General features: G+C 38.7%; 5 protein-coding genes across 6 annotated transcripts; 2 read left to right on the plus strand and 3 right to left on the minus strand.

Moving 5' to 3' along the window:
- Positions 1–12,211: 12,211 nt before the first annotated feature.
- On the minus strand, positions 12,212–12,799 carry LOC138910370 (uncharacterized). The gene has a single exon (XM_070201605.1). The coding sequence runs from the start codon at positions 12,797–12,799 to the stop codon at positions 12,212–12,214; it is 588 nt and encodes a 195-aa protein (XP_070057706.1).
- Positions 12,800–59,908: 47,109 nt separating this feature from the next.
- Positions 59,909–60,694, plus strand: LOC138910371 (uncharacterized). The gene has a single exon (XM_070201606.1). It carries the CDS (start codon positions 59,909–59,911, stop codon positions 60,692–60,694), a length of 786 nt encoding a protein of 261 aa, XP_070057707.1.
- A 776-nt stretch (positions 60,695–61,470) lies between these two features.
- LOC138910372 (uncharacterized) lies at positions 61,471–62,478 on the plus strand. Its single transcript, XM_070201607.1, has 2 exons — positions 61,471–62,009; positions 62,082–62,478. Exons 1-2 carry the CDS (start codon positions 61,471–61,473, stop codon positions 62,476–62,478), a joined length of 936 nt encoding a protein of 311 aa, XP_070057708.1.
- A 25,259-nt stretch (positions 62,479–87,737) lies between these two features.
- LOC104120622 (nucleolar protein NET1-like) lies at positions 87,738–89,419 on the minus strand. The gene is made up of 3 exons (XM_009632431.4): positions 88,840–89,419; positions 88,321–88,435; positions 87,738–88,216 (listed from the first exon to the last, which is right to left on the minus strand). The coding sequence occupies exons 1-3, from the start codon at positions 89,287–89,289 to the stop codon at positions 87,771–87,773; spliced, it is 1,011 nt and encodes a 336-aa protein (XP_009630726.1). The 5' UTR covers positions 89,290–89,419; the 3' UTR covers positions 87,738–87,770.
- A 3,841-nt stretch (positions 89,420–93,260) lies between these two features.
- Positions 93,261–100,286, minus strand: LOC104120623 (kinesin-like protein KIN-7N). 2 transcript variants are annotated; one of them, XM_009632433.4, is made up of 18 exons: positions 100,060–100,286; positions 99,880–99,969; positions 99,208–99,326; positions 98,939–99,052; positions 98,763–98,844; positions 98,561–98,628; positions 98,382–98,438; positions 97,774–97,916; positions 97,590–97,692; positions 97,427–97,507; positions 96,624–96,692; positions 96,486–96,545; positions 96,242–96,394; positions 95,401–95,661; positions 94,894–94,980; positions 94,452–94,610; positions 94,103–94,357; positions 93,261–93,879 (listed from the first exon to the last, which is right to left on the minus strand). In XM_009632433.4, the coding sequence occupies exons 1-18, from the start codon at positions 100,205–100,207 to the stop codon at positions 93,433–93,435; spliced, it is 2,496 nt and encodes an 831-aa protein (XP_009630728.1). In that variant the 5' UTR covers positions 100,208–100,286; the 3' UTR covers positions 93,261–93,432. The 2 variants fall into 2 exon arrangements, with proteins under 2 accessions (XP_009630728.1, XP_009630727.1); XM_009632432.4 differs by having other exon boundaries at positions 95,401–95,667.
- Positions 100,287–130,701: the final 30,415 nt, after the last annotated feature.

Here is a 130,701-nt window from a genome sequence, read left to right on the forward strand (position 1 = left end):
TAATTTGCAAATCTCGTGCCAAAACATATTAAATGAATCTGGAATGACTTCAAATTTGGCACACAAGTCATAAATGACATAACGGAGCTGTTCAAATTTCCAGAATCAGATTCCGACTCCGATATCAAAAAGTCAACCCCGTGGTCAAACTTGGAATATTTATCCTTTAAATTGCTAGTTCCGTTAAATGGTCATAACTTGAGCTAGGGACCTCCAAATTAAATTCCGGGCATACGTCCAAGTTTCAAATTACGATACAGAGCTACTGAAATTTTCAAAATACTGACCTGGATCCGTTCGCTTAAAATGTTGACCAAAATCAACTTAGTTGAGTTTTAAAGCTCTATTTCCCATTTTAATCCATTTTTCACATGAAAACTTTCCGAAAAATTTTACGGACTGTGCACGCAAGTCGAGGAATGATAAATGGTACTTTTCGAGGTCTTAAAACACAGAATTACTTATTAAATTTAAAGATGACATTTTGGGTCATCACAATTGAATATAGTAGTATTGTCGCCATTTATTGCTACACAGATAATATTCGTGATATCTCGCTACAAAATCGGTTAATATATCTTTTGGATATTAATATTGGTTAAGATTAACTCTATTTTATTAGAAAATCTAATTGTTTGAACCTAAATCTAAATTTTGAGTCAAACAAGTACATTAACGGACCATTTGATCGATGACAAGAACCACGTTTGAGTCTTTGGCTCTACAACAACAACAACAACAAACTTAGTGTAATCTCACGAGTGGGGTTTGGGGAGGCTAGTGTGTACGTAGACCTTACCTTTACCTTGAGGGTAGAAAGAGTGCTTCCGATAGATCCGACACGTGTGAGTGTTGCCTCTGTCCACCAATATTTATATTTGACCAGACCCATATTTACGGATAAAAAATGGGTTAACCGGCGGTTAATATGGGAACCATATTATCCATTACTTCTTGAATATAATGACTTTTGCGAGAATTTCTAGTCTCCCAAATTTGAGGAACCCCCAATTTGAGGCTTTACAAATATAAAAGTTAAACCCATTGGTTATTCATTGGTTACCTATTGGTTATCCATTTTCTAAATGGATAATATGGTTCTTATCCATATTTGACCCGTTTTTAAAAAGTTCATTATCCAACCTATTTTTTAGTGGATAATATGTGTGCCTAATTATTTTCTTTTAACCATTTTGAGACCACTAGCTTAGAGCAATATAAAACAATACTAACGACTAGTTAAACCAAAATCGAAAGTTTTGGTTAGAGAATAATTTTGTCGATCAAATGAATTACTAAAATTTTCGAAGTACCCGAAAATGTTAGGTTAAGGAGATTCTCTATAGATGAAAAGGGATAGTATTTTTCAACCTCAAGAGATTAAATAGTTGGCTGCATTTTAATTAGTCAAATATACTTTCACTCTTTCTTTAAGCCTCACATGAGGTATATGTCCTTGATTTGTTTTTGAAGTATATTTTATTGTGATAATACTTTTTTATTTCTTCAAGTTTTGTCATACTTCCGCATATGACTTTTCCATTTTTGCATAGTTGGCATTCTTCCATCTTTTCTTGAGTATTTATATGCTACATAAGTTTGCAGTTAGGTCTTATATTTTTCCACAATGAAGTTTTAAAAAAAAACCTAGTGATGCATTTACAACGCAGACCGTGATCGTTTTAATTTAGAAAATTCCAGCACACGGTTTGAATCTTCAAACACACAATTAATGATCAAATTAGCGTGACTATTAATGTCATTAGTCTAAGTTCGATATTTACTATATTATCGAATTTGGCTGCGTATGACTAAACAAATCATAGAGTATATGACAAGGACTAATATTTTGGACAAGCTAGATCAGGTTTTGCTTAACTTGGATATCGTACAAGTTACAACATTTATTTAATTCAATGGATGTATTGCTATGAAAATGGAAAAGGGCGGCTTAACTTCAAGAAAATCAATAGAATATATGAGACTTTGTCAATAAAACTTCCTGTTTTTGTTGCTTTCTTGAATTTTCTTCATGTTCAAAGTTCAAACAAGCTAAGTAACAAATCGGCCAGACAGAAATATAACCCAAATGTACTTTTAATATGTTTAACAATCTATGTTAAAATAACCCCATATAATTTAATTTAAATAATACAATCAATCCTAGCTTGCTTGGAATATTAGACACATAAATTTGATTGGTTGCCCATATTCCAACTTACGTGTGCTTTAGTTGACTGATAGGTCAGGGTTGCCTTGAGATTTTTATTATTATTCACCAAGGTACGTAAATAAATATCTCAAAAACTTTTGACCGGAAAAAAGGAAAAAGAATCAGAGAAGTTAACGTGAAAGTTGTTATAAAATAAAAGCAATTTAGTAAAACATGAACAAGACATATTATTATGAAATAAAAGCAATTTAGTAAAACATGAACAAGAAATAGAGATAGAGAGAAGGAAGAGATTTTCTTCTTCAATTGTGTGTATTTTCTTATCTATTACAAGGCCTTTATATAGGCATGAAAAGTGAAGAAAAATATGTCATTGAATATGTCATTAAGCATAGAAATATGTCATTGAATATGTCATTAAGCATTTGAGAAGATCATGGAGGAAGAGTAGACATCCACCATAATTTAATTTTTCTTATAACACTCCCCCTTGGATGTCCATAGATAATGTGCCTCATTAAAACTTTATTAGAAAAAAATCCTATGGGAAAAAAAATTCTAGTGAAGGAAAAAGAGTACACATGTTTAGAAATACGCCTTTTGGTTGCCTCATTATAAACCTTGCAAGGAAAACCCAGTGGGATAAAACCTTGTAAGGGAAAAAGAGTACAACGCGTATTAACTCCCCTGATGAGAGCATCAATTCACATCCTTGAGCCTTCGCATTCCAATCTTGTACACTAGTTTCTTGAAGGTCGACGTCAGTAGAGATTTGGTGAACAGATCAGCTATATTATCACTTGAACGGATCTGTTGCACATTGATATCACCATTCTTTTGAAGATCATGTGTGAAAAATAACTTTGGTAAAATTTGCTTTGTCCTATCCCCTTTATGAATCCTCCCTTCAATTGGGCTATGCATGCTGCATTGTCTTCATACAAAATTGTGGGTAGTTTGTCATACTTTAAACCACATTTGTCTTGAATAAGATGTATTATAGACCTCAACCATACACATTCTCGACTTGCTTCATGAATAGCAATTATCTCAGCATGATTAAATAAAGTAGCCATGATTGATTGCTTAGTCGATCGCCAAGATATGGCAGTGTCTCCATATGTAAACACATAGTCTGTTTGAGATCGAGCCTTGTGTGGGTCGTATAAATACCCAGCATCGGCATAACCAACAAGATCAGGACTGCAATTATTGTCATAAAATAATCCCATATCGGTAGTCCCTTTTAGATACCGCAATATGTGTTTGATTCTATTCCAATATCTTCTTGTAGGAGTAGAGCTATATCTTGTTAAGACATTAACTGAAAAAGTTATGTCAGACCTTGTAATGTTAGAAAGATACATTAGTGCACCAATTGCACTAAGATATGGTACTTCGGGACCAAGAAACTCTTCATTATTTTTATGAGGTCGGAATGGATGTGCTTTATCCATATATAATCACTTTAAAATTATTTTAGTGTATGCTGGTTGATGGGCAAAAATTTCATCTTTCATATACTCAATTTGTAGACCAAGACAAAATTTTGTCTTTCCAAGATCTTTCATTTCAAATTCTTTCTTTAAATAGTCTACTGCTGTAGGAAGCTCCCTAGGAGTTCCAATGATATTTAAATCATTAACATACATGGTGATTATAACAAATTTAAATCCAGATCTTTTTATAAAGACACAAGGACAAATTGAATCATTCTTGTACCCTTCTTTCAACAGGTACTCACTCAGGCGATTATACCACATGCGCCCTGATTGTTTCAATCCGTATAAGGATTTTTGAAGCTTTATTTAATAAATTTCTTGGAAACCTTAATATGCTTCAGAACAATTTAAATCCTCAATGATTTCCATTATACGCATATCATATTTTTCTTGTATTGCCAGATTAAAACCTGAAATGGCGACATCTACCACAGGAGAACATGTCTCTATATAATCAATGCCAGGATATTTATAAATTTTCTTGTGACACAAGTCGTCTTTATGTTTATCGACTTGACTTTTTTTTTCTGCACAAGAACACATTTATACCTCCACTGGCTTTATACTTTCAGATGTTGGGACTATCCGTCCAACTTCATAATTTTTCAGGTGAAATTAATTTTCATTACGTATTTTTCATTTGGCCAGTCATTTATCTGTCCAAATTTTATGACAGATTTGAGCTCAAGAACCTCGTCAATATTAATAATATTGAGCGCAAGATTATATTAACAATATCGTCAACGATCATTTTATATCGGTTCTACTATTACCCAATAAAAATATAACTTATTGAGATCTCTTTATCTTATTATCTTCAGGTACCTGAGCCTCTCCCATGAGTTCTTATGAAGTGTTATGTCGTGGTGCTCTTCTAGAGCACTTGCCTCCTTATTATGACCATCTTGAACATTTGCTCCTCTCCTTCTTCAAGGAGTTTTATCTTTGGAACCGATTAGTCTATTATGCTTCATGCATGCTATAGACTCTATTCATTATGAACTTTATTTTATTTGGAGCATTAGCAGCTGAATATGACATTTAGTTTTGGGTCAACAAATACGCCTGACAATATTTTGCAAATAAATTATCACTTGAACTTCAAGTTCACATTTTCTTGTACGAGGATCTAGATGTACTCATAATAATTCATTACATGCATTACTTTTTCAGCTGCCCATTTTCTCCCCCTATTATTGGGATCACCAATAAATATCCCTAGCCTTATTTGGGGATACATCTTTGTGCATTGTGGTGAAACAATTAAATCATATAGCACATTCATATTTCTAGATGAAAATTATTAAGTTTCTGACCCTGAACCGATTGTGATAGGGAGAACTTATCATAACTTGGCTAGATGCGCACAAGTGCTGTTGTATATTAAATAATATATCACGTACCAAATTTTATTTTGGCAATTTTGTTCTCATAACCAATGGTTTAGATATAATTGGAGGCATACAATTTCTGCTAAACCAACTTGAATTTAAACCAGTATTATCAAGATAAATTATCATAATTTATATTATGGAACTGTACTCTAATAATTTGAGCAATCAATCTTGCAAAAGCCAAACTGCAAGTTGATAACAAATGCACATGTGACCATAGAATAGATGTATCTATTAAAATTATATAATAGTAAACGGTCTACATAGAAGGTGACTGGACCCATATTTATCACATTTTATTCGTTCCATAAATCAAGAGATTTAATCCCAACCTTAACTGGTATATCATGAAAATAAGCAGCAGAAGAGAATTCTTGAAGAATCTTATATTTCTTCAATATATGCCAATATAATTCTCAATTAAATTTTCGCATCATAATTGAACCGAGATGGTCAACCGGTCATGCCAACTAATATTTATTTCAGTAAACCTCTAGTTTACTTGTGGCTTGTGATTGCATCATCATGCTTATACTTGTGTAGTACAAATAGAAGAAAAGTCAGGTAACATTTTATATTTACCCGGTATGATTATAGTAATATAAAGATATTCAATCTTCTTTTCATTTATAGTCTCAATATACCAACTACTTTGGCTAATATATTTGTAAATCAAAATGTTTCTTTTGAGACTTACTACAAGATTAATATCATGAACAATTTCATTCATTTGGGTAGTAACAAATTAGTTCTTTCAGATCTCTTAATTGCTTTTTTACTACAAGATCTTTTGTCACACCATCCATATAATGAATGTCTCCTTCACAAAGAGAATCATATCATAATAATTTTCATGTTCAAAATCATCATAAGCAAAATAATTTCTTGCTTTAATTTTGCTTTTAATAACTTTCATAAGGCTTGACAAAATATTTGGCGTATCACATGTATGCGACCAATGATATATTCATGTAAGTACACAATAATATTCATTATCTTTCTTTGTCTCAAACTCGCCTTAGAGGTGAGTTGTAGTAATTATCCAACCATGCACTAGTACATTATTATGCATAATCTTTATTACATATATATTTTTACATTCACTTTCAGGAATGAGTATGCATTCTCAATGTTTATCACATGTCACATTCTCTTCAAAGAATGGAGTATAATCATACAATGTGCTTTATTTTATTTTTTTCATACCAATTTGATGGTAAACATTGTCTTGTTCTCCCTTTTTATAATTACCATAGTGATAACTATTATTATTTTGGCCTTTCGCACGCCCACATTCATTTTTCAACGACTTGTCTTTATTTAGACTTATCATGCACTGCTATCACATTCACTTCAAGAATGGAGCAAATCAAGTGGGACACGCTTTATGTTTTTTCATGAAAAATATATATTTTTTCTTTAGTTATTATTATTATCAATATGGTGCATTAGGACTCAAACCCAATGTCTTACCCATATAAAGGCATGCTAGGCCATAATGCGTTGGAACTTGAATCCAGTGTCTTTTTATCAACATAGTATGTTGGGACTTGAACCCATCATCTTACCCTCAATCTTTGGCATAATAGGCCAAAATTCACTAGGACTCGCACTCGAGCCTTTAAAATATTATTACTTCATAATTATAGGCATAAGTAAATTAACTTTCAAGAAGACATATATAACTATTTCAATCTTGAAATAATTCCTCTGCAACAAAAATGCTAGTTAGGATATATGCCATTTTTTTTTAAAATGATACAATCACTTTTATATTTTAATTAATTATTTAGGGGAAAGGTGCAGATAACCTATAACCACTTATATTTCAAAGACTATAAGAACTTCACCAAAAAAATCCAATACGGAGGAATGAGCCTTATGTTTCCAGCAAAAATATTTAAGGCTTAATGCATAACTGTGACTATTATAAATTATAACTATAATGAGTTTATATTGATTGTATATTCAAATGCCAAATTTGCAAGGTACTGTAAAATCGCCTATATATTTGATAATTTTGCTTTCAATGAAATACATCATGTGATGGTAAAAAAATTATTACTAAATTACCTTAATAATTATCTATCATAGTATGTAAAAGGTCAGAACATATATATACGTTGGAATATTATATTTGTCCTATAAGAGATGTAGCAAATAAAGACATACCTTTTCAGTTCTTTATTGCAGTGGATACAATTGAAAAATATATTTTAACTAAATACTGCATATAAAGTTAATACAAATATATGAAAATATGAATGAGTTTAGATGGATGTAAAACTTATCTTTGTATTATCATCCAAGACATTTTTCATTGTACTTGATCTCATTGTCTGCTTATAATTTATATAGTCTTGACGTAGAAGATCATGAAATGAGCAATTCGTGCTGATAACGTGTTATAAAATAAAAGAAATTTAGTAAAACATGAACAAGACATGTTGTTATGAAATAAAAGTAATTTAGTAAAACATGAATAAGAAATAGAGATAGAGAGAAGGAAGAGATTTTCTTCTTCAATTGTGTGTATTTTCTTATCTATTACAAGGCCTTTATATAGGCATGAAAAGTGAAGAAAAATATGTCATTGAATATGTCATTAAGCATAGAAATATATCATTGAATATGTCATTAAGCATTTGAGAAGATCATGGAGGAAGAGTAGACATCCACCATAATTTGATTTTTCTTATAACAAAAGTTATTTTATGCCACCATTATAGATATTAATTAAACAGTACGTTTTGTAGTCAAAACCGGTTTAGTCCTTCGCACGAACTGATCGAAATGGTAATGCATTTGATCAAAGATCGTCTTCATAATATCAGGTTGAGGTCCGAAGTCAGGTCATCAAACTTTGAGCCCTGGAGACCGATCAATGTCGAGCTCGAATCCAAATCGAACTATGATGCGAAGTGAAGTAATTGAGCTTATGAGGCAGAGAACGACCAACACTGACCCCGAATCACTACAAGGCTCCGAATGAGAATCGAGCTCGAGTCGATATCGAGCTCGAGTCAATATCAAGCTCATAGACAAGAGCCGTTGCAACTGCACTAGGGGAGAGAATCCTGGCACGAATTATGAAAAAGCTGATTTATCATGTGTGTCCCACTATATATTTTTAATTGTATCTAAAGTAGGATCCCTCCACTATAAAAGGGTTGGTTATTATTTCTGTAAAAAAGGAAGTTTCTACATACATGGTAACTGAGAGATCATACACTCCTATATTGAAGAGTTATCCCTTTTTAGCCACATAGATTGATTCATCTTGCTTAGTCCATAAATCATCTTCTTTCCAACTTTGTTTATTTTTTATTCTTTGCAATCAATATTCGATATTCCCATTTTACTCTTACGATTTGTGTCAAGTTATACTACATACCCTTAGAACTACATACAAATTCAACTCTATCTGTTTTTCGGGTAAACAGTTTGGCGCCCACCGTGGGGCTAAGGATAACAGTGGATATTTGACATGAATCTCTGAAATACTCATTGTTTCACGCTTATTTTAAAGCATCTCTGATTTCAGACTAGCAACATCGAACTCCCGATTAATGGCCTTGCCTATCGACAACGAAGCTGGCCTTCAAGATGAGAACAATAACTTGGCGCCCAGTGGCAAAAGGCCGCTCGTCAACGTCGTTGGAGCTCGAGTCGAAGTACCATTGGACGTTTACTCACATATGGCCATTGAGGCAAACCAACGTTCTGAACCTGAAAATAGTGTTCATGATAGTACTCGATCTGCAGCTCGAGACACCCACAACGTTACCGAAGACGAAATCAGCTTGCGTATGATTTTTGAAATGTTGCAAGCTCAACAGGTAGCGATAGCTCAGTTGCAGAGTTAAACCCGGGTACCGAGTAGACTAGAGCCCAGTCCACCCCGAGAAATCACCCACGGAACGGAGCCAGCTATAGTAAGGTCAAATGAGCAAGAATCAGGAACTAATCCCGAAATTGCTAAGATGTTCGAAGAACTGACCAAACGAATAGAATCAGGAGAAAGGAGGATCGAGGAAAACGACAAAAATATGGAAACATATAACTCCAGGGTTTATCAAATCCCGGGGGCACCACCGATATTGAACAGTTTAGATTCCAAAAAATTCGTACAAAAGCCTTTCCCCCTAAGCGTGGCTCCTAAACCGATCCCAAAAAAATTTTGCATGCCCGAGATTCCTAAATAAAACGGAACTACCGACCCCAACGAACATGTCACTCTTACACATGTGCCATTAAAGGGAACGACCTGGAGGACGATGAAATCGAATCCGTGTTATTGAAGAAATTCAGTGAAACCCTGTCAAAGGGAGCAATGATATGGTATCATAATTTACCATCTAATTCTATCAATTCTTTTGCTATGCTTGTAGATTCTTTCGTAAAAGCACACGCCGGGGCCATAACGGTCGAAACCAGGAAGTCGGACTTATTCAAGGTAAGACAAAAGAATAACGAGATGCTAATGGAGTTCGTATCTCATTTTCAAATATAACGAATGGATCTGCCACCAGTCACAGACGATTGGGCTGTTCAAGCTTTCACTCAAGGTCTAAATGAACAAAGCTCGATGGCTTCATGGCGGCTGAAGCATAATCTGATTGAGTACCCAGCTATTACTTAGGTCTATGTGCACAATCGATATCAATCCAAAATAAGAGTCGAAGACGACCAGTTGGTTTCTGGGTCCGATATTAAAAGGGCTACCAACCAAAGGCCGACCAGAGATCGATACCGGCAGTATAGTAGAAATCCTACAAGCTCGATCTGATAAAACGACAATCAACTACCAAGCAATTGGAACGTGTCACGCCTAAAACAATACTACTGCTAAGGTACGCCCCCCCTGTTCAATCATATTTCGAAACTAACCCTTGCAGGTATTCGACCAAAGATGGACGGATTATTCAACTCGAAGCCTTTAGGCCAGAGAGCATGCATTGCACTCTTTTTTCCCTTAGACCGGTTTTTGTCCCAAATGGGTTTTTCGGCAAGGTTTTTTAATGAGGCAACCATTGATCGTGCTAACTTAGAATAATTCAACAGTATCCGAGGCCTCCTTACAATCAACCTCGAATACTGGGGGGCATTGTCATTGAACATATCAATGATGATTATCAAGATTCGGTGCAAAGGAAGTTACTTCGTTATTTCTTGGCAACACTGTCTCGACAGGAAAAATTGTAAGGGCCAAATGGTCAAACGAGCCATGCCCATGTAGTTTGCCCGAGACCTGACACAAAATATGAACACATGTATAATGACTTATAAAGAAAAATTTCTTCTTTACCGATATCTTATATCCAAGAAAAATTCCTCTATTTCGAGATCTATTATACAAACAGGCTTAAGGGCCGACCATTAACCCATAACTCGGGGACTGCCAACCGAAAAATCAACGAGTTCGAGCAACACTAACTCGACTACAAAGCCTAAGGGCTACCCCGACTCGAGTTCGAGCACTCATTCTCACTCGGGGACTATCTACTAAGCCTACGGGCTACATTACTTTGAGTTTGAGCAAGCACTCACTCGACTACTAAGCCTACGGGCTACTCTTATTTCGAGTTCGAGCAAACACTCACCCGACCATTAAGCCTACGGGCTACAATACTTCGAGTTCGAATCACTCACTCGACTACTAAGCCTACGGGCTACTCTTACTTCGAGTTCGAGGAATCACTCACTCGACCATTAAGCCTACGGAATACATTACCTCGAGTTTGAATCACTCACTCGACTAATAAGCCTACGGGCTACATCACTTCGAGTTCGAGCAAGCACTCACTCGACTATTAAGCCTACGGGCTACTCTTATTTCGAGTTCGAGCAAACACTCACTTGACCATTAAGCCTACGGGCTACATTACTTAGAGTTCGAATCACTCACTCGACTACTAAGCCTACGGGCTACTGTTACTTCGAGTTCGAGCAATCACTCACTCGACCATTAAGCCTACGGGCTATATTACCTCGAGTTCGAATCACTCACTCGACTAATAAGCCTACGGGCTACATCACTTCAAGTTCGAGCAAGAACTCACTTGACCATTAAGCCTACGGGCTATATTACTTCGAGTTCGAATCACTCACTCGATTAATAAGCCTACGGGCTACATCATCTCGAGTTTGAGCAATCACTCACTCGACCATTAAGACTACGGGCTACGTTACTTCGTGTTCGAATCACTTGCTCGACTACTAAGCCTACGGGCTACTCTTATTTCGAGGTCGAGAAAACACTCACTCGACCATTAAGCCTACGGGCTACATTACTTCGAGTTCGAATCACTCACTAGACTAATAAGCCTACGGGCTACGTCACTTTGAGTTTGAGCAAGTACTCACTCGACTACTAAGCCTACGGGCTACTCTTATTTCGAGTTTGAGCAAACACTCACTCGACCATTAAGCCTATGGGCTACATTACTTCAAGTTCGAATCACTCACTCGACTAATAAGCCTACGGGCTATGTCATTTCTAGTTTGAGCAAGTACTCACTCGACTACTAAGCCTACGGGCTACTCTTATTTCGAGTTCGAGTAAACACTCACTCGACCATTAAGCCTACGGGCTACATTACTTTGAGGTCGAATCACTCACTCGACTAATAAGCCTACGGGCTATGTCACTTCGAGTTTGAGCAAGTACTCACTCGACTACTAAGCCTACGAGCTACTCTTATTTCGAGTTCGAGCAAACACTCACTCGACCATTAAGCCTACGGGCTACATTACTTTGAGTTCGAATCACTCGCTCGACTAATAAGCCTACGGGCTACATCATCTCGAGTTTGAGCAATCACTCACTCGACCATTAAGCCTACGGGCTATATTACTTCAGGTTCAAGCAATCACTCAACTCGACTGCTAAGCCTATGGGCTACCTTATTTCGAGTTTGAGCAAGAACTCACTCAGTTATAAAGGCTACAAGATCCAAATTCGATCAAATTGCCTAAAGCCTTATGAAAACCTTCATAAGGCATGAATGAAACAAAATCTTTCCAAGGCAGAGAATAAAACAGAGGAAAGCCGAGAAAAGAAAAGATCTTTATATATATACAAGAATGTTTACAATGTCCGAACAGGACCCTGCACAAAAAACCAAAATAAAAACTAAGGGCTAAGTTTCTTGGTTATCTACGGGGGAAGTCTCTTCTCCATAGGGATCCTCCCCACTCTCGGACCCACTCTTGCTCTCATCATCAGCATCATCAGCATCACCATCATCATTATTATCGGAAGCCAAGGCTTTAGCATTGGCTTCGAGCTCTTTAGCCCTTTTTATATCTTCGGTGATATCGAAACCTCGAGCATGGATCTCCTCGAGCGTCTCCCTCTGAGATTGGTACTTAGCAAGATCAGCAACCCAATGTGCTCGAGTGTTGGCGGTCTCGTCTGCCTTTCTTGCTTGTACCTGAGCAGATTCAGCATCGGTCCGATAGACGGCCACGAATGCATCCGCATCGGCCTTTGCCTTTTCGGCATCAGATTTGGCCTTGGCAAGTTCGGAGGCCAACCGAGCCTCGAGCTCCTCTATTCTTCTTGCTTGAATTGAGTTTTTCTCCTTCATGCTTCGAAGTTGGTTTTCGGCTGATGGTAATTGGGCTCGAGCAACCTTTTTTTCTACAGGGAAGCGGTCCATACTTTCTTTCCACTTCAAGGACTCCGCCTTTATCACATCGACCTCCTCACGGAGTTTCCCGATCATCTCAAGTTTTTGCTACAGCTGTGAGACCGAAAAATTAGCCATCGTTCCGATATCGAGCCCATAGGCTTTTAATAGTATCATTACCTGCTAGGACAGATCGGTCTAATCATGGTGAGCCTTGGCCAACTCAGCTCGGAGGTCTTTGATTTCCTCTCCCCTTTGCCCTAAGAGGACTTTAAGGGCGTTCCTCTCCTCCATGACCCGTTGAAGGTCAGCCTTGTATCGACGCAGCTCGGTTCGAGACCGAGAACTTGCTTCTCGATAAACTGTTGCGGCCTACAAAGAAAGAAGAAAAGAAGTTAGAAAAAAATAGCAAACATGAAAGTGGTATCAACGAAGGGAGTTAGAGCTTACCCGATTTAGAGCTTGTTGCACTTCACAGAAAAGACCCGACATATCACTAGGGCCAGCAACATCCTCGACACCAGTAAACAAATCACAGAAGGGGTCATCCCCTTCATGAGATCGGTTTATCTCGAGGGCCCCCAAAGCTTGGGCTTCCCGAATCGCCCCTTTAGAAAAGGCTGGAAGATTGGGCGAGTCTCCAATTACTATTGCCCCAAGCAACTCACTTGGGGCGTTCTCCTCAGTTCGGAGAGCTTCAGGACCGGCCTCTTCCGATATACCCACTGTTTGTTGACTTCGGTGGGAAGCATCCTCGATCTCTAATGATTCGGGGACTCTTCCCGAACCTTCCTCCGATATCTCCTCAGTCTGAGGCGGAGCTTTATTAATCACCATTGATTCAGCTTCCTTTGGGGCATCGATGGTTTTCTTCATTCGGGCCACCAACACAAACCCGTCATTTTCTTCTTCTTCTTCTTTGTCTTCATGCCTTAGACGTAGAACTGATTCTACGGTCAAAAGAATGGTATTCTTCCTCGGCTTACGAGCCATCCTCGTCTTCGATTTTGGATCTTCAGAGGCAGAGGCCCTTTTTCTCTTATTATCCTTCACCGGCTTTAGATCAGAGGCCGAAGCCTCTTCCTAGACGGATGAGGACCTCAAACACACATCTTTGCCCACACCTATATACAGGAAAATTGATTAAAGTATATGGAAAGCATCTCGTTCGAACTACCAAAGATACGAGAAAGAGGCTCACCTTGATTTTTGGCCTCCCATCGGCCCTTTGACAAATCACTCCATAATCGCTCGGCGTATGTGGAGGTCGAAGCTAGATCCCGTACCCAGTTCTTGAGATCGGGGATTGCACCGGGCATCCAAGGAACCGTTGCATCACAAAAAAGGGGGATATCAGTGAGAAAATGAATGAAGGGGCAAAATAGTAGGAGATAACAGCAGAATTACACTTACGCTTCATGTTCCACTCCTCGGGAAAAGGCATCTTTTCAGTCGGAATCAGGTCCGAAGTCTTTACTCGAATGAACTTGCCTATCCAGCCTCGATCCCTGTCCTCGTCTATACTCGAGAACAGAACCTTGGTAGCCCGACGCTGAAGTTTTATTAACCCGCCTCGAAAGAGGCGAGGGCAGTACAATCGGATGAGATGGTCGAGGGTGAAAGTTATTCCCTTGATTTTGTTCACGAAGTGACAGATCAAAATAACGATCTGCCAAAGAGAAGGATGGTTCTGGCCTAGGGTTATTTGGTATTGATGGCCGAAATCAATAATAACAGGGTCGAGGGGACCTAACGTAAAAGGGTAAGTATACACAGTTAAAAACCCTTTCACGTAAGTGGTGATATCTTCTTCAGAAGACGGGATTACTATTTCTTTGTTCTCCCAATTGCAATCTTTCTTTAGCTATTAGAGGTGCCTCTCGGTTATCGAACACATATACCTCGATACTGGCTCACATCGGCTGGGAACCGATGAGCCTTTGTCGACCTTAAAATCAGACGTAAGAATACATGCCACAGGAACACATTCCTCAAGCCGTGGCTCCACCGGTGTTTTGTCGGCGGCAGGCTGTGAAGAAGAAGCTTTATCTTTATGAGGAATGATTCTTGATGTTTTCGCCATTTTTGGATTTAAAGATCGAGAATAGAAGGAGGTAACAAATATTTGGTGTTTTTGAAGAAAGATTTTGCAGAGAAGAATCACAGATTTGCGAATGAATTCAGAAGGTGTGAGAAAGAAGTTAGAAAAGTTAAAGTTTGAAGATGTAAAAGTGATTAAAAGTGAAAAAAGGGGTTATTTATAGGTATAGCAATGGCGGTTCAATTTCGATAATGGCCGACCATCGTCTGACACGCATTAAATGCCTAGGTAAACTGAACCGACAGGACATCTATCACGCACGTCATAATCGGACTCGATGCAAACGTCAGTATATATATCTGATCGAGCCGTCGGGAAATCATATCGTTTCTCGCCACATCCTTCCCGAGAAACGAGGGGACTATCTGTATACAGTCAAAACCGGTTAGTCCTTCGCACGAACTGATCGAAATGGTAATGCATTGGATTGAAGAGCGTCTTCATAATATCAAGTTGAGGTCCGAAGTCAGGTCATCAAGCTTCGAGCCCTGGGGACCGATCAATGTCGAGCTCGATATCATTATCGAGCTCGAATCCAAATCGAACTATGATGCGAAGTGAAGTTATCGAGCTTATGAGGTAGAGACAGACAAACACTGACCCCGAATCAATACAAGGCTCTGAATGAGAATCGAGCTCGAGTCAAGATCGAGAGCTCGAGTCAATATCGAGCTCATAGACAAGAGTTGTTGCAACCGCACTAGGGAAGAGAATCCTGGCAGGAATTATAAAAAAGTTGATTTATCATGGGTCTCCCACTATATATTTTTAATTGTATCTAAAGTAGAATCCCTCCAACATAAAAGGGATTGGTTATTATTTCTGTAAAAAAGGAAGTTTCTACATACATGGTAACTGAGAGATCATACACTCCTATATTGAAGAGTTATCCTTTTTTAGCTACATAGATTGATTCATCTTGCTTAATCCATAAATCATCTTCTTTCCAACTTTGCTTATTTTTCATTCTTTGCAATCAATATTCGATATTCCCATTTTATTCTTACGATTTGTGTCAAGTTATACCACATACCCTTAGAACTACGTACAAATTCAACTCTATTCGTTTTTGAGTAAACACGTTTAAATTCCTTCCTCTTAATTTCTTTCAAACAAATAGTATTAGTTTCCAACATCACATATTAACCAAAGAAATGACTAACTTATAAAAATAGCAAAGGCTTATAAAGAAACAACTTTTATATCCACCACAAAATACATTAATTCCAAGCTAACAAAACATACTTTTAAAACAGACTCAGGCGCCTAACACCAAATTAAGCACAAACATGGAAAGGCCTACCAGAAAAGTTACTCTAGTTGTCATGCTCGTAAATTTTACGTATGCCAACTAATGTATCCTCATTTTATCTTCAATAAAATCAAATAAGTCTCAAAAAGACTTTGCAATATGTTGAAAACTAATTCAAAGTTAGAGTAGAAAACTTAAATTCTAGTAAAATTATATATAAAAATATTTTTTATAGTTTCTAGTTAAATTAGATTATATTTTGTACTATTATAAATAAGAGTTTTATTGTAGTTATTTTCTTATGTGGAGAATTGTGATATCATTTACATATATTAAAAATATGAGATTCTAATTAAATTATCTTCCTTTATAATACATAAAGAACAATTACATGTTACCAAGTCAAGCTAGCATTTCCAAGTCTTTGTCATATTTCTCCTAACTTCTTCTTTGTCATACTTTTCTACTCTTTTTTTTTATCATGACGTAGACATGAAAAAAAAAAATCAAGATATATAACTGAAGTCTTTTACTCATCTTTTTTCCATTCTTCATCATCTCTTTCTGTTATCAAACATCTTTCAGCACCAAATATTTATGTGTATTTAGTCACTTTTTTCCTTCACGTTTTATTTGCTTCATCCATAGGAAATATTTGCGGTTAGAGAGCATGGAGTACATGAAAAGTCCTTTTATAAATCCATAACTGATTTTTTGTGTCTCTCTATATATACTTCAATTATATCATAACACTTTATTTAATTTTTCTTTATTGCAAAGATGAGTAGCTTTAATAACAAGAATTATAAGGTTCATTCCAAAGGGAATGTGCCCTTTTCTTGGGAAAACAAGCCCGGGGTTAGTAAAATTACACCTACAAAAAATTGTTCCACCGGTGGTTTTTCACCAAAACTTCCACCGCCGCCGTGCCCGGTGCCGGAAAAAGCAAAAGGTGCAGCTTTTCACCGCCTACAAATTCCTCCTCCGCCGTGTGCTTTTCAGCCGCCGCCGTCGCTGTTGAGAAGTTCATCTAGAAGGGGTTTTAATAAGCAAGATGATCCATTTTTGATGGCCTATAAAGAGTGCACAAAGAGCTCAAGAAAAGGTAACAAGTTTTTAGGTGGTTTTAGTAAGGATGATTTTGGGTTTGGGATGAAGAATAAGAAGAAAAATAAGTCTATTTTCTCATGTAAGAATTCATGCAGTGTAATGGAAGATAATGTTATTAAACTGTCACAGCTTCCTATTTCAAGATCGTTAAGATCGGAGAAAGGGAGTCCTCTAGTTTGAGGTATGAAATCTAGTTCTTATCCATTATTATAATACCTATATTTTGCTATAGCCTTTTCCCTTTTCCTTTCCTTTTCCATTTTTTCTTTCGGTGTTTGGCTCTCTTTTGGTGTACACCTACTTGGATAATGACCTTTTTTCGATTACCACACTTCATTTGTTACAACTTTGTTTTTTATTTTTTCTTTGTATACTTCGTGGTTTAAAATCTTAGCCCTTCCTCTACTCGAAATATCAACTTTGTTCCCAAAAATCTGAAAACCAAAAAGATATTTGGATTATGAAAGTGCTAAAACAGCTAGAATAATATGATCGTACAGATACAGTATGTATGCTTGATTAACGAGTCTCTATTTTCCTTTTGATTGTGTATGCTGACGGATGTTAAAAAAATTATAGTATGTAACTTAATCAATTATATCAAGTTACGATACAATCGTAACTCTTTTTTTCAAGTTAGCATATCAAGTTTGCTGTGAAGAGTTACCTATTACTTATAAAATATTTTAGGTCAATTTAATGACAGTGTAAAAAATGTGCACAAAACTTAAACTATTTATTTCTTTTATTTTTTTCATTGACGCGCGACAAAGCAATAAGCTTATTACTCATTAATATGCGACAATTAAGGAAAAACTGAATTGGGAAACTTTTAGTTTGTCACTTGAATTGTATCATTAATGTTAGTGACTTTGGCACTTAAATATTTTTTCTCGTCAATTCAATTGCAATATATGTAACTATGTCCTATGCCTTTAGAAAAATATCCAAACGGCTATGAGATTATATGCTATGGTGAGACTTTGCCGACAGCTACACAATAATCCTCTACATGAGACTGCCATCATAAGGCAATGTGAGGCGCAAATGAATGATTATATAGCCAAGGCATAGAGGCAACACCACTGTAGCTACTACCCCTTACTTGTACTCTTCCTTTGTGATTTTTTTTTATTATTAATAAAATATCTACTAGGCAGACCGCCTAGTAGTATAATTTGCTATATATATATATATATATATATATATATATATATATATATGACCGTGATGTCCTACCTACTGACTTGGTGACGATCTTTTACATTCTACTTCCTAATATATACAAAAGTTGTTTGTCAACTACAGAGCTCTGAAGTAGAGATCTTGTTTGTTTTAAAGAAGATCAATGAAACTGCCCATCTTGACGTCAAATACTAACAAACATGCAAAACTACAAAAGTTGTATGAGCTCAACTCATCCCAGGACTTGGCACAAAATACTCGAGTTGCAATTAACTTACATGCACTTGCAAATTAGAAGTACTTTTTTCCAGCTAAACTCGTTGGTTTAAATTTGATCCTCAGCACAATTTTTTTCTTCTTTCCTTTTTTGATACTCGAAGTCCCTCCCACAATATATAAAAGAGCGCGCAGGTTAAAAATAAAAATGTAGGGCCAAATGCTTATACTCAAAACAAAATATCACAGGGGAAATACCATGTTACAGTCAATATGGAAAATCAAGAGTCATGCTTCAATCCACAAAGCTAGGGTTGTTAAATTGGCGGGTCCGGGCTGCATCCAAAAGTTATTTGAGTTGAGATGTGTTGGGTCATGATGGGCTAAAGTTTGGATCATAGCCCTTGATGTTTTATATTTCAATACCACACAAGAGGGGGAGATGTGATTTGTGTGGTGTCCAATTTTCGCATGCACTGGATTATCGAAGGACCTGGTTCTTCTATGCGTTCCTTACACTACAGTTGTGGAATAATAAGTGCAAAAAGTAAAGAACACAAGTATTTTTACGTGAAAAATACCTGGTTTAGAAGGTGAAAAAACCACGACCTACTATCCAGTAGGATTTTTTCCAACACTTCACTAAATCACTGAGCCAAAAACAGCGTTTACAAAACTCTTGTAAACCTAAGGATTACCTCTAACCCTTTGTGGCAACCAGCCTCAGGCTGTTGCGACCATTTCAAGTTAACTCTAACTTGAACAATACACTCAGAGTACCTAGTACAAATGCTTCTAGAGAAAGCTGAAAGGTACAACTCAAAAATTCTACTACAATGAAACTAGAATAAAAGGCAAACACTAGAAACTGGTTCTTCTATCTGGTTCATGTAGTTTCAAGTTCGCACGCTTGAATCACACAGAAATTGCTTGCAAAATGCCTTGTTATTTTGCTCTAATTCTTGCTTAACTTCAGCGTTTGTGCATGATATATATAGAGTTAGGAGAATAAGAAATAACTAGAGTTATAATGCTATACTCTTCCTTGGTGGAAGAGTTCTAGTTATCTTCAACTTCTAACCCCCCTTATCTTGGATAGAGTTCTCTTCAAGTAAGGAGTCATGCTCCTTATCAATTATGCAACATTTTCATTAAGGAGATATCAGGTATAACCACTTGTTCTTATCTCCTTTACGTGCATACCTTGTGCTTGAATCTGCTCGTGTCCTGTGTATACTATCTATGTACCTGGTTCATGCATGTGTTTCTTTGTCAATCATCAAAACAAACTTATTCAAGCCAACAAATTCCCCATTTTTGATGACGACAAACTCTATGCTTTTCTTAAGCATGAAACCTGTTTCAACTTAGCTTAACAGTTCATTAGGTTATTAACATCATAGTCCAGAGTAAAAAAGTACAATCTGTCTTTCCCCTTTTGGCATCATCGAAAAGTTGCATAATTATATTAAAAAATCAGATTTTAGCAGATCTTACTCATGGCCATTTAGGCTACTTCAAATGCAATGATGGAGTCAAGTATCACTTATCAATCTAAGGATATTAGCCATTTAAGAAGCATCAATAAATAATTAGATCAAAAACAGTTGATTATCATTGATAAGAGTCATCCACAAAGCATAGACGGAAATAAAAGTACTTTACCATGAGCAAAAAGACAAAAACAATCCCATTCGGGTCACTGTTTGCTAACTAGGCTAGGGAGGGTTTAAGGCTGGGAAGGATCATGTTCTTGGGTTCTGGATTGAAGCAGCTTCAACATCTCATGAAGAATTCCTTCATTCTTCTTTTTCTCCTTTGCAAGCTCAGTCTTGAAGGCATCCCTATCAATTTCTACCTCAGCCGGCCTCATCTTTAGCCTCTCAATCTCAGCATCCTTAGCCTCACTCTCTTGCTCCAGGGCTCTAACTTTGTTGTTCACAGGCACCCTCTTGGATGAACCAGTTTCTTTGGGAGTAGCATAGACTTCATAGTCACAAGCAGTCAAGGTGGTTGCCCCAATGTGATCTTTGCTTGTGCTAACATCACATTTCTTGAGGGAAACCTTGAAGTGAGCAAGCACAACAGTGAGAATGAAACCATAGGGTATGACATGAGTTTTGGTGCCATTGAAGACCCCATCAAGGAGTTGGATGATAAACCTAGGCCAGTTGATCTGCCTTCCACTATCCAGGCACTCCATAAGGACCAGGTCCATGAAAGTTGCAATGTGTCGTCTTTCCTACATGGGCAGAATAACCTTGTTGACAAATTCAAAGAGCAACTTTTGGGCAGGCTTCATCTCACTTTTGTACACATCCTTGGGCTGTAGCTCTAAGTCACTGTCATCAAATTTTCTTGTAATGGCAAGGGAGGTAGGTAGGTTTTCTAGGCTTGGCCATTCCAGCTTCTTGTAATCATTATACCCTTCAGTAGGTACCCCTAGAATTTCTCACAGTTCCTTGGCATCAAATCTCGCAGTCACCCATTTCACTACACTAGTGACCCTGCCATTCTTGATACAGTTAGCCATAAACTCCATAATTTCTGCTCGGGCTAGTCTTCCTCCCATCTGAAGGACCATGTCTTTCCATCCCTGAAGCTCTGGCTTCTCCAACAGCATCACCTTTCCTTCCTCCTCCAAGTCCCTACGGAGTCGACCCTTCAGAATTGTTCTTTTTCCAAACTTCATCATCTTGTCCAGTTCTTCTTCACTCACTTCTTCCACTACTTACACTTTTCTTGACTTCCTAGTAGACCTGGTTCTTTTTGCCAAGTCAGAAGGCTCTGTATCAACAGGCTTTGAAGGGGACTTCTTTGTGAACGTCTTTCTTTTCTTTGCTTTTAAAGTCACAACCTCCACCTCCTCTCCCTCGTCTTTATCGTGAAGGACTAGGTTCATCTCCTCTATCTCAATTGCCTCAACTGGTTCACTCACTTTCTTCTTTCCCTTTGCACCAACTTTTCTTTTACTCTCTTCTAAGGCTCTTTCAAGTTTAGCCTCACTCTGCTTCCTCTGACTCCTTGTAGCTCTTCCTCTTGTAGGAGGAGTCTCTACATGGATAGAAGAGGTAATCTTTCTCTTCTTGTGTGCCCTAGCAGTTCTAGGGACCTTAACAGCTGAACGTTTCTTCCTTTTTAAATTGTAGCTATCCGACACTCTTTTTAGTAGATCTTCGAGGGGTTCCTACACAGATGGAACAGATTCTTAGAACCTCTTCCTCAACCTAACCAGCCCCTCAACTGCACCTGCATTTCCAGATCCACTACCTCCTTCTTCTCTCCAATTTTCTTCCTCCTCAATTACTTCCTCACTCCATAATACCATTGCCCCTGTTTCCTCAGTCAACCCAATAGGAGTAGGTGAAGATTAAACCACTCCTTCTTTTCCCTTTCCCCTTACATCTCCTTGAACACCCCCCCCCCCTTTTTACCACCAATTTTACCAGACTCAATAGTCTTTACCCCAGCAATAGTACCAACCAGAACAAATCTGTTCTCCAGATTTTTAGCCACTTCAGAAATGACCTCAGAAGCAATATTTAGACCAGAAGTTACCTGTTTTATTTTAGACGAAATAATTTCTCCCCCCTCAATTGCAGACTTGAAATATTCTTTTGATTTTTGGGGTTCTTTTGCTTGGTTGGCTTTCAATTTCTTATTATGTCCTTGATTAGTTCACTGCCAGCGACTGTCTTACGAGCAAACATCTTGAACCGGTGTGGTCGAAGGTATAAGTGATGATTCTTTGGGTGGTGAAGAAGAGTTTTCAAAAGGGTTTGCCATTGATATGTGTAGAGGAGATGTGTGTGTGTGGAAGAGAGAAGATAGAGAGAATTTTGGCGGCTTGTAAGGTTAGAAGTGGAGAAATGGTTAATAACTAATCAATTTAAAGAAGAAGAGTTGGAGTGGGTAACGATTGCTTTTTGAAGTTCAGAAGTCTAATCAAACTGGGAAAGTCAGTTTGAATGGACGTTGAACTCTTCTCTAGAATCTAGGCAATTATGGTGCGTGAGACTCTTTTAGGTGAAACTGGTTTATTCGTAATGGATAAACTTGAGGAAGATTGGCAATTATTTCAGAATATGCGGAGTGGAGCGTACATACCATGTATCTTGATGAACCCGGTTCTTCACTGAGAATTCTCTTGTGTAAGTCTGAATTTAAAAAAAAATAAAATAAAGATAATATCATTAGAAATTTATGAGACATTTTAGCATATGGCACAAGAATATACTAATGAAAATATGAGACTAAGCAAATTCTAATCTAATGATTTACAAAATTCACAAATTATCTAACAAATTATTGAGTTAGAACTAGTTCATTTTAGGTGAACTTAATCATCCCTAATTCTAACATGTTCCGTTCAAAGTGATCTCTACTTAGAGATTTTGTGAAGATGTCAGCTATTTGCTTGTCAGTAGCATAAAATTCCACAGTAATCAAATCTTTCTCATAGTTGTCCCTCAAAAAGTGATGCCGAGCATCTATGTGCTTAGTTCTTTAGTGATGAATCGGGTTCTTGGTCATACTAATTGCACTGGTGTTATAACAAAAGATGAGGATACAACCTACATTAATTTCAAAGTCCATTAATTGTTGTGTGATCCACAACAATTGAGCACAACATGAGGCAGTAGCCACATACTCGCCTTCAGCAGTATACAATGCCACATAATTTTGCTTTTTAGTGGCCCAAGACACAAGACATGAGCCAAGAAAGTGTGCCATACCTGAAGTGCTCTTTCTATCCACAAGAAAACTTGCAGAATCAGCATCAGCTTATCCCACTAAGTTGAAATTACTACCTTTTGGATAACATAGGCAGGAATCGGTGATGCCTTTTAGGTATCTTAAGATCCTCTTGACAGCAGTCAAGTGAGACTCCTTTGGATTTGCCTGAAATCTAGCACAAAGGCCTACACTGTAAAAAATGTCAGGTCTACTAGCCGTGAGATATAACAAATAACCAATCATGCCCTTATACATCTTCTGATCAACAGATGAACTAGGTTCATCCATATCCAATTTCGTGGCAGTTGCTATAGGGGTGGCAATTTCTTTGGAATCTTCTATTTTAAACCTCTTAAATAACTCTTTTACATACTTTTGCTGATGGATCATAGTTCCATTTGAATTTTATTTAATTTGTAAGCCAAAACTTGATCATAGTGCCAATCACTGATTTGTCCTTGGATCTTGGTACTAGATGCCAAACTTGACTTCTCTCAAATTGGTTGAGTTCATCTTGCATTGCATTCCCCCAGTCTGCATCCTACAAAGCCTCAGAGACATTTTAGGTTCAATAAGAGATCAAAAAGCATCAAGAGCACAGAAGTTCTTCAAAGAAGATTTGGTTTTGATTCCAGAGATTGGATTAGTGATTATGTTCCTAATAGGGTGAGAACTTTGATACTTGTAAGGTTTCACAACCAGCTAGTTTCCCCTAGATGTCCCTTCAATATTTTGTTGCTGAGGAACATATTCATGGACAGGTTCCCTCGAGGTTTGAGGATCAGTTCCTCTCTGTTCAGTTCCCCCTGTGAGGTGGCCATGGGTAAAAGGACCTGTTCCATCACATGTTCCTTCCTCTGGTACAGCTTCAGGCTGGGATGTGGTTTCATTTGAGTTTCTTACTAGTCCATTTGCTTCATCAAAAATAATATGTACAATTTCTTCTACACACATAGTTCTTTTATTGTCAATATTATAAGCTTTACTATGTGAAGAATATCCCAAGAATACTCCCTCATCACTTCTGGGATCAAACTTACCTAGGGAGTCTTTTTTATTATTATGCACAAAGCACTTTCATCCAAATGCCCTAAGGTGAGATATATTTGGCTTTCTCCCTTTAAGTAACTCATAGAGAGTCTTCTCAACAAGAGATCTAGTCATGCACCTATTTATAATGTCGCATGCAGGGTTCACAGCTTCAGCCCAGAAGCTATGGGGAAATTTACTAGCAAGTAGCATAGTCCTAGCCATTTCCTCCAATGTCCTATTCTTTCTTTCAACTACTCCATTTTTTTGTGGAGTCCTAGGTGTAGAAAAGTTATGATATATGCTATGATCATCACAAAATTCAACAAATTTAGCATTCTCAAATTCAGTACCATGATCAGACCTAATTGATGCAAGTTGATTATCTAGTTATTTTTGAGTTTTTCTATCAAATGAAGTGAACATATCAAATTCTTCATCTTTAGATGCTAAAAACAGTTTTCAAGTAAACCTAGAGTAATCATCAACAAGCACCATAACATATCTCTTACCACCTCTGCTCAATGTTCTCATTGGTCCACAAATATCCATATGGGCCAGTTCCATCGTCCTGGTAGTACTCACCATTTTTTTATTTTTAAAAGAGAATCTTACTTGCTTCCCCCTTGCATAAGCCTCACAAACTTTATCTTCCTTAAACTTAATATTAGGCAGTCCTATCACCAAGTCTTTGGAGACTAGTTTGTTGAGTTGACTTAGACTTGCATGTCCAAGTCTCTTGTGCCTATGAGCACCTAATTTTTGACCGTGCTTGAATTTTTCCCCACTCTCCCCGATACCTAACTTCCCACTTACCCCACTCCACTTTCCCACTCATTCTCCACTCATGTCCCCCACTCCTTGTCCCTCACTCATGTCCCCCACTCTTTATCCCCGTTCACCTCCCTCACTTACTAAAACCCCCATCTCCCCAAATACAAAAAAAAGAATGGACAAGCACACAAAGACACAAAAGAGAGAGACATTGAGAGAGGAGGAGAAAAACCAGCTGCCTTCCACTTCTTCTTCTTCCTCACCACATATTCATTTTCTTCCTAAAATTACCTCCATTAAACCACCCTCAACACCCTCCAATGAGCCCCCTTTTCAGCCATGAAAGTCAGTCCCTAAAGCTCCATTAATCAATTGAAAATCAACTGCAACACGCGCAAAAACGCAGCAGCAGTTCGGCTATAAAACCAATTCAAATTCCAGATCAAAATCACCCCCAAAACAGTCCATAAATGACCTCCAAAAGCAGCTCCGTTTCCCAGCGAAATCAGCCAAAAATCATCCTTCAAACCTTTACAAAAACAGCTGAAAAATACCATGTAAAGTAGCCCTTAAACCAAGCCGGAAATCACCCCAAATCCAATCCAAAAAGAGCTAAAAAACCTGCTGAAACGACCATCTTTTTCCACTGTGAATCAGTCCTCATAATCACTAGTTAAACCACCAAAAATCTGCCATGTAGATACCCAAATTCCATCTCCAAAACACCCCGAAACCATTACGTTCACTTGCTAAACAACCTCTTCAACACTCGAAGCCACCATTCAAATTCAGTCGAGTCAGTGGAGCTCATTCGAGGTTTCCGACGTGGTCTTGTTGATGAATCGTTCCATTCAATTTTGTCGGCATGTTTTTCTCGTCTACCTTGTAAACCGGCGAAAAGCTTTTGATAAATTAGAAGGTATAAAAGGTCCATTTTTTCCTTCTTTATTGTTATCTTATATATTCTTTTGAAGCTTTATTCCAGAAGATGTGCAATTTTTTTTTTTTTTTTCTTAACTTACTAGTTTGATGGATATTTTAAATCTATTTGTTCTCTCGGTGTTAACATTACACTTGCTTTAGTTATTTTCTCCTTATTTAAGAGCTTTGTTTGTTTATGTGCTCAATTTATCGTAGACACCCTTTCTTATTTTTAGTTCATTTAGCTCCCTGATTATTTTGGATGTTAATTATTTGAGGATAATGTATTATCTTTATTCTGTCTGTGAATTGATTAGTTATGTTAATAGAGTAAACTAAGAAATAAGAAATAGTAAGGTTTGAGAATCTAAACTGGATTTTTAGGTAGTAATTGGGCTGGGAAAGGATCTTTTGATAAAAAAAATCAAGAATGAACATTTGGATAATTAAATGGTCACGGTAGTAAATTGGAACAAAAGGATTTGGGGGGCCAATAAGATTGGCTTGGGTGGCCTTACAATAATCTCAAATTAGCTTTAGAAAAATAATTAATGAACATCATAGCATGCTTTAAGCGCGCACTTTAATTTTTTTTATTCACGGATTCGCTTGCGTAGCGTGATGTTTAATATTTAGTAAATTAATTCTATAATCTCCATAGCTTAATTATTTTCTAATTTAATTAATCTCTTGTTTTAATCGCGAATTCGCTTGCGTAGCGCGATAGTGGCATTTAATAATCTCCTAAAACTAATTTCCTTAATCACAAATATAATAATTTCTCAAAAGTAATACAAATAATTGATTGTCATGATTTCGAATTCACTTGTGAGGCGCAATTATGATAAGTTAATAAATTTTGTTATTCGACCACACACTCACTTGCGTACCGTGGTTATGACAACATAATGTTATCCAAATTATTTTTTTAATATTTCTAATAATCAAAAAATAAAAGCGGATAGGTAATACATAAAAATCAGATAAAACACAGTTGTGTCCAAAATTAATTCAAGCCAAGTTTAAGTTAATAAAGCGAACTCGGGGAATGCCTTACACCTTCTCCCCGGTCAACAGAATTCCTTACTCGGACTTTGTCTTCGCAGACCAAATAATAAAAGAGTCAACTCTTCCTTTGAATAGGGATTCAAATAAAAGTTGACTTGGAACACCCAAAAAATCCATTTCAAGTGGCGACTATGTAAATAAAATAATCTGTACTCAAATTTTTGAAAAATCTCTTTAACCCATCACCAATAACACCTATTCTTTTGGGGGGTGGGCAACCAGAATTCGAGCTTGTACATGTTGACTTTTATTTGGCTTTATTAATTTTGTATATATTGTGATTTATTTGTGCCTAATGTGCTACATGTCCGCTTTTTACCTCTTTGATATTGTTGAACTATACTTATAAATTATCTTCTCACGCACCCCTCTGAGTCTTCTTGAAATTAACTTGGGCATTTACTTGACATAGCCCGCTTTCTTTGAGATAACCGAGGTGCTCGTTACCCGGTGAAGGATTTTAGTCACACATGTTTTTGGCGGGGAGCACCACTAGCTAAGCCGAAAAGCAATGCTACCGGTACGCTGACCCTCATCGGTTCGAGTTGTCCGCTTGAGTAAACCAGTCTAGATACCTTCTCCATCAGGATTTAAACCTAGAAGAACAAACCTCATGCTGGATATCCCTAGTAGGTTCGCTTTATTTGAATCACGTGCATTTGACTTAGTAGGGGTCGACACAAGAGCCAAGTTCTATTTAGGACAAGTACCTTGTTGAGACCAATATGTTCATGTTATGTGTTATTTGTTGCATTATTTGGGAGGCTTGCACGTTGACCGACTTCAGCATAAATCAGTTGAATGAACAGAGAAAAAAATAATGTGGTCTAGTGCGTAGGATTTTTAAAGATTAATTTTCATAAAAATTAAAAAAAAAGTTAGTTTCATCGAACTACGCGAGCTTGATTCTTTTTTTAGAGCTTAAAGGATGTCTCGGCAAAATAAAATGGCCAAATATAAGGACAAAAATAAAATAAAGTAAACAAAATGAATTTTTTTTTTATTTTTACGAAAGTGACCCTTTGGTACTCCCGAGAGAATTAATATAGCAATTGTTTATCATCTTTTACCGTTTGGCCCTCGTGCCCGGTCACTTTTGCCGAGACAACTTTTGAACCTCTCTCGGGAGTACCAAAGGGTCACTTTCGTAAAAATAAAAATTTTATTCATTTTGATTACTTTATTTTATTTTTGTCCTTATATTTGGCCATTTTATTTTGCCGAGACATCCTTTAAGCCTTCCATGGAAATATCAAAGGGTCATTTTCGTAATAATAATAATTTTTTTTCCCTGTTGTGTCCGGTAATTTCAAAAAAATAATAATGAAAAATTGATTGATTCCTAATTTGACATTTTTTTATTATTTATTATTTATTTATTTATTTATTTATTCAAATTTGGCTATAGCTTAGGTAAGTCCTGACCCCTTTTTATCTTATTCTTAGGTTAACCATGAATTCTCCACAAAGAAGCAGTCAAAAAAGGGGTAAGGGACGAGACACCTCCTATGTTCTTGATTAGAGATAAAACCCTGAGTAGTCTCTGTAATTGGTGGGCTAGTTTTGCTACATGGGAATAGAATCAAGTATTTAAGCGCCTGAAGTTCCTCCCAAACATCATGGGAATTAAGCCTAATAGAGATTTAATCGAGGCCCTAGTGGGTTTTTGGGACCCCGTGAAAAATGTCTTCAGTTTCAAAGATTGTGAAATGACTCCTACACTGGAAGAATTAGGTGGATTTACCGGATTGGGGAAAGACCTTCGTGGGAAAAAGCTTGCGGCTCCGAGAAATGTTGGTGTAAACAACTTTTTGAAGAAGTTATGCCTCCGTCGAATTCCAATGGTTTGCTTGAACGAGGGTTGGGCTCCGTTGGAATATCTCTATGACAGATTTGGGAACAAGAAAGGGTTTGAAAACTTCTCAGACAAAGAATTCGTCAACCAATTGAGTTATGACGCCTGGAGGGAGTTGAGAATCTTCGCGTTCATGATATCATTTCTGGGGATCATGGCCTTTCCAGAGCATGGTGGACGCATCAGAATCCGATTGGATGCGGTAGTCTCGTTTCTGCAAAGTAGCGAGGATCATACCATTCTTCCCATGATTCTGGGAGACATTTTTCGAGCTTTAACCCGTTGCCAAGAGGGTAAAGATTACTTCGAGGGATGCAATATTCTGCTGCAGATGTGGTTCATAGAACACCTTTATCATCATCCAATAGTAGTAAATTTCAATGATAATTAGCTGAATTACATTGGATGTCACCCGGACAGGCCCGCAAGTTGTAATCTTCCAGAGGGGGTGAGGTCCTGGCGTACATTACTTGGTTCATTGAGTGCTGATAGAATCACTTGGAACTATTATTGGTTCCCTTCTGCTAGGGTCATGCATATGTCGACGTATCGCCCTTTCTTCATACTCATGGGTTTCAGAGGCTTCTAACCCTATGCACCCTTGCGCGTTATGCGCCAGCTAGAGAGAGAGCAAAAGAGGCCCCCGATTGAAGACATGCGTTCGTTCATGTGGGAATTCAAGGGAGAGGAACTTCCCAGGGAGTCATATACACAAAAGGTTTGGTTCGGCAGTCAATTTTCCGACTTGGATGAGATGGTAGCTGATCGTGAACGGGGAGAGGTAAGCCTCGCATACCTCGAGTGGTTTCACAACCAGGCTATCCCGGAGCAAAGGCCAGAAAGATCCATACGAAATGCATTTGATTGGGAGGAGGAGATCAAGGCCAGAGTTAGAGAAACCGGAAGAGAAGTGGCACAAGAGTACCAATCCCGTATTGACATTTTACAAGAAGATAAGAGCATTCTGGAGACATCCATGGACATACAACAGGCTGATTTCGAATGGAAAAAGGCTCAGTGGGCACAAGAGAGGCAAGCACTTAAAGCTCAAATTAGACAGAAAAAATGATCACCCACTGCTCGACAACAAGAAGAAAGAGAAGCCCAGTTCAAGGTGGTCCGTGATCATGAGTGTAGAGGTTTTGCTCCATTAATCCGAGGTCTGAGGGATCAGATATGGGGAGTTGAGTCAAGCAAGGAGCGTCAGATCGCGGAGTTTGAAATAGAAAGATATCACTACCAAATTTTGATCAATCGGTTGGAGAGAGAGTCACTAGAAATTCGGCACCAGAGAGATATGGCCTTGGAGTGCGAGCATGATGCACTGGATCTAGCTGAGACCCGTGGTCAGCGAAATCAAGAGTTGCATTTGGTTCAGGAACACATTAAGGGAAAAATCCTCGAGGTAGCCACATACACCTCCCGAGCATGCAAGAGTTGCCAAGAATAACGCCTGAGCGGTTTGTAGAAGTATCATTGAACGTTGCCCGTTACATATCTGTAGAACTAGAGAGGATATATCGCGATGTTGGGGGTCAGCTGTAGGAATAAGTGATTTGACTATAATGATGCCGTTGGATTCTCCCACAGAGATCAGAGTCTCCTTTTACTTGGCCGTCCATTTTTGATTGTTCATTTGTTGTCATTTAGTCTGTAAGAGTCTTTTGGTGTGTTGAGTTTTGTTGTTTTGATTTTTATCTTAAAAAAGTCTGGTTTTGTTTAGATGTTCATCTTTATGTAATTTTTTTTTGTTTTTGGGTCTTGTATTAAAAAAGAAAATAGAAGTTGAAAATCAATGATTTGTTTTTCTTCTTTCATGTTGCTGAACTACGTAATGATCTGATTCATGCGGCGACATGATACGTTGGCAACCCACAAAAGGTTCAATCAAAATATTTTTCAACGATTCTAAAACGAGGGATCAAAATGAGGCGCATGTGAAAAGAAAAAAAGGGAGAGAAGAAAATAAGAGCGTCAATAAGAAGCAACCTAATAATCCGGAATGAAACATGAAGCCTCCAAAAATATGTTAGAAATAGTGATAATGATAGGAGCATGGCATATTAGGTGTGATTCATATCTATAAAATGCTTAACCCTAATACGTTTGTTGTCTCTTAAAAAGCAAGCTTAAGGTGGTTGGTTTGTGGTGAAACTGAGGAAAGGTACCAATGGCTAACAATGATGAGATCGAGCTGGTCAGTGACAACCCCCAGGTTCAGTCAGTTGAGCAAGAGTCGGAGAAAATAAGAAAATTGAGACAGCAATTGTCTGATGTATATCAAGGTTGGGTTTCCGGTCAGCCTCTACCCCGGGGTCCCTCAGAGGGAACTTCCACCATACCCCTGGCTACTCAACCACCGCTCCATGCAACGAGCGATCACATTCTACCACCGGGGTATGTGCCAAACTACAGCCTCCATGCTGCTCCTGGTACCTCTAATGTGCGACCTTCTGTTCCACCGGTCAGGAACACTCCTCTCGTCGTGTCTGGCGCACTGGTATATACAATCCCGCCACCACCTCCTGGGACAAGGCCAAACAATGAGCCACCATCTTATGCTTATAATGGCCAATACTACTCTCCAAATATGGCTTTCAGGGTCTCAGCTCCATACAATCAGACTCCAAGACAGTTGAGCCGGATGAGATGGCCAGGAAAATGAAAAGTCTTGAACAGAACATAAAAAATATACACGGACTAGGTGGTCACAAAAGTGTTTTGTTCAGCAATTTATGCATGTTCCCTCACATTCATTTGCCACCAGAGTTCAAGACCCCAAAATTTGAGAAGTATGATGGACACGGCGACCCCATCGTCCACTTGAAAAGGTATTGCAACCAGTTGAGGGGTGCAGGGGGAAAAGAAGAATTGTTGATGGCTTATTTTGGGAAAAGTCTTGTCGGGATAGCCTCCGAATGGTTAATTGACCAAGATATCTCTCACTGGCATGTCTGGTACGACATGGCCCAGGCCTTTGTCAAACAATTTCAATACAATATTGATATTGCGCCAGATCGCAATTCCTTATCCAATATAAAGAAAAATCCAACTGAAAGCTTTAGGGAGTATGCCATCAAGTGGAGGGAACAAGTGGCTAGAGTTAAGCCACCTATGGATAACCACGAGTTGATCACAATTTTTCTGGAAGTCCAAGAGCCTCATTACTTTCAGAACATGATGTCCGCGATGGGTAGATCTTTTGCCAAAGCAATCAAAATATGGGAGATGGTCAAAAATGGCCTTAAGACTGACAGAATTATAAGTCAAGCTGCTCTCAAAGCCACCACCCAAGCAATCCAAAATGGATCAGGAAGTTTGGCGAATAGAAAGAAGAGAGATGAAGGGTCCATGATGACTTCGGGATCCAGGGAAGTCCATAGAGGGGCGTCGCACCCTTATGTGCAAGTTCGCAGGGGCAATCTAGCTACCCTTAACATTATTATCCCCCATCAATTCCTCAATACTCTGTGGGCCCACCACAATATACAGTGTTTAATGCTCAATCCTATGCTCGACCTCCCAATCAACAAGTACATGCACCAACTCCAAGGATCCCCCGACCTCAGTAATAAAACTTTCGGGCACACTACAATTCTCGTCCTAGGCAGGATTATGGTCGAGAGTAGAGGCTGGTGGAAAAATTCACTCCATTGGCTGAATCATACTCTAATTTGTTCCAGAAGTTGAAGCATATGGGTGTGATTGGACCCATCGCTCCCCACCATATGCATCCCGATTCACATGGATTTCAAGCAAATGCTAGATGTGAATATCATTCAGGTGCCCCGAGGCACAACACTGATGACTGTTGGACTCTGAAAAGAACCATAGAAAGACTCATTATTGAAAAATTGATTGTAGTGATGAATGGCGAGGAACCTCATAATGTGACCAACAACCCGTTGCCAGTACACAATGATGGTCATTTTATGGGAATGATTAGTCAATATCAAGAATACAGGCCGGTTGGTCGAGCAGAAATGACAGCGGGAACGATTCAAGAGAGAACCAAACTGGAGGTAAGTCCAAGACAAGATGTGCCATTGATTGTAAAGGCACCCCGAGCTTAGAAAAGGCAACTTTATTTGTTTCCAGTGTCTCAAGGTTGGAAGTTTGCTCCGATGTTCCAAGTCCAAGGTTGTATGTCCTTGGAGGCCACCTCATCACAAGGCAGAATCAGGGTGGTACGAAGGGTGTAACAGAGCCGATCATAATCAAGCCTTCCATACAACATCGTGTGACAAACACGAAAACCATTCCTTGGAACTACAACAAAATTGTGGTGACCTAAAAAGGCAAGGAAATCATAGAAGAAATGGGGGAAACTGGAGGTTTGACTCGATCAGGGAGGTGTTACTCTCCAGAAGAGTTGAGGAAGGCCAAGCAAATCAGAGAAGGCCAAATTCTAATAAAGAAACCAGTCACCGAGGAAGAGGTAGAAGAGTTTTTGAAAAAGATGAAAGTTCAGGATTACTCAATTATTGACCAGTTGAGAAAGACTCCTGCTCAAATCTCTTTGTTATCTCTGATCATACACTTAGAAGAGCATGCCCGTGTACTAATCAAGATCATGAACGAGGCACATGTCTCATAGAAGACCACCGTGAATCAGTTAGAGAAGGTGGCCAACAGATATTTCGAGGTGAACAGAATCTCCTTTACTGATGATGAACTTCCCGATGAGGGAGACGGGCACAATAGGGCTTTGCACCTAATTGTCAAATGTGAGGGGCATTATGTAAAGCGATTCATGGTTGATGGAGGCTCGAGTGTAGATGTATGCCCTCTCTCTACCTTGCAAAGCATGGAGATCAATACAAATAGAATCTGACCCAGCAATATTCGCATTTTGATGGCTCAACGAGAGATACCATTGGGGAGATCAACCTCACCATGACGATTGGGCCGGTCGATTTTGAAATTGTCTTCCAAGTAGTGGACATGAAAGCTTCTTATAACTTTCTTCTTGGAAGGCCATGGATCCATACGGCTCGATCTGTGCCATCCACCTTGCATCAGATACTCAAGTTTGAACATGACATGCAAGATATTATTGTTCATGGAGAAGACGAATTATCCATTTATAAAGATCCGTTAATTCCGTGTATTGAGGCCAAGGAAGGGTGCGAGTCCATTGTTTATCAGGCTTTCGAAGTGGTTTCTGTGGACCACGTTGAGGAAGGAAAGCCCATTCTGCATCCTTGTCTTTCCGCCACATCTGTAATGGTGGCTGCACTTATGCTGAGACAAGGTTATGAGCCAGAAAAAGGCTTAGGGGCATCATTGTAAGGAATTTCGGAACCCATCTCTCCCTTTAGCAACAAGGGTACTTTTGGCTTAGTTTCAGGACAACACAAGCAGATGAAGATAAAGCTAAGCACCACAAAAATCATGGTTGGGTCTTGCTGCAGCCCATCCCTCACATTTTGTACACTTTTGTCAAGCCACGACTCCAAAAGGGTCAAAATTCCTCGGCGCAGGCAAACATTGATGAAATTTGCCATGGCCTCAGCCAGGTGTTTTCTGAAGTGAATATGATCCAGGCTGGTGAAGGCACTAGTCGTGCCGATGTGCAACTAATTGGCCCAGACATCATGCTCAACAACTGGGAAGCAACTCCTCTCCCCACAAGGAAGGAGTCTTGGTAGTTTGTTTTTTGCAGACTTTTTTTTTGTATTTGGGGTTACTCTCAGGGTTGTAATCCAAACATCTCAGTACGATTATTTTCTTTTGATGTTAACCCTTCTATCCTTTCAAATTCAATGAGATGTATTTCAATTTCGTATTAAGTATAGTATCTTTTCCTTTTCCTAATTCTTGTCATTTTGTTTTCCATTTCAGTTTTGTTAATGCCGGCTTTAATAACATGACATACATGTGGAATTCACGCCTAGATCTCAAAAATTTATCTAATTTTGAAATAATGCATCAAGAGGTCGAATATGATGAAGATAAGGTTTCTGAGGAAATAAAAAGAGAGTTGGAACAATTTGAAAACAAGCCTAGGCCCAACCTCAATGAAACTGAGCCAATTAATATCGGAAGTCATGAAGAAGTCAGAGAAATAAAGATAAGCATTCACACTAAACAAAAAATCAGAGATGGCTTGATTCAACTTTTATTTGAATACATAGATGTGTTTGCTTGGTCTTATGATGATATGCCGGGTTTAAGCGCCGATTTAGTGGTTCATAAGCTTCTCACATATCCTGATTTTTCACCAGTCCAACAAAAGCAACGAAAATTTAAAACGGACATGAATGACAAAATCAAAGAGGAGATAATGAAGCAACTGAGCGCCAATGTAGTCAGAGCCGTACGATACACCACTTGGGTGGCAAATGTTGTGCATGTGCCAAAGAAGGACGGAAAAACTAGAGTCTGTGTTGACTACAGAGACCTGAACAAAGCAAGTCCAAAGGATAATTTTCCTTTACCAAACATCCACATACTTGTAGATAATTGCGCTAAGCATGAGATACAATCTTTTGTGGATTGCTATGCCGGATACCACCAGATTCTAATGGATGAGGACAATGCAGAAAAGATCGCTTTCACCACTCCATGAGGTACCTATTATTATAGAGTCATGCCATTCAATTTGAAGAATGTAGGTGCAACTTACATGAGGGCCATGACCACCATTTTTCACGACATGATGCACAAAGAGATTGAAGTATATGTCGATGATGTCATCATAAAATTAAAGACACAGGCTGATCACACGCACGATTTGAAAAAGTTCTTCGAACGGCTTCGAACGGCTTCGAAGGTATGACCTTAAGCTTAATCCAGCCAAGTGTGCATTTGGGGTTCCATCTAGTAAACTCCTCGGTTTTATATTCAATCGGAGAGGTATCGAATTGGATCCATCTAAGATAAAGTCCATTCGAGATCTGCCACCCTCGAAGAACAAAAAGGAAGTCATGAGATTGCTCGGGAGGTTGAACTATATCAGTAGGTTCATTTCTCAGCTCACAACCACATGCGAACCCATCTTTAAGTTGCTGAAAAAGGATGCTGCTACCAAGTGGACAGACGATTGCCAAAAAAGCTTTTGACAAGATCAAAGATTATCTGTCAAAACCCCCTGTACTGGTCCCACCTGAACCTGGTAGACCTTTGTTTTTATATATATCGGTGATGGATAATTCCTTTGGATGTGTTTTGGGGCAACATGATGCGACAGGCAAAAAGGAACATGCAATCTATTATTTGAGCAAGAAGTTCACCAATTACGAGGTTAAGTACACCCTTTTAGAAAGGACATGTTGTGCCTTGACCTTGGTCACTCAGAGGCTGAGGCATTATCTTTTGGCCTACACTACTTACCTCATATCCAGAATGGATCCTTTGAAGTACATCTTCCAAAAGCCAATGCCCACAGGCAGGCTCGCAAAATGGAAAATCCTGCTCACAGAGTTCGACATCGTCTATGTCACTCGCACCGCAATGAAAGCACATGCTTTGGCAGATCATTTGGCAGAGAATCTAGTTGATGATGATTACAAGCCACTTAGAACATACTTCTCAGACGAAGAGGTCAACTCAATAGAGGAAGTAGTTACGGACAACAACCATGTATGGAAAATATATTTTGATGGGGCTGTCAATGTCAAAGAAGTTGGGATCGGGGCAATCCTCGTCTCACCTATTGGACAGCATTACCCTGCAACGGCCTGACTTCGATTCTTCTGTACCAATAATACGGCAGAATACGAAGCTTGTATCATGTGTTTGAAAATGGCCCTCGATCTGGATGTGCATGAACTATTGGTTATGGGAGATTCCGACTTGCTTATCCAGCAAGACCAAGGCGAATGGGAGACTCGAGACATCAAGCTTATTCCATACAGACAATGTGTACAAGACCTGAGCAAAAGATTCAAATCCATCAAATTTAGGTACATTCCCAGGTTTCACAACGAGCTAGTCGATGCTTTGGCTACTTTAGCCTCGATGCTCCCTTATCCGGGCAACACTCATATCGATCCAATATAAATCCAAGTTCGGAATCAACATGGTTACTGCAATACAATTGAGACAGAACCAGATGGTGAACCATGGTATCATGACATAAAACGATTCCTGAAAATAAGAGAATACCCAGAGCATGCCAAGGGAGATCAAAAAAGAAATATAAGGCGACTCGACGATGTTTTCTTCCTGAATGGGAAAATTTTGTACAAAAGGACCCCAGATTTGAACTTGTTGAGATGCATAGATGCCACAGAAGCTGAGCGGATCATGAGTAAAGTGCATTCGGGGGTATGCAGACCTCACATGAATGGATATGTTTTGGCGAAGAAGATTCTGCGGGCAGGGTATTATTGACTTACTATGGAGCGAGATTGTTTCAATTTTGTTCGCAAGTGTCACCAATGCCAGATTCATGGTGACCTGATTCACTCGGCTCCTTCGGAGTTGCATCCCATGTCCTCTCCTTGGCCTTTTGTTGCTTGGGGAATGGATGTTATTGGGACAATTGAGCCAAAGGCTTCAAACGGGCATAGATTCATTCTGGTCGCCATTGATTACTTCACCAAGTGGGTGGAGGCAGTTACTTTCAAAGTAGTCACCAAGAAAGCAGTGGTAGACTTTGTTCATTACAATATCATCTGTCGCTTTGGTATCCCAAAGACCATTATCACTGACAATGCAGCCAATCTAAATAGTCATCTGATGAAAGAGGTATACGAGCAATTTAAAATTGTGCATCGCCATTCTACCCCTTACTGGCCTAAAGCCAATGGAGCCGTTGAAGCGGCCAACAAGAACATCAAGAAGATCCTTAGGAAGATGATCCAAGGGTCCAGGCAATGGCATGAAAAGTTGCCTTTTGCTCTTTTGGGATACCGCACAACTGTTCGCATATCTGTTGGTGCAACTCCTTATCTGCTGGTATATGGGACGGAAGCTGTAATACCAGCTGAAGTTAAAATACCCTCTCTCCGGATCATTGTGGAGTCGGAGATTGAGGATACAGAATGGGTAAAGACCCGTTTGGAACAACTGATGCTGATTGATGAAAAATGGCTTGCAGCAGTATGTTTCGGCCAATTATACCAGCAAAGAATGGCACGCGCTTACAACAAGAAAGTGCATCCAAGGCACTTTGAGGTAGGCCAACTTATTTTGAAATGCATTCTTCCACACCAAGTGGAAGCTAAAGGAAAGTTCGCCCCGAACTGGCAAGGACCCTACATCATTAATAAAGTGTTACCGAAAGGGGCCTTGCACTTGGTAGATGAAAAAGGACTGGTACCAAACATGACTATCAACGCAGATGCAGTCAAAAGATATTATGTTTGATACATACCCACTATATAACTTCCACGCATGATTTTCTCAGATCGATATAACGAAGGCTATCTTTGCTCACTACCCCAAATATGTGTCATCCAAAGTTAACCTTTTTGAGCCATATTTGTCTTCTTGGTTTTTCCTCCTTTTGGAACCCGTGTACATGTAAAATAAAGAGAAAAAAAAAACAAATCTTCTAAGTCAGTGAACTACGTCTGACCTGATTCCAAAAGGATACATAAGCAGCCTTACCCTGCGTTCGGTCCCATCTCAACAAAAAATCCATATTTCTAATACTCCAGAACTGGGGCAGAAGTTTTTTTTTATTTTACGCCTTTTTTTTTTGTTGGTAAAAATGGTTCCAAAAGTTGTAATTCAGTTCAAGGTTCTTTTAGCCTTTTCCCTGTTCGGAACTTCTGATCGATCTTTGAGAATGTTTGAAGTCCACATGCCAAGGGCGTTTGGCAACCTTCCGCACGCAGTATCTTAGTCAAAAAAAAGAAAAAGAAATGAGAGAGTCTTATCGGTAAAAACCCGTATGGGCACTGTAAGGCGACAGTGAGCAGAGAAATGAGAGAATCTTATTGGTGAAAACCCAGATGGGCATCATAAGGCGACAGTGAGTAGAGATATGAGAGAGGTCAGTTAGCGAAAACCCGCAAAGGGCGCTACTAGCCTAATGAGGGTCTTCGATGCTCCGGCATGAGCACAACGAAGACAGTTTCAAGATGAACATTTGCGACGGATTTTGAGAATTAGACAGCTCAGACGGATCAGGCGTTCAGTCCAAAATGCATGTCATGATTTATTGAAGTCGGCACATACCTCCAGATAAGTCTCCATATTCCTCTCCCCGAAAGGGACACCTTTTGTTTAGACACAATTCCTTTTAATTGCTCTTCTATTTTTCCCATAATTTTTCTTTGATTCCCTTTCGGTCTAATATTGCATCAAAACCAAAGCAAAGAAATGGCTGCAAAACTGGCTACAGTTTCCCCGTAGTACCGAGCACAATTTGGAGCATATACGGCATTGCCGAAGGCAGGAATCCATCTATGATCTCTTTTGATATGGCGGACAAAGTGTCTCAAAGAAACTGAAAAAGTCGCCTAAGCAAGACTTGCTTCATGGAAAAAGTTGATAAGCACTACAGACACAAACTGGTTCTGGGTGCAAGACAACTAAGTTTGATTTCAAAGGAAAATTGCCTTGACTTAGGGACAAGGATTAGTGGTACCATGGACATCCGGGTATGAAACAGCCAGGGGCAACGTCCAAAAGACAATGTCTCCAGAAAGCGATATAGAGTATCCGAGCGCCTCGGTACCACACTGACAAAATTAGTTCTTCGACAATGGAGTGACCGTGAATTCAAACTACTCAGGGCATCAAGGCCACAAACTGACCACCACTTTGAACACTCACAATTTTTCTTTGTTTGAAGCAGGAATAAAGCAGCGCATAATGGTAATTCCTAAAGGACGAATGTCACCAAAGGTAAGTTTTCTCAAAATCTCTACTTTCCTTTATTTTTAGCATGCATCATTACTTCTCATACCTCTCATTTTCGTAGCTTAACCCAGGTAGAACCTTTTCGCATAGGGGGATCCAGCTCATAGTTCCGGGTGGAAGTACTCTTCGCTTAGGATGTTTTACATAGCTTAACCCAGGTAGAACCTTTTCGCCTAGGGGGATCCAGCTCATAATTTCGAGTAGAAGTACTTCTTGCTCATGTAGTTTTACTTAGCTTAACTCAGGTAGAACTGTTTCGCCTAGGGGGATCCAGCTCAGCGCTCCGGGTAGAAGTACTCTTCGCTCAGGTTGTTTCACATAGCTTAACTCAGGTAGAATCGTTTTGCCTAGGGGGATCCAACTCATATTTCCGGGTAGAAGTACTCTTCGCCCAGGCTTGCTTTTCGTAGCTTAACCCAGATAGAACCTTTTCGCCTAAGGGGATCCAGCTTATATTTTCGGGTAGAAGTACTCTTCACCCAGGCTTACTTTTCGTAGCTTAATCTGGGCAGAAGTACTCCTCGCCCATGCTTGATTTTCGTAGTTTAACCTAGGTAGAACCTTTTATCCCAGGGGATTTATCATTTTATCAGTAATACAGGGTATCGACCCTCGGTTACATTTCCTTATCAATAATACATTTCACCAACCCCTAGTTACATTTCCTTTTAAGTAATACAGGGCACCAACCCCTGGTTACATGTCCTTTTCCGTAATACAGGGCACCATCCCCTGGTTACATTTTCTTTTCAGTAATACAGGGCGCCAACCCTTGGTTACATTTCCTTTTCAGTAATACATGGCGCCAACCCTTGGTTATATTTCCTTTTCAGTAATACAGGGCACCAACCCCTGGTTATATTTCTTTTTCCATAATACAGGGCGCCAACCCTTGGTTATATTTCCTTTGACGTAATATAGGGCGCCAACCCCTGGTTACATTTCCTTTTCAGTAATATAGGGCGCCAACCCCTGGTTACATTTTTTTTTCCGTCATATAGGGAGCCAACCCCTGGTTACATTTCCTTTTCAGTAATACAGGGTGCCAACCCCTGGTTACATTTCCTTTTCAGTAATACAGGGCGCCAACCCCTGGTTACATTTCCTTTTCAGTAATTACATTTCCTTTTCCGTAATATAGGGCACCATCCCCTGGTTACATTTCCTTTTCTGTAATACAGGGTACCATCCCCTGGTTGCATTTCCTTTTCAGTATTACAGGGCGCCAACCCCTGGTTACATTTACTTTTCAGTAATACATGGAGCCAACCCCTAGTTACATTTCCTTTTCAGTAATTATATTTCCTTTTCCGTAATACAAGGCACCATCCCCTGGTTACATTTTTTTTTCAGTAATACAGGGCACCAACCCCTGGTTATATTTCCTTTTCAGTAATACAGGGCACCAACCCCTGGTTCTATTTCCTTTTCATTAATATAGGGCACCAACCCCTGGTTACATTTCTTTTTCAGTAATACAGGGCACCAACCCCTGGTTGTATTTTTTTCAGTAATAGAGGGCACCAACCCCTGATTACATTCTTTTTCTGTAATATAGGGTATCAACCCTTGGTTACATTTCCTTACCAGTTTTAGGGTACACCAATCCTTAGTTGTGTTTTCCGACATAGGGTCACCACTCTCTAGTCTCCTTACTAGTATAGGGTACACCAATCCCTAGCTATATTTTCCAACATAGGGTCTCCACTCTCTAGTTGATGTGAGCTTAAATACAAGATATACCACTCCCTGATCTCCTTACCGGTATAAGGTACACCAATCCCTAGCTGTATTTTCCAACATATGTTACACCACTCCCTAGTTGATTTGATCTTAAATGTAGGGTACACTACTCCCTGATATCATTGGCAATATAGGGTATACCATTCCCTGACCACATTTTCCCAACATAAGGTACACCAATCCTTAGTTGAAACATCTTTTTGACAATAAAGGAGCACCAACCAAAAAAAAATAAATCAAATCATCATGATCTTTTTAGGGTACACCATTCTCGATATTTTATTACTTTCAATAAAGAAGTAGGTTAGTGAAAACTGGGGAAGAAAAATTCCGTTCATTTATTTATTTTGGTGTCTGAGCAGGTTTTACCTCGAGGCACAGGGTTCGAGATGACCAAAAGAAGAATTCTCAATCCAAAATAAAAAAAAGAAAAGGAAAAGAAGTGAATCCAAATGCAAAAGCAGATAGAAAATATATGGACTGCTTAACACATGACTGAAGTCACGAGCATTGCATTTCCCATTTTGATTAGAAGAAGCCGTAGAAGAATGAACAAGTATCTACAGCTAGAAAGCATCAAGGTTCAGATCATAGTCTATGTGGAGAACCAGTCAAGACTCAAGATCAAGTTTTAGAAGATTTATAAATAGGAATCTTATAACTCATAGCTGATAGGCTTGTTTAGTTTTTTTTTGGTTTTGATGTAATAACAGGACCACAGATCGAAGTCTCGACAAAACTTCACTCGACTCTCCAACTCATCATTTCATCACTCTTCTTAAACTACACACGACCTGATTACCTCATAACCCGAGATATGTAGGTCGTCCAAATCAAGACTTGGTTGCACTCTTTTCTCTTATCTCTTCCCTTTTGAATAATGGTATGGCAAAAAATTAGACATATAGCTCATATTTTATTTGCCTGAAAATTCTTCATATTTTCAAGCAAAGAAGGGCATGCTATGAGCACCTAATTTTTTACCGTGCTTGAATTTTTTCCACTCTCTTCGATACCTAACTTCTCACTTTTCCCACTCCACTTTCCCACTCATTCTCCACTTATGTCCCTCACTCCTTGTCCCTCACTTATGTCCCCCACTCTTTGTCCCCCATTCACCTCCCTCACTTAATAAAACCTCCATCAACCCAAATACAAAAAAAAAGATCGGACAAGCACACAAAGACACAAAAGAGAGAGACATTGAGGGAGGAGGAGAAAAATCAGCTGCCTTCCACTTTTTCTTCTTCCTCACCACATATTCATCTTTTTCCTAAAATTACCTCCATTAAACCACCCTCAACACCCTCTAAAGAGCCTATTTTTTAGCCATGAAAGTCAGTCCCTAAAGCTCTATTAATCAAATAAAAATTAGCTGCAACATGCGCAAAAATGCCGCAGCAGTTCGGCTGTAAAACCAGTTTAAATTCCAGCCCAAAATCACCCCCAAAATAGTCCAAAAATGACCTCCAAAAGCAGCTCTCTTTCCCAGCAAAATCAGCCAAAAACCAGCCTTCAAACCTTCATAAACATAGCTGAAAAACACCATGTAAAGCAGCCCTTAAACCAAGCCGGAAATCACCCCAAATCCAATCCAAAAAGGGCTAAAAAAACTGCTGAAATGACCATATTCTTCAACTGTGAATCAGTCCTCATAATCACTTGTTAAACCACCAAATATCTGCCATGTAGATACCCAAATTCCAGCCCCAAAACACCCCGAAACCGTTACGAAAATGACCGTTCAGTCGTGAAACAACCTCTTCAACACTCGAAGCCGCCGTTCAAATTCAGTCGAGTCAATGGAGCTCATTCGAGGTTTCCAACGAGGTTTTGTTGATGAATCGTTCCATTCAATTTCGTCGGCATGTTTTTCTCGTCTACCTTATAAACCGGCGGAAAGCTTTTGATAAATTGGAAGGTATAAAAGGTCTATTTTTTCCTTCTTTGTTGTTCTCTTATATATTCTTTTGAAGCTTTATTCCAGAAAATCCATCTTACTTGCAATTTTATTTTGTTTTTTCTTAACTCGCTAGTTTGATGAATATTTTAGATCTATTTGTTCTCTCGGTATTAACATTACACTTGCTTTAGTTGTTTTCTCCTTATTTAAGAGCTTTGTTTGTTTATGTGCTCAATTTATCGTAGACACCCTTTCTTATTTTTAGTTCATTTAGCTCCCTGAATATTTTGGATGTTAATTGTTTGAGGATAATGTATTATCTTTGTTCTGTCTGTGAATTGATTAGTTATGTTAATAGAGTAAACTAAGAAATAAGAAATAGTAAGGTTTGAGAATTTGAACTGGATTTTTAGGTAGTAATTGGGCTGGGAAAGGATCTTTTGATAAAAAATCAAGAATGAACATTTAGATAATTAAGTGGTTACGGTAGTAAATTGGAACAAAAGGATTTTGGGGGCCAATAAGATTGGCTTGGGTGGCCTTACAATAATCTCAAATTAGTTTTAGAAAAATAATTAATGAACATCGTAGCATGCTTTAAGCGCGCACTTTAATTTTTTTATTCACGGACTCGCTTGCGTAGCGTGATATTTAATATTTAGTAAATTAATTCTATAATCTCCATAGCTTAATTATTTTCTAATTTAATTAATCTCTTGTTCTAATCGCGGATTCGCTTGCGTAGCATGATAGTGGCATTTAATAATTTCCTAAAACTAATTTCCTTAATCACAAATGTAGTAATTTCTCAAAAGTACTACAAATAATTGATTGTCATGATTTCGGATTCGCTTGCAAGGCGTAATTATGATAAGTTAATAAATTTTGTTATTCGATCACGCACTCGCTTGCGTACCGTGGTTTTGACAACATAATATTATCCAAATTATTTTTTTAATAATTCTAATAATCAAGAAATAAAAGCGGATAGGTAATACATAAAAATTAGATAAAACACAGTTGTGTCCAAAATTAATTCAAGCCAAGTTTAAGTCAATAAAGCGACCGTGCTAGAACCACGGGACTTGGGGAATGCCTTACACTTTTTTCCCGATCAATATAATTTCTTACTCGGACTTTGTCTTCGCAGACCAAATAATAAAAGTGTCAAATCTTCCTTTGAATAAGGATTCAAATAAAAGGTGACTTGGAACACCCAAAAAATCTATCTCAAGTGGCGACTATGTAAATAAAATAATCTCTACTCAAATTTGTCACTTTAATTGAAAAAACTCTTTAACCCATCACCAATAATACATATTCTTTTGGGGGGTAAAAAGGGGTGTGACAGTGCCAAAGGAGGGAATCATTGTCCAATATATTTAAGCTAGTGAGTTCATTATCTGACAGTGTGGACATATCCACCATATATATGTTATTTACTCTTTTTCCCTACAAAACTATCTTGTCAGTGGTAAGATTAATCAAAGCATTTTGTAGAGGTGAAGGCTACCATGTTACCTCTATCACACAATTGTGATACACTTATTAGGCTGTAGTTTAGTCCATCTATCAAGTAGACATTCTCAATAGAGTGAGAATCAGACTTACCAACCTTTCCAACCCCAATGATCTCAACTTTCTTTCCATTTCCAAAGGAGACATTACCTCCTTTAAGGTCCTCAAGTGAAAGGAACTGGTTCTTACTTCATGTCATGTGCTTTGAGCAGCCACTATTCATATACCATATTTGGCTGCTTTCCTTCACTTGGGCCTACAAAAAGAAATCAGGGGTTAGTTTTAGGAACCCAAACTAGTTTGGGTCCCTTTCTATAGGCAAAAGGAAAAGTCAAGTTCTTTTTAGCGCAACTTGGCAGCCTATTTTTCCCTAGAACAAAATTTTTGTTCTTTTGCTATGCCTTTTCTTTTGCAGTGTAATCACTCTTGAAGTGACCAGTGCTTCCACAGTGTGTACAAATCTTATTCTCAAGGAGTGTGAGTACTTATTTTTGGGATCCCACTTAGGCGCAGAGTTCCCAATGTCAAGTCTTCTTTTGTTGCTACTATGGTGTTCTTGTAGCCATGAAAGTGCATCAGAGGACCTGCTCCATTTACAAGTTCTGTATAGATCCTCCTTTAAAACTCTTATCAGTTCATCCCGTTTATATAACGCATCGTTCATTGTTCCTATATTTTCTTCTAAGGTGAGTTGTGTGTGACCAACTGTCTTTTTACTTATTCCTAATTTCAATTTTAGATTTTCAGATCTAAGTTCTAGGATAGTTATATCAAGTGCATGAACCTGGTTCTTTAACATAGTACTTTCACTCTCAGTTTCACAAGCCGTAAGTTTCAGATTTTTACACTTAGCTTTCAAAATCACACATTCTTTTGACAACTATTCTTTTTCATTATTCACATCCTCAGATTCATCAATCAACTCTAGTAATAATTCAGATAATTTTTCTTTAGATAAGAATTTAATCTTGTCTTTGAGATGATAGACACTTACCTCAGTTTCTTCATCAGATTCTCCAATAACCATTAATGCTCGTTCATCATCATCTGAGCTTTCATCTGAGCTTTCTCCTCAAGAAGCGACCATAGCCTTGGTTGATCCTTTGTTTTTACCTTTCTTGGGATGATCCTGTTCCTTCTTCATGTTCCTTCGTTTAGCTCTTTCCTTCTTCCACTCAATTTCCCACAAAGGAAAGTTTTTTATCATGTGATCATTCTTTCCACACTAGTAGTAGCCATCATTGGTTTGCTTCTCCGGAGCTCTTGCCTTACTGTAGCTTCCACTTCTTGAAGAACCTTTTCCTCTCCTTAGGTACTTCTTGAAGTCTTTGGTGATCATTGCCTTTTTATCATCTTCTAAATCAGAACCCTCAGTGATTCTGAGTGCCAGACTTCTTTCCTTCCTAGGTAAATCCATTTTCGTGGTTTTTCTCCTAAGTTCATTGGCAGTGAGATTCCCATCAATTCATCGAGAGGGAGAGTAGAAATATTCTTTGATTCCTGGATGACAGTGATCTTGCTTTCCTAAGTAATTAGAAAGACCCTAATACGCATCTTCTCAACTCTTTCTTCTTCAGAGATAATCCTTTCGAGAGATTTTAGTTTATTTGTCAATGTAGTAAATTTTGTGTACATCTCTTAAATGGTTTCTCCATCCTTCATAGCAAAGTTTTCATACTGAGAGTACAATATAGTTCCTCTAGATCTCTTCACCTAAGTTGTTCCTTCATGGGCCACTTCCAGTATGTCCCAAATTTGCTTAGCAGTAGAATAACCTTGGATTCTACTGTACTCATCTAGACCAAGTCCACAAACAAGATACTTCTTGGCTTTGACATTCTTTTTCCACTTCTTCAGATCCTGAGAATTGCAAACAGCTCTTGTCTTTGGCACATCTACTCCTTCAACATTTTTTTTCAAGGTAGCTAGTGGACCATCAGTGACAATGTCCCATAGCTCATAGTCCTCTCCCTGAACGTGATCTCTCATTCTTGACTTTCACTAAGAGTAGTACTGGCCATTAAAGAGTGGTGGCCTAGCCGTGAATTACCCTTCCCAATTTCAAGGTGGTGCACTCATCTTGATCTTCTCCAAAGGTGTTAGACTCTTCAAAGATAACTCGCTCTGATACCAATTGATGTTTATACTTCATACCACACAAGAGGGGAGTGATTTGTGTGGTGTCCAATTTTCTTGTGCACTGGATTATCGAAGAACCTGGTTCTTCTATGCGTTCCTTACACTATAGTTGCGGAATAATAAGTGCAGAAAGTAAAAAATACGAGTATTTTTACGTAAAAAATACCTGGCTCAAAAGGTGAAAATACCACGACCTACTACCCAGTAGGATTTTTTCCAACACTTCATTAAATCACTGAGCCAAAAACAGCGTTTACAAAACTCTTGTAATCCTAAGGATTACCTCTAACCCTTTGTGGCAACCAGCCTCAGGCTGTTACGACCATTTCAAGTTATCTCTAACTTGAACAATACACTCAGAATACCTAGTATAAATGCTTCTAGACAAAGCTGAAAGGTACAACTCAAAAGTCCTACTACAATGAAACTAGAATAAAAGACAGACACTAGGAACTGGTTCTTCTATCTAGTTCATGTAGTTTCAAGTTCGCACGCTTGAATCACACAGAAATTGCTTTTAAAATGTCTTGCTATTTTGCTCTTAATTCTTGCTTAACTTCAGCGTTTATGCGTCTCCTGTAAAAGAGAACGAACTGATATATATATATATATATATATATATATATATAAAACTAGAACTCTTCCACCAAGGAAGAGTATAGCATTATAACTTTAGTTATTTCTTATTCTACTAACCCTATATATATATATATAGGGTTAGTAGAATAAGAAATAACTAGAGTTATAATGCTATACTCTTCCTTGGTGGAAGAGTTCTAGTTATCTTCAACTTCTAACTCCTCCCTTATCTTAGATAGAGTTCTCTTTAAGTAAGGAGTCCTACTCCTTATCAATTATACAACCTTTTCGTTCAGGAGATATCAGCTATAACCAGTTGTTCTTATCTCCTTCACGTGCATGCCTTGTGCTTGAATCTGCCCGTGTCCTATGTACATTGTGTATGGACATGGTTTATGTATGTGTTTCTTTGTCAATTATCAAAACAAACTTACTCAGGCCAACAACCCTACTCGCCCAACTCTTATCAAGCTTTAATTAATGTGTGTGATTTTCTTATGAATTTTTTAATTATTAAATAAAACTTTTTTTTTTGGTTATGGTCATATATAATATATTAAACAAAACAAAATTATTTTTAAGATATTTTAACAATGTTACTCATTGATCAATTTGGACTACAAATCAGCACAACTTTATATGAGCTAAGATGTGTTGTGTCAAGATGAGCTGAGTTCAACGAATGGGTGAGTCAATTACCGTTTCAACCTTGGGCAGGCGGGGCGGATTAAATTGGTTTGAACTCAAATTGCCACCCCTACACACAACAAAAATACTTGTTTTGTAAATAAAATTTTATATGAATGCAGGATATAAATCAACATGCATTAGAAACAAACAGAGCCAACAATATAAACAGACCTGAGAGAAGGGGGAAATGACAAATATATTAAACCAGATAATAAAAAGTAACACAGAAAAACTGGAATTTTGTTCTGAATTAAGCAAAACAATATAAAAATATAGGAGCAATACGAAAATCATAACAACCCTGGCCTTAAACAGAGACTTAATTTTCAGTATGCCCAAAATGTCGCATCAACCAAATCATGATAATTGATCAGTTCTTTACATAATCAAGAAATATAAACCTACATATTCAAATAAATATTGCTAAGTATGTTAATATGTTATCAATAGTGACACTAAAACGCATTACCTGAAGAAAGATTCTGGCAAAAAATTCCCGAAAAGAGTAATGTAATCTAAACAAGAACATGAGAAGTCACAGATTGAAAATAACAAAAATGTTAAGTTTAAAAGTGTCTTAATTATACTTTCAATAGTTTTGATCCTTCAAGTTTCATTAGTTGCGTCAGTGATATATGACTCAAAGTTGATGATATTTAACTTAAAATGGATTGTTTTCTGTAATTTCATATGAGAAAAAAAATTCAATTAAAGAATAAATATAGGACTAATTTAGTTTTGAAAGTTGTGACATACCAATTTGATTTGAGCTCTTGATATTGGCATAAACTCGACTTTGGATTACGAAGTTTTGGTGATCTTCTCTATCTAATGAATGGGGAGCTCGCTTTAGTATTACTTGTCCTGCACATGAGTATGTGTGCTTCGGAGGAATTACATAAGGATATCAAAAACCTCTAGTAAAATACTCGAAAATCCAGCAGATAAATATATTACATAGTCTAGGGGTTGTCGGCTTAATCATTCCTTGACTTCGGCACCGGACATGCAAAAGATTAGTACTATCGGGTAATGAAAATTTTGAACTTCTCCAATAAAAAGTGGTTATGTAAATCTTAAAAGCTATAAATACCCTTTTAAGAAAGTGCCGATATATAATTTTGAGATAAACAACAAATTTTTTAGAAGTAGAACTTGTAAATTGGACAACTAGAATGTCATATAAATTTAATTTTGTTACGAAGAGGTGCGTTCATAAATCTTAGGAGGCAAGTGTTATATATATATATATATATATATATATATATATATATATATATATATATATATATATATATATATATATATATCAAGATCAGCCATTATTATTATAAGCGCACTATAGCGTGCTTGCTATCTTGCGCCCTCGACGGAAATGGGGAGGGAACGGTATCACGACCCAAACTCCCTCCGTATAACGTCGTGACGGCACCTAGTCTCTACGACTGAGTAAGCCTAACAAATTTCGAAAAATAACAAAACGGAAGTAAAACTTGACAACTAACAGCAGTGGATAACTAAATAACTAGTAACAATGTCGCTCGGCATGTACAATAACCAATACTCTATAAATACACAGTCTTTCCAAAACCCGATATATCATAAGTCACAAGCTACAGAAGGAATCTAGTATCTCTATACACCACAGTCTAACAAGAGAAGTACGGAAGGTAAATGACATAGGGGAGAATAGAGAGGGACTCTGTGGTCTGCGGACGCGGCAGGTATACCTTGAAATCTCCGTACAACAGCAAGCACTCTCAGCTAGTAGGAAGGCTGATAAGAAGTACCTGGATCTGCACACAAAATAACATGTGCAGAAGAGTAGCATGAGTACACCACAACGGTACCCAATAAGTGCCAAGCCTAACCTCGATCGAGTAGTGACGAGGTCAGGTTAGGCCCACTGGTATATAATAAATAAAGCAGGAGAATATGCAGTAAATAAGAGACTAGAATTTAACAAAAGGAAATACAGCAAGGCAACATTGCAACACACATGGGTAAACAATAGAGGACCTTCCGAGATACCGTCTCGTAGTCCCAAAATAAATATACAGGAAAAACTCTCGAGGAACCGCCTCGTAGTCTCAAAAGTAAATGTGCAGGGAGAACTCCTGAGGAACCGCCTCGTAGTCTCAAAAGTAAATATACAGGGAGAACTCCCGAGGTATCGCCTCGTAGTCTCAAAAGTAAACACACAGCTCAAACCGACAAATACAACAGTTAATAGCAAGATTTCTACAGTTATACTGATAAAGAATAAGGAAAAGCAGGAAATCAACTAGGCATGCTTCACAGAGTTCAAATAAACAGTTAAATCACGTAGACATGCGATATTAGACTAAACAGGATAACTACACATATAAGAATAGCTCAATTAAGAATGAAAACAGACTAATACTTATTTAAACGATATAACTCAAATTAAAGGAAAACAGGTTGCTACTCAGTTAAAAAAAATCGAGTTTTTACAATAAATAGTCCGTGTACGTACTCGTCACCTCACGTACACGACGCTCACATATCACAACAGTACCAAATTCTAAGGGGATTTCTCCCACACAAGGTTATGCAAGCCACTTACCTCAAACCAAGCTCAATCAATCAGTAACAATGTCTTTTCCACGAATATCCGACTCCGAATGCCCCAAATCTAGCCAAAATCAATTACATACCATAAATACAACTATAAGAAATTAATCTAATTAATAAAATCAAAGCTAAAGCAAGAAATTAGAAAATCGCCCCAAAAAGTCTCCCCGGGCCCACGTCTCGGAATCGGGTAAAATTCATAAAATATGAACTCCCATTCCCTCATGAGTTCACTCGTACCAAAATTATTCAAATCCGATGTCAAAATCTCAATCCAAACCCAAAATCTTAGTTGAAGAACTTCTTCCCATTTTCCCCAAAATTTCAACCCAAATCCGAAATTAAATGATGAAATCAACCATAGATTAGTAGAATATAACCATAAATGAGTTAAGAATCGTTACCCAAAAGTTTTCTCTGAAAATCCCTCAAACAATCGCCCAATCTGAGCTCTCAAAATCCCAAAATCGAAATGGGAAAACAACCCTCGAAATCCTATTTTCTGCCCAGCAAACTCGCTTCTACGAGCCTTCAACCGTACCTGCGGAAAACTCATCGCAGATGCGAAAATGGCTTCAATGGTTAGGACCGCATCTACGAGCTTTGAGCCGCACCTGCGAGCCCGCTCCTATGGCTTGACTTCCGCACATGCGCTCACAGACCTTCTTGACCAACAGCGCACCTGCGCCCTTCACTTCGCACGTGCGATCCCGCACCTGCGGTTTCTCCACCGCAGGTGCGAAAATACTAGAAACCAAAAGCTTCAGCCATTTGCCTAAGTCCAAATTCAATTCGTTAAGCATCCGAAACACACCCGAGGCCCCCGGGACCTCAACCAAATATACCAACAAGTCCTAAAATACCATACGAACTTAGTCGAGCCCTCAAATCACATCAAACAATGCTAAAAACACGAATCACCCTCCACTTCAAACTTAATGAACTTAAAATTTTAAATTTCTACAATTGATGCCGAAACCTACAAAACCATATCCGATTGACCTCAAATTTTGCACACAAGTCATATTCAACATTACGGACCTATTCCAACTTTCGGAATCGGAATCCGACCCCGATATCAAAAAGTCCACTACCGGTCAAAATCTCCAAAATTCGACTTTAGCCAATTCAAGCCTAAATCAGCTACAAACCTCCAATTCACATTCCGGATACGCTCATAAGTCCAAAATCGCTGAACGGAGCTAACGGAACCGACGAAACTCCATTCCGGAGTAATTTTCACACAGTTCTGACTACGGTCAAAATCCTAAGGCTTAAGCTTCCGTTTTAGAGACTAAGTGTCCCAATTCACTCCAAAACCACAACAACAACCTCCCGGCAAGTCACATAAGCAGAAAAAGATACGGGGGAAGCAGTTAATAGGGGATCGGGGCAAATACACTCAAAATGACCGACCGGGTCGTTACATCTTCCCGTCTTAAAACAATCGTTCGTCCTCGAATGAGCATAGAGACATACCTGAAGTGGTAAATAGATGAGGATAACGGCTGCGCATATCATGCTCGGTCTCCCAAGTCGCCTCCTCGACCGGCTGACCCCTTCACTGAACCTTCATGAAAGCAATGATCTTTGACCTCAGCTTTCGAACCTGCATGTCCAAAATAGCCACTGGCTCCTCAACATAAGATAGATCTTTGTCCAACTGGACTGAGCTGAAATCCGACACATGAGACGGATCACCGTGATACTTCCGGAGCATAGAAACATGGAATACTGGATGGACCCCTGCAAGACTGGGAGGCAAGGCAAGCTCATAAGCAACCTCCCCAACACGTCGTAACACCTCAGATGGGCCGATAAACCTTGGGCTCAGCTTGCCCTTCTTTCCGAACCTCATAACGCCCTTCATAGGCGAAACCTGGAGCAAGACCCGCTCTCCAACCATGAATGCAACATCATGAATCTTCTGGGGCATCCTAAACCAAGTCCGTACCCAATAATCTAGCCTTGCCCGGCTCGAACCAACCCACTGGAGATTGACACCGCCTACCATACAGATCCTCATACGGTGCCATCTGAATGCTCGACTGATAACTGTTATTGTAGGCAAACTCCGCAAATGGCTAGAACTGATCCCAAGCACCCCCAAAATCTATCACACAAGCGCGGAGCATATCCTCTAGTATCTGAATAGTGCGCTCGGACTGTCCATCCATCTGATGGTGAAATGATGTGCTCAACTCAACCCAGTACCCAACTCCTGCTGTACAACCCTCCAGAACCGTGATGTAAACTGCGTACCCCGATCAGAGATGATAGATACCGATACTCCATGAAGCGTGACAATCTCGCGGATATAAATTCGAGCCAGCTGCTTAGAAGAATAGGTAGTCATCATATGAAGGAAATGATTTGACTTGGTTAGCCTATCCACAATCACCCAAACTGCATCAAACCTCCGCTGAGTCCGTGGGAGTCCAACAACGAAATCCATAGTGATCTGCTCCCATTTCCACTCTGGAATCTCTAACTTCTGAAGTAACCCACCTGACCGCTGATTCTCATACTTCACCTGTTGGCAATTTAGACACCAAGCTATATGTTCCACTATGTCCTTCTTCATTCTTCTCCACCAGTAATGTTGCCTCAAGTCCTGATACATCTTCGCGACACCCGGATTAATGGAGTACCACAAACTGTGAGCCTCCTAGAGAATCAAATAATGCAAACCATCCACATTAGGCACACATAGTCTGCCCTGTATCCTCAATGCACCATCATCCCTAATAGTGAACTCCTTAGCATCATCGTGCTGGACCGTGTCCTTAAGGACAAGCAGAAGAGGGTCATCATACTGACCCTCCCTGATATGATCATAAAGAGAAGACCGAGAGACCACACAAGCCAATACTCAACTCGGCTCAGAAATATCCAATCTAACAAACTGGTTAGCTAAAGCCTGAATATCAAACGCCAATGGCCTCTCTGTTGCTGGTAGATATGCTAAGCTCCCCAAACTCTCTACCCGGTGACTCAAAGCATCGGCCACCACATTAGCCTTCCCAAGGTGGTACAAAATAGTGATATCATAATCCTTAAGCAGATCTAACCACCTCCTCTAACGCAAATTAAGATCCTTCTGCTTGAACAGATGCTGCAAACTCCGGTGATCGGTGTAAATCTCACAAGGGACACCGTACAAGTAGTGCCGCCAAATCTTCAAGGCATGAACAATAGCTGCTAACTCAAGGTCGTGGATAGGATAGTTCTTTTCATGCACCTTCAGTTATCTAGATGCATAGGCAATCACCCTACCATCCTGCATCAACATCGTACCGAGACCAATCCGCGACGCATCACAATATACAGTATAAGACCTCGAACTTGTAGGCAATACCAATACTGAGGCTGTAGTCAAAGCTGTCTTGAGCTTTTGAAAGCTCTCCTCACACTCCTCTGTCCACATGAACGGAGCACCCTTCTGGGTCAGCCTGGTCATAGGTGCTGCAATAGATGAGAATCCCTCTACAAAACGACGGTAATACCCCGCCAAATCAAGAAAAATCCGGATCTTCATAGCTGATGATGGTCTAGGCCAACTCTGCACTGCTTCCACCTTCTTCGGATCCACCCGAATCCCATCACTCGATACTACATGACCCAAAAATGCCACTAAGTCTAGCCAAAACTCACACTTTAAAAATTTCGCATATAATTTCTTTTCTCTCAAGGTCTGAAGCATAGTCCTCAAGTGCTGCTCATGATCCTCCCGAGTCTGGGAGTACACCAGAATATCGTCAATAAACACAATGATGAACGAGTCAATATAAGGCCGGAACACACTGTGCATCAAGTGCATAAAAGTTGTTGGGGCATTGGTCAGCCCAAAAGACATCACAAGGAACTCGTAGTGACCATACCGAGTCCTGAAGGCAGTCTTTGGGATATCTGGCTCCCGAATCTTCAACTGATAATAGCCTGAACGTAAGTCAATCTTGGAAAACACTCTGGTACCCTGTAACTGATCAAATAGGTTATCAATACGAGGCAAAGGATACATGTTCTTCACTGTAACTTTGTTCAACTGGCGATAATCAATGCACATACGCATAGAACCATCCTTTTTCTTTACAAACAAGACAGGAGCACCCCAAGGTAACACACTGGGCTGAATGAATCCCTTATCAAGCAATTCCTGTAACTATTCCTTCAACTCAGGAGGAGCCATACGATATGGAGGAATAGAGATGGGCTGAGTGCCCGACAACAAATTAATGCCAAAATCAATATCTCTGTCGGGCGGCATACCCAGATGATCAGCTAGAAACACATCTGGAAAGTCACTCACTACTGGGACTGACTCAACTGTAAGGGTATCAATACTGACATCTCTCACATAAGCTAGATACGCGTCACACCCCTTCTAAACCATTCGTTGAGCTTTAAGAAATGAAATAACTCTGCTGGGAGTATACTCTAAGGTACCTCTCCACTCTAATCGTAGAAATCATGGCATAGCCAGCGTCACGGTTTTAGCGTGACAATCAAGAATAACATAATAGGGCGACAACCAGTCCATGCCCAAGATAACATCAAAGTCTACCATGTTGAGTAATAATAAATCAGCTATGGTCTCAAAACCACTAAGAGAAATCAAACATGACCGATACAAGTGGTCCACAACAAGAGAATCTCCCACAGTAGTAGACACATAAACAAGGGGAACTCAAAGAATCCCGAGATACGCCCAAATACGGGGCAAAATAAGAGGACACATAGGAATATGTAGAGCTTGGGTCAAATAATACTGACGCATCTCTATGACAGACCAGAACAATACCTGTAATGACAGAAGAGTCGGAAGCAACTTCCTGTGTACGATCCGGAAGAGCATAATATCTGGCCTGGCCTCCCCCTATCGGGAGACCTCGACCTCCCGACCTCCACCTCGAGCTAGCTGAGCAGGTGGGGCAGTAGCTGGTGCTGGAATCATAGCCTGAGGACCCGGTGGAGCACGCTGTGCTTGAGAAGTCTGTGGAGGTGCACCCCTCCTAAGTTTGGGGTAATCCCTCATCATATGGCGAGTTTCGCCACACTCAAAATAAGCTCTCGGAGTACGTGACTATTGTGACTGGCTCGGGCTAGGTCTGCTGGACTGGCTGCTAAAAGCACCCCGAGCAGGAGGCACACTAGAAACTGGAGGTGCATAATAAGGCTCATGGGGCCTAGCAGGGACCAGAATACCACTGGCGACTGGAAGAGCTGCATGAATGGGGCGACTCCCATAAACTCAGCCATTATTATTATAAGCGCACTATAGCGTGCTTGCTATCTTGCGCCCTCGACGGAAATGGGGAGGGAACGGTATCACGACCCAAACTCCCTCCGTATAACGTCGTGACGGTACCTAGTCGTAACAAATTTCGAAAAATAACAAAACAGAAGTAAAACTTGGCAACTAACAGTAGTGGATAACTAAATAACTAGTAATAATGTTGCTCGACATGTACAATAACCAATACTCTATAAATACACAGTCTTCCCAAAACCCGAAACATCATAAGTCACAAGCTACAGAAGGAAACTAGATCTCTATACACCAGAGTCTAACAAGAGAAGTACGGAAGGTAAATGACATAGGAGAGAATAGAGGGGGACTCCGTGGTCTGCGGACGTGGCAAATATACCTTGAAGTCTTCGTACAACAGCAAGCACTCTCAGCTAGTAGCTGGGCTGATAAAAAGCACCTGGATCTACACACAAAAAATCATGTGTAGAAGAGTAGCATGAGTACACCACAACGGTACCCAGTAAGTGCCAAACCTAGCCACGGTCGAGTAGTGATGAGGTCAGGTTAGGCCCACTGGTATATAATAAATAAAGCCGGAGAATATGCAGTATAATAAGAGACTAGAATTTAACAAAAGGAAACACATCAAGGCAACAGTGCAACACACAGGGGTAAACAACAGGGGATCTCCCGAGATACCATCTCGTAGTCCCAAAATAAATATACAGAGAGAACTCCCGAGGAACTGCCTCGTAGTCTCAAAAGTAAATGTGTAGGGAGAACTCCCGAGGAACCGCCTCGTAGTCTTAAAAGTAAATATATAGGGAGAACTCCCGAGGTACCGCCTCGTAATCTCAAAAGTAAACACACAGCTCAAACCGACAAATATAATAGTTAACAGTAAGATTTCTACAGTATATGATAAAGAACAATGAAAAGCATGAAATCAACTAGGCATGTTTCATAGAGTTCAAATAAGTAGTTAAAGCATGTAGACATGCGATATTAGACTAAATAGGATAACTACACATATTGGAATAGCTCAATTAAGAATGAAAACAGATTAATACTCATTTAAATGGTATAACAACAGGGGATCTCCCGAGATACCATCTCGTAGTCCCAAAATAAATATACAGAGAGAACTCCCGAGGAACTGCCTCGTAGTCTCAAAAGTAAATGTGTAGGGAGAACTCCCGAGGAACCGCCTCGTAGTCTTAAAAGTAAATATATAGGGAGAACTCCCGAGGTACCGCCTCGTAATCTCAAAAGTAAACACACAGCTCAAACCGACAAAAGTTAACAGTAAGATTTCTACAGTATATGATAAAGAACAATGAAAAGCATGAAATCAACTAGGCATGTTTCATAGAGTTCAAATAAGTAGTTAAAGCATGTAGACATGCGATATTAGACTAAATAGGATAACTACACATATTGGAATAGCTCAATTAAGAATGAAAACAGATTAATACTCATTTAAATGGTATAACTAAAATTAAAGGGAAACAGGTTGCTACTCAGTAAAAAACATAAATCGAGTTTTTACAACAAATAGATCGTGTACATACTCGTCACCTCACGTACACTGTGCTCACATATTACAACAGTACCAAATCATAAGGGAATTTCTCCTACACAAGGTTAGGTAAGCCACTTACCTCGAACCAAGCTTAATCAATCGGTAACAATGCCTTTTCTACAAATATCCGACTCCGAATGGCCCAAATCTAGCCAAAATCAATTACATACCTTAAATACAAGTATAAGAAATTAATCTAATTAATGAAATCAAAGCTAAAGCAAGAAATTAGAGAATCACCCCAAAAAGTCTCCCCGGGCCCACATCTCGGAATCGGGTAAAAGTTATAAAATATGAACACCCATTCTCTCATGAGTTCACTCGTACCAAAATTATCCAAATCCGATATTAAAATCTGAATCAAAACCCAAAATCTTAGTTGAAGAACTTCTTCCTATTTTTCCCAAAATTTCAACCCAAATCCGAAATTAAATGATGAAATCAACCATAGATTAGTAGAATATAATCATAAATGAGTTAAGAATCGTTACCCAAAAGTTTTCTCTGAAAATCCCCCAAACAATCGCCCAATCCGAGCTCTCAAAGTCCCAAAATCGAAATGGGAAAACAACTCTCGAAATCCTATTTTCTGCCCAGCAAAATCGCTTCTGCGAGCCTTCAACCACTTCTGCGGAAAACTCATTGCATGTGCGAAAATGGCATAAATGGTTGTGACCAGAGGCGGATTTAGGGGGGCGGAAGGGGGTTCACCCGAACCCCCTTCGCCGAAAAATTACACTGTATATATAAGATAAAATCTGTTTTTACCTCTATATATTATATTTTGAATCCCCTTGACACAGCCCAAAAGCATAGATTAGTGGTCAAAGCGGTTCAAGATCTTTATAAGGTCATTGGTTCAATACCCACTGGTCAAAGTGGTTCAAGATCTTTGTAAGATCATTGGTTCAATACCCACTAACAACAGATTTTTAACTTTTTTTTTTTGAACCCCTTAACGGAAATTCTGCCTCCGTCACTGGCTGGGACCGCATCTGCGAGCTTTGGGCCGCACCTGCGAGCCCGCTCCTGCGGCTTGACTTCCGCACATGCGCTCACAGACCTTCTTGACCAACAGCGCACCTGCGCCCTTCACTCGGCACGTGCGATCCCGCACCTGCGGTTTCTCCACCGCAGGTGCGAAAATAGCAGAATCCAGAAGCTTTTGCCATTTGCCTAAGTCCAAATTCAATCCGTTAAGCATTTGAAACACACCCGAAGCCCCCGGGACCTCAACCAAATATACAAAAAAGTCCTAAAATACCATACAATCTTAGTCGAGCCCTCAAATCACATCAAATAATGCTAAAAACACGAATCACCCTCCACTTCAAACTTAATGAACTTGAAACTTTAAATTTTTACAACTGATGCCGAAACCCACCAAACCATGTCCGATTGACATCAAATTTTGTACAAAAGTCATATTCAACATTACGGACCTACTCCAACTTCCAGAATCGGAATCCGACCCCGATACCAAAAAGTCCACTACCGAACAAAATCTCCAAAATTCGACTTTTGTCAATTCAAGCCTAAATCAACTACAGACCTCCAATTCATATTCCGGACATGCTCCTAAGTCCAAAATCACCCACGGAACCGATGAAACTCTATTCAGGAGTCATTTTTATACATGTCTGACTACGATCAAAATTCTAAGGCTTAAGGTTCCGTTTTTGGGACTAAGTGTCTCAATTCACTCCAAAACCACAACAACAACCTCTCGGAAAATCACATAAGCCCAAAAAGATAAGGGGAAGCAGTTATAAGGGATCAGGACTAATACACTCAAAATGACCGGTTGGGTCGTTACAGACGACCACGTAAATCTGCAAACAAGCAGCTGATTTCAGAGCTAAGAGATGAAAGAATTATGGGATTAGGAACTTCCAAATCACCACTGGTTGCACCTTACAGGGATAATGGAAAATGTGTTACACCTCCAAATCGAGTGCAAGAGCTGCAGATATCAGCCATGGAGATGAGGAATACCCCAAAATTAGTTATGATAGAGATTAATCGAAGCAACAATAGCACAATTCCAGTGGGTAATCGAAGTATTGCGGCCAACTCAATTGCAGTGAAAAAGGAAGGGAGGACAGTAGTTGGGGAAACAGAGCACGGACTCAGGTTGGGATGACGCAGCCGATGATAAATGTAATGATGATGGAGAAAATTCAAGAGCAGTACCCTAAGCTTTCTGACATCCAGAAGGAGGTACTAACTAAGAATGAGCAAAAGTGGACAAGCTTATTTGCGGGTAATAGACTGCCTGCTAGGGGTATGAGTTTGTCTTTCATTTCTCCGATGATTAAGGAAGGGGAGAAGATTGTTCAGTTGAAGCAAGAAGAGTTGGATAAGGGAACTATTCCAGCGATTGGAGAATTGGAGAGATTCATAGATACACAATGGAATTTTGCTTCTAAACCTAAGATCTACTTCCATAACGATGGTTATTTTGTGGTGAGATTTAGTAATATAGAAGATAGAGATGAAGTCCTCTATTCTGCCCCCCATACAATAAATAACAAACCACTTATAATCAAGGCCTGGGAAGCTGATTTCAATTTTAATGAGGAAGTACTGAAAACGATATCATTATGGGTGAAATTTCCTAACCTACCTCTAAACTGTTGGAAAATAGAGATGTTGAGTAGGATGAGCAGTGTGCTTGGTAATCCAATCTATGATGATGAATGCACGACTAAGGAGGAAAGGATCTCATATGTAAGAGTTCTTGTTAAAATAAATGTCATCGTTCCATTGCCTCGAATGATTAGAGTCCAAGATCCTAAGGGAAAAATCTTTGAACAAGAGGTATGTTATGATTGGATACCAGAATATTGTGAGGAATGTTTGCAAGTAGGACATAATTGCAACACTAGAAATGAGAAACAACCTCCTGAGAAGAAGAAAAAATAGAAAGATAAGCAGGTGCACAAGTTACCAAACAAAACCAAAGTTTATGAATGAAAAGCTAAGTTAGGGACTGCTATTGTAATAGAGGGAGACAAGGGAGAGGTGTTGAAGGAAGGAACTAGAATAACTACTCAAGGCACACAGGATGCAATGCAGTCACAACAACCACCAGAAGAAACTTGGCAGAGTGTGAAAGGAAGATTTGCTGCTAAAAATGCCAATATTCATAAACCAAGTACTAGTGGGCTTACTACATTAAATGGGTTCAGTTCTTTGGGGATACAAGAGCAGCCCCGGAAAATGCAGGAAAGTGGTCTGAGTAGTGTAAGTAGGAAGGATGGGGACCCAAAATTACCTAATATCTCACGATAAAATTAATAACACGGAATGTTGGGGGATTGAATAAGTTGTATAAGCAAAAGGAGATGAAGGAGTTCTTGAGAATGAATAATTTTAGTTTAATAGCTATAGTTGAACACAAAGTAAATGAACACTATGCTAAAAAGATTATCAGCAAAATAACACCATTATGGGAGTGGAGTACTAATTATGAAAGTGGCACCAGAGGGAGAATTTGGCTAATATGGGATCCGAATACAGTGTATTTTCAGATGGAATATTCAAATATCCAATACATACATGGGAAGGATTGCTTGCTTGCCAAAAGAATTGAGTTTAGTTTCACATCAATCTATGGACTGCATACAATAGGTGACAGAAGATGGTAATGGTCTGAACTAGAACATCTTAGCAATGTGCAACAAGGCCCATGGTTAGTAATGGGAGATTTTATTGCAGTTTTAATAGTGGATGACAGAATTAACGGTAATCCAATTCATGAGGCTGAGGTTACTGATTTTAGGAAATTCATGAGAACCTGCAATATGACTGAAATAAAAAATGTTGGAAGAGAGCATACCTGGACAAATAAAAGTATACATAGCAAAATTGACAGAGGAGTGGTAAATAATGAATGGATGAATCAGTTTTCCCACCTCGATATGGTGGTAATGGAACCATACTTTTCAGACCATAGTCCATTATGCATTACAATAGAGGAGAACTTAGAGAAGGGACCTAAGCCTTTTAGGTTCTTCAATTACATGGCAGACCATAAAAAATTTGCAATGAAGGTGGAAGAAGGGTGGTATAAAACTGGACAGGGCAAACTTATGGAACATATCTGGGCAAAATTGAAAATGATTAAGTTTGAAATGAAGCAATTGGCAGTATCGTATTTTCAGGGCATTGGAAAAAAGGTGGAAACTATAAGACACAAGTTACTAGCAGTTCAGGATCATATGAGAATATTGAACTAGTACAATGATCTTGTTGACCAGGAAAAGGAACTATGAGAACAATTAGAGAAATGGGTGCTTATTGAGGAAAGCATAGCGAAGCAAAAATCAAGAAATCAATGGCTTCAGTTGGGTGATGATAACACAGCTTATTTCTTTGCCTCAATAAAGAATAGAGTTGCTCAGAATAAGAGCAGGAGCCCGGTTACTAATAGTGGTGAATTGATTCAATCAGAGAAAGCTATCACTGAAGAGATCATTGGGTTTTATAAGCAATTATTGGGTTCTGCAGCCACACAGTTACCAGCCATCAATCCAAGGGTAATGCAGGATGGTAAATGCTTAACCAGAGATATGCAGAAGCAATTGATATTACTAGTGACTAGAAAGGAGATAATAGATGCTTTAAATGACATTGATGATCAAAATGCTCCAGGTTGTGACGGATTCAATGCTTTGTTTTATAAAAGAGTATGGAAGATCATATAGGATGAGGTAACTGATGCTATATTACACTTTTTTCATACTAATGAGCTATACGAAGCCATTAACTGTACTTCTGTTACCTTAATTCCTAAAGTTAAACATCCATCATCTGTCAAACAATTTAGACTAAAAAAGCATCTCTAAAGTTCTCATTAGCAGACTACAAGGGGTCATGGATTATCTAATTGACTAAAGTCAATCTGCTTTTGTTCCTGGAAGAATCATCACTGATAACATCATCCTTAGCCATGAACTTGTAAAGGGGTATGAAAGGAAAAGTATTTCACCCAGATGTATGCTTAAAGTTGACATGTAGGAAGCCTATGATTCTGTGAAATGGCCTTTCTTAAATCAAATTCTAGTCAGCCTAAACTTCCCGGAAAAATTTGTTAATTGGATAATGACTTGTGTAAGCAGTGTTTCTTATTCTATATTGATAAATGGGAAGCCCAGTCCTCCTTTTCTGGCAAAGAAAGGCTTGAGACAAGGAGATCCTTTATCTCCATTCATTTTTGTGCTTGTAATGGAGTACTTGAATAGAAAGTGTTCTAAACTGCAGATAATTCAGCTAGGTTTTGCTGATGACCTATTGTTATTCAGCAGAGGAGATGCGATATCAGTACAACTATTGTTTGGTTGCTTCTTAAATTTTTCTAGTTGCTCTGGTATGAAGGCAAACAGTGAAAAGAGCTCTATATTTTTTAGGGGAGTTGATAATGTGGTACAAGAAGAGATTATTAACATATTGGGGTTTGCAAAAGGAGAACTACCTATTAGGTACCTTGGGGTGCCATTGAACTCTAAAAGACTCTATGTGGTGCAATGCTACCCGTTAGTAGAAAAGATGCTGTAAAAAATAACCTATTGGACTTCAAAGTTTCTCTCTTATGCTGGGAGGTTGCAGCTGATAAAAAATATCCTATTCTTCATTCAAGTGTTTTGATCACAAGTTTTTGTTCTCCCAAAGAAGATTGTACATCTGATTAAGACAACATGTAGAATGTTCTTAAGGTCTGATGGGGTGGAATTGACAAAAAAAGCATCTATAGCCTGGGAAAAAGTATGTTGGCCCAGATCAGTTGGTGGCTTTAATGTTTTGCACATTGAAACATGGAATAAGGCAGCAATCTGTAAACTCTTGTGGAACTTATGTACTAAGAAGAATAAATTATGGGTGAGATGGGTTCACATTTATTATGTAAAGGGGAGGCAAATATGGGAAGTAGAGACAAAGCAGGCCTCATGGATTCAAAATAAGATCCTTAAAGCTAAAAAGTACTTAGATCAAGCTGGAATAAGGATCGTTGATGTAACTCAAATGAAGATCTTCTCTATAAAGAAAATTTATCAGGCAATGAGAGGGGAATTTACTAAAGTCCCATAGAGGAAACTAATGTGTAACTACTTTGCTGTGCCTAGATGGTTATTTATCCTGAACCTGGCTATACAGGGCATGTTAAGTACAAAGGAAAGACTAGCAAAATGGGGGATAACAGTTGACTAGACTTGCATGCTATGTAGCAGAGAACAAGAATGTATTGACTATCTGTTCTTTGAATGCGATTTTTCTAAGGAAATCTGGAGTAGAATATTGAAGTGGCAACGCATTCATAGACAACTGAAGTTGTGGCAAGAGGAAATAGAATGGGCAAACATTGAGATGAGAAGCAACAACCCTACTGCTAAAGTGTTCAAAATGACATTTGCTGGGTGCGTATATTATATTTGGCAAGAAAGAAATTTTAGAATCTTTCAGAACAAGAAGAGAACTGTGGATGTCATAATTAGACTCCTGGTGCAGGACATTTTTTTGTAGAGGAAGTAGAAAATGCAAACTTGAGAATAAGCTAAGAGCTTTGAACTGGTATCCTTTGTATTAGCTGAACTTGGTTGTTAGTAGTTGAGTAGCTTACTGGGAATTGGGACTTTGTCCAATCTTCCAGATAGCCAGTTTAGTTTTGTGCTGTACAATTTTACAACTTGATAATAAAATTTCTTTATTTACCAAAAAAAAAAAAAAAAGATCAACCATTATTTCCAATTTCAGATCTTCCAAAACATATTCTCCAAGAATGTCTTTTCGGAGAATTGCTTAACTTCAGTTTAATCTCACATTTATTTATAGGATTTAATTTACGTATACAGATATTATAAACTTTTTTTATACTATCAGTGCATATAATAGTTGTAGTAGGTCACTTGAATTAGATTTTAGGTAACTAACCTATAATTAACATATGTAACTACATGTAATTATATTTTATATGACCTGATAATATCGTAAAAGAATTTTTAAATTGGCCTATATATATAAATTAAACTCATATTGGTACTAAACAAATATTACGTGAAGTGCTAGACAATCCTTCAGGGCAACATCATACACTCTGATTGATTTCCTTTTTTTCTTTTTTCTTTTTTCTTTTTTTTTTCATTCTCCTTCCTCCATTGTCTGAAACTCACCTATTTGATTAACCCAATTCATTTTTAATTTGGATTCCTGTCGAGTAAACCCACTAAGGGGGAAAAGATTTTCTGCTACTAAGGGGTAAACCCACTATATGACATGGTTACCATATAGCATTGTTTACACCAAAATTGGATAATAATTAAATCTGTACGCGGTTTTAAGCATACGTAGTTTGGTTCAACACGAATAACTGAGGATATTAGATAAATGAATTAAAGACGAAATAAGCGATCAAACCAATTGCGATGTTATGGCCAAGCCTGAATTTAGATTGAACAGTGACCTTGCCCTCGATTGGACTCTCTGTTCGAGTCCAATCGTGAATGAAGAACATGATAAGTGAACAAGAACTTTATCAATAGCTAAAAGACAGAAAATAAACTTGTATTGCTTTGATTTGCATGTTACAGTATGTGTTACAAAAGAAAAACTTTCCATTTATATAGTAGGAGAGTTTTACGCGTAAAAATCTTCCTTTCTCGTTAATTACTGATCCATAACTGACATCGAGCGAGTTTCGCGTCGTGATATCCGATTGGGTCCGAATATTATGGCCCTCTATTCGTCGCGTGTAACCGTTCATTGTGTTACCCGAGGTCTTAGAACTCATTCTTGGCCCGGGACGTGTCGCTTTACCATACCCGATGACGAGCACATTGTTTACTCTTCCTGGATCTCGATACGAAGAGTATCTAACCTCGATTACAATCTCGTGCACCCCGTGCCCGTATTCAGTTCTCTCACCGGGAAATCGGGGTAGACATTACCCCCGATTTTAACCGTACACAGATAGTCCCCTCATTTTTCAGAGTGTAGGTTTACCAAAATGATGGGAAATGATAGATGAATCCTGGTTCCTTCCTTCGTACTTTATAACCGAGATGACGGGTAAATCGAAACGTCCCATCAGTCGCGTCGTTCTGACTTCGGACATGTGTCAGTCACCGATTAACTGTCCTTGAATGCGAAACGTCGCCCACTGATTGTTTTCCCTCGATAAAAGTTTCGACCCTTTTTCACTTCTTCCACTTTTCGATTCTAGAATTTACCCTCGAGCTCTCTAATTGCTTTTAACTCCTCCAAATCTTCATACATTGCTCCCTGAACCTTCATATCTTCATATTCAATCCTTATACATTTTCTTTGGATCTTCAATCCAGACCTTCATACCATCTTCAAACCTTCATATTTTTTTTCAAACCTTTATATTTTTCGTCAAACCTTCATATTTCCCAGATTACGATGGAAAAAACCTCCAAGTCAGTGCCTCAGCAGGCTACTCCTTCATTTTCTCACCCGTCCATATATGCCGAGGTGGCCGTTCCTGAGGTGGCTCAGGAGCCCTCCATGAAGATCTTCGTATCTAGGGGCTGCTCTATCAGGAACAACTTCAATGTAGAGAAAGCCTCTAGTCAACAGGACCGCGGCGAGGGAGCATGAAGATACATAGGCTCTGTTATTGAGGAAACTCTATCCATAGTCCGAGCGGACTGTAACTAGGAGGGTAAGGATATGGTCGTCCCCGAGCCCAATGACGACATCACTACTTCGTGGGGAGGTATTTAAGTGTTTACACTTATCCCTTGACGCTTGCCCCGATGGACCCCATAGTTCTTGCTTTTTGCAAAAGGCGCGAGGTGTTCCTTGTGCAAATCCACCTGTCCTTTTGGAGGATCGTGATCCTCTTACGTCATTATGTGAACGACACTTAAGACCCTCTGTTCACCCTCGACCACCTACTTCGCCTATACAGTCCCCGAATCTTTCGATGGGGGCTTATCAAGCTCGTCTGCCGAGCAAGCAAGGCTCCGTTCTCGAGCATCGATGATGACCGGGATCGAGGATGGCAGGGGAGGTTCGCTCGGGTAAAAAATGAAGACCTCATCCCTTCCGAGTTTCCGCTCCTTGAGAGGTGGAACATTTCCCGTAAGTATTTTCCTTCTTGAGTATTTGTCATTTCTTTTTGTTTTTTCTTTCATAGCCTATGTTTGTCGCCGTGCAGTTGTTGCCCAAGTTCCTAATGCAATTCCCCGCTTCAAGGACTAGATAGAGGGGATCTGCAAACAGATGCCATATTCCGAGCGCGCATGGAGCAAGCTCTCGAAGCGCCGAATAGTTACTTTTGTACTTTTGGCTTACGCATTGCTAAGTCTCTTTTTTTCTTACAGATTTTCCCAAGACTACCGAACTCAAGCCGTTGGGTGAGGACGAGGATCCGCCCTTTCTTGCCAAACCCTCCACTTCGGGACAACCCGGGGTTGCCGCAAAGGAGGAGAAGAAAAAGAAGAAGAAGAAGAAGAATAAGAAAAGAAATTCCTCGGATTTTCCGGATGCCAAGGCGAATACGAAGAAAGTGACCGTCCGGGTACGAAAAATGAAAAAGAGCGCCAAGTCCAGGGTACCGGACTCCGATTCCCTCTGTCGGTTAAGGGACGAGCCCGAGGACGATGACCTTTTTATTGCTCATGGGTCGACCCTTAACAAGGGGGAGCAGGCAACACTCAGGAAAGATGACCACAATATAGATCCCCTCTAGATAGGGAACCAAAGGGAGAGATGGAGGTTGCGGCCTCTCGGGAAGCCACTCCTGTCCCGAAAGAGGTATCTTGTCACGACCCAAAATCCTAACATGTCGTGATGGCACCTATCGATGGTACTAGGCAAGTCGTTTCTCCAAAATACTTCTAATGTTTCACAAAAGATAAGTCAAAAAGCTTTTACATGACAGAGTTTTCGTAAAAACAGGAGTTAAACTCAAAATACAGTGCGGAAAATAGCCCCAAACATTGGGTGTCACCAGGTCATGAGCATCTAAACAACCAGTCTAAGAAACAGTATCTACAAGAGTCTGTGTCAAAATACCAATACAAAAAAGAAAATATAACAAGGAAGGAGAGACAAGGACTGCGAACGCCGGCAACTACCTTATGAATCTCCGATACTCAATCACGCACGAGATCAACGTCCTCCGTGATTAGAAACACCTGGATCTGCACATGAAGTGCAGGGTGTAGCGTGACTACAACCAACTCAGTAAGTAACAATAATAATTAAGGAACTGAAAGGTAGTGACGAGCTATACAAATACAGTTCATTTCAGTAATTTCAGCAATGAAAGTAGACATGTTTCAATTCCGGCAATTTAAGTCAAGTCAGTTACACATTACCAAGTTCAGGTAAAACTGGATACAGTATTTTCTAAAAATTTCAGAACAATGACATAAATCATCTAAGTGCAGCAACATTGAAACAAGTGCAACCTCTCAGGGCAACAGTCCCTCAAGCTCTCTCAATATCTCAACACTCAGCTCTCATCCCTCAATACTCACACTCAATAGGTACTTGCGCTCACTGGGGGTGTACAGACTCCGTAGGTGCTCCTACAGTCCAAGTGCTATAATCCGCATGGATAACTCACGTGCTATAGTATCATATCAAGATCCGCACGGACAACTCACGTGCTATAGTATCATATCAGAATCCGCACGGACAACTCACGTGCTATAGTATCATATCAGAATCCGCACGGATAACTCACATGCTATAGTATCATATCAGAATCCGCACGGACAACTCACATGCTATGGTATCAATAACTCACAAATAGGCCCTCGGCCTCACTCAGTCATCAACCTCTCTAGTCTCACGGCCCTTAGTAATAAAGGAGAATCACCCAAAATAGAATGATATAATGTATCAACAGGGAATAACAGAGACTGAGGTATAATATGTAAGTAATACAATGACTGAGTACAAGTAACAATAAGCAGGAAGGTTCAACAGGTATCACGACCGCTGGGGGTCTTTACAGCACCAACACATAGCCTAAGCATGATTTCTAACATGATTCACTATCAAATTTCTATAGCACAGAAAGGGCACACAGCTAACAACAAGCTTATTCAACTCTCCAGTTTCACGGAATGGACCAAGTCCCAATTCCCACGGTGCACGCCTACGTGCCCGTCACCTAGCATATGCGTCACCTCCAAAATACTCACATAATACAATAATCCGGAGTTTCATACCTTCAGGACCAGATTTAAAACTGTTACTTACCTCAAACCATGCAAAACTCTACTCCAAAGTGCCTTTGCCTCTTGAATCGGTCTCCAAACGCCCTGAATCTAGCCACAAGCAGCACAATACAATTAATATAGGCTAAAGGAATCAATTCCATAAGAAAAACATGAAATTATAAGCCAAAATCCGAAATTGACTCAAACCGGCCCATAGGCCCACGTCTCAAAATCCGATAAAAGTTACAAAACCCAAAAGTCCATTCACTCACGAGTCTAACCATACCAAATTTATTAAAATCCGACACCATTTGGTCGTCCAAATCCCCAAAATTTACTCTCTAATTCTCTAGCCCTAAACCCCCAAATTTCATCTCAAAAACTCACCAACTAGGTGTAAAATCAGTGGGGAAACATCATTATTGAAGATAAATGGACACAAGGAGCTTACCTAAGTAATCACTTCAAAATCCCTCTAAAAATCCTCCAAAATCCGAGCTCAAAGTGGTGAAAATGGTGAAAAATCTCGAAGTCCCATATTTGTATGTTCTGCCCAGGCCTTTCCTAGCATTGCCCGCTTCTGCGGCCTCCCTTTTCGCTTCTGCGGGCTCGCACCTGCGATTAAACTTCCGCAGGTGCGATTACACCAGCTGAGTCCAAACTTCAGGAGTCTTCCAACTTCAAAACTTGGTCCGTAAACCACCCGAAATCAACTCGTGGCCCCCGGGACCTTAACCAAATATACCAACAAGTCTTATAACCCAATACGAACTTAGTCGAATCCTCAAATCACCTCAAACAACCTCAAAACATGAATTACACACGGATTCAAGCCTAATGAACTTTGAAATTTCCAAATTCTATAAACGACGCCGAAACCTATCAAATCACGTCCGATTGACCTCAAATTTTGCACACAAGTCATAAATAGTACCAGAACCTACTCCAACTTCCGAAAATCTAATCCGACCCAGATATAAAAAAGTTCACCCTCAGTCAATCTTTCCAAAAACTTCAAATTTCCATTTTTCGCAAAGTGACCCCGAAACGACCTACGAACCTCTAAATCCACTTCCGGACGCACCCCTAAGTCCAGAACCATCATACGAACCTGTTGGAACCTTCAAAACCCGACTCTGAGGTCATTTACTTGAAATCACACCTTAGTAAATTCTTCCAACTTAAAGCTTTCGAAATGAGAATTTTCTTTCTAAATCAACTCTGAACTTCCCGAAATCCAATTTCGACCACACGTATAAGTCATAATACCTGAAGTGAAGCTACTAATGGCCTCAAACTGCCGAACGACGTGTTAGGGCTTAAAATAACCGGTCGGTTCGTTACATAGCTAGTGGCATTGATATCGTGGAAACGCCCTCCTACACCGAGTCCATGCTCGTAAAGGCCCAAGCGGTCAAAGAGAAGTCAATCGAGATGGCGCAGAGCCCAGACGATGCCCTCAACACATTCTTCAATGGGATGGATATGGCTACACTGGAGGACTTTTCCAGGCTTGGTCACCTGGAGGTCCCGAAAAAGGATGCATCATCAGGAGCGAGTGAGCCGAGTTCAAGCCCAAAACTAGTGAAGTAATTCCCCGCTCCAAGCGTTGACCCCGAGCATAAGAGGAGTGTTATTCTTACGACCCTGGCGGACGCTCGGGTCTTGTCCGCTCCGGTGGGTGTATCCAACTACCTCCAATGCCTGGTGACCGAGGAAGACCAGGCAAAGATGAATGAAGTAGGCACGTCGAGCCTCTTCAACGAGGTGCAACAAGTTTTGAACCGGGTAAGGCGTTTACCCTTCGTACCCCTTTGTGAACCTTGTTTAGTTTTAGATTTGTCCTAATAACTTCATTGGTTTTTCAGGATTCAGTGCTTCATCGTAAAAGCTTCCTCCTGTCCCACTTGGAGATCAACCAGCTTGAGTTCGAGCTCGAAGAGCAGGTCCGGAAAAAGGACATGTATAGGGCTCTTCGTGAGCAGCAGGACGAGTCCCCCAAGGACCTCCCGATTCTCCAGGCCAAGCTGGAAAAAGCCTAGAACGAGGCATTGACCCTAAAGCAGGAACATACCGAAATGGTTGAGAAGGTAAAGATCTTTGAGGCTAAAAATGAGCAGTTAGTTGTGGTGACTAACAACACAACTTCGAAGGTACAAGAGAAGATAGACCTGATCGACCAACTTCTAGCTGAGATGGATGAGGTCAATGCCAAGACTAGGTGTGAAAGGGAAGGATGGACCTGTTGGCTTCAGAGAAAGAAGCTGCAATAGCGGAGCTGGCATCGGCCAAGAACCAAATTCGGGTGGCGAAGGATAAAGCCTATAAGTGGTCTCGGCTAAATGATGATCTCCAGGCATAGTTGAGCTCGGTCGTCATGGAACGGGATGCCCTCGGATAAGAATATGATGCACTGAGGTCCAACTTGGAGGCAACCTATTTCTCAGTACATAAAGCGACTATCTTGGAAAGAGACCCTCGAAGAGATCCATGCCTGAAGTTTTGACGTATCGGCCAAGATTGAGGAAGCTAGGAGACTCGAGGCCGAGGAAAAGGAGCTCTACGAGCCTGAGTGTTGATGGTAGGCTAGAAACTCGAGTTTTAGTCGTAGTTTACACTCTAAATTACTGCATTTTATGTGTGTTTGAGCTTAAATGGTGGTGATCTGCACTTATTACGTGTTTTATACCTTACAGGAAATGATTCTGAGTTAAAAGGATAAATTGGAGCTAAATCGAATAATTGGAGCTTTGAAGTCTGAGTAAAAGCCAAAAAATTAAATCGGAATCGCATCCGGGGCTCATGCACATGCGTTGCATATGAAAGTGGGAAGAAAGTGCAAGGTCCAGAACAAATGGACTAAGGTGATGCACAAAGCCTAGCACTGTGCGACGCATTAGTGCAAATATGCATCAGAAGTTTGACAAGTTCAGAAACTGGGTTTCTTTGGTCTGACAAGAAAAAGCAATGCTGCGACGCGGCATGCGACGCATAGTGCGACGCACTAAGGCAAAATTCTGTCAGACACGCGGAGTTCAAAGAGTTTGCAACAGGGTAAAGTACATTGATGCTATGCAGCCTGGAACGTACTGGGTGACGCATGAAGTGTAATAAGTTTGCAGGTTTTCCCACTTCGGCTCAAAGAAGGTAGTTTTGTCCGGGTTCATTCCTACTTGGTATAAATACACCGAAAACATGTTTGTTGGAGGACTTTTGACCTATGAAAGATGGAGAACCAACAAGGCAAGAAGACTCAATAATTTATCAATATTTTAACTTGTAATCGGTGCAATACATGAGTTTGTATAGAATCATTAGAATTGATATTTTCTTTGTTCTTAAACTTATGTGAGATGTCTTATTCCATAGATATGAAGTAATTTCGATTAGGGAGTTAACAGATATAGTGTTTTGATAACTTGATTAGGGATTCAATTCTTGATAATTGTTAGAATTGATTGATGGAGTTTTAATTCGTATTGTGAAGTTATTTATTATTTTGCTTAATCGAAAGAGGAGCTTTATATTGAATTTTTTTACATATTACGCTCTAGTTTAAATTCATGATTCAAATACGTAATCGAAAGAGGCTCTTGAATTGTTAATCGAACTAGAAAATAGGGAAATATTCGTGAGAAGTTACCCTTTAGATCATAAACATCATATTATTATTGTAATTGTTTACAGTGCTTCAATTGGATTAATTACTGAAATTAACATTTAATCGAAAGAGGAACATTAACTTCAAGTGTAATCTGATTATCGGTTGATTCGTGAGAATCAACCGTATTATAGAGTGAATTAACTCAAGAATTAGATACGAGTCAGTTATCTTGCACCTATCTATTCAAATACCCTTATTCCTCTCATTGATCATCTACTGTCTCTTGTGATCAATTGTTAATTACTTAATTTTTAGCAGTTAATCATAGTAATAGCCATCAAATCAAGTGTTAATTCTCCTGGATAGTAATCAACTAAATATTATTCAAACACTGTTTAAATCCAATCCCTGTGGAGATGATAATTAAACTATACTATCTTTGACTAGCGAGCAATAATTTTGTATTGTGTTTGGACTCGTCAAGTGTCCCGAAGGCTCCGAGGGTTCTGAGGGCTCCGACGGTTCTGGCGACGAGTCGAGCCCCGGTGAAGACCAGGTGTAGATGCCATAGTTCTTTTTCAATTTTTCCTTATGTATTTATTTTTGTTTATTTTGAGGTCATTCTATCACTCCTTTGTAAATATATTTTGGAGTATATAAAATTTTCCCCTTTTTGGCAATACCGTGTCTTTTACTTTTCCAGCATCTACTTGAAATTTTCTATTTGTGTTTTGTTTTTAATGCCTTAGCATAAAATCTTATGTAGTTCTAGAGCATCCATTTTTCGGAGGTCCGAACGGAGGCCGACTTTGAGGCAACTTCGGATTGCTTGTGGCTCCGAATCCTCGGTAGAACCGAAGGTCTTTAAAATGCTTAAGTGTTTTTAGACGATATTTTTGCCGAGGCTAACCTTTTAGAATGTTTTGATTTTTTGTATGGGCCTTACTTTCTGGTTACGAACTTTGGACGTCTCCGAGCCGTTTTTAGGGTGGTTATATCCTTTCATATTCGGGCACTGCCTAATAGGTTTGGTGCCTCCGGGATTTGATAGCTCGTGTCGTACGAATTTTCATCGGGCGACAGTCCCTAAGTAGGGGTAGCCCATGGGCTTGACAGTCCCGGAGCAGGGGTAGCCCGTGGGATTTTAGGATCTAGGATCGAAGAAGCAAAATGCACAGTAACAAAGCGCAAGGGAGGTAGAAATTTCTTTCATTGCTTAATATGCAAGGTATATGATTGAAGACGCATAAGACTTGTGCCGTGGCTAGAGTGGACTATGTGGGCACAGTTCATATAACCGCTTGACCCTTACAATGAATCCTAACCACTAAGCCTTGGCTTTTAGCACATAAAATTTTCTTTTCGCTTGCTAAAGATCTTAACTTGGGGGTAACGGTCCCTAGTATTCAAGGCCAAACTCGTGAGGGATCAGATACTGTTGATCTGAAGCAAACGATCATCGATTCCGATTTAAGACCGGTCTCCAAATATAAGGTAGCACATTTTACTGTTGCCTCATTAAAAACCTTGCCGAAAAATTCACTTTGGGATAAAATCGATCAAGGGAAAAAGAGTGTGACACATACTTTTAGACCTAATAGCCTCATCTATCCTTACCGATTACATGCATACGTTAGTCCGATTTATAACACAATTAAAAAGGAATTGAGTTCATACCTTAGCACTAGTACCGCTTTAAGTGTGTCACGTTCCAGTTGTTTGGTAGTTGTACACTATTTTTCGCTTTGAGTTTATACGAGCCTTTGCCGGTATTTGGATAACTCGATATGACCCTTCCTAATTTAGGCCCAGTTTCCCTTCGTTCGGTTTCCTGGTGTGTAGTTCTACCCTTATTAATACTAAGTCCTCGACTTGAAAATGTCGGAGATTGGCTCATCGGTTATAGTATCTTTCTACTCGCTGCTTCTGGGTGGCCAACCGGACCATGGCGGCCTCCTGCCTTTTGTCCAGCAGTTCCAGGCTCATGATCATGGCCTCACTATTTGACTCTTCGGTAGCGTACTTGAATCTGAGGCTCGGTTCCCCCACCTCGACATGTATAAAGGCTTCAGCTCCGTAGACCAGTGAAAATGGGGTGGCCACGGTGCTTGATTTCGAAGTTGTACGGTATGCCCACAGGACTTCGGTCAAGATTTCCTTCCATTTTCCTTTTGAACCGGTCAACCTCTTTTTCAGGTTTTGGAGTATAGTCTTGTCTGTTGATTCCGCCTGCCCGTTCCCAATATGGTGATAAGGCATTGATAGTATCTTTTTGATCTTGTGATCTTGGAAAAACTTACTGATATTTTATACTTCAATACCACACGAGAGATGGGGGTGATTTGTGTGGTGTCCAATTTTTTCGTGCACTGATTATAAAAGGACCCGGTTCTTCTAAGTATTCCTTATACAACTGTTGCAAAAATAGTAAATGCGGAAAGTAAAGAATATAAGTATTTTTATGTGTAAAATACCCGGCTCAAAAGATGAAAACATCACGACCTACTACTAAGTAGGATTTTCCCCAACACTTCACTAAATCACTGATCCAAAATAACATTTACAAATCTTTGTAAACCTAAGGATTACCTCTAATCCCGTTGTGGCAACCAACCTCTAACTGTTGCGACAACTTCAAGTTAACTCTAACTTGAATACTCAGAGTACCTAATATAATTGCCTCTTAGATAAAGCTGAAAGGTACAATTTAAAAGCACCTACTACAATGAAACTAGAATAAAAGACAGATACTTGGAACTGGTTCTTCTATCTGGTTCATGTAGCTTCAGGTTCGCACACTTGAATCATACAAGAATTGTTTGCAAAATGCCCTGCTATTTTGCTCTCAACTCACGTTTAACTTCAGCATTTGTGCGTACCTTTAGAATGAGAACATCATACAATATATAGAGTTAGTAGAATAAGAAATAACTAGAGTTCTAATGCTACTCTTCCTTGATAGAAGAGTTCTAGTTATCTTCAACTTCTAACTCCACCCTTATCTTGGATAAAGTTCTCTTCGAGTAAGGAGTCCTTCTCCTTATCATTTATGTAACCTTTTCGATCAGGAGATATCAGATATAACAACTTAAGCTTATCTCCTTCACATGCATCCCTTATGCTCGAATCTGCCCGTGTCTGTGTACACTGTGTATGGACCTAGTTCATGCTCGAGTTCCTTTGTCAATCATCTAAACGAACTTCACTTGGGCCAACAAATTTCCCTTTTTTGATGATGACAAACTTTGTGTTTTTTCTAAGCATAAGCTATTTGTCAACTTAGCTCAACATCAACACAATGTTAGAACATTTTCCATTTTAAAGTCACAAATCATCAAGGACCATGTTAGGTTATAAACATCATAATCCAGAGTAAAAAATGCACAAACTATCTTTCCCCTTTTGGCATCATCAAAAAGTTACATAATTATGTTAGATAACTAGATTTTAACAGAAATTACTCATGGCCATTAGGGCTACTTCAAATGCAATCATGGATTCAAGCATCATTTATCAATTTAATGATATTAGTCAACTAAGAAGTATCAACAAACAGTTAGAGCACAAAAACAGTTGATTATTATTGATACTGATACAAAGCATAAAAGGAAATAAAAACACTGAATCATGAGCAAAAAGATCAAAAAGAAATCTCATCCGGGTCACTGGTTTGTCTAACTAGGCTAGGAAGGTTTTAAGGCTGGGAAGGACTAGGTTCTTGGTTCTTGGCTTGAAGCAGTTTCAACATATCATGAAGAATGCCATCATTCTTCTCCTTTTCTTTTACAAGCTCAGCTTTGAGAGCATCTCTCTCAGTTTCTACTTCTGCCAACCTCTTCTTCAGCCTTTCTATTTCAGCATCCTTAGACCCACTTTCTTGCACCAAGGCTTGAACTTTGATGTTCACATGTACCTTTTTGGATGAACCAGGTTCTTTGGGAGTGGTATGGACTTCATAGTCATAAGCAGTCAAAGTGTTTTCCCAAAAGTGATCCTTGCTTGTACCAACTTCCCATTTCTTGATGGGTACCTTGAAGTGCACAAGTACAGCCGTGAGAATGAAACCATAGAGTATGGCATGAGTTTTGGTGCCAGTCAGAACCCTATCGAGAAGCTGGATGATAAATCCAGGCTAATTGATTTGCCTCCCACTGGCCAGACATTCCATAAGGACCAGGTCCATGAATGTGGCAATGTGCCTCCTTTCCTGCCTAGGCAACACAACTTTATTAACAAATTCGAATAGCACTTTGTGGGGTGGCTTCATCTCACTTTTGTATATAGCCTTAGGCTCAAGCTCTTCTTCATTGCCACCAAACTTTCTTGTAATGGCAAAGGTAGTAGGGAGATTCTCTAGACTAGGCTATTTGAGTTTCTTGTAATCATTGTACCCTGCAGCAGGTACGCCTAAGATCTCTCCCAGTTCCTTGTCATCAAAACTCATTATCACCCATTTCACTACACTGGTGACTCTACCATTCTTGATCTCACAATTTTCCATAAACTACACAATCTTAGTTCTAGCAAGTTTTCCATCCATCTGAAGGACCATGTCCTTCCAACCTTGCAATTGTAATTTTTCCAGCAGCATCACCATGCCTTCCTCCTCCAAGTTCCTGAGGAGTCTACCTTTCAAGATGGTTCTTTTCCCAAACTTAACCAGTTTGTCCTTCTCTGCATCAGATTCTACTTCTTCTTCTTCTCCACTCCATTCTTTTTCTTCCACTATTTTTACTTTTCTGGACTTCAAGGCAGACCTGGTTCTTTTGGCCAAGGTAGATGGCCCTGCAGACTTTGTCTTTGAAACAAACTTCTTTATGGAAGTCTTGATCTTCTTTGCCTTTGGAGTCATAACCTCCATTTCTTCTGCCTCCCCTTCATCATGAAGAACCAGGTCTATCTCCTCAATTTTAACTGCCTCAACAGGCTCGACCACCTTCTTTTTCCCCTTAGCAACAACTTTTATCTTACTTTCTCCTAAGGCTTTTTCCAGTTCAGCCTCACTCTGCTTCATCTTAGGAGGAGTCTCTACAAGGATAGATGAGGCAACCTTTCTTTTCTTGTTTGACCTAGCAGTACCAGGGACTTTAACTGCTGAACTCCTTTTCCTTTTAGGATTGTAACTGTCAGACACTTTTCTTAGTAGGTCCTCGAAGGGTTCCTACACAGAAGGAACATGATCTTGAACCTTCTTCCCAAATCTAACCAACCCCTAAGCAGCTTCTCCAGACCCACTTTCCCATTTTTCTCTCACACTTTGTTCTTTTCCAGCCGATTCCTCACACCATACTTCCATAGCTCTTGTTTCTTCAGTCAAACCAACAGGAATGGGTGAAGATTCAATCTTCACCCACTCCTTTTCCCATTCCCCTCACATTGCCTCAAGAACCTTCTATCCTTTTCTTTTCTCTTTTTATTTTTACCACCAATCTTCTCAGACTCAGCAATCTCTACCCCAGCCACAGTTCCTACCAGAACAAATCTAGTTTCCAGATTTGCAGCAACCTCAGAGATTACTTCAGATGTAACTTTAGGACCAGATGTTACCTGCTCTATTTCAGAAAAATAGTTTCTTCCCCCTTAGTAGCAGACTTGAATGATTCATCAGATTTCTGGTGTTCATCTGCCTGCCATGCCTTCAGTTTCTCATTGATTTTCTTGATTTTTTCTCCTTCGACGACTACTTTGTGAGTAAGCATCTTGAATCTTTCTTTATTAGAGATAAGTGTGGTTGAGAGTGTGGTGGAAGGAGTGGGTATGGATTCTTTGGGTGGTAATGAGGAATTCTCAGAAGTGTTTGCCATTGCTGTGTTTGGGTATGGGAAAAGATGAGTATGTATATGTTTGGAAGATGAGAGAATATAGAGAGAATTGTTTAACAGCTTAAACTTTGAAGTAAAGAAATAACTAAGGACTAATTAATTTAAAGAGATAGAGTTTAATTGGGTAACAACTACTTTTTCAGAAGTTCAAAGGTCTAATCAAACTGGGAGCCAGTTTGAAGAGACGTTTATGACTCTCCCTAGAATCTAGGCACTTATTGCGTTTTTGTGATTCTTTTGAATGAAACTGGTTCATTTCATAACAGATTAGCTCAAGGAGGTTAGGATTAAACGGGACTCTCCATTTGATCATAATCCAAATATAATTATTACAAAATATGCTGAGTGGAGAATACGTACCATGTAATCTTGATGAACTAGGTTCTTCACTGAGAAATCTCTTGTGTAAGTCTGAATTTTCCAAGAAAATAAAGATAATATCATTAGAGATTAATGAGACATTTTAGCACATGGCACAAGAGTATACTGGTGAAGGTATGAAACTGAGCAAAATCTAATCTAATTATGTACAAAAATTCACAGTTTTTCTAACCAATTTTTGAGTTAGAACTGGTTCCTTTTAGGTGATCTTAATCATCCCTAATGCTAACATGTTCCTTTCAAAGTGATCTCTACTTAAAACTTTTGTGAAGATATCAGCTATTTGCTTGTCAGTAGCACAAAATTCCACAGTGATCAAAAAATGATGCCTAACATCTATTTGCTTAGTTCTCTTATGATGAATCGAGTTCTTGGTCATACTAATTGCACTAGTGTTATCACAAAATATGGGGATACGACCTACATCAATTACAAAGTCCATTAATTATTGTTTGATCCACAACAATTGAGCACAACATGAGGTAGCAATAACATACTCAACTTCAGCAGTAGATAAGGCCATAGAATTTTGCTTTTTGGTGGCCCAAGACACAAGACATGAGCCAAGAAAGTGTTCCATACCTGAGGTGCTCTTTCTATCCACAAGAAACCATGCATAATCAACATCAACATATCCCACTAAGTTGAAATTACTACCTTTTGGATACCATAGACATAGGTCAGTGGTGCCTTTTAGGTATCTCAAGATCCTCTTGACAGCAGTCAAGTGAGACTCCTTTGGATTTGCCTGAAATCTAGCACAAAGACCTACACTGAATACAATGTCAAGTCTGCTATCAGTGAGATATAACAAAGAGCTAATCATTCCCTTATACAACTTCTTATCAATAGATGAACCAGGTTCATCTACATCTAATTTTTTGTTTGTTGCTATAGAAGTGTCAATTTCTTTGGAATCTTCTATTTTAAACTTTTTAAGCAACTTTTTCACATACTTTTGTTGATGGATCATAGTTATATTTGAATTTTATTTAATTTGTAAGCCTAAAAAGAAATTAAGCTCACCCATCATACTCATTTCAAATTCACTCCCCATTAGTTTAGCAAATTCTTTACTTAACTTATTAGTAGTTTCTCCAAAAATTATATCATTGACATATATCTGAACTACCAAGAGATCTTTACCTTTTTCTTTCAAGAATAAAGTATTGTCAATTTTACCTCTCTTGTAGCCATGCTCAAGCAAGAATTTTGATAATCTTTCATACCATGCTCTTGGAGCCTGCTTGAGCCCATAAAGTGTCTTGTCAAGCTTGTACACATGATCAGGACATTCCTTGCTTTCAAAGCCCGGAGGTTGCTTGACAAACACTTCTTCCTTTAGATAGCCATTGAGGAAGGCACTCTTGACATCCACCTTATGGAGAGTGAATTCCATATAAGGAGAAAATGCTATAAGGATTCTAATTGCCTCCAATCTTGCAACTGGAGCAAAAGTCTAATCATAGTTTATGCCCTCCTCTTGACTATATCCTTGAATCACCAATCTTGCCTTGTTCCTTGTAACTGTTACATCTTCATCAAGTTTGTTTCTGAAGACCCATTTTGTGTCAATTACTGATCTGTCCTTGGGTCTTGGTACCAGATACCAAACTTGACTTCTCCTAAATTGGTTGAGTTCATCTTGCATTGTATTTACCCAGTTTGTATCCTGTAAAGCCTTAGTAACATTTTTAGGTTCAATAAGAGATAAGAAGGCATCAAAAGCACAAAGATTCTTCAAAGAAGATCTGGTTTTAATTCCAGAGGTTGGATTAGTAATTATGTTCTCAATGGGATGGGAATGATACTTGTAAGGTTTCACAACCAGCTGATTTTCCCTAGATGTTCCTTCAATATTTTGTTGCTGAGGAACAGGTTCATGGACAGGTTCCCTCGAGGTTTGAGGATCAGCTCCTCTTTGTTCAGTTCCCCCTGTCAAGTTGCCCTAGGTGGAAGGACATGTTCCTTCCTCTGGTGCAGCTTCAGTCTGGGCTGTGGTTTTATTTGAGTTTCTTACCAGCCCAATTGCCTCATCATCATATTCCTGCCTCTTAGAAAGAATGTTAGTTTCATCAAAAATCACATGTACACTTTCTTTTACACACATAGTTCTTTTGATATAAATCTTATAAGTTTTACTATGTGAAGAATACTCCCTCATCACTTCTGGGATCAAACTTACCTAGGGAGTCTTTACCATTATTATGCACAAAGCACTTGCATCCAAATGCCCTAAGATGGGATATGTTTGGATTTCTCCCTTTAAGTAACTCATAGGGAGTCTTCTCAACAAGGGTCTAGTCATGCACTTATTTATGATGTAACATGCAGTGTTCACAGCTTCTTCCCAAAAACTATGGGGCAGTTTACTAGAAAGAAGCATAGTCCTAGCCATTTCTTCCAATATCCTATTCTTTATTTCAACTACTCCATTTTGTTGTGGAGTCCTAGGAGCAGAAAAATTATGATTTATGCCATGCTCATCACAAAATTCAGCAAATTTAGCATTCTCAAATTCAGTACCATGATCAGACCTAATTGATGCAAGTTGATTACCTAGTTTTTTTTACTTTTTCTAACAAAAGAAGTGAACATGTCAAATGCTTCATCTTTAGATATTAAAAATAATGTCCAAGTAAACCTAGAGTAATCATCAACAAGAACCATCACATATCTCTTACCACATCTGCTCAATGTTCTCATTGGTCCACAAAGATCAGTATGGACCAGTTCAATCGTCCTGGTGGTGCTTACCACTTTCTTGCTTTTGAAAGAGGATCTTACCTGCTTCCCCCTTACACAAGCCTCACAAACTTTATCTTCCTTGAACCTAATGTTAGGCAGCCCTATCACCGAGTCCTTGGAGACTAGTTTGTTGAGTTGACTTAGACTGGCATGTCCAAGTCTCTTGTGCCAAAGGAGGAGATCATTATCCACCACACTTAAGCAAGTGAGTTCATTTTCTGAAAGTGTGGACAGATCTTCAACGTATATGTTGTTCACTTTTTTTCCCTGCAAAACTATTTTGTCAGTGGTAAGATTAATCACAAAGCATTTTGTAGAGGTGAATTCTACCATGTTACATATATCACACAATTGTGATATACTTATTAGACTGTACTTCAGTCCTTCTATCAAGTAGACGTTCTCAATAGAGTGAGAATCAGTCTTACCTATCTTTCCAACCCCAATAATCTCACCTTTCTTCCCATTTCCAAAGGAGACAATACCTCCTTTAAGGTCCTCAAGTGAAAGGAAATGGTTCTTGCTTCCTGTCATATGCTTTGAGCAGCCACTATCTATGTACCATATTTGGCTGCTCCCCTTCACTTGGACCTGCAAAAGGAAATCAGGGGTTAGTCTTAGGAACTCAAACTAGTTTGGGTCCCTTTCTATAGGCAAAAGGATGAATCAAATTTTTTAGCCTAACTTGGTAGCCTATTCTTCCCTTGAACAAATTCTTTGTAATTTTGACTAGCCTTTTCTTTTGCAGTGCATTCACTTTTATAGTGACATGTTTTACCATAGTGTGTGCAAATCTTGTTCTGAGGAAGTGTGAGGTACTTGCTTTTGGGATCCCACTTAGGTGCCAGGTTCCCAAACCCAAGTCCTCTTCTGTTGCTACTATGGTATTCTTGTAGCCATGAAAGTGCATCGGAGGACCTGTTCCATTTACAAGTTCTGTCTAGCTCATGCTTGACCTTGTTAGATCCTCCTTTAGAATTCTTACCTGCTCATCCCTTTCATAAAACTCATCTTTCATTTTTTATACATTTTCTTCTAGAGTGAGTTGCGTGTGATCATTTGTCTTTTTACTTATTCCTAATTTCAGTTTTAGATTTTCAAATTTAAGCTCTAGGACAGTTGAGTCAAGTGCATGAATCTGGTTCTTCAACACAGTATTTTCACTTACAGTTTCACTAACCCTAAGTTCCAGATTTTTGCACTTAGCTTTCAAAATCACACATTCTTTAGATAATTGTTCCTTTTCATGGTTTACATCCTCAGATTCGTCAATTAGTTCTAGAAGTAACCCAGATAACCTTTCTTTAGACAACAATTTAATCTTGTTTAGCAGTGGTACAACTTTGGATTATGCTGTACTCATTTGGACCAAGTCCACAAACAAGCCATTTCTTGGCTTTAGCATTCTTCTCCCATTTCTTCAAGTCCTCAGCAGTGCAATCCGCTCTTGTCTTTGGCACCTCTACTCCTTCAGCATTTATCTTCAAGGTAGCCAGTGGACCATCGGTGACAATGTCCCATAGCTCATAGTCCTCTCCTATAATGTGATCTCTCATCCTATTTTTCCACCAAGAGTAGTACTGGACATTAAAGAGTGGTGGCCTAGCAGTGGATTGCCCTTTTTCCAGGTGGTGCACTCATCTTGATCTTCTCCTAAGGTGTTAGCCTATTCAAGGATAACCCTCTCTGATACCAATTGATATTTCATACTTTAATACCACACAAGAGAGGGGGGGTGATTTGTGTGGTGTTTAATTTTCGCATGCACTGATTGTAGAAGGACCTGGTTCTTCTAAGTGTTCCTTATACTACTGTTGCGGAAATAGTAAATATGGAAAGTAAAGAACACAAGTATTTTTACGTAGAAAATACCCGACTCAAAAGGTGAAAAAACCATTACCTACTACTCAGTAGGGTTTTCTCTGACACTTCACTTAATCACTGAGCCAAAATAGCATTTACAAAACTCTTTGTAAACCTAAGGATTACCTCTAATCCCGTTGTGGCAACCAGCCTCTAACTGTTGCGACAACTTCAAGTTAACTCTAACTTGAATACTCAGAGTACCTAATACAATTGCCTCTAGATAAAGCTGAAAGGTACAATTTGAAAATACCTACTACAATGAAACTAGAAACACTTGAAACTGGTTCTTCAATCTGGCTCATGTAGCTTCAGGTTCGCACATTTGAATCACACAAGAATTGTTTGCAAAATGCCTTGCTATTTTGCTCTCAACTCACGTTTAGCTTCAACGTTTGTGCATACCTTTAGAATGAGAACATCCTGTAATATATTGAGTTAGTAGAATAAGAAATAACTAAAGTTCTAATGCTACTCTTCCTTGGTGGAAGTGTTCTAGCTATCTTCAACTTCTAACTCCACCCTTATCTTGGATAAAGTTCTCTTTGAGTAAGGAGTCCTTCTCCTTATCATTTATGCAATATTTTCAATCAGGAGATATCAGATATAACAACTTAAGCTTATCTCCTTCACGTTCATCCCTTATGCTCGAATCTGCCCGTGTCTGTGTACACTGTATATGGACCTAGTTCATACTCGAGTTCCTTTGTCAATCATAAAAACAAACTTCACTTGGGCCAACACTTACTCACCTTGCTGCCGATGAATTGTTTTTTGTTGTCGCAAACAATTACGGCATGTATCCCAAATCAACATATTATGTGATCCCAGATGAAGTCAATGACTTCTTTCTCTCGAATCTTTTCAAACGCTTGAGCCTTGACCCATTTGGAAAAATAATCGGTCATGAACAGTATGAATTGAGCTTTATCAGGTGTCCATGGCAGGGGACCGACAATGTCCATTCTCCACTTCATAAATGGCCACGGAGACAGGACCGAGTGGAGAATTTCTCCCGGTTGATGGATCATCAGGGCATGTCTTTGGCACTCATTGCACTTCTGTACGAAGTCTTTCGCATCCTTCTCCATTTCGGTCCATTAATAGCTGGCTCTGATTAGCTTCTGAATTAAGGATTATGCCCCCGAATGGTTCCCATAAGTTCCCTCGCAAACTTTTCTCATGGCGTATTCGGTCTCCCCCGGTCCCAAGCATCTAGCTAGTGGGCCAAAGAAAGACCTTCTGAACAATGTCCATTCGACCAAGCTAAATCTGGCGGCTTTGGTGCGCAGGGTTATCGATTCTTTAGGTTCCGAAGGCAATTTTCTTATCTTCAAGTAGTCTATATATTTGTTTCTCCAATCCCAAGTTAAAATCATTGAGTTCACTTTGGCGTGGCCTTCTTCTATCACCGAGTTCATTAGTTGCATTACTGCTCCTGAGCTGAATTCATCGGAAGTGACCGACGACCCCAAGTTAGCCAGTGTATCGGCCTCACTTTTTTGATCTCGGGGTACATGTTGTAGGGTCCATTCCCTGAATTGGTGTAGGGTTACCTGCAATTTGTCCAAGTACCTCTGCATCTATTCTTCTTTTACATCGAAAGTTCTGTTAACTTGATTTACCACGAGGTGGGAGTCACACTTGGCTTCGATCACTTCGGCCCCCAGGCTCTTAGCCAATTCTAGACCTGCAATCATGACCTCATACTCGGCCTCATTTTTAGTCAATTTCACAGTTATAATAGACTACCTAATTATATTTCTCGTAGGTGGTTTTAATATGATACCGAGTCCGGACCCCTTCGCGTTGGAGTCACCGTCCGTGAAGAGGGTCCAGATTCCCAAAATAGTCCTCAAGGTTAGCAGTAGTTCCCTTTGACTTGGGGTATTAAGGCCAACGTAAAGTCGGCCACGAAGTCTGCTAAAATTTGAGATTTAATGGCGGTTCGGGGTCTATACTCAATATCGTACCCGCTAATTTTCACGACCCATTTGGCCTACCGGCCCGAGAGCTCGGGCTTATGCATGATATTCCTCAGCGGGTAAGAGGTTATGACATATATAGGGTAGCATTGAAAGTGCGGCTTTAGCTTCCTGGAAGCGCTTAGCAAAGCGAGCGCTAATTTTTTCAGGTGAGGATACCTTGGTTCGGCCTCGCCTAGAGTTATACTAACATAGTAAATAGAAAATTATGTACCTTCTTCCTCCCTGACTAAGACACCACTTACCGTCGCCTCGAAAATCGCCAAGTAGAGGTACAGTTGTTCGTCTGCCTTCAGAGTGTGTAGTACAGGGGACTCGATAGTACCATTTGAGTTCTTCCAAAGCTTGATGGCATTTCGGGGTCTAGGAAAAGTTATTCTTCTTCTTTAATAGTGAGAAGAATTGGTGGCTCTTGTCCAAGGACCTCGAGATGAACCGGCCCAAGGCGGCTATACACTCGGTCAGTCTTTGAACGGTCTTGACATTATCCACCATGGTGATGTCATCTATGGCCTTTATTTTATCGGGGTTGATCTCGATACCTCGATTAGATACCATGAACCCGAGGAATTTGCCCGATCCGACCCCAAATGCACACTTCTCCGGGTTTAGTTTCATGTTGTATTTCTTTAGTGTGTCAAATGTCTCCTGCAAATATTTCAAATGGTCCTCTGCTCGTAGGGAATTGACCAACATATCATCAATTAAAGACCAAATAAGCGATCAAACCAATTGCGATGTTATGGCCAAACCTGAACTTAGATTGAATAGTGACCTCGCCCTCGATTGGACCCTCGGTTCGAGCCCTGTCGTAAATGAAGAACAGGATAAGTGAACAAAAACTTTATCAATAGCTAAAAGGCATAAAATAAACTTGTATTACTTTGATTCACGTGTTATTGTGTGTGTTACAAAAGAAAAAGGTTTTCTTTATATAGTAGGAGAGTTTTACCCCTAGTATAAGTTTTAAAAAGGTAAAAATCTTCCTTTCTTGTTAATTACTTAATCATAACCATCATCGAGCGCGATCCGTACTGTGATATCCGCTTGGGTCCTAATATCACGACCCTCTATTCGTCGCGTGTAACCGTTCACCGTGTTTCCCGAGGTCTTACAACTCATTCTTGGCCGGGACGCGTCGCTTTACCATACCCGATGACGAACACATCCCTCACTCTTCCTGGATCTCGATACGAAGAGTCTCTAACCTCGATTACAATCTCGTGCACCCGTGCCCTTCTTCCGTTTTCTCGCCGAGAAATCGAGGTAGACATTACCCCCGATTTTACCCATACACAAGCATGTTAGGTGTTTGTCATGATTTTCTTATTATATTTAGTTTTCCTATTCCATGAAGGAAGGACAATATATTTACCATAATTGATTTTTTTCTTTTACGTAAAGGAAAATATAATTCTTCCATATTTGGCTAGTCGCTTTTCTTGGAGAAAAACATTTGGACTTCTATAAATTGAGGATCCTTCCTTCTCATTTAGTAGCATCCACAATGTAGCCATATGAAGTTTGAGAGTCTTGTTTATGGGGAGAACTTTTCGAGACAAGTGTTAGTGTGCCACTTGTGTTTGTCTCTTTCTGAGATTATTCTCTCGATATTTTGTACTCTTTTTGATATAGTGGATTGCTCATCTCTGCCGTGGATGTAGGTCAATTGACCGAACCACATTAAATATTTGTGCCTCTTTGATATATTTCTCTTCTGTTATTTGTTTTATCGTCGTTCAAATGTTGCTTTACTAGCTTCCGCATGAACCTGAATATTTCGATCCTAACACATCGAAATCAAATACTTCTTGGCATGTAACTAACTTTTACGACATGTTGTAATAGAATACTGTTAAGCTTGTAACTCGTCTAAATGATACAAACTCGACTAAGAGGGGACCTTGAACTCTAGATTCTAAAAGTAGCGCAAGTGCGAAATAGGTATCTTGCTATACTTGAATTTTCTGACAAATGTTATTTACTCATGAGGCATGTTAACCAATTATTCAAGTTATAAGCTAATCTATTTTAACATGAGTTTTCACACATCATTATTTACTAGTCAAACAGACAAATTTGAGATTATAGACTGCTCTATGACAAACTCTGTCAAACATGAAACAGAAACACTCGTCTTCATTGTTTGTTCAGAGTATAAAGGATATTAAAATATTTTTTTTGGGAATCATAACTTGTGTTGAAGAAGCACTTAATAATTGGCAATGATAAGTCATTGGATTCTACTGGTTAGGAATGAAAGATTCTTAAGTTGGTATATTGCATGAGCTGTTAAACTTTCTTCCCAGCTTGCAGAATGGTAACTACTAATAAAAACAAGAAAAAGACACTTATTAAAGCCAGAGAGTGTGATTATAACTTTTTTTTCTAAACTTTTCAAGTTTATCTTGACGTAAAATAATTAAACATGTCTATTACAATTTCATTGCTAATATCATCAAAAATTAAATCAGCAATCACCTTACCTATTTCCCTTTTTTCCTCAAATCCACTTGACTGTTCAAAAGAATTCAACAGGTCAAAATGCATTAAGTTTTTAATATTAGTTTCATTTATAGAGTCTTGACTCCATAACCTTATATTCTCCAATAGAAGCTCCCAAAGTTGCTCAGCTCCTAACATTCTTTGAAATCCTTCTTCTTCTTGAGGATCTTTCCTTTTCTGATTCTCTACCACTTCCTTCACACAGTCAAAAAGGAGCTGTCTTGATTGTTGTATTGCTTTCTTGCTATTAATGTACTGAGACTCAGGGCTTGTTTCCTCTGATTTAGAAACTGATGGGGTTGAAAATTCCACTTGTAACTTCTTTGGCTTGACACATTCTTGTTCTGTTTTTGTTACATAAAAGTAGTTAGAGTTAAGATGTATATTTACACTAAATTCTATATGATTAAAGAAAGTTGCTATCATAAAAAATAGTACTAGTACTTACTTTTAAGATCTGGGGATTCCTCATCAGAAGATTCAGTTTCTTCTAACACTGACACAGGGCTGAGTTGCTTACTTTCTTCAAGAAAATCCAGTCTTAGCTTTCTGTCTTCACAAACCTGTTACCTTATGAACAACCAATCTGAATTCATAACAATAAAGTCACTAAACTATTCTTTATCATATTAAAACTAATCTCATCGTATGGCCACTGACGTAGCTATATACATTGAAGGGTGGTCAACCCAACACTCTTCACTGAAAAATTATACTGTATATATAGCAACTTATACTGTGTATATAGGTTAAATATTCTTTTTTATGTGTATTAAATTCTGAACACCCTTCGCCTGGCTTCGCCACTGCGTATGGTCACTGATTTTATTCAAAGCCACAATCTATATTTTGTCACATTTAAGTTAATTTTAGTGTATGATCAGTGAACTTTATCGAGTATAACAGTAAAATCACAAACTATAAAGTTTTATATGCATGTTTAGTTGCTGCAAAACCAAGTCTTTACCTGTTTTTCACTGAGAAAGTTTCCATCTACAGCTTGTGGTGATAAATTATCTGCTTCTTCTACATCACTAGTATCTGAACAAGAATTGAACACAGTAGTGCTGCTTGCTGAAGAAAAGTTATCATCATTTGCATTAGTATTGCCTTGGCCATTCTTGATTGTAGCATTATTGTGTTGTTCACTTGCCAAATTCTTGATTTTTTGGTTATGGCTAATGGTAACAAGCTTGTTCAACACAGATTTTACAATCTTAGAACAATTAGGAATGACTTTTCTTTTCTTCTTTGTACCACAACTGGCTGATTTCTTCAAGAATTTAGTAGTAGAATTTACAGAACAGCACCTAAAATCGCCATTTGAGCTAAGGGTGTGGCCTCTTTCAAGATGGTAAAGCTCTAAGGTAAAAGGTTCTTGTTGTTCTAGGAGGAATTCTCCTAGTTGTTTGGACATGTTTTGAAATATTTAGGTTGTAGTGTGGGTGCTAAAAGTAGAAATGAACTTGAACTAGCTATGATGTTAAAGAGAATAAATTTGAAAGACTTAAAGAGAATTGCTGGTCAGGGCAAAAGGATAAGGAATTGGGCATTAATTGTGAGAGACAAGTTAAGCATCTGTCTCTTTTTTGTGACAGAACAAGTGTTTGGATCAGAGAGAAATAGAAGAGAAGAACACTGCAGATTTAAATTAAGGGGATGGGGCATTTGAGAAAAGACAATAACATGATTCGCTTTTGTGAAAAAAATGGATTTTTATATTAAAATTTTTACCTAACCTTTTGAGACCATGCAATCTGAAGTCAATGTGCTAGGTATTTCTATAGTTAAACTTAAAGCTACCAAGCCTCGAGAAGGTGGCCCCACCTGAAAGAAAATATATTATTTAAGTTATACACAAAGATTTACATTATTAGGGTAATTTAATCGTGTTATTTGATTTTTTACACTCTCAGCATAGTTTAATGATAACAAATTAGTTACAATTTTTTTCCTCGCAAGGCAGGGGTTCGGTTTGCGTACACACTACCCTCCCCAGACCCTAAGCGTGAGATAATACTGGGTATATTGTTATTATTATTGTAAATTAGTTACAATTTTTATCAAGTTATTGGTAATTCCTATCAGACATTTATCTATAATTATTTTATAAATAATTTAATCGTATAAATATTTTTTTACATTACGGGACTTGAACTCAAAAAAAAAAAAAAAGCACAAAAATCAACAAAGAGGCATGAACTTACTATAGTATGTGTGGTCCTGATAGGTTTTGGTTTTATTCAAGAGCAGCCTATCTAAAAAAAGCAACAAAGGAACAAAATGAAAATTGATGACTTTTGCATGGGAAGTTTAATTTGGTAACGTGACTGTGTACTGATTAGTCTAAGCAATAAGCTAAAGGAAAGATGAATATTTGTACTATAAAATAATTATTTTTCAACATACTATAAAATATATTGAACACAAAATTTTGGAAATGTTCATCCACAAGTCATAATCAACAAAATTGGGCATCCAGTTAAGTAAATATATAGCGGGATAATTTGTATCTCCTCTATATGCATGTGCATCATCCTCAAACTTCGTTTTCATGTCCCCTTATCTCTTTCCTCTACCTCTTTAATTTGACAAAAAAATTGGTGGGAAAATGTATGTGCTTTTTCTATTGTATTTTGGGAAAGCCACATGGTAACATAAGACTCAAACCTACTTCGTTTCGACATTTTTAAATAACTCATTTTATTACGTAAAGATTGTAATAGTAAAATGTTGATAATTAAGTTTGTGATGAAAGGTAAAATAGCCATTTAATACACTAACCAAGGAGAAAAAGACGCTCGAATATGGAGATAGTTTGCCTCCAACTAGCTTGAAAGACTATGTAGGGAGGTCTTTCTCTCTTTTAATAAAACTTTCAATATGAGTTAGTTGGGTCAATGAGTTTCGAATACCAGATAATTAATAAAAAAAAAACTAGCTCGAAAGACTATGCCTGATTATATTATAAATACATAATCATATCCCTTTTACGGCCGATTAATTTCTTGTATATTATAATTAAAATATGTGTAGGCTAAGTCATGTCGTGGTAATAAGACCCTTCTAAATATCCTTTCGTACACACATATGTTCACTTAAAAATCTAATGATCTAATGATTTAAACTTCATAAACTCCCTAACATTTTTGTTGATTCTTAACTTTAAACCCTAAAAATCCTGGTCGAGCCTAATCAATACTCACTCCGGTTCACAATAAGTGATTTTTTTTGCCTTTGTTTGTAGTCCAAAATAAGTGATTTTTTCAGATTTCAAGAATAAATTAATTATTTTTTTTCCTACACTGCCCTTGGAGTAAATAGGGTTGGAGTATGTGTTAGGAGTGTTTATGTGAAGAAATAGTAAAGGTTAATATAGTCAATTTCATTGCTAATTAATGTTAAAAGGTGAATTTCTTAATCTGTGTGAAAACAACCAAAAAATCACTTATTGTGGACCGGATGGAGTAATATGTGGTTCTATGTGTGAGAATGAATGCAATGAACATAGAGCTTCAGCTACCGTTTGATTCTTATGCACCAACAAAAAATAAATGTCTATGATTTTCAGAGCATATTTTTTTCCTCAATAATTGTTGAGACAAGGCGCTGTTTGTTTTCGTTATTATAAAATTACACCTCTTTTTGGGGCCAAATACGAGGAATTCTGCCAAAATCTTCCATTTTGTCTCATATTAGACGAATATTAAATCGCCAACCTCTTCCCTTTTCTTTGGTTTTTAATTTGCATACATTTCTTCCTTTTGTTGAATAACACGCAATAGTATATTATGTATTTATCTTAATATCAGGGGTTGTTGAATTGATTAAATATCATCAAATGTATCAAGAAATTTAATATGATTTCTTCTGTCTATTCTCCATCCATATATTGAGATAGATATTTATAAAGAAACTTGTCTTTCAATCGAGAACGTTTGGAACTCAGGTTCAGCGGATAAAATTAGTACCCGAAACATCACAATCTATCTTGTTTCTGTTAATCTAGCTAGCCGGGGGTTTATCGGATATAACCTTTCTACCTGCATAAGGTACGAGTATGGATGCGAACACATTATCCTTCACATGCCTCACTTATGAAATTACACTTGGTCTGTTATTGTTGTTGTTGCTAAACGCACAAATCCTCAAAGTTCTTTTCAGTAAGGACAGACTTTGATTAGGCTTTAAGAGAGACGTGACTATATGAAATGACCAGCGTAAGATATCTAATGGGACTTTTCTTTTCAATTTCATTAATATTTGACGAGGACACTTATATTTATTTTTCCTTGTTCCTTTTTCCCTATTTTCCGTCTGTAATGAAATTGCAAGAAAGTTCAGGGAAAGAAAATGATATAATTGAGCTACAATATTGAACATGAGGTTATAGAGAAGACACGTTATCCATCAATCTTCATTTCCTTTCAAGAATAAGACGCTTACATCTACAAGAAAAGAGAACTAAATGCAAAATAATAAGGTACAAAAATACCCAAGCCTTCAAATCATTTACTCATACCGTCGGTAAACCCGTGACCTCGCGAGAACATAAATGAATTCAAAATTTTAATTAATAAATAAAGAATATTAGCCAATTTTACCTACTATACTTTTGTGACAAATTGCCTCAACTTTAACTTAAATGTAAATATTTTTTAAAAAGTTGGCAGTAGTATAGTAGCAACGTGAAAACTTACTGGCTAGAGATGAAACATTCTCTGAACAGATAGAAAGAATCCTCAGCTTATTACGCCTTGTGCAGATTACAGCAGTTTGAGTAGACAGAGTTATGGGCACAGGGACAGGAGATGCTTTGGTAATGACGTAACTATGGAAGACCATACTGTTTCATGTGCACTTGTTTCAAACTTCAAACATGAAAAGACAAACAGAAACCAAATCTGCAGGTGCTATCTTCATTTCTGCTCACGACAAAACTACTCCTATCAATTATTTGTCTCAGTAAAACCATCCTGCACTAAAAGACAAACAGAAACTTGAGACAATGAAGTTTTTTCCTGTTACCATTATAGACCTATTTTCCTGTTACCATTATAGACAAGTGACAAATGCTAGGTGTTCGTTGCATCACAAAATTGTGTGACTTACATTTCTGTTAATATACACTTCAAGGGAGATTTTACATATAGAATTTTTTTTTATGAAGTACCATTTGAGACTAGGTTATTCTAGTGGTAAAGCTTATAGCGACTACTCCCTTGTTTGAAACCGTTATGATAAAAATTCTAATAGAGAATATAGGGACATTTGGTGTGTTGTGTCACCATTTGCAAGATACTTTTATTCAAGTGAGGAGGTTTCGAGGGTAATGCAAGTACACAATGGTGTAATCTTGTATGTCACTCTGTATCACTTCTTAACCAAGGCCGTATAAGTCAATGCATTACAACAGGAGTAATACAGATACATAATTCAGTTCATAATGGGATCCTGAATAGTATTTAGTTACTTGAATACATAGCAAGAAGAAAGAATGACACTACAACACCAAATTGTGCATGACTTGGGTTCTGTGACTTAAAATTGTGTATGAAACTCAACTCTCATAATCCAGGAGATCTGGATATACTGAAATTGGCTTCTGTGACTTAAAATTACCAATCACAGATTTGAAGTCACTATGAAGCGAGACGATGGATCTTTGTCGGCATGCAAAAGCAACACTAAACTGTTTAATCTCGTCTTCGAGGTTTTGCCTCCTCTTTACTTCAGCATTCAAATCCTCCCATACCTTTCCCTTTTGGTTAGTAACGAGTTCGAGCTTCTCACAGGAAGTGGAAACTTTTTGTATCAATAAATCCCTCTCTTCTTTCAAGAGATGAAACTCCCTTTCTAAGCTATTATATCTATCCCTGGAAGCGACAAGAAGCTGATTATTGAGGTCCAACTCCTTTTCCAAGTTCTCGTACTTTGCCTGGATTGTTTTGATATCTTCATCCAGTTTCTTCTTCCAACAAGCAATTTCTCCACCCAGAGTACAGTCCTTGATCATATTAAAAACGTATACTTAAAGAAAGGAGGAAAAGCGTCTATAACTATCAAGATGTTTAAGCTAAAAAAGTGATTCCCCTTGTGGGTTAGATCATGGACCTTGGAACTTAAATTATCATGAGCCTTGAACTTAGCAGGTAATATCCCATTGTCAGAATCGAAAAGCATGTAAGAATTAACAAGTGAGACCTTGAGAACTGTGACTGGGCAGCTACCTTATATTGGGAGCTGAGTGGCTGATTTCCTGAGTTTTCATCCTCTGATAATACAAGTGATGAAATTGTTCTATTCAACTTATCATAAAGCTTGATACGTTGCGCTTCAATTGAAGAATTATTTCCAGCAGAGGACTTATCGCTGTGCATAGCTACCGAAAAGTGAGATTCCAGAGTTGCAAAAAGACAAGTACCAATTTCACTTGTTGTAGAGAGCAATTTGGCCGTTGCAGATTTCTCATTAGCTACAAAATTCTGTCCAAACGACAATGGAGAAAAGACATACATAAGAAAGAGATATTCACCATCCACAGAAATTCGCCGAACTTACACAATAAGTAGGCATTACCTGCAAAACTGAAAGCACATCCGTGTATATATCTTTACAAGTTGTGACAGACTCGCACAATCTTTGAGGGATCTCATGGATCAAGAGTGCCTCTTGCTGGAGTTCAGATACCTCACTCATTAGCTGTTCATTTAGTGATTCTTGTTCTGTATGGTGTCTCTGAAAATTAAAGATTAAAGGATAAGCTGAGAACTTAGTGCAGCATAACAAAACCAATAGTTTGTCACATTTATCCTCAAATGACTTGTTCTATACTTCAGTAAGTCATGTCGTTCAAAATTTTGTATCTCTTGAAAAGAACTAGGACCAGGAAGGACTAATCTATTGAACATCTCAATCAGGAAAAACGTCTTAAACAGTAGAGTGATAAAACAGGTGGTCAGTGACTGGTCAACTGAAACAAGCTTTAAGTAACAAGAAAATGATATCAATTGATACTAACCCTAAGTTCATCTCTTTCCTCTAAAACAAGTTCCAACTGCCTTCTGAGATTCTGTGCCTCTTGCTTGTAATTCTCTGTCGACAAACCCTGGTAGAAATTCTGGTAAGTCTTACAAATATGTATGTGTAAACTTAGTTTACAAGAGTAAATATTTGTTAAATAATTGAAGGACAATTGAAACTGCAAATCATAGCCTTCAATATAGTTAAATCCATGTTAACAATTATCAGATGAAAAAGATGATGTGCCCCATTCTCCACCCCCTTCCCCTCGGATCGCTAAAAAAGAACTTATAGATAAACGGTGAGAACACCCAGAAACTCGTGCTAAACTATTTGCCTATCAGATTTGTAAAGATTAAGAAGGGTGCATATAACTTTCCCAGTGTAACTGAACATAGAGTAAAGCAAGTTGTCTTGCATTTTGTTGGGGAAGAGAGAATAAAAGTATAATGGGTAACAATTTAAGAAGAAAGACCGCAGCATCTGTATGCGAAAGTAGACTCACATCATTTTCATCATTGGGTAAAGATGATTGAACTTTTATAGAAGGAGTCATGTGAAGTGAATCAAGATCAACCACAAAGCCTTTATTTATTTTCATCCAGGTGTCTTCATCGGCAAAATTGCTAAAAGCATCTGGCACAGGGCTGTATTCTAGCTGCTGAGACCGTTGTGATCTCTTAGCAACAAAGGCACTGGGAACTGGCTTCAAACAAGGGGTACTAAAAGCATCTTCCTGGCAAGTGATACTGCTACTGCTTTCTTCCTGGTTCTAAGAATAGAAATTGAACTTCAGTCAGTACCATGCACATAAGAGAAACAGAGAATTGGCATTCAAATTAGAGGTCTCCTATAAAAAGTATGAGCAAGCCCTTGTCTACTTTTCGTAGTCAAAATTCCATAAGAACTACAAGTGCATCAGCATGATGAAAGTACGAAGTGCCAGAATATGAGAAAATTTTAAGGTCACTCTCTCTCATAAGAACCAGGTAGACAATTCGCATAAAAGGTAGCTAAATCCTATATGGCAAGCGAACGCAATGAAAATGCTAAAAGTATCCAAATATGTGGCACTCAAACACTTCTATTGTACAAACGTTGTGGAAAACATATTTTTTCTTCTGTGCGAACCATTTTTTGAGGAACGAAATTCAGAACATAAAAGGGGTTAAAAGATAATAGAGAATGGAGATGATAAAGAAACAGGAATCATGATAGGAAAATCCAAGCATCTCATTGTGTCCCAAGTGGAGCCTCCACCTGATATTCTAAAAAGGAGCTGAGCTCGGGACAAAGGGACAAGATAGTCTAAGGAAGTCCACAGCAGCACAGTTCACATATTTTACCTGTGTAGCATGTCCATTTGAGTCTGAGATAGATGCAAGATTACTGAGATTATGGATTTTTTTCTGTTGCTCAAGGATGCATTGCTCTCGCTCTTTCTGTGATCTTCTCTCCTCCTCCAACTCCATAGCAAGCTTCTCTCGCTCGTGTTCGTACTGATGAATGAAGAATAAGCAGTCATGGCCTATGTCAATGTAAGACACGAACAAGCTTCTACCTCTAAACAAAAGAGTAAATAATAATTACCTTCAGTAGGTCATTTCTGAGTTTCAGTATCTCTTGCTCGAGCACCTCGGAATGTGATCCCTATGTAAAAGATTTCATCCCATTTATGATATTGTTATGTGAGTTATGAATATGAAGCCCAAGACACATGTCAATAACCTGAAGTTTCATGCGTAGTTCCTCTATTTCTCGAGTTTGCCGCTTCAATAAGGCTGCATCAGTTAATATCTACAAAGAAGTTGAACTACAATAAGCTCTGCCTTAAAAGTCAAAGAAAGAAGCTAGTAACTTATAAGAAGTCTCGTTATTTGGTTCTGGGCAGAAAATCTGCAACAAATAAGAAGTCTGATATAAGAAGTCTCCTGAAGCTTGTGATTTGTAAGAGAAAGGGAATTATAACCAGTTCAAGAATGCACTGTACTGCTTCTAGGCAAAACTCACCTTCTTTGTGTGTTAAAAATAGGTGCTTGAATGGATGTTTAAACCAAAATCTAAAGTATATATATACCAGAAAAATTTAAGTTGTGTCAATTAGGAACTTTCAGAAAGACGAAGCTTATCAGAAAGGTAGAGATTGATAATCCGTGGTCATGACAGCTAAAAAAATGGAGTGCCTAAGTGCTGCAATTGCATTATTGGCATTTGAACTACTATCACGTTCAAGCAGTAAATAGAGTTTCCTCGATACATACTGCAATTTTGAAAATTAGAAATCTACCATACAATGTCTTATTGGATATATTTCATTCTTTCTCTGTCAACAAGCATGCCCAATGGAGCGTAATTTGATATCTCTGAATGCAAGCCATAGTGTCTTAGCAACTAATATCAAATTAACCTGTTATACTAACAAGAGTATTTCTATTTTGCAGGAACACAGGTGACCATTTAATCTCATTAGGTGTCTGTAGAGTGGATCATAAACAAGTAATTACATAAAAAGAATAATTAATGGAGCCGACCTCATTTACTTGAACACAGTTGGTGATCCGTTTAGCTCTACTAGCAAATTGGAGTGTTCCCTTTGATTCCTCTACATGAATCTGGACACAAGCATTGAACTCTTTAGACTGATGTACAATTTGATTTCTGTTGTCACAACAAGGGTAATAATAACAAGGTTACCTCTTCTGGTGCTACTGTACAAATTATTGAAGTTATAGCATTGCCGCCTAGAGCAGGTTGCAGAATGCGCGTGAGCTTACTGTCACGGTAAGGAATGTGTACCCTGATCAAGTAGATAATCAGACTAGTCACACATTCATTTTGTGCATGAACATATATTCAATTGAGTATCCGAAACAACTACCTTAGTTTTACACCTTCACTTAGTTTATTGATAACATTACCAAGGATCATTAGGCTCTTGTTAATGTGCTTTCCTTCCTTCAGACGAACTCCCCCAGCTCCAGTTTTAGCAATCCGTTCAGACCCCGCTAAATCTACCAAATTCTAGTATCGAAGAGTTGAGTTGACAAATTAGATTAAATGGAGTAAAGTCAGTAAACACTATAAATGAGGGCAAAGGACAAGAAAGGTGAATGACCAGAAAGCTAAAGAAGAGACTATCATATTTGCGATTTATGCTCTCCTGCCCAATGAGCTTCTTAATCAACTACAACAAATCAAAACTAAATGATATTCTTTTACTTCTTTAATTGCACCATATAAAGACATAAATCAGACGATCCACAGAAACTTGACATTCAAAATGACCTACAGAATGATATACTTTGCAACAACTACAAATTTTTAAAATTTTCTCAGATTCTTTGAGAGATCTATCACAACTCAAAGAACTCTTTTTTTTTTTTAATTTCTTTTAAACAACTATGAGAATTTTATAATATAAAACCACTAGTAATTCATATGGAACAATAAATTGCTTGCAGGGAACTTGAAGAAATGAATACCGACCAAAATGGAAACACGAACAGCGTCATCTGGATTATGCTTTCCTTTGCTTTCAATTACCTAATTTAACAGAAAGGAAATGGAAATGAATCATTTCAATATTCTCATACAATTTTTGGAGTCAACATGCATCAGCATTCGGAAGAAACATAATCAATCTACAATTGACTCAAGATTATTACCATCCTGAAGATGGTGTGAGATCTACTGCTTCTAACATTCATGTTGGTTTCACCAAAATGTCTGTTAACTGCAAAATTTATTGTCACGTGTAGTGTATTGGTAATACATATAACAAAATAACTATAATAATCAAATAGTCATTAATAACTACACTAATTCTACAAAGAAGAGTGTCCTATATTATTCTTCATGATGTCAAACCTTCTCCTTGCTGTATAAGCTCAAGTACTTGTTCAGCATCGTTTACTATTTCTTCCCTCAAACCTGCGACAAAAACTCCACGCTGGAAAATAATTTATATTAAGTTTTCTTGACATCAAATAAGACTTTTGAAAGTATATGATATAAAAGTAAATGATGTACTACCCACAACTTACATCCAAACTTTCATGAATCTGCAGTTTCTGGTTCTCTACAGCAAATAGATCATTAATCTCTTCATTGTAGATTTCCATATAAGATACTCGAATCAGAAACTCCCTATTAGTTGTCTGGAAAACATGAATTAGAGTAAGTAAAAAAAGGGAGCTTTATTTGCAAAACGCCAGTAAACAACATACAAGAAACAAAACTGGAGAAAAAGAAATTAACTAATCTATTGATAAAACAAGCTATAGTAACAAATAAAATTAAAGAAAATAAATACCATCTCAATTTTCTGAAATATGTCATTGACCGCACGCTGGATGACTCCTGGATCATTCTGAGTGCCATTCATAGTAAAAGTTTTACCACTACTGGTTTGCCCATATGCAAAAGCAGTTCCTAAACAAAAATTCAACTGTAACATAAGGACCTTTTGAGTTGAGTAAACTGTAGTTTCAGAGATTTTTCACATCGGATAATAACAAACACCATATCTTCTTAAAACCAGAAAAGTTATTGCCACCATCCTTTAAAGACTACATAACAGGCCAACTTGTTATGCAAATCCTTGACATAAAGCTCAAAGCAGCAGAACCGGTTCCAATGAGTTTTGTGATTTCACATTGATTAAGTTCTACTGTATCTTCCTTCTGAAATTAACAAATTTGCCACGAAACCTAAGTCGAGTCAGCTATCAGTCCCCGTCTTTCCAAAATTTTGTAATTTGGTACACTACCCCCTAATAACCTCGAAATGTTTACCTTTAGGCGAAACAATTAAGTTTTACGAAAGCAAATTGTTCAGAAAATAAACTGCTACAACTGCCTCGAAGCAAAATTACAATCAAACATACATGGTAAAAGTCGTCCTCGATTAACACATTCCAGCATATAATATGTTAAGCTGAAAGGAGCTCACACATCAAACAAAACACGATGCCGAGAAAGCGTACCGTTGAAACCTTCAAGAGCAGCATGAATAATGTCCTTAGTAAGAAGGTCATAAACCCTAGCATTAGAACAGTCCTGATCGAACACATGATCTGCCAGACATCACACATTCTGGTCAAACTTTTACTTCAAGTTCACACACACATATGTAATCGAAGATAAATGCTGAAAAAGTTGGATACCAAAAGTGTAGGAGGCGCCGGAGATCGGAGTACCGAGAGACTTGTGAAGAGAAATGCGATTGTCTTCAACTTTCCAAAAGGTTCCATTGTAATTCTCTTCGTTACTCCTTGCAGGTCTCACTCTAACTGCTACGCACACCTTCTCCATATCTTTCTTTAACTGGATCTGATTTGGTTCAGAGAATTGGGGATTACAGGTTTGAGACGGCTATGGCCTTTAGGAGGGGCTTTCATTTGAATTATTTCTAAACGTTGTGATTTGAATTTGCATTCTTTTACGTAAATACCCTTGTATTTGTTTAGAATTTACGAGTCGGTTTGATGGGCTGATAAAAAAAATGTAAATATGTTTTTGGGCCATGAGGTGTTAGGGTATGCCCAATGGGTTGTCTTTCATAGAAAAATCATTTATTCATATTTTTATTTCTTCTGCATTTCTGGTCCGTGTGAGGCTTTTTTTAAGTATAAAATTGGTCGGTCGATCGAACTAGTTGCACTCGCTAGTCAAAACATATATATAATATGCATATTATATGTAGGAATTAGGTATGAAATATATATTTTGTCTGCTATAGAGCGACTAAAATATACATTTAAAAAAATCTTTTTGGGGTCCATGTGAGGATTCACAGAGGTTTTACCTCCTTAATACACAGTAGGACTCGCTTACTCCTCCAAGGATGAGAAATAATCTTAGCATAAAATTACATGTAGTATTAATATATCGTCTGATTTTTCTTGTCAAAACTCTTAATTAGGAATGTAACATTTGATTATCATTTTGATGAATAACCTTTGCGATAATTACACACTTAATTCAGTATTTTATGTGTGATAGGATATGAAGTATGAATGTGTATTATTGTACGTTATACATGGATAAGCTAATCTTTTAAAAACTAAAATTGTTGTTGTATCAAATAGTTAGAATTGGCAAAGCGCCTCTTCATCCTCAAGTTTTGGAAAAGTAAATTCATACTAGTAACTAAATAAACAGTACTAAAAGGCATATATAGGGTTAATTTCACTGATGGTCATTAAACTACCTTTTAATTTCACTAAAATCATTTAACTATTTTTTGTCACTTAAAAGTAACTAAACTTTATCATTGTCACTTAAAAGTCATTTTGCCTCAAACCCTTACCATAAATATGACATGGCATTAAATTTTATGATAAAAATCCAAAAATAAATGCCACATTAGCTAATATGGGTCATACCCATTTTAGATCTATTTATCCTTTAATGTAATTTGATCCATAATCCAAATGAGTTTCGATAAAAAAAGATATTAATTTCACATTAGTTTAAAATGATTATCCTATACTACAAAGTTTTGTCTTTTCTGTCACAGCACATTCATAATTATTCTATACTAAAATAATATATGCTAGAAAATTTTTGTCTTGTTTGTATGCCACATCCGAGTCATTTTATAACTCTACTGAAGCTAAAATACTATTATATACAATAGTATTTTAAAATGACTCGGATGGGGCATACAAACAAAATAAGAATTTTCTAGCATAGATTATTTTACTATAGAATAATTATGAATGTGCATTATGTAACAAAAAAGGTAAAAAAAATTAGTATAAGATAATCATTTTAAACTAATGTGGAACTTAATATTTTTTTTTATCGAAACACATTTGGATTATGGGTCAAATCACATTAAAGGATAAATGAATCTAAAATGGGTATGACCCATATTAGCTTATGTGGCATTTATTTTTGGATTTTTATCATAAAATTTAATGTCATGTCATATTTATGATAGGGGTTTGAGGCAAAATGACTTTTAAGTGACAATGATAAAGTTTAGTTACTTTTAAGTGATAAAAAATAGTTAAATGACTTTAGTGAAATTGAAAGATAGTTCAATGACCGTCAGTAAAATTAACCCGGCATATATACTTAACTGTATATTTACATAAAATTTGACATTACTTCAGTCAAACAAAAAAATATCTTGGTTAGGTAGTCTTTGTAAAATCCGATACCTATTAACATGCTACAATAAAAAAGTAAGTTAATTCCCCAAATTCTTTCTTAATCCGTGGACCAAACGAGTGAACTAACTCTCATCATTTCAATTATCTTTAAGCTCCCTTATCTCATTTATTTTGTTTTCTTTTTAAATCAGCGAGGAGACATACTTTATATTACCAACAGGGAACCTAATTAGAAGCATCTTCAAACCCTACGAAAAGTTGCCTTATCACTAGGAAAGTGCAATATCACAAAAATATGAAAAAAGGCAAAGCAAAGTCAGAGATTGCAAATCACTGAGGTACAAACTAAATTAAACAAAGACACATACATCTCTGTTGCTATCAGCTTTATTAGGTGATAAAATCAACTTTGTCACTCAACTCTTCCCAAACTAGTCAAAAAGGAAAAATAAATTGACACTTTCAAGAACTTTCTTTGTTGAGCTACCAAAAAACTTGGAAATGAAGAAAAAGACTGACTAGAAAATAATTAAGACATGGCCCCGCACAGACCGAGGTAGAGTTTGAAGTCTATCATTTTTATACTATTTGTCATCCAATTCATAATTCTTATTAGGTTACAAATTAAATATTTATATATATTTAACAAAAAATTTTAATACACATATATAATTTTAAAAAGAATTACTATGTTCGTACTAATAGCTAATATTGTTCCGCCCACCAACCGGCTCCCCCGGAAATTGGAAGGAAATAGCAGCCGAAAAGGCCAAAACTTGATCATATATAGATAACAATATTAATTAATACTACTAATTAATGAAACTAAAACAACCTTTTAAAAGTAGGTTTGAACAACGTCTAAGGTGTCTTTTATATGATTGGTTCAGGGAAATGCTAAGTGCACATCTAAGATTGATAACTAACTAATTGTGCAATTTGTGGTCTTTGTTATTCTCTTTATATCAACTTTATCTTTTCTTTTTCTCTTTGGACTTAGGGAAAATGATCTGATTTGATGGGGGCAACAAATCTGTTCCCATCCATACAAATAACCTTCATATATGTTAGTAGTTCGTTAAAGAAAATCATAGGAAATCTCCTTATGCAAGCATGCATATATTCATTTCATTTTCATCTACTTAACATTCAGAGAAAATTCAATGTATAAACCTATTTTAGAAATATCACTCTTCCACTCAAGCTCTTGAAATAGTTTGATTTTTTTTCTTTTTTTTGGTATATAAACTTAATTGGCACGATATATATACTCCAGTTTCTATTATAGTTGAAGCTGTTTTATTTACGCGTTAACTTTTTTAACAATTTAGTTCCAACTTATCGTGACTTAATAAATAAAAAGAAAAACTTTGTGTGCCGACATATAAAGGTTTTTATAAGACTATGTACGAAATGTCAGCGTCAAAACCCAAAACAAAAAAGAAGGAAACGTATATATAATAAATTACAGATTCTTACATCAGAAGAGTACTGATCCATTCAGAATATAATTATTTCTTTTCTTTACTTTTTTTTTTTGAGTGGGGGATGGGAGCAGAAACATACTGTGAAATTATGAATTTAATATTTATTATATATATATATATATATATATATATATATATATATATATATATATATATATATATATATATATATCGTGTCAAAAATATTTGGTTCAATTGAACTAATCAGTTAGATATAAGAGAGGAGAATTCCTGAGCAATCACTAACACTATGTTTGTATCGATCATTGTTACTCATCGTTTTATAATGTATTGTATTGTATTGTATTGTATCGTTTTATGGATACAACATTTAAATAGATTGTATCATTTGCTGTTGTTAAATAATATTTTTGTTGTTTGGTTTGACTGTATCGTAGTGTAGTACTGTAACTGATAAGTTCACTAAAATACCCGTAATTATTTTAAATAAAATTTATCAAAAATTAAACATAAAAATAATTTAAGAGAATCTCTTTCTACTAATTTATCATTAATTACGTAGCTTGGAAACAAGAGCAAAAACCTGGAGAAAAAAAAGGTTAACTAATATTAGCAGCAGTAACAACAACAACAACAACAACAAGAAAATTAAAACAATGGAATGGACAAAGAATCGAATGGATACTTGGATAAAAAGAACAGGGCAAACCAACTCTAGAAAAGATGAAAGAAGACAAAGTAGGTCAATAGGTTGGAGATTTGGAGTTAAAATAAAAAAAATTAAATGATAAAATAGAATTATGGAGTAATAAGTAAGGGCATAATTAAAAAAGAAAATAGGAAACGATCCAACCATACCAAATCGGTTGTTTTATAAAATGGGACTTTTGGTTATTGCGGAACAATTGATTTAACAATACGATACAATCAATTTTAAATAAACAATTAAAACAAGCATTATTTTGAAATAATAATACAATACGATACAATGGGCAACAACCATCCAAACAAGCTGTAAGCTGCAACTCCAATCTCCGAAACCCAATTGTTCAATTAGCTTTAATATGAGAGGAATCTATAATTCAAATTACGTACTAAGCTCCACAAAATAATGGCCATTCACGGGATATATATTTCAAGAGATTAGAACTATGGTTGAAGAATTTTCCACCATTAATTCTTTACACGTAGTGATAAGAAGAACAAGCAGGCAGAATCTTTTATTTTAGATAAGTTATTGACAAGTATGCGGTAAATAGATATTCAGCAAGTACTTATATATATTCCTTAATTAAGTAGTCTATTTTGAAGGTCTTTTTCAGTTTAGTACGTAATTACTAGCTTTTTAATTATGAGCTGTGACACAACATTTTCAAATTGTTAAATTGACACATTACGTTCATAATTCTGTGCGAGGATAGTGCAATTTAAAGAATCAAATTTAAATATATCCATAAATCTCCGGCTACAAACAGAGCCCTAGCACCTGTCTTGACTTCGTTAGAATTGTTAAAAGGATAGAAAATACACAAATTTTCAGAAACTACTATTGTTTAATGTATATTAACTTCCTATAACTATCATATATATAATTACTTCATATAGCTACTTTTTAGATGTTACGATAGTAATATAATAGCAAAAGTCGCCTAAACACAGGGAGTTACAGCTGTACGTGACTGTATTCACATGTATTCGTGTCATGTATTAATGAATATAGTAACGGCAATCACCTTAAAAATAGGTATGTCCATCTATCTAATAACGGAAATAGGATCAATTAGCGTGATACTGTGATGACCCAAAATGTCATCTTTAATTTAAACATTCATTTATGTGTTCTAAGACCTCGAAAAGCACTATTTATCATTCCTCGACTTGCGTGCGCAGTCCGTATAATTTTTCGAAAAGTTTTTATGTGAAAAATAGATTAAAATGTGAAATAGAACTTTAAAACTCAACTGAGTTGACTTCGGTCAACATTTTGAGCAAACGGACCCGGATCAGTATTTTGACAGTTTCGGTAGGTTCGTATCGTGATTTGGGATTTGGGCGTATACCCAAAATTTAATTTGGAGGTCCCTAACTTGAATTATCGCCAGTTGACGAAAACTAGAAGCTTAAAGGCTTAAAGTTGTAAAGTTTGGCCACAAATTGACTTTTATTGATATCGGGTCGGAACCCAGTTCTAAAACTTTTCATAGGTCTGTTATGTCATTTATGACTTGTGTGCAAAATTTGAGGTCAATCGGACTTGATTTGATAGATTTCGGCATCGAATATAAAAGTTAAAAATTCTTAAGTTTCCTTAAGCCTAAATTGAGGTATGATTCGTGGTTTTAGCGTTGTTTGATGTGATTTGAGTTTTCGACTAAGTTCGTATGATATTTTAGAACATGTTGGTGTATTTGGTTGAGGTCCCGGGGGCCTCGGGTGGATTCTGGATGGTTAACAGATCAAAATTTGGATTTAAGAAAAATCTAAAATTTTGGCGTACTGGTGTAATCGCACTTGCGGATTTTAGACCGCAGAAGCGAGCCTGGCCTCGCAGAAGCGGATAGTCCGCAGAAACGGATGGGGCGTCACAGAAGCGCGACCGCAGAAGCGGCACACGCATCGCATAAGCGGAAAAGGGGAAGGGGCAGCCTCGTCGCAGAAGCGAGTCCGCATAAGCGACCACAATCTCCGCAAAAGCGGAACCACAGATGCGAAAATGCTGGACAGAATATTTAAAAATCGGGAGTTAGCCATTTTTACTCATTTTGAGTTTTGAGTCTCAGATTTAGGCGATTTATGGCGATTTTTACGGAAAACATTGGAGTAAGTGTTCCTTATCCTATATTGATTATATTTCATGATTCCATACTCATTTACATCATGAATTAGTGAATTTATGGAAGAAAAATCAGATTTTTATAAAATCTTCCAAAAATATAAAATGAAGATTTGAAGGTCAATCCGATGTCGGAATTCGATAAATTTTGTATGGTTGAGCTCGTATCGGAACGGATGTTCGGATTTTGTGAGTTTTTTTGGGATTCGAGACGTGGGTCCCACTATCGATTTTTTAAAAATAAATTTTGGATTTTAATCCGAAAAATTAGTAAATTCATATGAAATTAATTCCTATGATTCGTGTGAATATATTGAATTATTTATGACTAGATTTGAAACTTTCAGACACGAATTCACGAGGCAAAGGTTTATTGGAATCTTGAAATTGATTGCAAAGCGAGGTAAGTGTCGTGGTTAACCTTGACTTGAGGGAATAAAACCCTTGAATTATTTGTTATGTGAACGACGTATAGGCGAGGTGACGAGTGTCTATACGTCGTCAAATTAATTGTTAGCATAATTATTTGAAAATTATAAATTATTTTAAATCATGAATTAATTATTATATTAATTGTTTCTCTCATATTCCTTGCTCAATATTATGCCTTGAATCCATGCTAGAATTGCTACATGCTTATTTGATTTATGTGACTTAATTGCTACTTGATATTTAGCATACTAATTATTAAATTACCTATTTCCTCCTTAATTTCCATAATTAATTGCTACTTGTCATCACTTATTTCTAAATAAATCATAATTATTGTATATTTGTTGTCTTATAATTTTATATTAACTGTTGCATTTATTGGAGTAATTTCTTTTATAAGAATTGATAAATTATATTATTTGAGGAGCGGGTTGCACGCCGCAACAGAAATGAAAGTGAATATATTGGAGGAGCGGGTTGCACGCCGCAACAGAATTGAATGAAAAGATATATTGAGGATCGGGTTGCACGCCGCAACGGGATTAAATGAAAATGAATATATTGTGGGATCGGGTTGCGCACCGCAACGGAATTGAATATGAATATATTGTGAGATCGTGTTGCACGCCGCAACGGAAATTGTTTGAAATAATAATTTGTTATGACTGCCGAGTTGGCTTCAACTGTTGAAATGAGTTACCTGTTTTATTTTTATTATTGTTGTTATTATTATTATTGCGTACAAGTTAATGTAAGTGACATGTCTTAGCCTCATCACTACTTCGTCGAAGTTAGGTTCGGCACTTACTGGGTACATGGGGTCGGTTGTACTCATACTACACTCTGCACTTCCTGTGCAGATACCAGAGTTGGTCCCAATGGCGTACAATAGATTTTCTCGGATTCAGCTATTCGCAGGAGACTTGAGGTATAACTGCATGGCGTTCGCAGTTCTGAAGTCCCCTTCCACTTTATCGTAGCTGCATATTTCTTTTAGACAATTTCAATTTCATTCAGACCTTTATTTGTATTATTCTAGTAGCCCGTACACTTGTGACACCAGTTCAGGGATGGTATTTAGACATCGCTATTATTATGGATTATTCACTTTATTTCATACTTTATTCTCGCATTTGTTTTTTTGTAATTAATTAATTTAAAATTATTTTAAAATAGATAATATTATTCTAACGTTGGCCTGCCTAGCAGGTAAAATGTTAGGCACCATCACGGTCCCGAAGGTGAGAATTTCGGGTCGTGACAAGTTGGTATCAGAGCACTATGTTACATAGGTCTCACGAGTCATGAGCAAGCTTAGTAGATTCTGAAGGATCGGTACGGAGAGGTTTGTACTTATCTTCTAGAGGCTATGGAGTTTAGGAACAATATCACTTCTTTCTTATTCTGTCATGCGATTTTATTCTATCATCGATAATTGAACCATTCTATTCTTATTCTCTCGCATATGGCGAGAACACGTAATACATCTATCGACGGAGATGGACCAGAGCCCCCGGTGGCAACTATGACCAGGGGTAGAGGCCGAGGTCGTGCTAGAGGCCGAGGTAGAGGCAGAGGCAGAGCTCAAGCTAGTGCTCGAGTAGCAGCACCCGTAGTGGAGCCTCAGGTGGATTTGGGAGCGGAGGTTCCAGCTCAGACTGTACCTGTTGGACCAGTTCAGGTCCCGAAAGTATTCATAGCTACTCCAGTGCTTCAGGACGCTCTAGTCCGTTTGGTGAGCCTTATGGAGGGTGTGGCCTAGAATGGTACATTTCCAATGGCATCAGGCATCTCACAGGTTGGGGGAGGAGCACAGACTCCCACTACTCCCGCTTCGAGGCAGACAGCTCCCCAATATCAGGCTCCAGTAGCCCATCCAGTTGGGTTAGTTCAACCAGTTGTTGCAGCACAGGCCGATGCTAGGCCTGCTTTGTTTTCTGAGGATTTGTTGAGGTTGGACAAGTTTACCAAGTTATTTCCAATCCATTTTAGTGGTACACCTTCTCAGGACCCACATGATTTTCTTGACCGCTGCTATGAAGTATTACTGAACATGGGGATAGTAGAAAGCAATGGGGTTGATTTTGCTGTGTTTCAGATGACTGGTTCCGCCAAGAGGTGGTGTAAAGGTTATGTATTTACTAGACCAGTTGGTTCGCCTGCACTTACTTGGGAGTAGTTCTCACGGCTATTTCTAGAGAAGTTCCTCCCTATCACATTGAAAGAGAATTACCACAAGCAGTTTGAGCGTCTCCAGCAGGGCAGTATGTCAGTCACTCAGTATGAGACCCGTTTTATGGATCTAGCCCGTCATGCTCTTCTTCTACTTCCTACTGAGAGAGAGAGAGAGAGAGGGTGAGAAGGTTCATTGATGGACTCGTTCAACCTATCAAACTACAGATGGCCAAAGAGACCAGGGGTGAGATTTCTTTTCAGACGGCTGCTAATGTCGCCAGGCGGGTCGAGATAGTTCTTTCATAGGAGAGAGGGCCAGTGTCAGATAAGAGGCCCCGTCATTTCGGTAATTTCAGAGGCGCCTCATCGGGAGGAAGGGTACTTATGGTAGGGGTCATTCTCCCGGGCCATTTTATTCAGCACTTTAGGCATCGCATGGTGCTTCAGGGAGTCATGGTCCTATAATGCCTTACTCTAGGCAGCCGACATTTGGTGCACATCCAGCTCATATCAGTGCACCACCAGTCCAGAGTCACTATGACGGCTATCCGACCCATTTGGGTCAGCTTCAGCTTCAGCAACCACGACAGCAGGATGGGTGTTATGAGTGTGGGAACATTAGTCACATAAGGAGGTATTTCCCTAGGTTGTCGAGCAACAGATCTCACCAGGATTCTCATGCCATCATACCGGCACTGGTTGCTCAACCGCTTGTCCGGCCAGCTAGGGGCAGGGGTCAGACAGCTAGAGGGGGAGGTCAGGTTGTTAGAGGTGGAGGACAACCAGTTAGAGGCCGTCCCAGAGATATAGCTCCGAGTGGTGGGGCCCAGCCCTAATTTTATGCTTTTCCAGCTAGGCCTGAGGCCGAGTCATCCGATGCCATGATCACAGGTATTGTTCCAGTTTCCATAGAGATGCTTCAGTTTTATTTGATCCAGGATCTACTTACTCCTATGTGTCCTCCTACTTTGCCTCATATTTGGTTGTGCCTCTTGATTCTTTGAGTGCTTCTGTGCACGTGTCCACACTGGTGGGGGATTCTAACATTGTAGATCATGTCTATCGTTCGTGCGTGGTTACTATTGGGAGTCTTGAGACTAGTGTGGATCATCTACTTCTTACATGGTAGATTTTGACGTCATACTGGGTATGGATTGGCTGTCACCTTATCATGCTATATTGGATTGTCATACCAAAACGGTGACTTTAGCTATGCCGGGGTTACCTCGATTAGAGTGGAAAGGAACTCCTGGTCATTCTACCACCAGGGTTATTTATTATATGAAGGCTCAGTGTATGGTCGAGAAGGGGTGTCTAGCCTATTTGGCTTATATTCGCGATCCCAGTGCGGATGTTCCTTCTATGGACTCAGTACCAGTCGTTTGTGAATTTCCAGAAGTATTTCCTGTAGATTTGCCGGGAATGCCACCCGACAAAGATATTGACTTCTGTATTGATTTGGCTCCGGTCACTCAGCCTATTTCTATTCTACCATACCGTATGCCCCCCCCCCCCCCGCGGAGTTGAAAGAATTAAAAGAGCAGTTACAAGACTTGCTTGATCAGGGATTCATTAGACCTAGTGTCTCGCCTTGGGGTGCACCAGTGTTATTTGTAAAGAAGAAAGATGGTTCAATGCGGATGTGTATAGATTATCGGCAGTTGAACAAGGCTACTATCAAGAACAAGTATCCATTGCCAAGAATTGATGACTTATTCGATCAGCTTTAGGGTGCCAAGGTATTTTCGAAGATTGACTTGAGGTCTGGCTATCATCAGTTGAAGATTAGGGCATCTTATGTCCCTAAGACAGCTTTTCGGACTCGGTATGGGCATTATGAATTTCTAGTGATGTCATTTGGGCTGACAAATGCCCCAACAACATTTATGGATTTGATGAACCGGGTCTTCAAGACCTATTTGGATTCGTTTGTGGTGGTATTCATTGATGATATCTTGATTTACTCCGGCAGTTGAGAGGAGCATGAGCAACATCTTCGGATTGTGCTTCAGACTTTGAAGAATAAGCAGTTATATGCCAAATTTTAAAAATACGAATTTTGGTTAGACTCAATTGCCTTTTTGGGGCATGTTATATCGGCAGAAGGCATAAAAGTGGATCCTAAGAAGATTAAGGCAGTTCAGAATTGGCCTAGACCTAATTCAGCTACAGAGATCCGTAGTTTCCTGGGTTTGGCAGATTATTATCGTCGGTTTGTGGAGGGGTTTTCATCTATAGCATCTCCATTGACCAAATTGACCCAGAAGGGTGCCCTATTTAGATGGTCAGACGAGTGTGAGTTGAACTTTCAGAAGCTCAAGACTGCTTTGACTACGGCGCCAGTGTTGGTATTACCCACAGGTTCAGGATCGTATACGGTGTATTGTGATGCAACTCGCATTGGGCTTGGTGCATTATTAATACAAGATGGCAGAGTGAATGCATATGCATCGCGGTAGTTGAAAGTTCATGAGAAAAATTACCATGTTCATGACTTAGAATTGGCAGCCATTGTTCATGCGCTGAAGATTTGGAGACATTAACTTTACGGTGTCTCGTATGAGGTATTCACTGATCATCGTAGTCTACAGTACCTGTTCAAACAAAAAGATCTCAATCTGAGGCAGAGAAGATGGTTGGAGTTGTTGAAAGACTATGATATCACCATTTTGTATCACCCCGAAAAGGCCAATGTGGTGGCTGATACTTTGAGTAGAAAGGTTGTGAGTATGGGCAGCCTTGCATATATTCCGGTTGGTGAAAAGCCGCTAGCTGCAGATGTTCAGACTTTGGCCAATCAGTTTGTGAGGTTAGATGTTTCAGAGTCTAGTCGGATTCTAGCTTGCACAGTGGCTCGGTCTTCCTTGTATGAGCGTATCAGAGAGCGACAGTATGATGATCCTTATTTGCTTGTCCTTAAGGACACAGTGCGGAACGGTGGTGCCAAACAGGTTACTGTAGGGGAAGATGGAGTTCTGCATATGCAGGGTCGTATTTGTGTGCCTAATGTGAATGGGCTTCATAAATTAATTCTTGAAGAGGCCCACAATTCCCGGTATTCTATTCATCCGGGTACCGCCAAAATGTATCAAGATTTGCGGCAACATTATTGGTGGAGAAGAATGAAGAAGGATATAGCTGCATATGTAGCTTGGTGTTTAAATTGTCAGCAAGTCAAGTACGAGCATCAGAGACCTGGAGGTCTGCTTCAGAAGTTAGAAATTCCTGAGTGGAAGTGAGAGTGTATCACTATGGATTTTGTTGTTGGGCTCCCCCGAACTCAGAGGAAGTTCGATGCAGTATGGGTCATTGTGGACATGTTGACCAAGTCAGCACATTTCATTCCAGTAGCAGTTACCTATTCCTCAGAGCGGTTAGCTGAGATTTACATCCGCGAGATTGTCCGTCTTCATGGTGTACCCGTGTCTATCATTTCTGATCGAGGTACACAGTTCACCTTGCACTTTTGGAGGGCTGTACAACGTGAGTTAGGCACGCGAGTTGAGTTGAGTACGACATTTCATCCATAGACAGACGGATAGTCAGAGCGCACTATTCAGATATTGGAAGATATGCTTCGTGCTTGTGTTATAGACTTTGGAGGTTCTTGGGATCCGTTCTTGCCACTTGCGGAGTTTGCCTATAATAATAGTTACCAGTCGAGCATTCAGATGGCTCCATATGAAGCATTATACGGGAGGCGATATCGATCGCCAGTTGGCTGGTTTGAACCGGGAGAGGCTCTGTTGTTGGGTACCGATTTGGTACAGGATGCCTTGGATAAGATCAAGATTATTCAGTATCGACTTCGCGCAACTCAGTCTAGGCAAAAGAGTTATGCCGACAGTAAAGTTCATGATGTTGCATTCATGGTAGGATAAAGAGTATTGCTCCGGGTTTCACCTATGAAAGGTGTAATGAGATTCAGAAAGAAGGACAAATTGAGTCCTAGGTATATCGGACCCTTTGAAATTCTTGAAAGGGTGGGTGAAATAGCCTACAGGCTTGCACTACAACCTAGTTTATCAACAGTTCATCCGGTGTTCCATGTGTCTATGCTCCAGAAATATTATGGTGATCCGTCCCATGTGTTAGATTTTAGCTCAGTCCAATTGGACAAAGATTTGACTTATGAAGAGGAGCCGGTAGCTATTCTAGCCCGGCAGGTCCGACAGTTGAGATCTAAGAGTTATTCTTCAGTTAGGGTGTAATGGAGAGGTCAGCCGATTGAGGAAGCTACCTGGGAGTCTGAGTCGGACATGCAGAGTAAATATCCACATTTTTTCACTAGCTCGTGCACTTTTCTAATTTCGTTCGAGGACGAACGTTTGTTTTAGAGGTGGAGAATGTGATGATCCAAAATATCATCTTTAATTTAAGCATTTATTTTTGTATTCTAAGATCTTGAAAAGCACTATTTTTATCATTTCTCGACTTGTGTGCACAGTCCGTATAATTTTTTGAAAAGTTTTTATGTGAAAAATGGATTAAAATGTGAAATAGAACTTTAAAACTCAATTGAGTTGACTTCGATCAACATTTTTGAGAAAATGGACCCGGATCAGTATTTTGACAGTTTTAGTAGGTTCGTATTGTGATTTGGGACTTAGGCGTATGCCCAGAATTTAATTTGGAGGTCCCTAGCTTGAATTATCGCGAGTTGACGAAAACTAGAAGCTTAAAGGCTTAAAGATTTCAAAGTTTGACCACAAATTGACTTTTATTGATATCGGGGTTGGAATCTAGTTCTAAAAATTTTTATAGGTCCGTTAAGTCATTTATGACTTGTGTGCAAAATTTGAGGTCAATCGGACTTGATTGTTAGGTTTCGACATCGAATGTAGAAGTTGAAAATTCTTAAGTTTCCTTAAACTTGAATTGAGGTATGATTCGTGGTTTTAGCATTGTTTGATGTGATTTGAGGTTTCGACTAAGTACGTATGATGTTTTAGGACTTGTTGGTGTATTTGGTTGAGGTCCCGCGGGCCTCGGGTGGATTACGGATGGTTAACAGATCAAAATTTATACTTAAGAAAAATCTGAAATTTTGGCCTTTTGGTATAATCGCACCTGCCGATTTTAGACCGCAGGTGTGAGCTCGCAGAAGCGAGCCTGTCCTCACAGAAGCGGATAGTCCGCAGAAGCGGATGGGGAATCGCAGAAGCGCGACCGCAGAAGCGGCACACACATCGCAGAAGCGAAAAAGGGGAAGGGGCAGCCTTGTCGTAGAAGCGAGTCTGCAGAAGCGAGCCATCCCGCAGATGCGGTTAAGTGTCCGTATGTGCGAAAATGCTAGACATAATGCTTAAAAATCGGGAGTTAGCCATTTTTACTCATTTTGAGTTTAGAGTCTCGGATTTAGGCGATTTTTATGGGAAAACATTGGGGTAAGTATTCCTTATCCTATATTGATTATATTTTATGATTCCATACTCATTTACATCATGAATCCGTGAATTTATAGAAGACAAATCAGATTTTTATAAAATCTTCCAAAAATATAAAATGAAGATTTAAAGGTCAATTCGATGTCGGAATTTAATAAATTTTGTATGGTTGAACTCGTATCGGAACGGGTATTCGGATTTCGTGAGTTTTTTCGGGATTCGAGACGTGGATCCCACTGTCAATTGTTTTAAAATGAATTTCAGATTTTAATCCGAAAAATTAGTAAATTCATATGGAATTAATTCCTACGATTCGTGTTGAGTATATTGAATTGTTTGTGACTAGATTTTAAGCTTTCGGACATGAATTCACAAGGCAAAGGTTTATTGGAATCTTGAAATTGGTTACAAAGCGAGGTAAGTGTCATGGTTAACCTTGACTTGAGGGAATAGAACCCTTGAATTATTTGTTATGTGAAATTCATGTAAACGACGTATAGGCGAGGTGACGAGTGTCTATACGTTGTCAAATTAATTGTTTGCATAATTATTTAAAAATCATAAATTATTTTAAATCATGAATTAATTATTATATTAATTATTTCTCTCATATTTCTTGCTCAATATTATGCCTTGAATCTATGCTATAATTGTTACATGCTTATTTGATTTATGTGATTTAATTGCTACTTGATATTTAGCATACTAATTATTAAATTGCCTATTTTCTTCTTAATTTTCACAATTAATTGCTACTTGTCATCACTTATTTCTAAATAAATCATAATTATTGTATGCTTATTGTTTTATAATTTTATATTAACTGTTGCATTTATTGGAGTAATTTCTTTTATAAGAATTGATAAATTATATTATTTGAGGAGCGGGTTGCACGCCGTAACAGAAATAAAAGTGAATATATTGGAGGAGCGGGTTGCACGCCACGACAGAATTGATTGAAATGAATATATTAGAGGAGCGGGTCGCACGCCGCAATAGAATTGAATGAAAAGATATATTGAGGATCGGGTTGCACGTCGCAACGGGATTAAATGAAAATGAATATATTGTGGGATCGGGTTGCACGCCGCAACGAAATTGAATATGAATATATTGTGGGATCGCGTTGCACGCCGCAATGGAAATTGATTGAAATAATAATTGGTTATGACTGCCGAGTTGGCTTCAACTATTGAAATGAGTTATCTGTTTTATTTCTATTATTGTTGTTATTATTATTATTGCGTACAGGTTAATGTAAGTGACTTGCCTTAGCCTCGTCACTACTTGATCATACTACATGGGGTCGGCTGTACTCATACTATATTCTGCACTTGTTGTGCAGATACCGAAGTTGGTCCTAGTGGCGTACAGTATATTTACTCGGATTCAGCTATTCGCAAGAGACTTAAGGTATAATTGCATGACGTTCGCAGTCCTGAAGTCCCCGTCCACTTTATCGTAGCTGTGTATTTCTTTCAGACAGTTTCATTTTCATTCAGACCATTATTTGTATTATTCTAGTAGCTCGTGCACTTGTGACACCAGTTCTGGGATGGTATTTAGACATCGCTATTATTATGGATTATTCACTTTATTTCAAACTTTATTCTCGCATTTGTTTCTTTGTTATTAATTAATTTAAAATTATTTTAAAATGGCTAATATTATTCTAACATTGGCTTGCCTAGCAAGTGAAATGTTAGGCACCATCACGGTCCCGAAGGTGGGAATTTTGGGTCATGACAGATACACTCCTAATATAACTCAACAAAATTAATTCTAACACGCCTCATTACCAACCCAATTAATTAGAATAATTTTTCAGTTGTATATAACTGTTGTATTTAGTGTGTTTCAATATTTATTTTTTACTGTTGCATTCATTAGATTCAATGTTTGTATTTATTGTATTCACTATTTTGTATTCAGTGTATTCAAATATATTTGAATTAACAGTATTTTAGTTATTCCTAATACGTGTTATTACTGTTGTATTCAGTATATTTCATTGGTTGTATTCACTGTATTCATTTTTGCATTCAGTATATTATACTGTATTTCACTGTATTTTAAAATTAAATGTATTCACTGTTTATATTATGTTCTATTTCAATGTTTGTATTCAGTACATTTCAATGTTTATATCATGTATTCATGCATACTAAAAATACAGACCTTCGAAATACATAAATACAAGCAAAAAAATAATGTATTATACAAAAATATAATGTGTTTGAGTGAATTTGTACAGAATATAATATATTTGTATCTTTGTATGTGATAAATAGCAAAGAAGAGAAGAAAGTTCGTTGGAGATGGCATTTTCCGGCCAAGCAAAATACTGTATACATCATATTAAAACTAAAAAAGGAGATGAACAAAAACCGGCCCTCAAATCTTCCCCGGTGTAGCCATGGACAGATCTGTTCACCTAAGAGGATAGCTCGCTGCTGCCACAGGGATTCCAGTTGTCGGCTTTTCACCATAATCAGGCAATGGAGATTTTGAAACATAATCACTTGGAGCTGAGGGATTTATAACTTAAAAACTTGAATGTTTTTAGATTAACTGTGCTTAAACTTTAGACAGCAACGAGAGGAAATGAAGGATTCAGCCGGATAAGAAGGAAATATTTTGCTCGAAGGAGAGAAGGAAGAGAGAGATAGAAGAAAAATTTTACTGAGATTTTGAGAGAGAATCGTGTGTTAATTAAAAGAGAGAGAGAAAAAACATAGCGTATTTCACGCCTAAATGGTATGGTATACCATAAATACTTATTTTGCTATAAAATATAAAAGGTAATTATAGAAAATAATATTTTAAAATAATTTTGATTTATAATAAATAGGATGTATCCGTTTGCCATAAGACGCAAAATTTCCTAAAAAGAAGTTACTTAAAGTTAGAGGACTTCAGCAGTCCAATCTTTTACATTGGTCCGCTGTCTTAAACTGAATATATTCTAGTACTAGTATTTTGTTTTGCCGAAGTCAAATTTTAAAATCCTAGCAAAGAACTTTAATTTATCCAAAATGTGAAAAGTTGAGTCTTATGCAATACGATTATTCATCTTATTCAAATTTACTCTCAATAGAGGAAGAACACGTTACGTTTGAAATAGAAGACCTAAGTTAATGCGCTAAATAAGCCTAGTATTGTGTATTAATTCAAAAGGTAGTTCATAAAGAAGCCTGTAACGGATAGGCAAAACGAAAAGAAGAATACATTACATACACCACAATATTCAAATAAAAACTTCTTTTAAGAAAATATTAAAATATGCCAATTTTTTTGGACTAATAAAAATTAGTGCCAAGTGCCAACTAAAATGGAACGGAGAAAGTATATTTTACATACACTAAAAATGTAAATAATTGTTGCACTATTAGTTCATTTAAACTTATCTATAACAGGTTATTTATATATAAATTGACTTCTATGTTACTAAATTTTGATTATTATCTTTTTATTGTAGGTCACTTTGATTTGACTGTGTAAGAAATTGTACACGGTTAATATATATAGAGAGAGTGATGGGGGAATGTAAATTTTGACATGTATGATTCTTTTTCTTCAGAAGTATGATACGAGAAGATAATCGATATGTGAATTAGTAAGGTGAAAGTTTTTAAATAAGTAACTCGCTTAAATGGGTGATGTTTTTCCATTTTCTTTTACACACCTAAGTTTTTGAATTAAATTGTAGGAGGTTTACAATCCACAATGATGAATATTCCAATATATAAGGACGACAGACAATTTACTATCTGAACAATGACATGTGTTTCTACCTATTTTCGTTGAAGAGTCCCGTAAAACTTGTTTACCTGAAAAAATTGGTACCAATTGATTTTGTACCTTATTTTAAGGATACGTGATATATTTTGATACAAATTGAGAAAATATAAATACACGTATCGAAATTAGTCGTAAACGAAATAAATACAAATCGAATGAATCAATTAGCATTGACCCTCAAATTTGGTTACCCTCAAACTAAGTGGGGAGTGAAATGATACAAGGACAAAATGATTGAATATTGAAAACCACAATAAAGGCAGTATATTGCTTATATTGTATGAATGAGTTCCACTACAAATGATCAGACCCCATTTATATAGTAGGGAAGTCCTATTATTAATATAATTTCTAAATACAGCAAGGAATCCCATGATAGATTAATTAATTGGCCTCTCCTTGATATGCGCCGGAATTTCCGCCGAGATTCTCACCCAATTTCGGATATTTCGGCTTTCTGTTTTTTGGCTCGATAAGCTTTCCTCGATCTTGGCCGATCTTGATCTTGATCGGTCTCTATTTTGCTCGATCTCGATCTTGATCGGTCTCTGGGTCACGAACTCGGTAACCTAACTTCGCATCATGGCTCGATATTACACGAGGTTGAACTTTGCACTATCATGTTCTACTCTCGATAAGTCACATGAAATACAGGCTCGATTTTGACCGTATACAGATAGTCCCCTCGTTTCTCGGAAAGAAGATGGTGAGAAACGATATGAATTTTCGAACTTCTACTAGATGGGTAATGACGTCAGCGACGAGCCCGATTATGACGTATGTGACAAAACGTCCCGTCGGTCCAATTATCAAGGCATTAAATGCCTGTCAGTCGTTGGTCGACCACTACCAGTTCTGAACCTCCATCATCAAGCTATAAGTATTCAAACTTTCATACTCAAAAGCTCTTTCTACTCTTGCTTCCTCTTTAGAAAAAAAATCCCTTTGCTTCACAATTTTCACACCAAAATTTCTAGAACTCTAATCAAACCGCATATCATCCTAATTCTCTTTTCCTTTGCTCATTAATGGCGAAAACTTTCAAAATCGTACCACAAAAGTAAGTTGCTTCCTCATCACGGCCCGCCGGCGGTGAAGCTGCGGCGGAATCTCACCCTAAGGAATTCATTCCGGCAGGGTGCCCGACTGTTACTGATTTTAGGGTCGAAAAGGCCTCCTTGATAGCGGGCCGATGTGAACCGGTCTCGAGGTACATATCTACAATCACCGAAAGACTCCTCCCTAGGGTTAAACAGGAATGCAACTGGGTCGATAAGCATGTGATGGTTCCTTCGCCCGAGGAATCGATCACTACCTTCGTGGAGGGGTTTCTAAGTGTTTACACTTATCCCTTTACGTTAGGTCCCTTATATCCCATTATTATTGCCTTTTGTAAAAGGTATGATGTGACCCTCGACCAAATCCACCCCTCTTTTTGGAGAATAGTGATTCTCCTCTGATTTTTTGTAAGCAAAATCGAGGGATGTCCCTTTACCCTCGACCACCTTGTGCGCCTCTATAGTCCCCGACTCTATCGAGGGGGGTTGATCAAGCTTGCTCGCCGAGCCAATAAGGCTCCGTTCTCGAGCATAGATGAAGGTCGGGACCGAGGTTGGATGGGTCGATTTGTTCGAGTAAGGACTTCGGATCTGATCCCCTCTGAATACATGCCATTTCCCGAGAAATGGAATATGGAACGTAAGTAGCACTTTGCTTAGAAGGTTTAATCTCGTTGCTTTTCATCTTATTTCTTTTTTATTGATATTTTTTGGCATTGCAACTATGGCCCAGATGCCGGACCCAATTTCGGATCTTAGAAAATGGGTTGAAGGCCTCGCGTTACAGAGGCTGTACTCATAGCGTGCTTGGATGGAGTTGTCGAAGGGTCGATGGAAGGCCCGTAACCATGGTGAGTTTTCTTCTTAGAACGGTGATCGTTCAGACTTTTCTTTGAGCTTACTCATATTTTTCTTTGGCAGGCATCGGAAAGGATGTTGCAATTAGGCTCCCATCTGGTGACGAAGTCGTCCTTCCACCTGCTCCGAAGCAGGACAAAGAGAAGAAGATAAAAGGGGCTCCGAGTTCCCCGGGCTCGGAAAAGAAAAAACCGATGAGGAAGTTTCGCAATCCCAAGGGGGACACTGGTGTTATGTCTTCGAAATTAATCAGCCGATTAAGGAACGAGCCTGAAGAAGGAGAAAAGGAAGATAATTCCCAACTAGTGGCCCGCGTGCGGGCTGGTACTTTGATACCATAGTCCTCCGATCAGGCGGAGGTCGAGGAGGGAGCTTTGGCCATAGTTCCTGAACCAGAAGGAGTTGAGGCCACTCTGTCCCAAGCTGAGATGGTCGAGAGCGAAACCGAGCTCGAGGCTTCCCGGGCAGTGGAAGATGTCTCGAGGGACGAGCTCGGAGTGATTGATATTTTCGGATCCCCTCAGATTTCGGATGCTATGATCCACGAGGCCAATATGTTGGAAGGTCGCTCTTACGAAGGCATTCATGGGGCGACCGATATCCATGGCTTCTTGGATGGGTTTGAGTCTGCTGCTTCGGAGGATGCCACCAGGTTTGGTGGTTTATCGATACCGAAAAAAGTACCGTCATTGGGCACTACCGGTTCTTCATCGAGCCCAAAATTGGTGGACCGATTCCCGACCCTAAGTGTTAATCCGAACCGTAGGCGGAATATAGTGCTTTCTATCCCGGCGGATGCCCGAAATTTCTCTCCTCCCATGGGGATTGCTAGCTACCTTCGATCCTTGGTGACCGAGGAAGACCAAGCCGTGATGAACGCGGTGGGAGCCACTTGTCTTTTCAATGAGGACCAGCATGCTCTGAATCGGGTAACTTCAAAGGTTTCTCCATTATTTCTTTTAAACTCGGAGTTGTAGATAATTCTAACAACTTCTCCCTTGTTTGTAGGCTACGGCGTTGCATCACGAGGCTTTTCTCCAAATCCGGGAGGAGCACGAGGTTGAGGTTCGGAACCTCACTAAGAAAAGTGATACCTACAAGCTTCTTAGTGAGAACCTACAGGTCGACTTAGTGACGGCTCGGGATGAGCATGCCGAGATGGCCGAGCAGGTATTCCAAGTTCTTCACGATAGTGAAGATGAATTGGAGATAACTACTAACGATCCGGTTCTAAAGGTTCGACAAACGCTCGAACAAATCGGACGGCTCCAGACGCAGGTAGATGAGATACAGGCCAAGGCGGAAGAAATCAAAAAGAACATGGACATCCTAGCCTCGAAAAAGGAGACCGTCCAAGTACAAATGAAGTTAGCCGAGACCCAACTTCGAGGTGTAAAAGATAAGGCCTCGGTATAGGTCGAGAAGATCAAGGAGCTTCAGTTTTGGTTGGATTTGGCCGTTTCTAATAAGGCAAGTTTGGCCAACGAACTCGAGGTGGCCAGGTCTGAGGTGGTCGTGGCCAGATCTAAGGTGACCGTGGCCAACATAAAAGCTGATTCCAAAGTGGCCCAGTTTAGGGTCGACGTCGAGGCTATCCAGGCCAAGGCCAAAGGCATGGTAGATCATGCAAAGTGTCAAGCTCGAAGGGAAGTGCTCGATGGAGTTCATGCCCAGGGTTTCGATATTGCGGGTGAGATCGAAAATGACAAATCTAAGGAGGACAGGGCCCGGAGGCTGGCCTTTTCTGAGGAAGACTCCGAGAGCTCGAGTGAATCCGAAGATGGAGATAATCCCGAGGATGGAGATTCAACCTCCGACGAAGACTAAGCCACTTAGGATTTTTTATCTTTTGCATTTTTATGAGGTCGTTTTTGGCCGTTGTAAATTTTTTTTTGTGTTAGGCCGATTTGGCCTTTGTAAAAAATCATTGTATATAAATATAAAGCTTTTCCTTCCCTTTCATCTCTCATATTTTTCCTTTCTTTTGTCATTTGTATTTACAAAGGTTAAAAATGCCTTCGCACAAAATAAGGTTGTGTTCGAGAGTTCGAACAAACCTTGCCTTTACTGCCTTTCTGGGTTAAGGCGTTAATGGATGATGTTACAAAAGTTTTTTCCCGAAAACATCTTAAGCTTTGAGATTTTTGCCGAGGGTAGCCTTTAGAACCGGTTGTGAAAGAATTTTCTCTTTTTCGAAGGCCTTTTTTTTGTTATGGGTTTCGGACCGAACCGTATTAACTTGGTCGTAGCCTTTTGGTTTGGAAGCTACCCATTGGGCTTGTTTTTCTGTTTTATCTGGGTTTGCCCGAGATAATAGTCCCCGAGTGGGGTGGCCATGACCTTCAGAAATCGGGGCATTGCCTATTAGGTCTTTTGCTCCCGAGGCCCGATGACTTGGGCTGTTTGAGTCATACGGCAGTCCCCGAGTGAGGGAGCGATCGTTCATATTACGGTTATGTATTGCCCTTGGGCTTGTTATTTTCGGAAGTACGAAGCTTTTTGATGTGTAAAGAGGGAAAAAATTTTAAAACATAAGATGATTGAAAGAATAGTACTTCTCTTTATTCTCGATCGAGACAATCATACATGTATACGTATTTTATGTCAGCGTTCGAACAATCTACGTGGGCACGACTTGTTTTGACCGTTTGGCACTTATAACAAATCCTGTCTATCGAGATCCTCCCTTTATGAAGTAGTTTCCAAGCTAGAGTTTATATTTGAAGATAAATGCATATCCGAGGGTAGCCCCCCAGTATTCGAGGTTGATTGTAAAGAAACCTTGGATATTGTTGGATTGATCTTTGTTGTCGATTCATAATTGGGCTTGATTCTAAGTTAGCACGATTCATCATCGCCTCGTTAAAACCCTCGCCAAAAAAACCCATTTGGGACAAAAAATAGTCTGAGGGAAAAACAGTGTGATACATGCTTTCAGACCTAAAGACTTCATGTCATTTGCTAAAAAATCTATCGTCGTTTCTTGTCGACCACCTGCATGTATTTTTTTGAAATAGAAAAGGAACGAAAAAAGGGCGTACCTTAGCAGTAGTACTGTTTAGGTGAGATATGCTCCAATTGCTTGGTAGTTGTTCCCCATTCATCGTTCCGAGCATGTAGGACCCTTTTCTGGTGATCTCGAGAATTTGGTATGGTCCTTCCTAATTCAAACTCAATTTTCCTTTATTAGGATTTCGGGTGGCTTTTCTTAGCACTAAGTCCCCGAGGGCAGTTAATCGGACGAGGGCAGTTTCACGCCTTTCATCTAATAGTTCTAGGCTCATATATATGGCCTCGTTATTTGATTCCTTTGTTGTATACCGAAATAGAATATTTGGCTCTCCGACTTTGACCGGTATTAGAGCTTCGGTGCCATAAACTAATGAGAATGGAGTTGCGCTGGTGCTGGACTTCGAGGTTGTGCGGTATGCCCAAAGAATTTCGGGTAGAATTTCCTTCTACTTTCCTTTGGCGTTGGTTAGCCTCTTCTTAAGATTTTGGATGATGGTTTTGTTAGTTGATTCGGCTTGCCCGTTCCCGCTGGAATGATAAGGTGTTGATAGGATTCTTTTGATCTTGTGATCCTCAAGAAATTTATCTACTTTGCTGCCGATGAACTGTTTTCCGTTATCACACACAATGTCGGATGGCATCCCGAATCGACATATGATGTGATCCCAAATGAAGTCAATGACTTCCTTCTCCCTAACTTTTTCGAAGGCCTGAGCTTCAACCTACTTAGAAAAATAGTCAGTCATAAATAAAATAAATTGAGCTTTACCTGGTGCCCATGGAAGAGGGCCAATGATGTCCATTCCCCACTTCATGAATGGACATTGTGACAAGACCGAATGGAGTAGCTCCCCGGGTTGGTGAATCATCCGTGCATGTCTTTGGCATTTGTCACATTTTTGAACAAACTATTTTGCATCTTTCTCCATGTCGATCTAGTAATAACCGGCTCTGATTACCTTTTGAACCAATGATTCGTCACCGGAATGATTTTCGCAAGTGCCCTCGTGAACTTCCCTCAGAACATACTCGGTATCTCTCGGCCCCGGACATATCGCTAGTGGACCATCGAACATTCTTCTGAACAAGGTTCCATCTTCGAACAAGGTGAATCGTGCTGCCTTCGTACGCAGGGCCCTCGATTCTTTCGGATCTGAGGGAAGCTTTCCGGTTTCCAAATACTCTATGTATTTATTTCTCCAATCCCAGGTCAAGCTTGTGGTGTTTATCTCAGTGTGACCTTCTTCGACGACTGTCCTCATGAGTCATACGACAACCTCCAAATTGAGTTCGTTGTCTTCGACTGATGACCCTAAGTTTGCGATAGCATCGGCCTCACTATTCTGATCTCGAGGCACATGTTGCAAAGTCCATTCCTTGAATCGGTGTAAAGTTACTTGCAACTTATCTAGGTACCTTTGCATTCATTCTTCTCTAACTTTAAAAGTTCTGTTAACCTGATTCACCACGAGGAGAGAGTCGCATTTGGCTTTGATCACCTCCGCTCCCAAGCTTTTGGCTAGTTCGAGACCTGCATTCATGGCCTCATATTCGGCCTCGTTGTTAGTCAATTTTATAATTTTAATAGATTGTCTAACCATATTACCCGTGGGTGGTTTAAGAACGATGTCGAGTCCGGAACCTTTTGCGTTCGAAGCACCGTCCGTGAAGAGGGTCCAGATTCCTGAAGAAGTACCCGATTTTGCCAATAGTTCTCTTTCGACCCCAGGTACTAGGGCCGGCGTGAAGTCAGCCACGAAGTCTGCTAAAATTTGATACTTAATGGTTGTTCGGGGTCGATATTCAATATCATACCCACTGATTTCTACGGCCCATTTGGCCAACTGTCCCAAAAGCTCGGGTTTATGCAAAATATTTTGAAGTGGATAAGTTATTACAATACATACGGGGTGACACTGAAAGTACGCTTTTAATTTCCTAGAGGCACTTATCAAAGCGAGTGCCAACTTTTCTAGGTGGGGATACCTAGTTTCGGCTTCACCTAAGGTTCGGCTAACGTAATAAATTAGAAATTGCGTACCTTGTTCTTCCCGTACTAGGACTCCACTCACCGCTACCTCCGATACTGCCAAATATAAGTACAGTTGTTCGTCCGCCCTCGGAGTGTGAAGTAGTGGCGGACTCGATAAGTAACGTTTAAGTTCTTCCAAGGCCTGCTGGCACTCCGGTGCCCATGTGAAGTCATTTTTCTTCTTTAGTAACTAGAAAAATCGATGGCTTTTATCGAAGGACCTCGAGATAAATCACCCCAGGGAGGCTATGCGCCCGGTTAACCTCTGCACGGACTTTACATTGTCAACTGTCGTGATGTCCTTGATAGCTTTGATCTTATCGGGGTTGATCTCGATTCCTCGGTTGGACATCATGAATGTGAGAAATTTGCCTGAACCGATCCCGAATGCGCATTTTTCCGGGTTCAACTTCATGTTATATTTCCTCAAGATACTGAAGGTCTCCTGTAAATGTTTCAAATGGTCCTCTGCTTGCAGGGACTTAACTAACATATCATCAATGTAAACTTCTATAGATTTCCCTATTTGTTCTTCAAACATCCGGTTTACTAGGCGTTTGTATGTGGCACCAGCATTTTTTAATCCAAATGGCATTACATTATAGCAGTATTACCATACTTAGTGATGAACGAGGTCTTTTCCTGATCACCCGGCTTCATCTGTATCTGGTTGTACCCGAATTAGGCATCGAAAAAACTGAGGATCTCGTGGCCGGTCGTGGCATCGATCATGCGATCGATTTTAGGCAAAGAAAAAGAATCCTTGGGGTATTCTTTATTTAAATATTTGTAATCTATATACATTCTAAGTTTGTTTCCTTTCTTAGGGACTACTACTACGTTTGCTAACTATTCAGGGTATTTTACCTCGCGGATAGACCCTATTTTAAGAAGCTAGGTTACCTCATCTTTGACGAAAGCATGTTTGACCTCAGACTGGGGTCTTCTTTTTTACTTTATCGAGTAGAACTTCGGGTCCAAGCTTAGTTTATGGGTGGTGATTTTTGGTGGGATCCCTGTCATGTCGAGATGATATAAAGCGAAACAATCCATGTTAGCTATAAGAAATTGAACAAGCTTTTTCCTAAGCTCGGGATTTAACCCCATGCCCAGGTATACATTTCGTTCGGGCAGACGTTCGATTAGTATGATTTGCTCCTTCTCTTCAACCGTCGATTTTGTGGCGTCGGAATTATCGGGGATTATGAATGATCGAGGAACCCCGTAATCATCATCTTCGTCAGTCCCTTGCTTCTCTAGTTGGGTCGAGGCCGGCGTTTGTGATTGCTATTTGGCCTCCTGTTTTCCCTTTGAATTTGCCCCCTTCATTGATGAGAGTGACGACATCGTAGATTGGTGAAGGGTCGAGGGCACTGCTCTCATGTTGTGGATCCATGGTCTTCCAAACAAGGCATTGTACCTTATGTCCCCTTCGATCACATAAAATTTGGTTTCCTAGACGGTACCGGCCACATTTACCGATAACGTTATCTTTCCATTGGTAGTTTCGCAAGCCATGTTGAATCTGTTTAGCACTCGGGCCACAGGCACGATTTGGTCTTGTACGCCGAGTTATTCTACGACCCTCGATCGAATGATGTTGGCCGAAGTACCTAGATCAATCAACACATGTTTAACTCGAGTTTTATTCATGAGTACAGAAATTACCAGTGCGTTATTATGGGACTGTATGATTCCTTCTGCGTCTTTGTCTTTGAAGGATAAAGTTCCTCCTGGTGTGTAATCTCGAGCCCATTTTTCCCTTGTGATTGATACTTTGGTGCATTTTATCATCGGACCTTGAGGAACATCGGCCCCTCCGATTATCATATGAATGACGTGTTGGGGCTCGTCTTGTTCACTCTGTTTATTGGAATCCCTGTTTCTGAAATGATTCTTAGCTCTGTCGCTCAAAAATTCTCGAAGATGCCCGTCATTGAATAATCGGGCAACTTCTTCTCTCAATTATCGACAATCCTCCGTTCTGTGGCCATGTGTACCATGATATTTGCATATCTGGTCAGGATCCCTTTGGGCCGGATCGGTCTGTAAAGGTCGAGACCATTTAGTATCTTTGATGCGTTCGATAACCGATACGATAGCGGATGCATCAACATTGAAGTTATATTCCGACAATTGTGGTGCTTCTTTAGGTCCGGTTTGTCGGTCGAAACTATTCCTGCTCATGAGCCTTCGAGAGCTCTGGCCTCGATCATTTCTCCTTTCACCTCGTACAAGGTTGCGCCCAGGTCCGTTATCCCTACGATCTTTATTATACGGCTGGTATCGATCCATGTTCAACCTTGGTTCTCGATCCATGTCCCTTTTGGTTCTGTCAACGGGCCTGATAGGATAAACGGACCCGGATGGAGCCCTCAGATGGTCGTCTTCGACTCTAATCTTCGATTGATATCGATTATGTGCATCGACATAGGTAACAGCCGGGTACTCAATCAAGTTATGTTTCAACTGCTATGAAGCCACTGAGCTTCATTCATTTAGTCCTTGAGTGAAAGCTTGAACGGCCCAATCATCTGTAACCCGTGGTAGATCCATTCGTTCCATTTGAAAACGAGACACAAACTCACTGAGCATCTCGTTATATTTCTGCTTTACCTTGAAAATATCCGACTTCCTAGTCTCAACCTTTATCGCTCTGGCGTGTGCTTTTACAAAAGAATCTGCGAGCATGGCAAAAGAATTGATGGAGTTAGGTGGTAAATTATGGTACCATATCATCGCTCCCTTTGACAGGGTCTCCCCAAATTTTTTCAGCAAAAGAGACTTGATCTCGTCGTCTTCCAAGTCGTTCCCTTTGATAGCACACGTATAAGAGATTACATGCTCGTTTGGATCGGTCGTTCCATTGCACTTTGGTATTTCGGGCATACAAAAGTTTTTAGGGATCGGTTTTGGGGCCGCGATTGGAGAAAAAGGCTTTTGCACGAACTTCTTTGAATCCAATCCCTTCAGTATCGGGGGCGCCCCAGGGATTTGGTCTACCCTGAAATTATAGGTTTCGACCTTTTTATCGTTTGCTTCGATCTTTTTTTTCCCTGACTCTATCCGCTTTGTCAATTCCTCGAGAATTTTTTTGATTTCGGGGTTAGTCCCCGATTCTTTTTCATTTGATCTTACCACGGCTGGCCCGTTCTGTGGGTGATTTTTTGAGGTGGACCAGGCTCAGCCCTGCTTGGTGCCTGGGTTTGGCTCTGCAATTGAGCTATTGCCACCTGTTGAGCTTGCACCATTTCGAAGATCATTCGTAGGCTAATCCCGTCTTCTCTGATATTTTGGGTATTTCGAGCTGCAGATCAGATTCCACCATGGATGATATTTTCGGGATCAGTATGCTGGTTTGCGTCGATGGCCATATGTGAATTAACGTCAATTGGATCCACGACCCGAGTCCCAACGGGGTCAGCGGGTGACCTTACATCACTGGGCGTCATGTTATTATTCTCACTTTGATGGCCAAATCCGTTGTCGATATGCACGGGGAATAATTGAGAGTTTGTCATCTTTAGCCTCAAATCAAAGATACTTCAAAGAGCAAGTGTAAAATTGTGTGTTTTACAGAGATTTGTACTAAATAACTACTATTATCCTTAGCCCCACGGTGGGCACCACACTGTTAACCTGGAAAATGGGTAGCAATTGGATTTGTACGTGATTTTAAGGGTATATGATATATCTTGGTACAAATTGAGAAAATATAAATACACGTATCGAAGTTAGCTGTAAATGAAATAAATGCAAATCGAATGAATCAATTAGCCTTGACCCTCAAATTTGGTTACCCTCAAACTAAGTGGGGAGTGAACTGATATAAGGACAAAATGATTGAATATTGAAAACCAGAAGAAAGACAGTATATTGCTTATATTGCATGAGTGAGTTCTAATACAAATGATCAGACCCCCTTTATATAGTAGGGAAGTCCTATTATTAATATAATTTCTAAATACAATAAGGAATCCCATAATAGATTAATTAATTGGCCTCTCCTTGATATGCGCCAGGATTTCTGCCGAGATTCTCTCCCAATTGTGGATATTCCGGCTTTCTGTTTTTTGGCTCGATGAGCTTTTCTCGATCTTGATCGGTCTCTATTTTGCTCGATCTCGATCTTGATCGGTTTCTGGGTCACGAACTCGGCCACCTAATTTCGCATCATGACTCGATATTATACGAGGTTGAACTTTGCACTATTATGTTCTACTCTCGATAAGTCACATAAAATGCAGGTTCGATATTGACGGTATACAAAACTAGCTAAGCATCAAAGTAATTGTACCAACAAAAAACGAAAGCATCAAAGTAACTGAGCATTTCTGAACTGAAAGAATAGATTTTGAAATTTATATATATATATATATAACTTCAGAGCGTTAAGTTCTACTAAACTCCCTAACTCATTGTTGAATATGCCACTGTCTATTGCCAAGTGACACTTTCCTCCTATTATTATTGCAGCATCGCTACTGTTAATTTATTAATAAGCTCTAATTCAGGATTCTTTACATAATTTTACTTTATTTTCTTATCGCCAATATGTTCAGAAAAAGAAGCAGAAAATGAAAAGCAATGGTGATGGATAGTGGCGGAGCCACCTTATAGGACGGGTGTCAAATGACACCCCTTCGCGAAAAAAATATACGGTGTAGGTAGGTAAAAAAATAAATTATATGTATATATATATTATGTATTGACTCCCCTTAATTTCCTAGTATGTTTACTTTTATATATTTTGACATCCCTTAACCAAAATTTTGGCTCCGCCACTGGTGATTGAATGATGCTATGTTTGTTAGGGGTGTACATAGGTCGGGTTGGTTCGAATTTTTCAATTACCTGTCACGACCCAAAATCCTAACCTGTCGTGATGGTGCATATACTAGGAAAGCCGACATTACGAAATAATCCCAACACTTTTACTAGAAAATGAATTTAAGCAGTTTTAAATAATAAAAATTCTCATAAACAAGGAGAGAAACCCAAAACTCAACGCGAAATTTCCAACTATCGGGGTGTCACAGAGTACATGAGCATCTATACATCATAAGTCTGGAGAACACGGTCTATAATAGTCTGAGACTAAATACAATAAATAAGAAAATAGAGAAGGAGAGACAAGGTCTGCGAAATACCGGCAGCTACCTCGGACTTAACCTGTTGCCTTGCACACGGAGGAGAAACCCATGAAGAACAAAATAAAAGTAAAAAAAAATATAAAATAAATTCCTAAATTAGCACTACAAACTAGTTCAAAAACTATTGATTGCCAATCCTCTGCAACGGCGCCAAAATTTGACGAGCGCAAAACACACACTTAAATTGTGCTCGCTAGTCAAACATAGTATAGTATAATATCGTATCCATAAGGATTTGAGTTGAACAGTATTATCGTAATTTATAGCTAGATTGTTATCCAAGATGATCAACACTTTAGATTTATGTGGTTAATACTAAAATTAATTAAGAATCTAGAGCTAATTGACTAATAAAAATCGAAGCAAGGACTAAACAAAGGAAGATATCAATTGGAGAAAATAGAGTTTTGATAGGATAGGTGCAAGATAATTGTTTGGTATTTAACTCTAGATAATTCACTTCTAATGTTCAAGTGAGTCTCTCAAATTTACTTAAT

This window comes from Nicotiana tomentosiformis, chromosome 4 (assembly GCF_000390325.3).
Source record: "Nicotiana tomentosiformis chromosome 4, ASM39032v3, whole genome shotgun sequence".
Classification (NCBI taxonomy): domain Eukaryota; kingdom Viridiplantae; phylum Streptophyta; class Magnoliopsida; order Solanales; family Solanaceae; genus Nicotiana; species Nicotiana tomentosiformis.

What these genes read in the sequence shown, in the direction of transcription:
- LOC138910370 (XM_070201605.1), bottom strand. Translation starts at nt 12,799, where the DNA reads ATGATCGGGAAACTCCGTGAGGAGGTCGATGTGATAAAGGCGGAGTCC.
- LOC138910371 (XM_070201606.1), top strand. Translation starts at nt 59,909, where the DNA reads ATGACGCAGCCGATGATAAATGTAATGATGATGGAGAAAATTCAAGAG.
- LOC138910372 (XM_070201607.1), top strand. Translation starts at nt 61,471, where the DNA reads ATGGGAGATTTTATTGCAGTTTTAATAGTGGATGACAGAATTAACGGT. An exon ending in CATATGAGAATATTGAACTA is followed by an intron (nt 62,010 to 62,081) that starts GTACAATGATCT and finishes TATTGAGGAAAG; the next exon opens with CATAGCGAAGCAAAAATCAA.
- LOC104120622 (XM_009632431.4), bottom strand. Translation starts at nt 89,289, where the DNA reads ATGTCCAAACAACTAGGAGAATTCCTCCTAGAACAACAAGAACCTTTT. An exon ending in ACTTTCTCAGTGAAAAACAG is followed by an intron (nt 88,436 to 88,839) that starts GTAAAGACTTGG and finishes ATAAGGTAACAG; the next exon opens with GTTTGTGAAGACAGAAAGCT. An exon ending in GGAATCCCCAGATCTTAAAA is followed by an intron (nt 88,217 to 88,320) that starts GTAAGTACTAGT and finishes TAACAAAAACAG; the next exon opens with AACAAGAATGTGTCAAGCCA.
- LOC104120623 (XM_009632432.4), bottom strand. Translation starts at nt 100,207, where the DNA reads ATGGAGAAGGTGTGCGTAGCAGTTAGAGTGAGACCTGCAAGGAGTAAC. An exon ending in TCAGAAATGACCTACTGAAG is followed by an intron (nt 96,395 to 96,485) that starts GTAATTATTATT and finishes TTCATTCATCAG; the next exon opens with TACGAACACGAGCGAGAGAA. An exon ending in AGGAAAGAGATGAACTTAGG is followed by an intron (nt 94,611 to 94,893) that starts GTTAGTATCAAT and finishes TTTAATTTTCAG; the next exon opens with AGACACCATACAGAACAAGA.